The sequence below is a fragment of the Cupressus sempervirens genome, chromosome 4 (genome assembly GCF_028749045.1).
Source record: "Cupressus sempervirens isolate cs-2001-9-10 chromosome 4, ASM2874904v1, whole genome shotgun sequence".
In the NCBI taxonomy this organism is placed as follows: Eukaryota; Viridiplantae; Streptophyta; class Pinopsida; order Cupressales; family Cupressaceae; genus Cupressus; species Cupressus sempervirens.
The window spans coordinates 267,231,594-267,375,772 of record NC_143121.1 but is presented as its reverse complement, the minus strand read 5'-3'; the positions used below and the strand labels follow the sequence as shown (position 1 = coordinate 267,375,772).

Here is a 144,179-nt window from a genome sequence, read left to right as displayed (position 1 = left end):
AAATATTAATTTCTCGATTGAAGATATTTCTAAAACTCCTTTAATAAGCCTACAAATTGTCAATTTTGACAAAAACTCTTGCTATCCTTTTTTAAATAGTTCAGATTTAGAAGAAAAGACCTCTAGCCAGTATTCTCAAAATAGTTTTAGTTCAAACATAGATCTTATTCAAACTCAATCTTATCAAGATGATCTATTGTCCGAAATATCTTTGCGAATGAATCAATTTGCAGAAAAAGCAAAATATAGTTCAACAGAAAGAGATATAATAGAAGACAAAACTATACGTGACTTTATGGAAGACGAAGCCATAGGTGAGTTTATGGAATTCAAATCCATAGGTGACTTTTTTGACAAAGAAAAACTAAAGTTAGTATTTTCAAAACTAAAGTGTTTTGGAATAATTTCTTTTAATCAAAATCAAATAAATATTCTTTTTGATCAAATAAAAAGAAATATTCTTTTTGAGAAATGGGGTTTGTTTCAAACACATAAGTCATGGTTGTGGTTTTTTACTTCCACAGGGTGGAAATATACTAAAAATCTGTTTTTTACTCTTTTTTCGGAAATAGAAATACCAGAAATACCAATAAATAATATTAATCAGTTGGTATCAATCCCGGGCAATATTAGGCAAAATTGGAATCACAATTTGAATATTTTGTGGGCACTTTATCATAAATTTTGGAAAGTTCTAAAGTGGGAATTTAGAGATAAAATTGATCAAATTATCACAATATTGAATGATCAAATTCTCATAATATTAAATGATAAAATTCTCCCTATATTAAATAATCAAATTCTCCCGATATTGAATGATCAAATTCTCCCTATATTCAATCTTATGTTATCCCGCTGGAATATTGACAAAATATTGCAAGAAACAAATGACGAAGTATTTAGAGGAGTACTTAAGGGAAAGGATCTATCAATATCATTTGATGTATGGAAATATACACATAATGTTCGGGAATATGATATTTTTCTTTATATCTTAATTGGGTTTTTCTTTTATATTTCCTCCAGAATTCCTTTATTGTTGATTAAGTTTTATAGGAACTTCTATCTCATCAGAGTTTTGCAGTATAATTCCTACTGCTTTGAGAGAGTAGGAGAAATGATTAGATCTTATAAAAGGCTTAGAAATTTTTCTAATTTAAATTGGTATGGTTCTTGGCTTACATTTGTGGACTATATCGAGCTGGACTCGGATCCTGATGATATAGGATTATCGCTACTATTGAAAATTTGGTATGTCAAAAATATTAAATGGTTGCGGCGGCGTTTTCGAGAATGCCGGAAATATCACTCACTTATAAAAACAATTTTGTACGAATTTGAAGTGGATGACTTTCTTTTGAGAGAAAATCGATTGTTTTTACTACAAGAAAGAATCTCTCAATTTGAATCGAAATTAACCCCCCCTATTGGTTTATTTCATGAATTTGAAAAAAAAGAACAGCCAGGACTTCTTTACTTTCGATATTTAGCTGAATTTATTCAGAGAGGCCTAACTCATAGAATAGGCTTAATGAATTCCGAATTAAATTCATTGTTTTTAGCAGAAATACCGATCTTCGCTGCTTTTTATCAGAAGATGACTTCCATCCCAATTCGCTCATTCTTATATGACCACGTTAGATTTTACCCACTCTACCCAGTACCGTCCTTTTCGAATTGAATTTTATTGATAGGGCCTAAGGAAACTGGACGATCCTACTTGGCTAAAAATTTGGCAGCAGATTCTTATTTACCTTTAATAAGAATATCTCCTAAAAGTTTTTTGAGGCAGCAAAAACTTCTGTCTCGCTATGAACCTGAGTATACATCTTCAGCTAAACAATCATACCTTGAGCATGAAAATATCCTCAGGTCTCTCGGCTGGTCAGGCAGGCCAAAAGACGTAGCTGAGAAGGAAATAATTTCCTACAGTAGTTTGTAATGGTCCGGTTCTGGAAGTATCATCAATGGTCTGTGTAGCCATAAAAAAAGAGTATTGGTTGAGATTTAATTAACTTTGTATACTATTATGTACATATACATACATAGGATTACCTACCAATGGAAACTGCAACCTTAGTCGCTATCTCCATATCTTGTTTACTTGTTAGCTTTACCGGTTATGCCCTATACACCGCCTTTGGACAACCTTCTGAACAACTTCGAGATCCTTTTGAAGAGCACGAGGACTAGTTGAAAAAGAAAAAAAGACCTTCCCGATCGGGAAGATCTTTTTTTTTTCTTTAAGTAAGAAAATTTCTTTAAGTAAGAAAAAGGATTAGAAAAATAGTCAATTATTTTCCCCCTTTATCGGGAACTTTGGGGGGTTCCCAGAAGAAAATAGCGAAAAAAATGATTCCTAAGGTCGATACCAAAAGGAATGTATAAACCAATGCTTCCATAAATTCGATCGTAATTTATAATTAATAGAGATAGCTTTCGTACTAATTACAACATTTTGAAAAAGGTGAAATCAAAAGCAGAAGATTTTCCTGAGATGCAAATTCTCAATATTGCATTAACAAGCGGAGTAATACCATATTATACCACTTGTCTTTTAGTAGTTGGATCTCCCAATTTTTGGAATGCCCCAAATTCTACTTGAGCATCCAAATCCGGGTCAATACCGGCAAAAACATCTCTGAATAGAGTTCTAGCACCATGCCAAATATGCCCAAAAAAGAAAAGAAGGGCAAATGTAGCATGCCCAAAAGTAAACCAACCCCTTGGACTACTCCGAAAAACACCATCCGATTTCAAAGTAGCACGATCTAATTCAAAAATTTCACCTAATTGTGCACGTCTAGCATATTTTTTGACTATAGCAGGATCACCAAAACTAACTCCATCAAGTTCACCACCATAGAATTCAACAGTTACACCTACTTGTTCAACACTATATTTGGATTCTGCTCTCCTAAAAGGGACATCGGCTTTCACAATTCCTTAAAGTACTATATCTTGGTTTTAGACTAAAAAAAGTACTAAAAAAATATGTATGGGAAACAAAATATATCCACTTGGCCTCGTTATCGATTCGACGATCTTATTTGCATGAATAGATTTTGGTGGAATACCAATAATGGTAGTCGATCTGCTATGTTGAGGGTACGCATGTATCCTAAAATAGATCATTGGGAACATATTCAAAGTAATTTGTATTTTCTAAGGCTAAAGCACAGTTTTATTTCGATAAGAGAGATTGTTAAAAAATTTGGAAATCATGCCAAAAGTTTATTGGGTACGAAACAGTCGCCGGTTGCTGGACAAAACGAAGCTCTAAATGAAGTAAAGCATAAAAAAGAAGACTCTTTTTGCAGCATAAGTTCGTCCCTTCCTTCTGACCCCTCCCCGTACAATGAGCTTCTTACGATACTCAGAAAAATAATAAGTTCGCTTAGAGATTCTATTAGGGGATGGATAGGTTCACTTTTGTCTAAACTTAGAGCTTTTCTTATCAAACGGATAAGTTCGCTTAAAGATTTTATTATCAAATCAATGAGAGAACTCTTTTCTAAACTTAGAGCTTTTCTTATCAAGCGGATAAGTTCGCTTAAAGATTTTATTATCAAATCAATGAGAGAACTTTTTTCTAAACTTAAACTTAAATTGAAAAGATTTCTAAATACGCTTAAAAAGAAACTGAGAAAATTGATAGATCCGCTCATAAATAAGTTGGAAACTCAACGTATCAACTTTATGAGGTTTCTAACAAACCTTATAAATGAAATTAGAGTGAAACTCGTCAATTTTCTAAGTTTCCTAAGAGATATAATAGACGGGCTATTAGCTGTGATGAAACAAAATGAAATGATATTTCGAGATATCAATAAAAAATGAGCATGTTAATGTAAATAATAAAAATGGATAAAAAAAAAAAAAAGATTATCACTCTTATTGTTTTTAATAGAGAAAGAAAAATGAACCCCGAAGGATTCAAATAGTTTTTTTTTTTACATAGAATATAATCTATATAATATTCAAAATACTCGAAAAACAAAAATGTCTTAAAAAGAATTGAACGAGAAGCCGTATGAGGTGAAATTCTCATGTACGGTTTTATATAGTGGCAGTAAAGGTCACTTTTCTGCCAACTTTTCCACTATTACCCCTAAAAAACCAAACTCTGCCTTACGCAAAGTCGCCAGAGTACGATTAACTTCTAAATATGAAATCACTGCTTATATACCTGGTATTGACCATAATTTACAAGAACATTCTGTAGTATTAGTAAGAGGTGGAAGAGTCAAAGATTTGCCCGGTGTTAAATATCACATAATTCGAGGAATTTTAGATGCTGTCTCAGTCAAAAACCGGAAACAAGGGCGTTCTAGTGCGTTGTATATTCTTATCTAAGATTTGTATCATTTTATGATGATGCCATGTCAATTGCTAAAAACATGTAAAGTATATGGCTAACCCAATAACGAACGTTTTCTAAGGGGACTAGAGCAGGCTAAAACAATAAGGATAATATATGTCTAAGGTTTAATATTTAATTCATTTTATAAGTTTTCCCTTACTTAGTGTGTGTTAACATAAAATTGGAAATGTCTTGACTTTTTTGGAGCAGACTCAATTCAAATAGCATTGATTTAAAACACCTTTTCCTTTTTTATACTCTGTTTTAAACCTAAGGACCTAATCGTATAGATATAGAAATTACCGATCCACTTTCTCTTCCGCTATTGAACTCAACTCACTCTATTATATGACGAAACAATGAAATTGTCAAGTATTTTATGAAATAAAATCAAATATTCGATGAAATTATTATATGACTGAAATAAAATCAAATATTCGATGAAATTATTATATGACGAAACAATGAAATTGTCAAGTATTTTATGAAATAAAATCAAATATTCGATGAAATTATTATATGACTGAAATAAAATCAAATATTCGATGAAATTATTATATGACGAAACAATGAAATTGTCAAGTATTTTATGAAATAAAATCAAATATTCGATGAAATATTATCAGCTTCTTGAATGCCTTGATGGTGGAATGGTAGACACGCGACACTCAAAATGTCGTGCTAAACAGCGTGGAGGTTCGAGTCCTCTTCAAGGCATACATATTCAATATTTCATTTAATAGTTATATTAGACATTATAATTAATGGCAATTGAATGAGTAATTCAATTGCCATTGTTCAAAAAATCAAGTCGTATTAATCGAGAGTACTACTATTAAACTATATCAATTCGATTTTATTTTTTGGAAAAGTTTTAAAGACAAAATTCGGACCGATCAAATTTGAACAAAATGAATGAAAGATCTAGGCTTTTTTTTTGTTATTTAATCCTTCCGCCAATAAACAATCAATGGCATTCGTAGAAAGCCATTTTGTTTTTAATAATGTATCGATCATTTGTTTAAATAACATTGTATTAGAGAAGAATAAATTTGATAAATATTCATAACTTTCGGATAGAGTTTTATAAGTAAGAGATTCATTAGATAATAAATCTATATTTTCCCTTTCTCCCTTGAGCAAATGTTGTTTAAATTTATCATCCCGTGTTTTTTCACGGAACCAACGTTCACTTATCACCGATTGGGGATAAGGTAATACACGTTTCAATCGGGTACCAATTTCTTGAAAGCGTTTGAAATTTTCAAAATTTTCTTTTTCTTCCATTTTAATATTAAGAGGTAAATCGTCATCATTAGTCTGAATTTTGATTCCTAGGGCTATTTTTCTCACCTTTTTACGCTTTAGAATAGACTTTAACGTTTTTTTAATACTGATATTTAGCTCTCTTGTTGAAGAATAAGTAAGATAAATGCTCTTCACAAGTTCTTTAGAAGCAAAAAGTTCTCTTTGTTCAAAAGAAGAGTGCTTATTTAAAAAGCGAATACTCACGGGATCCCAAAGAAATCGACGAGCTAGACAGATTACTGGTGCATTTAAAGGTTTATACTCCATTGCATACTCTTCTGTGTCAAATTGATATATTCCCATCCTTTGAAACTTTTTGTATAGTAATTTTGCTTCCCAGAAAGCAGCTGTCTTTCTTTCTATAATATCGTCCTTCCCAGCATAAAGAGGCCGGAAGTCGGGGCCAGACATTAGAAATTTCTTCCAATATAAGCTAGAAAGACGGGTCGGTCTTTCTTGAAACCCTCCAAACAGGTGAAGATAATCCAATAATGGATTTTCTATTGTTATATCTTTTATATGCTCAAATCGATTGCTGCGAATAAAACTAAAACGCCAGGTCCTAGAATCACAAACTATAGGAGTTTCGTCCTCTTTTCCGTAGGAATTTCTTAATTCTTTAGATAAAACGATTTTATCTAGTATAGAAGATAATCCTTTTTGCATCATATCGTTTTTGAACTGAGGAGCAATTGTTATGTAATCAGAATTGCCCCGATATATTGCCAACGATGGAAATTCTTCCAGAAGACCCTGTAAGAGACTCGAAGCTAGAATGAAATCATTTTCAATGAAAGGATCAAAAGGATTATTCCAATTCTCTCTATTTGATTCCGATAAAAACCAACAATCTTGCGCTACTGATCCGGCCAAGCAACCCAAAATATGATAGAATACGGTGAACTCTTTCGCAACTGTTCCGACAATTGAAGGTTCTAAATACCATTGATGCAAATAGTTTGCCCTTCGACCCTCGAAATCTAGATTAAGCCTTAGAGAATTTTTTAAATACGTTAGTTTATTCTGTATAATGGCTTTTCCTATCTTATAAGGAAGTCCTTGAAAAAATTCACTGAACTTCAGATTATAATTACAAGGACCCCAATTTGATCTATACAAAGCTACTCCAATTATATCATTGTCTATAGCTGAAGTATTTTGGCTCATGCTAATTAGAAATATTTCATCAGCAAGTTTTGCTAGATCTTGCGTAGTAAAGCCTTTGGTAGTTAACCCAAATTCATCATAGCAGTTCCATTCTTTTTTCAAGTAGAGCCCTTTGTTACGTAAAAGCAAAGGAAATTCTTTTTCTCGATATGGGGCAGGCAACTTTTTAGTATTGATAAATGTATCGAATCTTCATTTACTACGAGGAGGACTTATTAGAACTGGATCAATTTTTTTTGGAATATCAGTTGAGGCAATAACAACAATATTTTGTTTGATGGTGGTTTCTTTTTCACCATCAATCGGATTATATGGATCCCCAAGGAGTTCTACCAATAATGCAATAAGATAAAAGTAATCATTCAGTTCATGAATGCTTGGAATCCATATGACGCAAGGAGACATCAATTTTGCCAATTTGAGTGCAAATACGAATTGGATTACTCTTCTCGCAAAATACTCTGGAGGGTTAGGATTCAAAAATCGATCATACAAAAACTTATGAGGTTTTTTATCATAGTACTCCTTCTCAGCTACGTCTTTTGGCCTGCCTGACCAGCCGAGAGACCTGAGGATATTTTCATGCTCAAGGTATGATTGTTTAGCTGAAGATGTATACTCGGGTTCATAGCGAGACAGAAGTTTTTGCTGCCTCAAAAAACTTTTAGGAGATATTCTTATTAAAGGTAAATAAGAATCTGCTAATTAGCACAGATAAGAAGTGATCTAAGATCTACCAGATAAGTTGTATGTTGTAGCTAATTAAATAGGATGATATGCTAAGATCTACCGCGGCTGCTGGCACAGAGTTAGCCGATGCTTATTCCTCAGATACCGTCATTTATTCTTCTCCGAGAAAAGAAGTTTACGACCCGTGAGCCTTCTTCCTTCACGCGGCATTGCTCCGTCAGGCTTTCGCCCATTGCGGAAAATTCCTCACTGCTGCCTCCCGTAGGAGTCTGGGCCGTGTCTCAGTCCCAGTGTGGCTGATCATCCTCTCAGACCAACTACTGATCGGAGCCTTGGTAAGCCATTGCCTCACCAACTAGCTAATCAGACGTGAGCCCCTCCTTAGGCGGATTCCTCCCTTTTGCTCCTCAGCCTACCTCGTAGAGGTACTCAATTCTATGGGGTATTAGCAACCGTTTCCAGCTGTTGTTCCCCTCCCAAGGGCAGGTTCTTACGCATTACTCACCCGTTCGCCACTGGAAACACCACTTCCCGTTTGACTTGCATGTGTTAAGCATGCCGCCAGCGTTCATCCTGAGCCAGGATCAAACTCTCAATGGAATTCAGAGTTTCATTATTTAATTACTTATAGCTCCTTTCTTCGTGGACGAAGTCGATTTACGAATTATCTATCATCTGTATGATATATGTATAATCATATATCTTAAACCTTCCTTAAATATTAAACTTTCTTAAATATTCAAAACCTAACCTAAACAATATATTGTTAAAATTGTTAAATTTGCCAGTTACAGTTAAGTTATATATTAACTTACTAATTATATACATATATATAGATATAATATACATATATATATGATATATTATTAGTAGTTATATGATTATTTGCTAGTTAAGAGGTTATATATATTCTAAATAGTCAGTATAATATGGAACTATAGATTCATTTTATATATATATATTAATAATATATTCTATTATTTGCTAGTTATATATTATATTATTAATTATTAGAATATGGAACTATAGATTAATTGTTTTTTTCTATATTTATTAACAATAATTTATTCTATTATTGAATTATGTGGATGTGTAATTATGAGTTTTTTTGCTCCATTACAGGACAGAATGCTCATTAAAACGTTGATACGTATCAATCTTCTATGATACGTTATACTTTATCTTCTTTTCTGGTGGATTATTGTTATTACATTAAATTACATTATCAATATATTATAAATGTAAACCCCCTAGCCTCTTTTTATTCACGATATAAATATAAAAAAAGAGCGAACAGAAATAACAAAGAGAACTAGGGATAATCAGTTTTGAACTGATGACTTTCACCACGTCAAGGTGACACTCTACCACTGAGTTATATCCCTTTCCTATCCTTATCCAGAAGGGAAATTGTAAGAACTTCCCATTCCAAAAGAATCGAGAAATTAAACGAAACTATATCATGATTCCTCGGAAGGAATCTGTAACAATTTCCAAATTGATATTTTCTACTTAAAAACAAAATTCGTAACTAAATAGGCTATTAATATTGCTGCATTTCAAAAAAAAAAACTTTTCCTATATTTTACTTACCTTATATTGCCGATTGGTGCACACAGCCGCTCGGAGCATATATTCTATTGATACCATTTTATCATAGGCCATCGAAATAATTCTCAGTATACAAACCATGCCACCCAAACCAAAGCACAAAAGTCAAAATTTTGAATCAAATTGATTCCCAGTTCAAATAATGCATAACTACATGGATAAGCTTACATTAACCCGTCAATTTTGAATTGAATTTGTGATGAAACAAAATGAAATGATATTTCGAGATATCAATAAAAAATGAGCATGTTAATGTAAATAATAAAAATGGATAAAAAAAAAAAAAAGATTATCACTCTTATTGTTTTTAATAGAGAAAGAAAAATGAAGATAAGACGTTTTCTTTGGCCTCGTTATCGATATTTGGTGTCGTTATTCAATGAATAAATTTGAAATCACCATCACCATAAGAAATAGTTGTTTTGGAAAGATCCCAATCTTACCGTCGATTCAGCTTTTTTTTTTGAGAAAATAAAAAAATATCTATATTTTATTCTTATATTTTGTTATATGTATGTAATAACAAAAATATCTATATTTTATTCTTATATTTTGTTATATGTATGTAATAACATATATACACAAATGGATCGTCAACCACTCATCATTTGATTCATTATAGAAAATCACAATGAATTGAATCCGGTCGACCTTTTTTTTTTACCGGGCGAATGACGGGGATCGAACCCGCGCGTGGTGGATTCACAATCCACTGCCTTGGAACCACTTGGCTACGTCCCCCTTGGAACCAAGTTGTCTTTTTCTGATCAAAAATGACATCGATTACTAGAAGAAGAAATAGGCCGAAAATCAGGATGCATTCTGGGAAAATGGAACTTCCATAGAAGAGAAGCAAATGAAATTCTTTCATAAAAATGATTTTAAGGTATAAAAAATGCATTTTTCATTTTGTCCGGATCATTAGTTACTAACTTCAATTAATATTCGAGCAACATTTTATTTAAAATCTCCTTATTATACATTATATCTATGATTTATTTTTCATTCTTCTTTTCCTTTCGTTTTCGTTCCAATAAAATTTGTATCAATTTTTTTGTATCAATTTTTAGAAAGTAAGTTTTCTTTTATTGATCAAAATGGGATATTTTATTGATCAAAATGGGATAGATCTGTGGATCTATTTATACTAATTAGTGGATTAACGGTAATGCGCAAAAGCTTTATTAGATTCTGCCATTTTATGAATCTCTTCCTTCTTGCGTATAGCATTGCCTTTCTCTCTGGCAGCATCCATTATTTCGTAACTTAATTTGAATTGCATATTTGGACCAGAACGTTTTCGGGATGACTCTAATAACCAACGAATCGCAAGTATTTTTCCTTCTTTCTCTTTTATTTCAATGGGAACTTGATAAGTGGATCCACTTACACGTTTTGATTTTACTATCAATTTGGGAGTTAATTTGTCTATTGCTTGACGTAGAACAATTAGTGGATTTTTCTCTGTTTTTTGTTGAATCTTTTCTAGAGATTGATAAAAAATTCGATAAGCTAATGATTTTTTTCCGTTCTTAAGAATACGGTTAACGACCATGTTAACTAATCGATTATGATAGATCGGATCAAATTTATCAATTTTATTTTCTACAGTACTTTGGCGTGACATGAGTGTGAAAAAGGTTCATAAATTTATTTCATAAAGACTAATCATTACTTATTTCGGCTTTTTAACTCCATATTGTAGGGTAGATCTCTAAAGGTATCAAAGATCTCCCTCCAAACCGTACATACGACTTTCGCCGGATACGGCTTTCCACATGATTCTATTTGCATATATAGAAGATATTCATTCTTATGCATAGAATTATGTTTACTCATTCTCAATTGAGTATCCGTTTCCTTTCTTTTGCTATGATTAGAAATCTTGTATTTTCTATATCTATACGATTAGGTCCTTAGGTTTAAAACAGAGTATAAAAAAGGAAAAGGTGTTTTAAATCAATGCTATTTGAATTGAGTCTGCTCCAAAAAAGTCAAGACATTTCCAATTTTATGTTAACACACACTAAGTAAGGGAAAACTTATAAAATGAATTAAATATTAAACCTTAGACATATATTATCCTTATTGTTTTAGCCTGCTCTAGTCCCCTTAGAAAACGTTCGTTATTGGGTTAGCCATATACTTTACATGTTTTTAGCAATTGACATGGCATCATCATAAAATGATACAAATCTTAGATAAGAATATACAACGCACTAGAACGCCCTTGTTTCCGGTTTTTGACTGAGACAGCATCTAAAATTCCTTGAATTATGTGATATTTAACACCGGGCAAATCTTTGACTCTTCCACCTCTTACTAATACTACAGAATGTTCTTGTAAATTATGGTCAATACCAGGTATATAAGCAGTGATTTCATATTTAGAAGTTAATCGTACTCTGGCGACTTTGCGTAAGGCAGAGTTTGGTTTTTTAGGGGTAATAGTGGAAAAGTTGGCAAAAAAGTGACCTTTACTGCCACTATATAAAACCGTACATGAGAATTTCACCTCATACGGCTTCTCGTTCAATTCTTTTTAAGACATTTTTGTTTTTCGAGTATTTTGAATATTATATAGATTATATTCTATGTAAAAAAAAAAACTATTTGAATCCTTCGGGGTTCATTTTTCTTTCTCTATTAAAAACAATAAGAGTGATAATCTTTTTTTTTTTTTTATCCATTTTTATTATTTACATTAACATGCTCATTTTTTATTGATATCTCGAAATATCATTTCATTTTGTTTCATCACAAATTCAATTCAAAATTGACGGGTTAATGTAAGCTTATCCATGTAGTTATGCATTATTTGAACTGGGAATCAATTTGATTCAAAATTTTGACTTTTGTGCTTTGGTTTGGGTGGCATGGTTTGTATACTGAGAATTATTTCGATGGCCTATGATAAAATGGTATCAATAGATCAGATTTATACCCTGGGTCAGGAAAGGAATTGTGCGCATTCTCGTAATTTGAATTTGGAATGAATGATAAAATGACGATATTTTCCATTCAAGATGGCGAAACAGAATGTAGAATTTTTGAAAAGATTAGACCGATCTATCTAATCGGATCAATCAAAGATCCATGGATATCAAAATATTATTTTTCATCGTAACTAAACTAAATGTTCAACTACTAGAATAAAAAAGTTGGAGTCAAATAGCTAGGTAACAGTGACTTTGGTTTACTTTAGTCACCGTGATTTTGTTTGAGCTCGGTGAAATTTGATTTCCTCTAGGATTGCAATCAGTAGAAATAGAAAACGAAGTAATTAGAAAGATTTTTGAGCCCAATATTAAGAATTTTTCAATCTTATCTTTCTATAGGGATCATCTATCAAGTGAATAGGTATTTTCTATTTAAGGTTCTTCACCTGAAGTTAAGAGGAAAGAACTACAAATACAACTAACATAGATGTTATGGAGCAGAGCATAAATAATTTATGTATTATGTGAAAAAGCGTTTTTTTTTTTTTTTTTTTTATCAGACCTCCCTTTCTATCTCTCTCTCATGGAGGAGCCGAATGAAATGAAATTTTCATGTTCGGTTCTGAATTAGAGGCGTTAATCAACAAAGATTAACACACAATTCCTTCTTTGATACAAAGATATAAAGAAAAATATCGTTATTCGGGGGGCATTCCAGGTTGCTATAGTTTTTTTCTTTTTTCTGCAAAAGATTTGCATTGGTCAATACTGATACTAATCAAATATTTGTAAGATGAGCAAGAAGGAACTCTTTTTCACTTTAGGTACTGAGCTATTAGTTATGTACACACACATTCTTATTTAGAATTCAATTTTTCATTGTAGATTAATAGTAGTATTAAGAATAGAATTGAATAGAAAATGAAACCAATTAGAATTATTAATATGAGAAATAATTGAATATCTTAAAATGATATAGTTTTCATTTACTCAAAATTTGATATATGTATGTAAGTGTATGTAAGAATTTATTAATTGTTATCAATTTGTATCGTGGATCTCTTGTTATTAGTAAATAGTATATAAATAAGGTTCCAAAATGCAATAAAAATATGATAGAATATTCTATCATATTTTTATCCATAAAATGGAACTAAACTATAAACAATGAATTGAATTTAAAGATATATAAGAAGTGTACAAAATAAAAACAAATATAGAGTATAATATATATAATATATTCAAAAATTTTCTATTTTTTATAAATAAAATCGAACTATAAAAATATTATGGCTGTACCAAAAAAACGCACTTCTAAATCCAAAAAACAGCATCGTAACAAGGTTTGGAGGAAAAAAGCAAATTCGGACGCAAGAAAAGCTCTTTCTTATGTTACGAGTTATTCTTCTTTAAGAGAGTTTTTCTTCGGTGAGAAGGATGGGATGATAATAACGGGACCAAGACCGAACATACCGAGAGAACTACTAATGGGAAAAAAGCCCAAGGGTTTTCTTCCTCCCTTAGTAGATGAAGAAGACTCCGAAAATAATGAATAAATTAGAGGAAGTGGTATAACTATAGTACACCCTCCAAGACCCTAGAGAGGAGCAATGGGAATCTCTAGGGTCTCTTGGAGGTACTTGGAAAAATGAAGGGACACGGTTCTATAATCTACTATAGCTCTTCCCTATGGAATCGTTTTTGCGATTGGATCACTAGCACTGAAAACCGTCTTTACATTGGATGGTTTGGTGTCTTGATGATTCCTACCCTATTGACTGCAACCTCTGTATTGGAAGTTAATAATGGTTTAGATATAGTCTAAACCAGTAACGCTAAATAGAATTAAAGTGCCGACTATTCAACAACTTATTAGAAATGCGAGACAGCCGATAAGAAAAAGAAAAAAATCTCTTGCTCTTCGAGGATGTCCTCAACGGAAGGGAGTATGCGCTAGGGTGTATGTGCGACTCGTTTGGATCAGAAGCTGAAACGGACCAGGAAATTGAACAATAGTTTTCTTCTGTGAAAAAGTACAGATCTATCAGTTTCCTTGTACCGGGGAAAATAAAATTTATGGTTTAAATTGATGCAAATCCAATCACCTTTACGTAGGATGAAAAGCACTTCCTCATTGGTAGCGAATGGTCATCAATCCATTGAGCGAGGAAAAAAAGTAATTTAAAAAAACATAAAGATTATGTTTATATTGCTGCGAGAACGGACAAAAGGTCAGCTATCTTGCGAACTCTCACAAACAGATGTCGTTACTGTATCTATAAATCTTTAGAGTCTTTGTAATTCGGGGGGGAAGAGTAGAGCTAGAGATGGTAAAATATACAAGTTACCAAATACTCATCTCATATCTTAGGGCTCCGGCGTATAGAGAGGACCTTACCGTTAGAGAAATAACCATAGAAACGAAGAAATCCATAAGAGAAAAAGAAAATAATAATATATATGTATATAGATTATTTTGATTACTTAAATGCAAGGTCCAATCCCCTGCCTACTTGGAAGGTGCCTAACTGAAAGGAATTATGGTTGGGAAGGTTAGAGTAGCAAAAGCCATTGGAGTCGTATATTTTATACATTAGAAAAATCAATTTTATATTACTTAAAAAATGATTGATCAAAAAAGAGATTAGTCTTCTATGAAGAATCAACTTCAATGACCAGAGTTAAACGTGGGCATATCGCAAAAAAACGTCGAAAAAAGATTCTTGCATTTGTATCAGGCTCTCGAGGAGCCCATTCAAAACTTTTTAGGACTGCTAACCAACAGAAAATGAGAGCTTTAGTTTCCGCTCACCGAGATAGAATTAAGCGGAAGAGAGATTTTCGTCGTTTGTGGATTACTCGGATTAATGCAGCATCCCGTGCTAATGGATTCTCCTATAATAAATTTATACAATTTTTATACAAAAGGCAGTTGCTTACAAATCGTAGAACACTTGCACAAATAGCTGTATTAAATAATAATTGCTTCTCTATGATGCTCGAAAATATTCCTGTATTATGAAATAGTAACACCCAATCTCCCGGGGAAATTTTCCGGGAAACTAAAGACAGTACGAAAATGAATTCGGAATGACTTGGATAATGAAATTCTTTTCATTTTATTTATAGAAAGAGAAAAAAATCTGCACTATCTTTGTTAGATATCCCAGCTCGAATTAAATGGAGGAGTCTTAAGCTCTAATTACTTTTGAATTGAAAGAAAGAAAGGGTATCAAAGATAGAATACGAGCTTGTTTAATAGCTCTAGCTATTAAGCGTTGTTTTTTCAACGTTAATCGATTCCTTCGACGAGATAGTATTTTTCCTTGCTCACTAATAAATCGACTAATTAAGCTAATATTTTTATAATCCATTTGCTCTCCAGGCTGAATTGGCGATAAACGTCTTCGAAAAGAATGCTGATTTGGAGAAAATCGCTTAGATGCATTTCGAATGGATTTTCAGCTATTGACATAAGGAATTATTATTCATGATCAATTTGATATTATAAATCATCTCGTTGATAATTTAATTTAACGATAGATAAATAATTAATGAATAGATAAATAATTAATGATAGTAATGATTTAATCATCGTAATAATCATTGTTTATTTGTTTTTAACAGAACGATTAAACACAGAAGGACTATTCAAATTCTATTAAATTCCACTTCTACCCCATACTACGAGTGAAAGAGAAAAAGTAAAAACTACCATTAGAGCAGCCCAAGCGATACCGACTATATCCATACGAATCCCTCTCTTTTTAAAAACTTAAAAAAAAGTAAAAAAAAAAAACAAATTAATAATATCATTATTGATTCTTGATGATAATGGAACTATTCAAAATAGTGCAAAGTGGGAATCTTCTACCTTCCTATTCTGAAAGGATGAGTCGATAGTAGAGGCTTCTCAAAATTTTTTATTGTAACTAATTACTATAAACTACCTATCAGATCAGACATTAACGATAAAATTCAATTTTATTTGCTATATTAGCAATAGCACCTGAAGCTACACAAGTTGTCTCCAAAAGACATGGATACAAATAGAGACTTTTGTATTTGTTTAGACTACCAAGGCGACACCCAGATTTGAACTGGGGATCGAGGATTTGCAGTCCCCTGCCTTACCACTTGGCTATGTCGCCATCCCCATATCTAGTTTATCCTAAGGTAAAACTCTATTTTGCTTTATTTATCGGAGATGATATGTAAGGTATTTCACGTATTCTTGTTTATCACTCGGATATGCCATATAACCAATTTATAGTCCCCAGGTCTAATAGGGGATTTAGACTTTTCCAATAGGAAAAAGAGGGATTGGTTTTCAATTATCTTATTAAAATGGAACCTATAACCTATTAATATCGGTTAGGAATTGAAGTTCCTGCCTTTAGTATAGAATAGGAATTTAGAGTACCCAATTAAGTATACTAAATCCACTTTTGTCTGTCAATAACTAGAGAATTTACAACTATAGAAATATTTACATCATATATCATTTGTTTAATAATAAAAGAAAATACTAGATAGATATGGTTAATAGTGATATATTTATTTTGAATATAGATATGAATTTAATAGGGTAGGAATCATCAAGACACCAAACCATCCAATGTAAAGACGGTTTTCAGTGCTAGTGATCCAATCGCAAAAACGATTCCATAGGCTTGCGCTTTCGCGTCTTTCTAGAATTGCGGTCATGGTTATAACTTGGTTTATTTAATCATTAGAAGCTCCCAAGCATACACATAAGGCTTGTTATTCAACAGTATAATATGAGTCATATCTGTATGTCAACCAACATTTTGACATGGTTATAAATATTCATAAAATTCATAGTATCCTCTTCCTTCCATAAACTATATGCACATATATTGAAATGGTTTTCAATAGTATCCGTAGATATTAATACCTACGGTATTAATGCGCTCTATTGGCATTCCTTCTTTCTTTATGATTCAAGGTAATAAATATTATTACCTTGGAGTTAAATGTGATTAGACAAAACTCTTTCGATGGGTAAGAAAGACCCTTTCATTTCTTAAGGATGATTCCCGAATAGTGGGATGCTACCTATCTTGCTTGTTAAGAGCAATGGATAACATTGAATTGCATTGGATCTGCAATAAGTAGACAAAATACTTTTAGGTGCTAGATTCTGGTACTCTGGGTTGCCCGGGACTTGAACCCGGAGCTCATCGGATGGAGCAATCAGTTGGATGGTTGATCTTTTGGATATTAATATATGTATCGTTATCTTTAACTATCAAAGAATTGTAAATTCTAGGCATATTACCTGGAGGGAAAGATACATCTAGTACTGGGCCGATGATCTGAGCAATACGTCCTGCCTTCTTTTCGACAAGTGCGGAAACTCCAAAAATAAAAGGATTCGGCTCCTCCATGAGAGAGAGATAGAAAGGGAGGTCTGATAAAAAAATTAAAAAAAAAAACGCTTTTTCACATAATACATAAATTATTTATGCTCTGCTCCATAACATCTATGTTAGTTGTATTTGTAGTTCTTTCCTCTTAACTTCAGGTGAAGAACCTTAAATAGAAAATACCTATTCACTTGATAGATGATCCCTATAGAAAGATAAGATTGAAAAATTCTTAATATTGGGCTCAAAAATCTTTCTAATTACTTCGTTTTCTATTTCTACTGATTGCAATCCTAGAGGAAATCAAATTTCACCGAGCTCAAACAAAATCACGGTGACTAAAGTAAACCAAAGTCACTGTTACCTAGCTATTTGACTCCAACTTTTTTATTCTAGTAGTTGAACATTTAGTTTAGTTACGATGAAAAATAATATTTTGATATCCATGGATCTTTGATTGATCCGATTAGATAGATCGGTCTAATCTTTTCAAAAATTCTACATTCTGTTTCGCCATCTTGAATGGAAAATATCGTCATTTTATCATTCATTCCAAATTCAAATTACGAGAATGCGCACAATTCCTTTCCTGACCCAGGGTATTCATAGGAGAGGTTTAGAACCTATATAGTAAATAGAGTTTTTTATATAAAAAAATATAAATGAGAGTTGAAAGATCCTTCAACTCTGTTGAATATAATGATAGAACGAATCACACTTTTACCACTAAACTATACCCGCCACAATTTCATTGTATCATACAGATCGATTTTTTGTCCAATAGGAAAAAGTAATTTTTAGATTCTAATAAGAATCTAATGCAAGTTCCGATCATTCTAATAAGAATCTAATGCAAGTTCCGATCATCATATTTTCCTATTCCTGAAAACTTAATAAGAGATAGTTTCTTTTCACTTCTTCCGTCCCTTACCTTATTGTTTTGTTTTTACTCTTACAAGAAAAAAGAAAAATCCTCAATCAATATTGTAGGGAATACTCCATGACTAATAGTATGATTTTCTTTAGTAACTAGTCTATTTATAGATAGTTGTTATGATTATTAACACATTCTTTAGAATAATTCAAGTAATTTGGAATTAGTTTTTCTTTATGACAGATATAGAAAATAAGAATGATCCACTCTTAGTCTTTGAAATCTCTTTTTTACCCTTCAATATGATCTATACATTTTCAATCCAATCTAGAACATCTCATCCAGATTATAATCTGAAATAGTTGGAATAAAAAAAATATATATATTATATAGCAAGTGCTTATCTATTAATCTTATAATAAGAGATAAAAATAGAATACATTATATATATATAGCAAGTGCTTATCTATTAATCTTATAATAAGAGATAAAAATATAATACATAAAAGGAAATATAAGAAATGATATCACAAGGTCAAATTTTGATAGCCCTTTTTATTGCTGTTACTTTTATAATAATGATTTTAGCTTTCAGATTAGGTAGAGCACTGTATTCTTCATAATTTAGTCAATTAATTCCTTATCTAGGAAAGACAATGGCCTGGCCAGATACTGGCCGGGCTAGAAAAAGCGAAAAATTGTTTGAAATGGAATAAAAAAATAAAATTGGATTCTCACAAATGTTGGTCTTTATTTAGTGAAATGCTATATTATCCATGTGACTGTATTAATATTACTTAAAGGTGTTTTATTTGCTCGTAGTTCTCGTTTAATACCCGATAAAGCGAATCTTGGTTTTCGTTTTCCTTGCGATGGGCCTGGTAGAGGAGGAACATGCCAAGTATCTGCCTGGGATCATGTCTTCTTAGGGTTATTCTGGATGTACAATGCAATTTCGGTAGTAATATTTCATTTTAGTTGGAAAATGCAGTCCGATGTTTGGGGTAGTATAAGTGATCAGGGAGTGGTAACTCATATTACAGGAGGAAACTTTGCGCAGAGTTTCGTTACAATTAACGGGTGGCTCCGTGACTTTCTATGGGCACAAGCTTCTCAAGTAATCCAATCTTACGGTTCTTCATTATCTGCATATGGTCTTTTATTCTTAGGTGCTCATTTCGTTTGGGCCTTTAGTTTAATGTTCCTATTTAGTGGCAATTAAGAACAAAATAAAGAACAATTAGCATTAAACGATGATTTCCAATTATCTAATATTGGCAACATATTACAGGACACATTTGTTTGCTAATTATATTTGTTTAGATTATCTATTGTTTGCAACATATTATCTAGGATTATAATCCAGTAGTTCTTGCAAGCAACATATTGGTTTGCTAATTCAAGTAATCCAATCTTACGGTTCTTCATTATCTGCATATGGTCTTTTATTCTTAGGTGCTCATTTCGTTTGGGCCTTTAGTTTAATGTTTCTATATATTGGAAAATAAGAATTAATGAAAATCCTTATGCAATAGAATTATGATGGATCAAATCACTACATGAAGATCTTAAAAGATTCCCAAAACCTTTCACTTAGAAATTATCGTAAATGGGTGTTTACTAACCAATTAGATCAATTAAGTTATCGTACTATTAGTCTAGGATTTTCTCTTTTAACTATAGGTATACTTTCCGGGGCAGTATGGGCCAACGAAGCATGGGGATCTTATTGGAGCTGGGATCCAAAAGAAACTTGGGCATTAATAACTTGGATTCTATTTGCAATATATTTACATACTAGAATAAACAGGGGTTGGAAAGGACAAAAACCGGCGATTGTTGCTTCTGTAGGATTTATTCTAGTTTGGACATGTTATTTAGGCGTTGATTTATTGGGAATAGGCTTACACAGCTATGGCTGGTTGCTTTAGTAACTTACTAAAGCAACCAGCCATATAACTGATTTTTACCTTCTTGAAGACTTCCAATATTCAACTATAGTCGCAAAAATTTGATATGCCTTTAAAACTTTTGTAATCAAAGAAAAAAACTTCATCCAACGACTGAAACGTCTAGGTTTTTCTAGCTTAGCTAATAGCCCGTCTATTATATCTCTTAGGAAACTTAGAAAATTGACGAGTTTCACTCTAATTTCATTTATAAGGTTTGTTAGAAACCTCATAAAGTTGATACGTTGAGTTTCCAACTTATTTATGAGCGGATCTATCAATTTTCTCAGTTTCTTTTTAAGCGTATTTAGAAATCTTTTCAATTTAAGTTTAAGTTTAGAAAAAAGTTCTCTCATTGATTTGATAATAAAATCTTTAAGCGAACTTATCCGCTTGATAAGAAAAGCTCTAAGTTTAGAAAAGAGTTCTCTCATTGATTTGATAATAAAATCTTCAGGCATTGGAACCTGTTTGGATCACATCTGGGCAGATAGAAGCAGGACGACGAGCAATTACTCGTTATGCCCGTCGCGGCGTTAAAATATGGATACGTATATTTCCTGACAAACCTATTAGAACGAGACCTGCAGAAATACGTATGGGTTCGGGGAAAGCTAAGGGATCTCCGGAATATTGGGTATCCGTCGTCAAACCAGGTCGAATACTTTATGAAATAAGTGGAGTATCAGAGACTATAGCGAGAGCAGCTTTTCAAATCGTTGCATATAAAATGCCTATACATACTAAATTTATTACTAGTTCGCGTAAATAATGCCGAACCAAAGAGATATTTCTGGCAGAAAAAGATCATTTATTTGATATGATAAGAAATACCTTTTTTTCTGCCGAGGTAACAATTGGAGGAAAAATGATTCAGTCCCAAACTTACTTGAATGTAGCAGACAACAGTGGAGCCCGAAAATTAATGTGCATTCGAGTGCTAGGAGCAGGTAATCGTAACACCGCTAATATTGGCGATATTATCATCGCTGTAATTAAAGAAGCAGCACCTAATATGCTTCTGCAAGAATCAGAAATAGTTAGAGCCGTAGTTATACGTACGTGTAAAGAACTTAAACGTAGCGATGGAATGATAATATGATCTGATGACAATGCAGCAGTTGTCATTGATCAGAAAGGAAATCCAAGAGGAACTCGAGTTTTTGGTTCAGTTACTGAAGAATTGAGAGAATTGAATTTCACCAAAATAATCTCATTGGCTCCTGAAGTACTATAAATACTGATAAATTATGTAAAAGTAATGTCAGGGATATTCCTAAAAAAAGATAAACATGCCTTTATATTTAGTAAATTATTAAGAATTAGTTCGTCATGGGTAACGACACTATTGCTAATCTAATGACTTATATTAGAAATGCTGACATGGTAAAAAAAAAAATAGTTCGAGTAGCGGCTACTATTATTACCGAGAACATCACAAGGATTCTTCTACGAGAAGGCTTTATAGAGGATGTTAGGAAACATAGAGAAGGTCAAAAATATTTTTTTATTTTAACTTCAAAATCTAGGGGAAGGACGCAAAAGAGATATATAACCGCTTCAAAGCGTATTAGCAAACCTGGTCTGAGAATCTATTCTAATTATCGAGAAATCCCTAAAGTTTTAGGTGGAATGGGGATTGCAATCCTCTCTACTTCGCAAGGAATAATGACTGATCGAGAAGCTCGACAAAAAAAAATAGGAGGAGAACTCTTATGTATTTTTTGGTAACTCCAAAACAAAAAGTAAATGCCTAAATTGCATTTTTGCCTACAATATTGCAATGCTATAAAAAAAGTAATTTACTATTATAAAAATTGAGTGTTCATTGTCAGAAATTTAGCTGACAAAAAAAAGAATTCAATTATATTCAATGAATATTATTAAGTTAGTAATAGCTGATAAAAAAAGATATTAACGAAAAAAAAAATGAAACGTCTTTTAATTTTATTTAATTAAATGATTCTTCTCTTTTAGAAATCTAATGTCATAGTTAGGTTAATAACAAAGTTTAATAATATTATAATTATAGCGAAAATCTAGAAATGAGTACCAAAAAGAATTTTGTCACTCTTGATGGCGTAGTTACCATAGCATATCCTAATGCTATGTTTTTAGTCCATCTAGATAATGATATGGATGTTTTAACAGTTATATCGGGTAAAATGAGATATCGAACAATACGAGTAATACCGGGGGATAGAGTAAGAGTTGAATTACCTGTTTATGATTTAAGCAAAGGACGTATAATATATAGATATCCCGTCAAACGAAACGATGATGCTACCGATGAGGCCGATTAACAAAAGATTTTAGTATTCAAAAAAGGACCACAAATATGAAAATACGTGCTTCTGTTCGCAAACTTTGCGAAAAGTGCCGCCTAATTCGTAGACGGAAACGCCTTGTTGTAATTTGTTACAATCCGAGGCATAAACAAAAACAGGGATAATTCCCATTATAAGGAATTATAGAATAAATAAATTTCGGCGTCATATTCATACTAGATTATAATCTTTATAAAATAGATTATAATCTATTTATAGAATAGATTTTTTTTTTTTACTTCAAAATATCAAAATTGAACAGAAAATATAACAAGAAAAGATTTGTGTCAAAAAATACGAAAAAATTTGTGTCAAAAAATACAAGAAAATATGTGCCACGTAGAGCTACAAGAAGATTTTTGCTACGTAAAACTAAACATCGAATACTGAAAGGAGTTATTTGTGTTCGAACAAGTTTTCGCAATACCATTGTTACTGTTACAGATACACAAGGGCAAGCGGTTTCTTGGTCTTCTGCCGGTTCTTGCGGATTCAAAGGTACAAAAAGACGTTCACCATTTGCTGCTCAGATTGCAACAGAAAATGTTGTTCATACCTTAGTAAATCAAGGTCTTCTGAAAGAAGCAGAAGTTATGCTACGTGGCAATGGTCCGGGGAAAGAACCAGCACTGCGAGCTATTTACCAAAGTGGTATAAAAATAAAGAATATTTATGAGATAACTTCTGTGCCACATAACGGGTGTAGACCTCCCAAAAGGAGACGTGTGTAAAAATTGAATATATTTCAAGAGAAAGAAATGATTCAATAATTTATTAAAGTAATTAGTGTAAAAATTAAAGTAATTAGTGTAAAAATTAAAGTAATTAGTGTAAAAATTGAATATATTTCAAGAGAAAGAAATGATTCAATAATTTATGTAAATTAGAATTTGTAAAATTGAATACATTTTAAGAGAAAGAAATGATTCAATTTTTACAAATTAGAATTTGTAAAAATTGAATACATTTCAAGAGAAAGAAATGATTCAATTAGTGTTTTTTTTTAAAATAATTTATTAATTTATTAAACAATAAGTTTTATGGATAACAATAAAAAATCAGTCTCAATCAAGATACCAGAATTGAAGTGCATCGAATTCAGAGTAGAGAGTGACCGTTTTCATTATGGTCGTTTCACTTTATCTCCGCTTCGCAAAGGTCAAGCTAATACGATAGGCATTGCAATAAGAAGAGTTTTACTCGGAGAAATAGAAGGAACATGTATCACACGTGCTAAATTTCACAATATATCAAACGAATATTCCACGATAACAGGTATTATGGAATCAATACATGAAATTTTGCTGAATCTAAAAGAAATTGTACTCCAAAGTGATGCGTACGGAATTCAAGAAGGATCTATCTATGTTGTCGGACCAAAAGAAGTAACCGCTGGAGATATCATACTACCACCTTCTGTGAGAATAATTGATACTACACAACATATAGCTAGCATAAACGAACCACTTATCTTAGATATATCATTACAAATTGAAAAAGACCGCGGATATACTATTAAAAATCCTTATGATTTAAAAATTAAGAATGAATTGGATGAATTTTTTGATATAGATGCTGCCTTTGCCCCTGTTCAAAATGTAAATTACAGTATTCACTCCTATTGGGACGAAAATGAGACACAAGAAATTCTATTTCTTGAAATATGGACGAATGGAGCATTAGATCCTAAAGAAGCACTTTATGAAGCTTCTCGTAATTTAATTGACTTTTTCCTTCCCTTTCTAAATGCAAAGGAAGAGAATGCAAAGGAAGAGAATGCAAAGGAAGAGAACAGGGATAAATTAGCTATTTCGCATACATCGACTGATACGAAGGGAATAGATTTCAATCAAATGTATATTGACCAATTAAACTTATCTACTAGGATATATAATTGTCTCAAAAAGGCAAATATAAATACAGTATCGAAAAAAAAAAAAAAGGTTATGAGCGCTCTATCGGCAGATTGCTTTTTTATATATCTTACGTATAAGATAAGATGACCAGAGCCTGCTTCTTTTTATTTCTTTTTGTATTTTTTTCTTTTTTTTTTTTTAATTGACTTGACAAAAGTAAATATAAAACAATTGCTTATTCTATTCCATTTTCTAATAATCTATTTATTAATAATTAGGCAGAAGGAGGTAATGAAAAATGGGTAGATTCATGGTTTTTATAATAGTTTACCTTGTCGTCAGAAAAATTTTCAAATGAGTAATGAATTGAATTTCAGGTTGCGATGAGTTGAATTAGAATATAACGAGATGAATTGAATATAAGGAAGGCTAATATTATTCTATTCCATTTTCTAATAATCTATTTATTAATAATTAGGGAGAAGGAGGTAATGAAAAATGGGTAGATTCATGGTTTTTATAATAGTTTACCTTGTCGTTAGAAAAATTTTCAAATGAGTAATGAATTGAATTTCAGGTTGCGATGAGTTGAATTAGAATATAACGAGATGAATTGAATATAAGGAAGGCTAATATTTGAGCCTTCCTTCCTTGAGGTCCAGATCAAGTATATTTCTAAAAAAAAAAACACAAACATGTAAATCGAACAATATTTATTTATATTAAAATATTTATTCATATTAATAATGACCTGGAGATCATTGAAATATCCTCTTTCCTCTCTGATAGAGGATATTAATGACTTAACTTAATAAGAATAGAGGTAGAATTCTACTATCTGCTTAAAGACTATAAACTGTCCCAGTTAAAGTTATATCAAGATGATATAAGGTACAGAAATAACTCATTTAAATTAAAACCACTAAGCCTTGTTATACAAAAGCTAATAACAAACATTCTTTACTTACAGCTAGTAAGGAATCAATTGGAGGAATTGGATTCTACAATGATGGATGATTTTATTTATAAGGAAGAAGACGAAGAATCATTTGAGAGAAAAAAAATATATATGTTACCATTTTGAATAATGTTTATCGATTTTGTTTTTTATTTCTTTTCAATAGAAGTCGGTTCGGTTACAATATCTTAAAAACATAATTTTCTATGCAACTAGAGTATCATATATAAGTATACTATATATATTCTAAAAAATCGAGTTCTATTTTCACTAAGTTTACCGCCGCTACTTTCAAGAACTTATCTTGTGATAGTAATTGTTCTTTTAAATTGGCTAATTGTTTAATTAATTTAATTAGGAAGGTCAAATTTATGAAAATTTTCAATTCAAGCAAATCCATTAAAGATTGTACAGGTTTACTAACCAATTATAACCATAATGAGCAATACGAATTTTCATGTTTTCCCATATATTATTTGTTTATTATTTTGTAAGATAATATAGTGTAATTATTACTTATTAAATTGAATTATAATAAGAAAGAGGTAGTCAGTGCAAGTTATTCAACTATTGTATTACTTATTAAATTGAATTATTTATAATAAGAAAGAGGTAGTCAGTGCAAGTTATTCAACTATTGTACAATTTGTCAAAAAAAAGTTTCTTGTTATTTCTATAAAAGAGAAATAGAATTGAATTGGTTACCATATTGATTATAATGAAATAACTTTACCATAGCATCCATGGCTGAATGGTAAAAGCACCCAACTCATAATTGGGAAGTCGCGGGTTCAATTCCTGCTGGATGCATAATAAACAGTTATTGCACTCTGTTTTTTAGATGAAAGAATCGCAGCAAGGTTATCTCGATTCAATTCAGTATGGAGATTAGATTATCTCCATCCCTGTTTTGTAATTCTTAACTTCTATTGAAAAGAGAAGTTAAGAATTACAAATATTTTATTTAACACATGTTTGAACGACTTTTTCTCAGATAGAAACATCTATATTTTGTTTTGGTACAAAATGAACAAATTCTATATTATAACCAGTATTATAACCAAAATGAACTTCTAATTGAATGATCAAGTTGATTTTGTAATTAGAAGTTCATCTGATAATTTAAGCCTAGCCTATTCCCTGTGATTTTAAGAATATGAATATAAGGGCAATTCTTCCTTTTTTTTTTACACCTAGTGAAAATTATATTACAAAAAATATCAATCTCTAAAATAATGTATCTTGGGCAATTGCAACAATTGGATTCATTATTATTCCCAATAAAGTAGATGCTATTACAGATATAATCATAGCGATTCATGGGCATTTTGGCTTTCAATACTTTTCAAAAATCCTATTAATGGGAAACCTGTTCAAAAAATGTTGAAATCTTTTTGGTTGAAGAATTACTTGAGTTTACCTATCTCAATAAAGTATACGATTGGTTCGAAGAGCGTCTTGAGATTCAGGCGATTGCAGATGATATCACTAGTAAATATGTTCCTCCTCATGTGAATATATTTTATTGTCTAGGGGGAATCACACTGACTTCTTTTTTGGTACAAGTAGCTACCGGTTTTGCTATGACTTTTTACTATCGCCCCACCGTTCTAGAAGCTTTTGCCTCTATTCAATACATAATGACTGAAGTGAACTTTGGCTGGCTAATTCGATCGGTCCATCGGTGGTCGGCAAGTATGATGGTTTTAATGATGATTTTACATGTATTTCGCGTTTATTTAACAGGTGGATTCAAAAAACCTCGCGAATTAACTTGGGTTACGGGTGTAATTCTAGCCGTATTAACCGTATCTTTCGGTGTAACCGGTTATTCTTTGCCATGGGATCAAATTGGTTATTGGGCAGTCAAAATTGTGACCGGTGTGCCTGAGGCCATTCCGTTAATAGGAACTCCTTTGGTAGAGTTATTACGCGGAAGTGCTAGTGTGGGCCAATCGACCTTAACTCATTTTTATAGTTTACACACTTTCATATTACCCCTTCTTACTGCTGTATTTATGTTAATGCATTTTCTAATGATCCGCAAACAAGGTATTTCAGGTCCTTTATAAAAAGGAAATCTACATTTTGAATCAGTATTGAAAACCTATTATTTTCTTTTTTTTCTAATAGATCATTGCCGCGAAAAACATGTTTCTCGGATTTCTCCTTTCAATTATTAAGTATTATTAAGTATTAAGTATATTTAATACAAAGAATTGAAGTAGATACTGATCTCAAATGGAGAAAATGGATTATGGGAGTGTGTGACTTGAACTATTAGTTAGGCCGTGCAGATCAATTTATAGGATCTGTCATATAAAGATTCAGATCGAAATGTGTCTCTATCCCAATTTTCTTTCCAAAAATAAGAGGTTTAGAACCTGGGCAAAAGGCAAACACTTTGTTGTGTTATAAGAGAATTATTTCTATGATCGAATCCGAATTAGGCTCCGTGAGATCCAGGTAATAGTAATAACATTTCAGAACTCAAATTTATTACTTAAATTTATCCTTTCCTTTTCATAGTATGAAAATGCATGCATTTCCCTTGCGTTTCAATACGGTAAATTATCGGAGTAAAGGAAGGGATCTAAAGAAGGAAAAAGGCCAGATCAGTAACAAGTCAATACCTTGTATGCAAGTATGCAAAATACATTGTGAGGGTCTAGATAAACACAGATTACAAGGAATAAGATGATCCAAAAGGCATATTGATCATGATCAAATTTGTGAGCTTACTTGGATACTGAGCATACGAAAAAATAAAATTATGAATTTTCCATAGATCTTCTTAGTTATACTGATTCTAACGATACGTCGTTCATCATTTTTATTTCAACTATTGCTCGAGCCGGATGATCAAAATTGGCATGTCCGGTTCTTTCGGGGGATAGATTCATATTCATTCATAAAAATCTACTTATCCCAATAACAAAGAAACCTGACTTGAATGATCCTGTATTAAGAGCTAAATTAGCTAAAGGCATGGGACATAATTATTATGGCGAGCCCGCTTGGCCCAATGATCTCTTATATATTTTTCCAGTAGTTATTTTTGGTACTATTGCATGTACCGTAGGTTTAGCAGTTCTAGAACCATCAATGATTGGTGAACCGGCAAATCCATTTGCAACTCCTTTGGAAATATTACCCGAATGGTATTTTTTCCCCGTATTTCAAATACTTCGTACAGTACCTAATAAATTATTAGGTGTCCTTTTAATGGCTTCAGTACCTGCAGGACTATTGACAATTCCTTTCTTGGAGAATGTGAATCAATTCCAAAATCCATTTCGTCGTCCAGTAGCTACAACAGTATTCTTAATCGGTACTGCAGTAGCTCTTTGGTTAGGTATTGGAGCAACGTTACCTATCGATGAATCTTTAACTCTAGGTCTTTTCCAATTTGATAGAAATTAGAATATCTTAATATAGGGGAGGAGGAAAATATTTTGTTTATATATCTAGGGAGTAGTTGCTTTAAGATAAATGGTCTCTCCCTAGATATATGTTTTTTAAAATGCTTTTATTTCTAATATTATTACTACTATTTTGAGAATTGCAACTATTTTGTTTTGAGAATTACTACTATTTTGAGAATTGCAACTATTTTGTTTTGAGAATTACAAAACGGTCAAAAATTCTTTTCATATTGACTTTCTAGAAGAACTTAGTAAAAAGGGGTCATGAATGGGGAGAAAAAATAGAACTATTATAAGTAAGTCTAAAATGTATTCCCCGGTGAATCAATTCCAATATTTCGTATCAATTCCAATATTTCTTTGACAGATTTTTTCCCAAGATGTTTTATTTTCATGAGATCTTCTTCACTGTAATTCAAAAGGTCTGATACTGTATTTATATTTGCCTTTTTGAGACAATTATATATCCTAGTAGATAAGTTTAATTGGTCAATATACATTTGATTGAAATCTATTCCCTTCGTATCAGTCGATGTATGCGAAATAGCTAATTTATCCCTGTTCTCTTCCTTTGCATTCTCTTCCTTTGCTTTTAGAAAGGGAAGGAAAAAGTCAATTAAATTACGAGAAGCTTCATAAAGTGCTTCTTTAGGATCTAATGCTCCATTCGTCCATATTTCAAGAAATAGAATTTCTTGTGTCTCATTTTCGTCCCAATAGGAGTGAATACTGTAATTTACATTTTGAACAGGGGCAAAGGCAGCATCTATATCAAAAAATTCATCCAATTCATTCTTAATTTTTAAATCATAAGGATTTTTAATAGTATATCCGCGGTCTTTTTCAATTTGTAATGATATATCTAAGATAAGTGGTTCGTTTATGCTAGCTATATGTTGTGTAGTATCAATTATTCTCACAGAAGGTGGTAGTATGATATCTCCAGCGGTTACTTCTTTTGGTCCGACAACATAGATAGATCCTTCTCGAATTCCGTACGCATCACTTTGGAGTACAATTTCTTTTAGATTCAGCAAAATTTCATGTATTGATTCCATAATACCTGTTATCGTGGAATATTCGTTTGATATATTGTGAAATTTAGCACGTGTGATACATGTTCCTTCTATTTCTCCGAGTAAAACTCTTCTTATTGCAATGCCTATCGTATTAGCTTGACCTTTGCGAAGCGGAGATAAAGTGAAACGACCATAATGAAAACGGTCACTCTCTACTCTGAATTCGATGCACTTCAATTCTGGTATCTTGATTGAGACTGATTTTTTATTGTTATCCATAAAACTTATTGTTTAATAAATTAATAAATTATTTAAAAAAAAAACACTAATTGAATCATTTCTTTCTCTTGAAATGTATTCAATTTTTACAAATTCTAATTTGTAAAAATTGAATCATTTCTTTCTCTTAAAATGTATTCAATTTTACAAATTCTAATTTACATAAATTATTGAATCATTTCTTTCTCTTGAAATATATTCAATTTTTACACTAATTACTTTAATTTTTACACTAATTACTTTAATAAATTATTGAATCACTTTAAATACCATTAATTCTCGCACTATTAAATTTTTTGAACATCTCCCATTATTATTAAACCTCGAAATGTTCCATAGATTTTCCTTATATGTGTCCAAAGAAATCTATATATACTCTTATAATATATACTCTTATATGGTACAATATGTTTTATATATGAACTTTTTCTTGTAATGGAGGTATAGATTTTCTATTTGTCGATATAGTGGATCATTATGTATGATATGATCAATGCTATTATCACACTCATAGCGATCTTGTTTTTTAACGTATTCTACTAGAATATCGGAACCGAACCGATAGAATTCTTCTCCTTTAAGTAAACCACAACAACGAAATTTAAACCAATATTTAAATTTTGTCAAAACCAGATATCTTTCCATCAAACATATCGCCGTATGTTTTCGCAGCCATAAAAAGTAATTTGTCTCTGGATTATTTCCTGGATAAAAAGGAAATAGTTTTTTTATTTTCCTTGCTTTTCTTTTTTCTTCCGGAAAATCGAGTTCTATTTTCACTAAGTTTACCGCCGCTACTTTCAAGAACTTATCTTGTGATAGTAATTGTTCTTTTAAATTGGCTAATTGTTTAATTAATTTAATTAGGAAGGTCAAATTTATGAAAATTTTCAATTCAAGCAAATCCATTAAAGATTGTACAGGTTGAATAGAATTTTTTAGTATAGCAAAAAAAGGATTTATATTTTGATCAGTTTGATCGAATGCTGCATCTATAAAATCGTGCACAACATCTATTGACAATAGAAATATAAGTTCATCATTTTCAAATGATGTATCTATATTTAAAATACGCATGAACCATATAAGTTGTTCATCATCTTTCAAATCTTTATCATCTAAAATAGATGAAAAAATAGATAAAAGCGCAAATCGCTGTAATTCATCTGTTATTTTTTTATGTATTTCAAAAAGAACAAATTGAACTGTTTTCAAACTTGCAGCTGGGAAATTAAAATTAGCGAACGTGGTTTTGCTAATATCTTCTTTTCGTCTTTCGGCAATTTTTTATAGCTAAAACTTAAAGTACTAAAAAAATATGTATGGGAAACAAAATAAATCCACTTGGTTTTAGACTTGGTTTTACTCAAAACCATTATTCCCTTTGGTTTGAAGAAAGGGATTATTCCGAAGATCTACGAGAAGATGAGAGAATATATAATTGCATTGAAAATTATGTAAAACATATCAAAAGTTCTATCAATTCTAGTTATGGAGGAATTACACGTATAGAAATTCTGAAACAGACCGAATTGATTTCGGTAAATATATATATTGCATTTGTCGATTTGTTTATTGAAAAAAAAGCGCCAAGAAAAAAAGAAAAAATGAAGGAATTAAGAAAGGAAGTACAAAAAATGCTTGTACAAAGTATGCTTAATTCTGTAAACAGAGAACTTGTAATTTCTATAGAAAAGGTGGATACACCTTATAGAGAACCCAAAATTCTTGCGGAATATATTGCTCTACAACTAAAGGAGAGAGTTGAAATAAGAAAAATAATGAAAAAAGCTATTCAACTAGCTGAAAAGGAAACTGTCGAAGGTGTTAAAATAAAAATTAAAGGGCGTCTTAACGGAATTGAGAGAGCCCGGAAAGAATCGGCTATGAAAGGTAGAGTGCCCCTACAGACCCTTCGAGCTAAAATTGATTATTGTTATTATGCGGTTCAAACCGTCTATGGAGTATTAGGGATAAAAATTTGGATCTTTGTTTAAGATGAGCAATATCTTTCTATAATCTAACCAATCAAAAATCTTAAATTCTATAAGATCAAATAAAATTTATTAAACATCTTGGAGCAGTGCTATGCTTAGTGTGCGACTCGTTGAGATCAAGCTTTTGCTTCTTTTCTAAAATGAATGATAGGGAACTCGAAATAAAAACAAATTGGTCTCTAGTATATTTTATTTGACTAAGATCCAATAAGCTAGTTATTGAAATATAGATAGTTCTATCAAATTGTTTCCTTATTAAATATGTTCTTATACCATGGTTGAATTGAACATCTATTTAATACAAATAGAATTTCAAAACAAATTTTGTTTAACCTGTAGGATTAATGGCCTTCCACTCCGCCATATCTACAGCTCAAAATATTAATCATTAGAAGCCTTTTGAAATTATTATGAAATTATCCTTATTTCTATGTAATTCATTTCTCGTTTCAAATATTCACTGGTAGCATGCCATATCTCAATCAATTGACGTAATTTTTCCACTGCATGTACATTTCCATAATCATGATGTCTTTCCGAAGCAAACCCTTGTTGCTGCACATCTTGGATAAGCCATAGTTTAGCTGGTGTTGTTAAAAGATCATCAATTCCTAATGAAATAGCTGCACCGGTAGCTTGCTGGAAACCTAAAATCTTCAGTTGATCTAATACATGTGATGTATATGTCATTCCAAATTGATTTACGAATCTTTTAATAAGGTGCTTCATAACAAATTTATCCATCCCTTTATTAAAAAAGGGCACTTCAAAAGGAAAGGGTACTTTTAATTTAGGTTGTATCATAAAAAGAAGGTATTTTCAATTTAGGTTGTATCAATAAAATATTTCCATTGGTTAATAGTTATATCAGGCCATTAATCCATTAATTCTTTTAAAGTTATGGTTTGGTGTCTTGATGATTCCTACCCTATTGCTGATCATTCTGAATGCTACATGAAAAAATAACATAAGCCAGATGATGGAATAAAGAAACCTAGGATGTACAGAATAAGGACATAAGGAATTGAAAGTATGCCCTTCATATTAAGCCTCTATATAAAATAGATTCATAATAATCATATTCTATTCACATCCAGAAAGCTGTATGCCCTGAGAGAGGCTTGTACAGTTTGGGAAGGGATTTTGACAAATTAAAGATCTACTTCAACCAATATACCTTTAGGCACGACTATACATAATGTCGAAGTACAAGTCGGAAAAGGCGGACAATTAGCTAGAGCAGCGGGTGCTGTGGCAGAATTGATCGCAAAAGAAGGCCGATTGACCACATTAAGATTACCATCTGGAGAGGTTCGTTTAATATCTGAGAACTGCTCAGCAACAATTGGACAAGTAGGCAACGTTAAATGGAAAAATCGAACTTTAAGTAAAGCTGGGTCAAAACGTTGGCTGGGTAAACGTCCTGAAGTAAGAGGAATAGGTAATAAGATCAACCGTTCAACTGATTCGTGTTTCACCTGATCCACTGAATAATACAAAGAATTTTTCTTTATACCTTCTTTTTATGATACAACCTAAATTAAAAGTACCCTTTCCTTTTGAAGTGCCCTTTTTTAATAAAGGGATGGATAAATTTGTTATGAAGCACCTTATTAAAAGATTCGTAAATCAATTTGGAATGACATATACATCACATGTATTAGATCAACTGAAGATTTTAGGTTTCCAGCAAGCTACCGATGCAGCTATTTCATTAGGAATTGATGATCTTTTAACAACACCAGCTAAACTATGGCTTATCCAAGATGTGCAGCAACAAGGGTTTGCTTCGGAAAGACATCATGATTATGGAAATGTACATGCAGTGGAAAAATTACGTCAATTGATTGAGATATGGCATGCTACCAGTGAATATTTGAAACGAGAAATGAATCCGAATTTTAAGATGACTGATCCTCTTAATCCAGTACATATGATGTCCTTTTCAGGAGCTAGAGGAAGTATATCTCAAGTTCACCAATTAGTAGGTATGAGAGGATTAATGTCAGATCCTCAAGGAAAAATTGTCGATCTACCCATTCAAGGAAATTTACGTGAAGGACTTTCCTTAACAGAATATATTATTTCCTGTTATGGTGCTCGTAAAGGAGTTGTAGATACTTCTATACGAACAGCAGATGCTGGATATCTCACACGTAGACTTGTTGAAGTAGTACAACACCTCGTTGTATGTAAAGTAGATTGCGGTACTATACAAGGTCTTTTTGTAAATCTTATTCAAGATCAAGAAACAATCAAAAATCAATTTGTTCTACAAACACTCATTGGGTGCGTATTAGCAGATGATGTATATATAAAGGGAAGATGTATTGCCACGCGCAATGAAGATATTGGAATTAAACTTGCCAATCAATTCTATTATTTCCAAATACAACCAATATATATACGAACCCCTTTTACTTGCAAAAGTATATCTTGGATTTGTCAATTATGTTATGGTCGGAATACTACTCATAGTAACTTAATCGAATTAGGAGAAGCAGTTGGCATTATTGCAGGCCAATCAATTGGAGAGCCGGGAACTCAACTAACATTAAGGACTTTTCATACTGGTGGGGTATTTACGGGTGATATTGCAGAACATATACGAGCCCCGTTCACCGGAAAAATGGAATTCAACGAAAATTTCGTTTTTCCTACCCGCACCCGTCATGGGCACCCTGCTTATATATGCCATAATAGTTTAGACGTGACTATCGATAATCAATATGAAGTACAAAACTTAACGATTCTGCCAGAAAGCTTGCTATTCATTCAGAATAATCAACTCGTGGAATCGGAACAAATAATTGCTGAGATTCGTGCAAAAAAACCCCCTTTTAAAGAGAAAGTAAAGAAATCTATATATTCTGGCCTGACAGGAGAAATGCACTGGAATATCCCTATGCTGTCTAATTTAATAGAAAAGACAACTCATTTATGGGTATTATCGGGAGGGATATATGAATCCGCTTTTCATAAAGATCAAGATCAAGTGGATATTACAGAGCTTCTCCTTTACAAACATAAATCACTTTCGAATTATTCAGTGGATCAGGTGAAACACGAATCAGTTGACTCAAACTGTTTTGAAAGAGGGAAAAAAATCTTCAATTATCTCGAAACTGATCGAACCATAGCTAACGAACATCAAGACTCTATCGATTGCACCATTCTTTTTGAAAATACCAACAATATGAGGGTAAAAAACGAACTCATCGTACCATTATGGTGTGATAAACAATCGGGGAAGCGAAGAATCCCTTGTCCTCATTTAATTCTTAGAATGCCTATAGAATCTATTTTCTATAAAAATGAAAATAACAATATTTTTGCTTTTTTGAATGACCCTCGTTCAAAAATGATAAAATATGGGAATATTCTCGGGGGTTATTCAATTGAAAAAGAAAGGAATTTTCTTGAAAATCAATTAGACGGAAGGCCCAGATTAAAAATAAAAAAGACTTATATTTCTCTCATTTCAGTAAGAACAAATAAGATCATTATCAATATGATTCAAATTAGCTTGCTGAAATACCCTTCTTTTAATATGGCAAGTTCTCCATTTTTGTTTCATAACAAATTAGGTCACACTAATTCTTTTTTTTCGAATGATCAAAGTAAATTACTTAGTAAGGGAACTATTCGTTCAGTACCTAATGAGAATAAAAAAGATCAATCTTTTATTATTCTGTCTACTTCTGATTTTTTTCAAATCGTTTTGTTTAATGATTCTTTAAAAAGCTTAAATATAGTAAAAAAGTCGGATGCAAATAAAAAAATGGCATTGTCAGGTTTCCTGGGTTATTTACATAGTATTTCTAATCGTTTTCCATACTGTCGTTTGATGACTTATAAAAAAGTATTACTAAATGAACGTTCAATTTCTAACAATGACTCGAATACTTTTCAAGTAGCTAAATGCTATTTTATGGACGAAAAGAGGGAAATTTATAAATTTGATTCATGCAGAAATATTCTTTTCAATTTTCATTTGTACTTTTCCCTATTCAATTTTTTTGAAAAAACATTTCCAGTAGTCAGCCTTGGACAATTTTTTTGCAAAAGTATATGGATATTCGAAGATAAACAACTCCAAGAATCTGGTCAAATTGTAGTTGTTCGTGAGGGATCTTTTATCATTAGATTAGCTAAACCCTATTTGGGTACTCGAAGAGCAACTCATAATAGTTATTATGGGAAAATTCTTTACGAAGGAGATACATTAATCACCATGTCATACGACAGATTAAAATCCGATGATATAATTCAAGGTCTTCCTAAAGTTGAACAATTATCAGAAGCCCGCTCGAATACTTTAATATCGAAAAATCGAAAAAAAAAATTTAAAGAATTGAACAGACACCTGGCAAGATTTTTTGGAAACTTTTGGGGGTCATTCACCAGTGTTAGAATAACTATGGAGGATAGTCAGAATCAGTTGGTCAATGAATTCAATTCTTATATCACTATACCATGGTATATATCCTAATTTTTTGAACAGGTTTCCCATTATTAATATTAATATTTCGGTCGGTAAGTCAAATTAATGGTACTCTTATAGTTATATATTGGTACAAATTATTCTATTATTTGAATATAGAGAAATAAGTCTTAATTAGCGGGGAGTTCCCGTTTCAAATTAATGAAAAAATTTGCATTTATTGTGGAAGTGGAAATGAAGGATTCTTTGCTTGGCTTCCTCCATTTACTCAGGATAAAATGAGGGTGAGGGAGCTAAAAAAAAAAACACACACAATGTTACAAAGAATGTAATGTAACATACTAGAATTTATTTACTGTTATCAAATAAGGCAAAGTTAAACTCAAAATTAGATCAAACGAATAATAAGTTCGGAAGATAAAAAATAAAGAAAAGGAGATCAAAAGATGAAAATAGCAGTTTATGGAAAAGGCGGAATCGGTAAATCAACCACTAGTTGTAATATTTCAATTGCCCTAGCTAGACGTGGGGAAAAAGTGTTACAGATTGGATGTGATCCCAAACATGATAGTACTTTTACTCTTACAGGATTTTTGATACCTACAATTATAGATACTTTGCAGTCCAAAGATTATCATTATGAGGATATTTGGTCCGAAGATGTCATTCATAAAGGTTATGGAGGGGTAGATTGTGTGGAAGCTGGGGGGCCGCCCGCAGGTGCTGGATGCGGGGGATATGTGGTAGGAGAGACTGTGAAATTGTTAAAAGAATTAAATGCATTTTACGAATATGATATAATATTATTTGATGTATTGGGTGACGTGGTTTGCGGAGGTTTTGCTGCTCCGTTGAACTATGCAGATTACTGTCTCATTATTACAGATAATGGATTTGATGCATTATTTGCAGCTAATCGTATTACTGCTTCTATAAGGGAAAAAGCTCGTACACATCCACTCCGATTAGCAGGTTTGGTTGGAAATCGCACATCTAAAAGAGATCTTATCAATAAATATGTAGAGGCCTGTCCAATGCCCGTAATAGAAGTGTTACCTCTTATTGAAGATATTCGAATTTCGAGGGTCAAGGGGAAAACTTTATTTGAAATGGTTGGATCCGAACCATCTCTTAACTATGTATGTGAATATTATTTAAACATAGCGGATCAAATATTGTCCCAACCAGAAGGTATTGTGCCAAAGGAGATTCCAGATCGGGAATTATTCAATCTACTCTCTGACCTTTATCTCAATCCTATTGATGAGGGGAAACATCAAAATAATAAGGAAAATTTACTTGGGTTTACGACGATTTAATCCACATAGTTATAATAATTTATGTCAGTGAAAATTGATGAAACTCTCATTGTCGAATGTGAGACAGGTAATTATCATACTTTTTGTCCAATTAGCTGTGTATCTTGGTTATATCAAAAAATTGAAGATAGTTTCTTTTTAGTTGTGGGTACAAAGACATGCGGTTATTTTCTGCAGAATGCACTTGGAGTAATGATTTTTGCAGAACCTCGCTATGCAATGGCAGAATTGGAAGAAGGAGATATCTCGGCTCAATTGAATGATTATGAAGGATTAAAAAAACTCTATATTCGAATAAGAAAAGATAGAGATCCTAGCGTGATTATATGGATAGGTACTTGTACTACAGAGATAATAAAAATGGATTTGGAAGGTATGGCACCCAAACTAGAATGGGAAATTGGAATCCCAATTCTAGTGGCAAGAGCGAATGGACTCGATTATGCCTTTACTCAAGGAGAAGATACTGTGTTAGCTGCCATGGCACATCGTTGTCCAGAACCGGAATTCTCCGTTCGTGAACGAAAAGAAACTATACAACATTTTTTGACTTTTCATTCTAGAAAAAAAGAAGAATTGGTTGAATATGCAAATCACCCTTCCTTAGTTCTTTTTGGATCTTTGCCGTCCAACGTCGCTTCTCAACTCAATTTAGAATTAAAACGTCAATCCATCAAGGTATCAGGTTGGTTACCTGCTCAAAAATATACCGATCTTCCATCATTGGGTGACGGAGTTTATGTTTGTGGTGTTCACCCATTTTTGAGTCGGACAGCAACAACTTTGATAAGACGCGAAAAATGTCAATTAATTGCAGCTCCTTTTCCTATTGGTCCAGACGGAACGCGTGCTTGGATTGAAAAGATTTGTCCTGTATTTGGTGTTGAACCCCAAGGTTTGGAGGAAAGGGAGGAACGAATATGGGAAAGTTTAAAAGATTATCTTGATTTGGTAGACGGTAAATCTGTCTTTTTCATGGGAGATAATCTGCTAGAAGTTTCTCTAGCAAGATTCTTAATTAGATGTGGAATGATTGTTCATGAAATTGGCATTCCATATATGGATAAACGATATCAAACTGCTGAATTATCACTTTTACAAGATACATGTATAAAGATGTGTGTACCAATACCACGAATTGTGGAGAAACCGGATAATTCGAATCAAATACGACGTATACGCGAATTACAACCCGATTTAGCTATCACGGGAATGGCTCATGCTAACCCGCTAGAAGCAAGAGGAATTAGTACTAAATGGTCAGTGGAATTTACTTTTGCCCAGATTCATGGGTTTGCCAATGCAAGAGATGTACTTGAATTGGTTACCCGACCTCTACGTCGTCAGAAAAATTTAGAAGACTTGGGTCGAACCACTTTGGTCAGAAAAGAAGAAGTTGAAATTTAAGATAATTTAATCCATCTAATTTGATTTTAATTCTTATTATTATAATAACGGGAGATTTGAAATGATTATAGAAATCATTTCAAATCTCCCGTTATTATATGACTTTTGTATTAAAGTCATTTCTATAACATTCTTTATTTTCTTTTTTGAGATAAACTTAGGCAAATGTAGTGTAGAGGTACGTATAAAGCACGAGATTAGAAAAATTGATATCAAAACTCTATTTTTCTATTATGTAATAGAATGGAATTGAAATTGATAAATTTTATTGTTTTAGAATCTATAATCTATATATAAATAGATTGTTTTAAAATATATATTCAATAGAATTCTATAGAATATTGCTATTTATTTTGAATGTTTAATAATAATGATCCAACTATAATGGGAGATGTTCAAAAAATTTCAACAAAAAAGATCTGTTTGTTGAAGGATTCTTTCATCCATTATGTGAGATATGGAGAAAGATCCCTTATAGCTCTAAAGGGTACGCATCTTCAAGTGAAAAAATGTAGATATCATCTGTTTCATTTTTGGCAATATTATTTTCATCTTTGGTTTCAACCGTATAGGATATGCAGTCTTGAATTATCCAAGATTTCTTTTTTTTTTTTAGGGTTTTTTATGCATGTTAAAATGAGACCTCTCGTGGTTAGAGCCAAAATGCTAGATGATTTATTCATTACCGATCTTATTACCAATGAATTAAACTCAACAGCTCCGATTAAATCAATTCTTTTTTCTTTAGCTAAAGAAAAGTTTTGTGACATCTCAGGGTGGCCAATTAGTAAATTGTCTTGGACCAGTCTATCAGATGATGATATTCTCGATCGATTCGATCAAATTTGGATAAATCTTTTTCATTACTACAGTGGATCCATCAATCAAGATGGTTTATATCATATAAAGTATATACTTTTAATTTCATGTGCTAAAACTTTGGCCTGTAAACATAAAAGTACTATACGTGTAGTTCGAGAACAATTAGGTTCGGAACTCTTTACAAAATCATTTTCAAAAGAAAGAGAATCCATTTCTTTGTCCCTTTCAAAAACTCGTTCACAGAACAATAGGAGAGTTTGTTCTGGATTATAATCTAACAAACAAATAATCCAAACAAATATGTTGCAAACAAATGTGTCCTGTAATATGTTGCCAATATTAGATAATTGGAAATCATCGTTTAATGCTAATTGTTCTTTATTTTGTTCTTAATTGCCACTAAATAGGAACATTAAACTAAAGCGTTCTTGGAGTTTGTTTGCTATGTTAGACATAAGTGGATATTGGCAAGAACTTATTGAATCTATTGTTTGGGCCCATAATAAATTAAAAGTTGCTCCTGCTATCCAGCCAAGAGCCTTGAGTATTGTTCAAGGACGCGCTGTAGGAGTAGCTCATTACCTTCTGGGTGGAATTGCCACAACATGGGCGTTCTTCCTAGCAAGAATTATTGCAGTAGGATAATGGCTAGGAGGATAAAGCATTATGGCATCAAGATTTCCAAAGTTCAGCCAAGGCTTGGCCCAGGACCCAACTACTCGTGTGAAGAAGACAAAGATTCTGAAAAAATGTGTGAAGAAGACAAAGATTCTGAACATATCGGCGAAACAAAACCTGTAGAAAACAGATTGAATTCGGAATGTTTTAAACATTTGTGGTTTTTGTTTGATAAGATAATAGTTTCTCTAGTTTATAATCCAAGATTATAATCTATTACAGCAAACAAATAAGGTGAACTTGGATTATTCTTAATTAAAGTAAAACATATATCTAGGGAGTTTAGATTAAATCATCGTTTAATGCTAATTGTTCGAATTAAAATTTCTAATACTTTTCTTTATATCTTAATTGGGTTTTTCTTTTATATTTCCTCCAGAATTCCTTTATTGTTGATTAAGTTCTATAGGAACTTCTATCTCATCAGAGTTTTGCAGTATAATTCCTACTGCTTTGAGAGAGTAGGAGAAATGATTAGATCTTATAAAAGGCTTAGAAATTTTTCTAATTTAAATTGGTATGGTTCTTGGCTTACATTTGTGGACTATATCGAGCTGGACTCGGATCCTGATGATATAGGATTATCGCTACTATTGAAAATTTGGTATGTCAAAAATATTAAATTAAGGAATTTCATAATGTAATCCATTAAATTATCGTAAACATTAAGGAATTAAGACGTTTATTACGAGATCTTGTGAAGGTCATATAATAATTTCATCGAATATTTGATTTTATTTCATAAAATACTTGACAATTTCATTGTTTCGTCATATAATAGAGTGAGTTGAGTTCAATAGCGGAAGAGAAAGTGGATCGGTTTGACAACAAAATATCATTGTTTTGTGATATAATAAAGTGAGTTTAGTTCAATAGTGGAAGAGAAAGTGGATCGGATAGAATATTATGTTTAGCTTATTAAATGAAATGGTTGAACGGCACCTTTAGAAATATGTTTTATTTTCTATTAATAAGTCAATAGTCAATTTTGGATATCTTGATTAACATAACATAAGATTGAGAATCACCGTGATTATATTTTAATAGCCCTTAATTAAGGAGATTCGGCAGGTAGGACACATATATAAGATAAGTAATGATATACTTATAATACTTAGTAAAGTAATGATATACTTATAATACTTAGTAAACTTATAATACTTAGTAAAGTAATGATATACTTATAATACTTAGTAAAGTAATGATATACTTATAGAAGAAGATTCGGCAGGTAGGACACATATATGAGATAAGTAACCATATACTTATAGTGCTATCATATACAAAAAATGATCTATGGTAATATATTGATCTATGTAATACAGTTACGGAGTAGATTCGATGTTGTCGTTAATCTCTGTATATAGATTTGGAGTGTTATCTAATGATCTATCTAAGACAGTTTCTAAATATTCCATGAAATAGAAATAGGTTAGTAATCTAATTCTATAGAAAAATTGTCATATTAAATAAAAAAATGATCCGAATGTTATGTTAATAACGTTAAAATCATAGTCTCATGAATGAATAAAAAAAAAGTTCTATTATAAATTTCTATTATAAATAACTAATATAGTCTAACGGCAGGAGGAAAAGAGACTATGCTTAATTACATCATACCGTGGGTTGAAAGATCCACTCCGGTTCTATTATTTGGAGTTTATTATGGTTTTTTAGCAACATTGCCAATTGGCCCGGCCCAGATGTATTTTATTCGATCTTTGTTAATTCAAAACAAAGTCATCGACAACAGAAAAATTGTTCCTGCAGGGAATTTGATTCTTAGTGGTTCTTTTGTGGCACAACTGGTGGTCTTCTCATCCATATACGTAGCGCCTATTTATGCGAGTATTTGGAAACCCCATTTGATGACAACCATGCTTTTTCCCGTTTTATTTTTTGTTATTTTTCAAAGAGCTTTTTTTCGGAAACACCCTTGGCTTCAAAATCCGGCAGTAGAATTCTTTATTGGAGTCGCTTTACAACTGCTAAACCCCGCCCTTTTCGGTAAATCTATCTATACCCGATTAATCAATCTGATGCTATTCAGATATAGCGGAAACTTTTTATTTCTGCTGAGTACCGCAGCCGGATGGTTGAGCGGACAAATTCTTTTTGTAAAAATGACGAAAATTTTTTGTTCACGGGTGGAAAATGATGTTCCCTTAAAAAGGGATAGAAGGGGAGAATTTTTCGCCTTCAGTTTTCAAATTATTTTCTTCGGCTATGCCATGGTGGCATGCTGCGGGAGGAATCCTTTTCTCGTTGCTACAAAATGGAACGATTCAAGGACGTTCATTCACGGTCCTCGAGAAGAACTTGAAGAACTATCATTAGACTTATCTGGTAAGAAAGGCTCTTTTAGCGGTAAATCTAACAAAAAAAAAAAACATAAGAAACACAAGCCTAAGACACCGCCTAAGACCCCTATTAATATTCAAAAAAATGAGGAGAATGTTAAGAAGCCGTCCATTCCTTTGCCTTCTTCTTTTAGACCGCTAGTGAATTTTTTATCTGATCAATTGAAATTGCATGCTGACAAAAAAAAAAATTACCTTTTATAATCAAAAGGTGGCCATTAATAGTGTTGGATTCTAATCGGTTTAACGACCCCCTTCGATACGTGAGTATAGGAGATTATATTCTGCGTGGCCCTGTGAGGAGCCAAGTTGCTGAATATTTCTTTGATGTTTGTCTCAGTGATGGCCATCAAAAAATTTCTTTTCTTCTATAATACTTTCAAGTATAGGATCAAATCACTACATGAAGATCAAATTTCTTCAGATCTTTTAATTCATTTCTTAAATTACAAAAATACTCTTTGGAATTACAGAAAGTATTGAATAAGAATAAATACTATTTGGAATTACAAAAATACTCTTTGGAATTACAGAAAGTATTGAATAAGAATAAATACTATTTGGAATTACAGAAAGTATTGAATAAATACTATTTAGAATTAGATAAGGCATTCCATAAATACTCTTTGGTATTTCATGAATACTATTTGGAATTACAGAAAGTATTGAATAAATACTATTTAGAATTAGATAAGGCATTCCATAAATACTCTTTGGTATTTCATGAATACTATTTGGAATTACAGAAAGTATTGAATAAATACTATTTAGAATTAGATAAGGCATTCCATAAATACTCTTTGGTATTTCATGAATACTATTTGGAATTATTGACTAAATACTCTTTGGTATTCCATAAATACTCTTTGGAGTTACAGAAAGTAGTGAATAAGAATAAATTGGAATCACAAAAAGTATTGGATGAATACTCTTTGGTATTCCATAAATACTCTTTGGAGTTACAAAAAGTAGTGAATAAGAATAAATTGGAATCACAAAAAGTATTGGATGAATACTATTTGGAATTACATAATTATTTTGGATATTTCTATGTGGAATTCCATAAATACTATATGGAATTACAAAGAGACTATTTAGAATTACAGAAAGTATTGCCAAGATATCAGTATCTTTGGTCTGATATTCCGGAGTATAATAAGTTAATCTGTAATCTTTAACACCCGCTTTGAATCCGACACTTGCTTTAGTCTCTGTTTTTGGTGACATAAATAAGTCCCTCCCTATGATTTATTGGTTAATAGCTCTTACAAGAACAAGGTCTACTCGACCTGGGTGTCGAACGTAAAGAATCCCTTTTGTATTGTATTACAAAAAAGTTTTGTGCAAAATACTCATTTTGTAGCCTCTATTGTCAAAAAGGTTTTTTTTTTTTCTTTCATTCAAGTTATATTGTATCATGTTTTGTATGTATGATGCAACCCAATTTCTTAGTTTGACCTGAGGACCTTTCGGCAATTCCAATTTATTCTATTATTAATTTCTATTATTAAATAGTGAAATGTGATAGTGAAATGTGATAGATTTCTTCACTTTAGGCGAAGAATAAAATAAAAAAATTGCAATAGCAGACGGCATGGGCATAGGTGGAAATGTGCCTAGTTATTGGCTAAGACAGTTAAAGACTTCCTTAGGATTGGAATCTCTTTACTTACAATTTCGTAGATTAATTCTTTATCTTAATAAAATTGCATCAGCAGCCTCTAGTCGTGTTCTAGCTCTTTTGAGAGCCACATCAGCCTCGATTGCTTGTCTCTTGCCTTCAGCTCGCGCACGATCAGCTTTCGCTAGTCTAAAACTTTCCTGAGCTTCTTGAAGATCTATATCAATACCTCTTTCTGCATTATTTACCAATAACGTGATTTCATCATTGTTTATTTTGGCAAAACCACCCATCAAAGCCATAGTGGACCACTGGGCATTGAGTCGTATTTTCATGACTCCTATATCCAAAGCTGTTACAATTGCAATATGATTGGGTAATACACCCATTTGACCACTATTGGTAGTAATTAGATCAAATGAGTAATAGAACCAGGATGCGTACAATAATAGAATTTAAATATATATAAGAAGTTGAAAAGAAGATATTAGCAAAAACAAGTAGCTGGGAAATTAAAATTAGAATTAGCTCAACTTGCAGAGTTAGAATCTTTTGCACAATTCGCTTCTGATCTTGATAAAGCTACGCAAGATCAATTGGCAAGAGGCCAACGATTACGCGAGTTGCTCAAGCAATCTCAATCAGATCCTTTGACAGTGGAAGAACAAATAGCTATGATTTATACTGGAACGAATGGATATCTAGATGTATTAGAGATCGTACAAGTTAAAAAATTTATTCTTAAGCTGCGCGAGTATTTAGTAAAAAAGAAACCCCAATTTGGAGAAATTATACGTTCTACTGGGACATTCACGCAACAAGCAGAAGATCTCTTAAAAGAAGCTATTCAAGAAAATCTCCAACTTTTTATTATGCTCGAAATAGTATAAAAGAGCTAAATAATCATTTTGCAACATTTAACAAAGCATAACGACGAATTATTACGTCCAATAGGATTTGAACCTATACCTAAGGTTTAGAAGACCTCTGTCCTATCCATTAGACGATGGACGCTTTATTTTCATTATTCCTTTACTTTATCGATTGGGAATAAAAAAGTATGATTTTTTCTCTATTCACAACGAGATTCGGGAACGAAAGAGAAAGAATAGGTAGGTAACATGGGCATGAAAAATGAAATAAGAATAAGAAATATGAATGAGCGGGTAGCGGGAATCGAACCCGCATCGTTAGCTTGGAAGGCTAGGGGTTATAGTCGACGTTGATTAACGCCTCTAATTCAGAACCGAACATGAAAATTTCATTTCATTCGGCTCCTCCATGAGAGAGAGATAGAAAGGGAGGTCTGATAAAAAAAAAAAAAAAAAAAACGCTTTTTCACATAATACATAAATTATTTATGCTCTGCTCCATAACATCTATGTTAGTTGTATTTGTAGTTCTTTCCTCTTAACTTCAGGTGAAGAACCTTAAATAGAAAATACCTATTCACTTGATAGATGATCCCTATAGAAAGATAAGATTGAAAAATTCTTAATATTGGGCTCAAAAATCTTTCTAATTACTTCGTTTTCTATTTCTACTGATTGCAATCCTAGAGGAAATCAAATTTCACCGAGCTCAAACAAAATCACGGTGACTAAAGTAAACCAAAGTCACTGTTACCTAGCTATTTGACTCCAACTTTTTTATTCTAGTAGTTGAACATTTAGTTTAGTTATGATGAAAAATAATATTTTGATATCCATGGATCTTTGATTGATCCGATTAGATAGATCGGTCTAATCTTTTCAAAAATTCTACATTCTGTTTCGCCATCTTGAATGGAAAATATCGTCATTTTATCATTCATTCCAAATTCAAATTACGAGAATGCGCACAATTCCTTTCCTGACCCAGGGTATTCATAGGAGAGGTTTAGAACCTATATAGTAAATAGAGTTTTTTATATAAAAAAATATAAATGAGAGTTGAAAGATCCTTCAACTCTGTTGAATATAATGATAGAACGAATCACACTTTTACCACTAAACTATACCCGCCACAATTTCATTGTATCATACAGATCGATTTTTTGTCCAATAGGAAAAAGTAATTTTTAGATTCTAATAAGAATCTAATGCAAGTTCCGATCATTCTAATAAGAATCTAATGCAAGTTCCGATCATCATATTTTCCTATTCCTGAAAACTTAATAAGAGATAGTTTCTTTTCACTTCTTCCGTCCCTTACCTTATTGTTTTGTTTTTACTCTTACAAGAAAAAAGAAAAATCCTCAATCAATATTGTAGGGAATACTCCATGACTAATAGTATGATTTTCTTTAGTAACTAGTCTATTTATAGATAGTTGTTATGATTATTAACACATTCTTTAGAATAATTCAAGTAATTTGGAATTAGTTTTTCTTTATGACAGATATAGAAAATAAGAATGATCCACTCTTAGTCTTTGAAATCTCTTTTTTACCCTTCAATATGATCTATACATTTTCAATCCAATCTAGAACATCTCATCCAGATTATAATCTGAAATAGTTGGAATAAAAAAAAAATATATATTATATAGCAAGTGCTTATCTATTAATCTTATAATAAGAGATAAAAATAGAATACATTATATATATATAGCAAGTGCTTATCTATTAATCTTATAATAAGAGATAAAAATATAATACATAAAAGGAAATATAAGAAATGATATCACAAGGTCAAATTTTGATAGCCCTTTTTATTGCTGTTACTTTTATAATAATGATTTTAGCTTTCAGATTAGGTAGAGCACTGTATTCTTCATAATTTAGTCAATTAATTCCTTATCTAGGAAAGACAATGGCCTGGCCAGATACTGGCCGGGCTAGAAAAAGCGAAAAATTGTTTGAAATGGAATAAAAAAATAAAATTGGATTCTCACAAATGTTGGTCTTTATTTAGTGAAATGCTATATTCATTTTAGATCTGCCATCTAGGAGAGATGGCTGAGCGGACTAAAGCGGTGGATTGCTAATCCGTTGTACAAACTATTTTGTACCGAGGGTTCGAATCCCTCTCTCTCCGTTCAGTCTGAGATTACTCTTCAAAACCTATTAAGGGATTTTGACAAAATCTACTTTCTAATCTTTTTTTCTATTCTTTACGCCCAGGATTTCGTCCTGGATCGTTTGATAGGAATCCAAAGATAAAGAGAGAAACAAAAAATATCACTACTGTGTAAACGAACAGCTTAAGAGTAAGCATTATGTAATCTCCGAAATTATTCTTATTAGAAAACGGAATAGATCATCAATTTTTGTATCATATATTGGCTATTGGCATTGGCTGAGCAAAGAAAAAAAGCAGATTCAAAATTGAATCTATTCTGTTTCTCTTTTCTTCTTTGCTCGGAATTGAACAGGATAAATAGGAATTTGAATACTAATTAAACTACCCTAAACTTGTTTAAGATTATCACAATCAACAAAACAATAGAAACAAGTACAGTCTATGTCTAAAATAGAAGAAAATTTGGAATAGATAAATTATCATCTTTACTCGTTTTTTAAATAGAATATTGAAAGATATGTTATCTTCTAATAACATATTCTAATCACTAGCTAATCACCCAAACTGCAACTGTGATGCCATTGATATTGACTCAAGTTATTTTGATCTGTCGAGAATAGATGTATCACAAAATAAACATCAGAACGAGGAAAAAGAGTGTTACGTCAATTTAGTTAATGAAAATGATCCAATTATAAATAGTTAAATTGTAACAACTAACTAATCATAAAATGATAGAAAAAAAAGATGTTTTTTCCATATCAAGTGATACAAACAAAAATGAATAAAAACTTAGATTATCGTTATCGAAAACTTACGGCAGCTTGCCAAGCAAAGGCTAATAAAAAAAAGAACAGAGGGATAATGGGCATTACATTAACAATTGGATCAAAAATTGCATAAGCTTCAGGCAATTTGGCAAAAAAGGGATTATTCAAATGAAAAGCGGCATCGTCTAGACAAATATGGAAGTTGAGGATAACTGACATTTTGATTCTCCGATGAATAATGTAAAGATCTAAAAGTATTTGGCCAATCAATCGAATTGTTCGACAAGATTAGACTTTTAGTTTTCGAGTTGGAAGGGATCATTTATTTATACAATATTTTACCTATTCTGATAGGGAATGACCAATGAATGTATATTCTTGTTTCTTTTTAGGTTCCCCTATAGTTAGATATCTGATTAACTCCAGAATCTATGCCCCTCCGGTTATGCATAATTGCATAACGAATCGAATTATAATAATGCAATTCAGATTCAAAACATTGTGTCAATTTATCTTAATGGATTATTATAAAACAATAATGGGGCGTGGCCAAGCGGTAAGGCAGCAGGTTTTGGTCCTGTTATTTCGAAGGTTCGAATCCTTCCGTCCCAGGTGGAACAGTATTATTGAATTGAAAAAAAAAAAAGACTTATAGAAGGAAAAGATGATTTCGATAAGATTCTAAATAGAGAAAGGGATATTTTTGCGGTGTAGAATTGGAATACAGATCAAATTGAGATAGAGATAAAGTGAAATTAGCCTATTGGATGTATGCTGGTCCTGCTCATATTGGAACCCTACGAGTAGCTAGTTCTTTCAAAAATGTGCATGCCATTATGCACGCTCCTCTAGGAGATGATTATTTCAATGTCATGCGTTCTATGTTAGAACGTGAAAGAGATTTTACTGCCGCAACTGCTAGCATAGTAGATCGTCACGTACTAGCACGTGGATCTCAAGAAAGAGTTGTGGATAATATTCTCCGGAAAGATAAAGAGGAACACCCTGATCTTATTATATTGACACCTACATGTACCTCTAGTATTTTGCAAGAAGATTTACAAAACTTTGTGAATAGAGCATCCATAATTTCTGATTCCGACGTCATTTTTGCAGATGTTGATCATTATCAAGTAAATGAAATTCAAGCAGCGGATAGAACTTTAGAACAGGTGGTTCGATATTATTTAGATAGATGTCATAGACAAGAAAAATGGGATCAATTTCTCACAAATGTGCCTTCTGTCAATATAATTGGAATTTTTACATTGGGTTTTCATAATCAACACGATTGTCGTGAATTAAGACGTTTATTACGAGATCTGGATATTGAAATTAATCAAATAATTCCTAAAGGAGGATCTGTAGAAGATCTTAAAAAATTACCAAAAGCTTGGTTCAATTTAATTCCTTATCGTGAAGTGGGATTAATGACAGCGGTATATTTAAATAAAGAATATGGGATGCCTTACATATCTATAGCTCCCATGGGAGCTGTAGATATGGCGGAGTGGAAGGCCATTAATCCTACAGGTTATGAGCGCTCTATCGGTTAAACCTATTAATGGGAAACCTGTTCAAAAAATGTTGAAATCTTTTTGGCAATAGTTAATAATGACATTATCGTTAAACACCCATTTACGATAATTTTTGGAAATAGTTTTCAGGAAACTGCTCGGGTCTTAGCGAAATCTGCTCTTCAAGGTCGCATTGATTGGTTGAAGGGCTTGAAGGAAAATGTTATTCTCGGGAGAATGATACCTGTTGGTACTGGATTCAACCATTTGAAAAAACGGAGTAAAATAGATCCGAGAATGAGTAAGAAAAATCTATTTCCAATAAAAGTGAAAGATTTTTTCTTTTTCTTTAAAGTTTTATTGCAAAAACAAAAAAAAAAAGTTCTAAAAAAATTAGTCAAAATAAAGAAAAAATCAAAACGAGTAGGAGTAGTAAAAAAGAAATTGATAAAGAAAGAAATCTAACAATTTGCTTTATTGTATAAAAATTAAAAAAAAAAATCAAATGAATATTTGTACCAAGTAGGCTACGGCAAGCAATTTAACCCATTCCATTGGAATGTAGGTATTCCAGTTCATATTAAAAAGCAAAAAAAGAAAATGATGAAAAAAAATTGGAACATCAATTTGAAAGAAATGGTAAGAGTAGGAGTTCATTTTGGTCATGAGAAAAAAAAATGGAATCCTAAGATGGCACCTTACATTTTTAAAGAACGTCAAAATAGTCATATTATAAATTTGACTTATACCGCTCGTTTTTTATCAGAAGCCTGTGATTTTGTGTTTGATGGAGCAAAAAGAGGAAAACAATTTATGATAGTTGGTACAAAACATCAAACAGCTGATGCAGCTAAATTAGCTGCTTTAGCAGCTCGATGTCATTATGTAAATAAAAAATGGCTCGCGGGTATGTTAACTAATTGGTTTACTACAGAAGCAAGACTTGAAAAATTCAAAAATTTAATGAAAAAAAAAAATACGGGAGGATTTGATCAATTTACGAAGAAAGAAGCAGCAATACTCAGGAGAGAATTGAACAAATTACAGGAAGATCTGGGAGGTATTAGATACATGAAAAAATTACCCGATATTGTAATAATTCTCGATCAAAAAGGAGAATATACTGCTATTCGGGAATGTAGAACTTTGGGTATTCCCACAATTTGCTTAGTTGATACAGATTGTGACCCGGATCTCGTGGATATCCCAATCCCAGCCAATGATGATGGTAGAGGACCAATCCGACTGATCCTAAATAAATTAATTTTAGCAATTCGCACGGGTAAAGCATTGTAATTCTATAAAAAGTGAATAAACAAAAAAAAGAGAAGCTAAAACTAAGTTGGCTACTATTCCCAAATCTTATAGAATAGATTAAGATATATTTAGTCTAGAAATACAGAAATCTTCTTAATCAATGAAATAATCATTTCATTATTTTATTTCGTAACCTAACTGATGATAGTGAAATAATTGAGGAATCGGTCATTGAACCAAAATCATTTTTTTTTTGAAATTCATCTTTAATATAGAAAGGGTAATATGAATATTGTACAATTTCCTATTAACACGCTGAATTTTTTCTATGAGATATCCGGTGTGGAAGTAGGTCAGCATTTTTATTGGCAAATAGGGGGGTTCCAAGTTCATGCACAGGTACTTATAACTTCCTGGATTGTAATTGCTGTATTATTAAGTTCAGCTACTCTAGCTGTTCAAGACCCACAAATTGTTCCAAACGGAGCTCAAAATTTTGTGGAATATGTTCTCGAATTTGTTCGGGACTTGGCTAGAACTCAGATTGGCGAAGAAGAATATGGTCCTTGGGTTTCTTTTATAGGAACCATGTTTTTATTTATCTTTGTTTCTAATTGGGCAGGTGCTCTTTTCCCCTGGGGAATTTTTAAATTACCTCATGGGGAATTAGCCGCGCCTACAAATGATATTAATACTACAGTAGCTCTAGCTTTGCTCACATCAGTAGCTTATTTTTATGCAGGTCTTACAAAGAGGGGTTTAGGCTATTTTGGTAAATATATTCAACCAACCCCAATACTTTTACCGATTAACATATTAGAAGATTTTACGAAACCTCTATCACTTAGTTTTTGGCTTTTTGGAAATATATTAGCTGACGAATTGGTAGTTGCCGTTCTTGTTTCCTTAGTACCTTTAGTGGTACCTATACCTGTAATGTTCCTAGGATTATTTACAAGTGGCATTCAAGCTCTAATCTTTGCAACTCTAGCCGCAGCTTATATAGGAGAATCCATGGAGGGTCATCATTAATTGAATTAATTGGACTTAGTCTTTTAATTCAGATTCATAATAATTTCAACAGGCTATTAATGATTAATATTTTGACATAAGGACATAAGGAATTGAAAGTATGCCCTTCATCTTAAGCCTCTATATAAAATAGATTCATAATAATCATATTCTATTCACATCCAGAAAGCTGTATGCCCTGAGAGAGGCTTGTACAGTTTGGGAAGGGATTTTGACAAATTAAAGATCTACTTCAACCAATATACCTTTAGGCACGACTATACATAATGTCGAAGTACAAGTCGGAAAAGGCGGACAATTAGCTAGAGCAGCGGGTGCTGTGGCAGAATTGATCGCAAAAGAAGGCCGATTGACCACATTAAGATTACCATCTGGAGAGGTTCGTTTAATATCTGAGAACTGCTCAGCAACAATTGGACAAGTAGGCAACGTTAAATGGAAAAATCGAACTTTAAGTAAAGCTGGGTCAAAACGTTGGCTGGGTAAACGTCCTGAAGTAAGAGGAATAGTTATGAATGCTGCAGATCATCCTCATGGGGGTGGTGAAGGAAGAGCTCCAATTGGCAGAAAAAAACCCTTGACCCCTTGGGGCTATAGCGCACTTGGAAGAAAAAGTCGGAAGAGAAATAAATATAGCGATGTTTCAATTCTTCGTCGACGTAAATAGGAATAGTTGTAAATCCATTTTTATTTTCTATCAATAAAAAGAAAGGTAATTAATTAACCATGGCACGTTCACTAATAAAAAATACTTTTGTATCTAATGATTTGTTAAGTAAACTCGATAATCTAAACATGATTAAAGAGAAGAAGATAATAGTAACCTGGTCCCGTAGATCTGCCATTGTACCCGCAATGATTGGTCATACCATTGCTGTTCATAATGGAAAGGTACATTTACCCATTTTTATAACAAATGGTATGATAAACCACAAATTAGGAGAATTTGCACCTACTTCCATTTTCCAGGGACATGCGAAAAAGGATAAAAAATCGAAAAACGAAAAAAAAAAAAAATAATAAAAAAGCAACAAAAAAAAAAAAAAAAAACACACACAAAAAGGAAAGAGAGAAACGATAAATAAAAAAGTCTTGTTGTAAATAGTATACATTAATTCATTATGGAGGATGAAGATGAAATTGATATTTCAAAATAGGGATTTAGATTTAAATTCAACTATAAGAATACGAGCTGTAGCTAAACATGTACGTATGTCTTCTAATAAAGCACGCAGAGTAGCTCATTTACTTCGTAATTCTACCTATATACAGGCACTTGCGATACTGACTTTCATGGATTATAGAGCATGTGAGCCTATATTCAAAGTACTTGTTTCTGCAGCCGAAAATGCGTGTTCATTTATGGGTATACATAAGCGCTATCTAGCTGTCCTTGCGGCTGAAGTGAATGAAGGTCCTACTTTGAAAAGATTTCGACCTAGAGCTCGGGGTCGTGGTTATCCAATACAGAAATCTACTTGTCATATAAGTATTACATTATTTTATGATTTGGATTTCTGTAATTCAGCTCACGATTAAATAACAGTACGATGAAACATTAAATAGAAACAAAATATCCAAATAGATGATCCATTTATGCCGCAAATATACTACTACTTAAAGTACTAAAAAAATATGTATGGGAAACAAAATAAATCCACTTGGTTTTAGACTTGGTTTTACTCAAAACCATTATTCCCTTTGGTTTGAAGAAAGGGATTATTCCGAAGATCTACGAGAAGATGAGAGAATATATAATTGCATTGAAAATTATGTAAAACATATCAAAAGTTCTATCAATTCTAGTTATGGAGGAATTACACGTATAGAAATTCTGAAACAGACCGAATTGATTTCGGTAAATATATATATTGCATTTGTCGATTTGTTTATTGAAAAAAAAGCGCCAAGAAAAAAAGAAAAAATGAAGGAATTAAGAAAGGAAGTACAAAAAATGCTTGTACAAAGTATGCTTAATTCTGTAAACAGAGAACTTGTAATTTCTATAGAAAAGGTGGATACACCTTATAGAGAACCCAAAATTCTTGCGGAATATATTGCTCTACAACTAAAGGAGAGAGTTGAAATAAGAAAAATAATGAAAAAAGCTATTCAACTAGCTGAAAAGGCAACTGTCGAAGGTGTTAAAATAAAAATTAAAGGGCGTCTTAACGGAATTGAGAGAGCCCGGAAAGAATTGGCTATGAAAGGTAGAGTGCCCCTACAGACCCTTCGAGCTAAAATTGATTATTGTTATTATGCGGTTCAAACCGTCTATGGAGTATTAGGGATAAAAATTTGGATCTTTGTTTAAGATGAGCAATATGGGATTAATGGATTTGCTTGAACAATCTTTAATGTTTACTAATTTAATATATTACCAGATTAATCCCAATCTAATCGTGAAGTGGGATTAATGACAGCCCCATAGATGTATTAAGTAGATCAATATATTACCATAGATCATTTTTTGTATATGATAGCACTATAAGTATATGGTTACTTATCTCATATATGTGTCCTACCTGCCGAATCTTCTTCTATAAGTATATCATTACTTTACTAAGTATTATAAGTATATCATTACTTTACTAAGTATTATAAGTTTACTAAGTATTATAAGTATATCATTACTTTACTAAGTATTATAAGTATATCATTACTTATCTTATATATGTGTCCTACCTGCCGAATCTCCTTAATTAAGGGCTATTAAAATATAATCACGGTGATTCTCAATCTTATGTTATGTTAATCAAGATATCCAAAATTGACTATTGACTTATTAATAGAAAATAAAACATATTTCTAAAGGTGCCGTTCAACCATTTCATTTAATAAGCTAAACATAATATTCTATCCGATCCACTTTCTCTTCCACTATTGAACTAAACTCACTTTATTATATCACAAAACAATGATATTGTGTTGTCAAACCGATCCACTTTCTCTTCCGCTATTGAACTCAACTCACTCTATTATATGCTTAGGTATACCCTCTGCAATGGAGTTCTTATTTATATTTATTATAAGAATCAATTTTCTTAGTTTCCATTGATCCGAAGCTCTTTTTAATAAACTGAATAGAAATAATCAGGATAATTCTTATGCTTTATCACACTGCTCTTTGAGGGTGATTTATGAACCATACAATACTGTAAGGAAGAAGATTTCATTTTCTCTTTTTCTCCTTCCCTTTTTCTTTTCTTGCATTACCAAAGACTCTTTTTCTCTTTACGAGAGATATAGGTTTGTCTCTTCGTGTCATGGAAAAAAAGGTCTCTCTTTCGTTTCTTTGATAGAACTATCTATATTTCAATAACTAGCTTATTGGATCTTAGTCAAATAAAATATACTAGAGACCAATTTGTTTTTATTTCGAGTTCCCTATCATTCATTTTAGAAAAGAAGCAACCTGGAGTGCCCCCCGAAGAAGCAATCATGTTTGTTGAAGGATTAAACCTCGCACTATTTGATTAAATACCAACAGGTTCAATTCGGTCGGTATTGAATAGTGCGAGAATTAATTGTATTAATGGATATTTATATCCCGTATTTCAATGAATAAATTTGAAATCACCATCACCATAAGAAATAGTTGTTTTGGAAAGATCCCAATCTTACCGTCGATTCAGCTTTTTTTTTTGAGAAAATAAAAAAATATCTATATTTTATTCTTATATTTTGTTATATGTATGTAATAACAAAAATATCTATATTTTATTCTTCTATTTTGTTATATGTATGTAATAACATATATACACAAATGGATCGTCAACCACTCATCATTTGATTCATTATAGAAAATCACAATGAATTGAATCCGGTCAACCTTTTTTTTTTACCGGGCGAACGACGGGGATCGAACCCGCGCGTGGTGGATTCACAATCCACTGCCTTGGAACCACTTGGCTACGTCCGCCCCAAACTAATTGGCAGTCTCTGTCTACGGTCATTCCATTTCAAAAATGGATGGTTCTAAGCCCCGAAAACCAACTAATAATGAAACTATTCTATTATTTAGAATAATTAATTTGTTGCACTTGCAATGCAACTCTCACACAAGTTAGTGACATTGACATTTTTTATTTTTTTTTAATAGTTTTGGGTATTAAAAAAACAAGATCTGAGCCAATACTCGCTACTTAATTAATAATTGGTATTATGTATCCATGGCTGAATGGTAAAAGCACCCAACTCATAATTGGGAAGTCGCGGGTTCAATTCCTGCTGGATGCACAGTAAATAGTTACTGTGCTCTGTTCGCTCGCAATAACTATAACTTTTAAGAAAAATTAGACGGAAAAAGCAGTACCAAATTGGTACTGCTTTCTTTTTAGGATTGAAATACACTAACAATCCATCTTGAATAATTAGCCGTTTATAGAATTAGCTTCAACAGCAGCTAGATCCAGAGGGAAGTTGTGAGCATTACGTTCGTGCATAACTTCCATACCAAGGTTAGCACGATTAATGATATCGGCCCAAGTGTTAATTACACGACCTTGACTGTCAACAACAGATTGGTTGAAATTGAATCCATTTAAGTTGAAAGCCATAGTGCTGATACCCAAAGCAGTAAACCAGATACCTACTACTGGCCAAGCAGCTAAAAAGAAATGTAGAGAACGGGAGTTGTTGAAACTAGCATATTGGAAGATCAATCGGCCGAAATAACCGTGAGCAGCTACAATATTGTAGGTTTCTTCTTCCTGACCAAATTTGTAACCTGCATTAGCAGACTCATTTTCGGTAGTTTCCCTGATCAAACTCGAGGTTACCAAGGAACCATGCATAGCACTAAATAGAGAGCCGCCGAACACACCAGCTACACCTAACATGTGAAATGGATGCATAAGAATATTGTGTTCAGCTTGGAATACAATCATGAAATTGAAAGTACCAGAGATTCCTAGAGGCATACCATCAGAGAAGCTTCCTTGACCAATAGGGTAAATCAAGAAAACAGCAGTAGCTGCTGCTACTGGAGCTGAATATGCAACAGCAATCCAAGGACGCATACCTAGACGGAAGCTAAGCTCCCACTCACGACCCATATAGCAAGCTACACCAAGTAGAAAGTGTAGAACGATTAGCTCATAAGGACCACCGTTGTATAGCCATTCATCAACAGAAGCTGCTTCCCAGATGGGATAGAAATGCAGACCGATGGCTGCAGAGGTAGGAATAATAGCACCGGAAATAATATTGTTTCCATAAAGAAGAGACTCGTTCACAGAGAGAACGAATTTGGAATTCAGAAATTAGCCAGATAAACCCCCTGGCTAATTTCTGGCAAAAGATGCGGAAAAAACAAATAGAAAACTGATTTTGACCAATGAAATGCTTATTGAGCAATTGCCAGGATCAATTTATGATGCTATAGATCTTTTCCAACCGGAAATCCAACCAAATGATGGATCAAATCACTACATGGAGAAAGCCGTGTGCAATGAAAATTGCAAGCACGGTTTGGGGAGAGATTTCTTGCTCCTATTAAAAAGAGCAGATAATCCACTCCATCCGATGAGCTCCGGGTTCAAGTCCCGGGCAACCCAGAGTACCAGAATCTAGCACCTAAAAGTATTTTGTCTACTTATTGCAGATCCAATGCAATTCAATGTTATCCATTGCTCTTAACAAGCAAGATAGGTAGCATCCCACTATTCGGGAATCATCCTTAAGAAATGAAAGGGTCTTTCTTACCCATCGAAAGAGTTTTGTCTAATCACATTTAACTCCAAGGTAATAATATTTATTACCTTGAATCATAAAGAAAGAAGGAATGCCAATAGAGCGCATTAATACCGTAGGTATTAATATCTACGGATACTATTGAAAACCATTTCAATATATGTGCATATAGTTTATGGAAGGAAGAGGATACTATGAATTTTATGAATATTTATAACCATGTCAAAATGTTGGTTGACATACAGATATGACTCATATTATACTGTTGAATAACAAGCCTTATGTGTATGCTTGGGAGCTTCTAATGATTAAATAAACCAAGTTATAACCATGACCGCAATTATAGAAAGACGCAAAAGCGCAAGCCTATGGAATCGTTTTTGCGATTGGATCACTAGCACTGAAAACCGTCTTTACATTGGATGGTTTGGTGTCTTGATGATTCCTACCCTATTGACTGCAACCTCTGTATTCATTATCGCTTTCATTGCCGCTCCTCCAGTAGATATTGATGGTATTCGTGAACCTGTTTCCGGTTCTCTTCTTTATGGAAACAATATTATTTCCGGTGCTATTATTCCTACCTCTGCAGCCATCGGTCTGCATTTCTATCCCATCTGGGAAGCAGCTTCTGTTGATGAATGGCTATACAACGGTGGTCCTTATGAGCTAATCGTTCTACACTTTCTACTTGGTGTAGCTTGCTATATGGGTCGTGAGTGGGAGCTTAGCTTCCGTCTAGGTATGCGTCCTTGGATTGTTGTTGCATATTCAGCTCCAGTAGCAGCAGCTACTGCTGTTTTCTTGATTTACCCTATTGGTCAAGGAAGCTTCTCTGATGGTATGCCTCTAGGAATCTCTGGTACTTTCAATTTCATGATTGTATTCCAAGCTGAACACAATATTCTTATGCATCCATTTCACATGTTAGGTGTAGCTGGCGTGTTCGGCGGCTCTCTATTTAGTGCTATGCATGGTTCCTTGGTAACCTCGAGTTTGATCAGGGAAACTACCGAAAATGAGTCTGCTAATGCAGGTTACAAATTTGGTCAGGAAGAAGAAACCTACAATATTGTAGCTGCTCACGGTTATTTCGGCCGATTGATCTTCCAATATGCTAGTTTCAACAACTCCCGTTCTCTACATTTCTTTTTAGCTGCTTGGCCAGTAGTAGGTATCTGGTTTACTGCTTTGGGTATCAGCACTATGGCTTTCAACTTAAATGGATTCAATTTCAACCAATCTGTTGTTGACAGTCAAGGTCGTGTAATTAACACTTGGGCCGATATCATTAATCGTGCTAACCTTGGTATGGAAGTTATGCACGAACGTAATGCTCACAACTTCCCTCTGGATCTAGCTGCTGTTGAAGCTAATTCTATAAACGGCTAATTATTCAAGATGGATTGTTAGTGTATTTCAATCCTAAAAAGAAAGCAGTACCAATTTGGTACTGCTTTTTCCGTCTAATTTTTCTTAAAAGTTATAGTTATTGCGAGCAAACAGAGCACAGTAACTATTTACTGTGCATCCAGCAGGAATTGAACCCGCGACTTCCCAATTATGAGTTGGGTGCTTTTACCATTCAGCCATGGATACATAATACCAATTATTAATTAAGTAGCGAGTATTGGCTCAGATCTTGTTTTTTTAATACCCAAAACTATTAAAAAAAAATTAAAAATGTCAATGTCACTAACTTGTGTGAGAGTTGCATTGCAAGTGCAACAAATTAATTATTCTAAATAATAGAATAGTTTCATTATTAGTTGGTTTTCGGGGCTTAGAACCATCCATTTTTGAAATGGAATGACCGTAGACAGAGACTGCCAATTAGTTTGGGGCGGACGTAGCCAAGTGGTTCCAAGGCAGTGGATTGTGAATCCACCACGCGCGGGTTCGATCCCCGTCGTTCGCCCGGTAAAAAAAAAAGGTCGACCGGATTCAATTCATTGTGATTTTCTATAATGAATCAAATGATGAGTGGTTGACGATCCATTTGTGTATATATGTTATTACATACATATAACAAAATATAAGAATAAAATATAGATATTTTTGTTATTACATACATATAACAAAATATAAGAATAAAATATAGATATTTTTTTATTTTCTCAAAAAAAAAAGCTGAATCGACGGTAAGATTGGGATCTTTCCAAAACAACTATTTCTTATGGTGATGGTGATTTCAAATTTATTCATTGAATAACGACACACGACACATTTAACATCATATATAAGATAACAAAAGCATTCATTTGCAGGCCCAAATCGAATCCCAAACCTATCTTATCCTCTTCTCATTTGTCATGCAGTAAATTATTCTATTATTTGAATATAGAGAAATAAGTCTTAATTAGCGGGGAGTTCCCGTTTCAAATTAATGAAAAAATTTGCATTTATTGTGGAAGTGGAAATGAAGGATTCTTTGCTTGGCTTCCTCCATTTACTCAGGATAAAATGAGGGTGAGGGAGCTAAAAAAAAAAACACACACAATGTTACAAAGAATGTAATGTAACATACTAGAATTTATTTACTGTTATCAAATAAGGCAAAGTTAAACTCAAAATTAGATCAAACGAATAATAAGTTCGGAAGATAAAAAATAAAGAAAAGGAGATCAAAAGATGAAAATAGCAGTTTATGGAAAAGGCGGAATCGGTAAATCAACCACTAGTTGTAATATTTCAATTGCCCTAGCTAGACGTGGGGAAAAAGTGTTACAGATTGGATGTGATCCCAAACATGATAGTACTTTTACTCTTACAGGATTTTTGATACCTACAATTATAGATACTTTGCAGTCCAAAGATTATCATTATGAGGATATTTGGTCCGAAGATGTCATTCATAAAGGTTATGGAGGGGTAGATTGTGTGGAAGCTGGGGGGCCGCCCGCAGGTGCTGGATGCGGGGGATATGTGGTAGGAGAGACTGTGAAATTGTTAAAAGAATTAAATGCATTTTACGAATATGATATAATATTATTTGATGTATTGGGTGACGTGGTTTGCGGAGGTTTTGCTGCTCCGTTGAACTATGCAAATTACTGTCTCATTATTACAGATAATGGATTTGATGCATTATTTGCAGCTAATCGTATTACTGCTTCTATAAGGGAAAAAGCTCGTACACATCCACTCCGATTAGCAGGTTTGGTTGGAAATCGCACATCTAAAAGAGATCTTATCAATAAATATGTAGAGGCCTGTCCAATGCCCGTAATAGAAGTGTTACCTCTTATTGAAGATATTCGAATTTCGAGGGTCAAGGGGAAAACTTTATTTGAAATGGTTGGATCCGAACCATCTCTTAACTATGTATGTGAATATTATTTAAACATAGCGGATCAAATATTGTCCCAACCAGAAGGTATTGTGCCAAAGGAGATTCCAGATCGGGAATTATTCAATCTACTCTCTGACCTTTATCTCAATCCTATTGATGAGGGGAAACATCAAAATAATAAGGAAAATTTACTTGGGTTTACGACGATTTAATCCACATAGTTATAATAATTTATGTCAGTGAAAATTGATGAAACTCTCATTGTCGAATGTGAGACAGGTAATTATCATACTTTTTGTCCAATTAGCTGTGTATCTTGGTTATATCAAAAAATTGAAGATAGTTTCTTTTTAGTTGTGACTTATTAAATTGAATTATTTATAATAAGAAAGAGGTAGTCAGTGCAAGTTATTCAACTATTGTACAATTTGTCAAAAAAAAGTTTCTTGTTATTTCTATAAAAGAGAAATAGAATTGAATTGGTTACCATATTGATTATAATGAAATAACTTTACCATAGCATCCATGGCTGAATGGTAAAAGCACCCAACTCATAATTGGGAAGTCGCGGGTTCAATTCCTGCTGGATGCATAATAAACAGTTATTGCACTCTGTTTTTTAGATGAAAGAATCGCAGCAAGGTTATCTCGATTCAATTCAGTATGGAGATTAGATTATCTCCATCCCTGTTTTGTAATTCTTAACTTCTATTGAAAAGAGAAGTTAAGAATTACAAATATTTTATTTAACACATGTTTGAACGACTTTTTCTCAGATAGAAACATCTATATTTTGTTTTGGTACAAAATGAACAAATTCTATATTATAACCAGTATTATAACCAAAATGAACTTCTAATTGAATGATCAAGTTGATTTTGTAATTAGAAGTTCATCTGATAATTTAAGCCTAGCCTATTCCCTGTGATTTTAAGAATATGAATATAAGGGCAATTCTTCCTTTTTTTTTTACACCTAGTGAAAATTATATTACAAAAAATATCAATCTCTAAAATAATGTATCCTGGGCAATTGCAACAATTGGATTCATTATTATTCCCAATAAAGTAGATGCTATTACAGATATAATCATACTAACTTCGATATAATTTTTTGAGATTGAAGAAGATAATCTATAATTTTGCTCCAGTCGTTCAACTGATTGCTTCTTTGAATTCATATAACTATAGATTTTATGTATAACGATAAAATAAATCCTTACAATTTGTACCATTAATTTGACTTACCGACCGAAGAATTATTAAGAATAATTATAGGAAATTATTCTATAATAATTATAGAATATAATAATTATAGAATCTATCAATAGATCTGGCTTAATTTCACAATTGGATCGGGCAATTAAAACTCTAATATTCTAAAAGAATAATATTAGATTGATGAAAGAAAATAATATCTTGAAATAAGAAGAAAAGCAACTTTGGTAAAATACTCTTTCTTCTGTCTGTCTTTATTCAAAAATACTTGACTTATGCAAAAGTCAGTTATCTCATTTTTGGGCATGAATTAGAAAAAAACTTGTTGTTTTCATTTTGTCAACAAATAAAGGTGTAGGAAAGATGGCTGAGCGGTTCAAGGCGTAGCATTGGAACTGCTATGTAGGCTTCTGTTTACCGGGGGTTCGAATCCCTCTCTTTCCGTATATTTGTATTCTTTTTTGCATCGTTTTATCATTAATCTAAACCCGATAGGATGGTTTCATTTTCCCACAATCTCCTTCCATTTCGGGGTAGAGAAAAAAATATTGAAAAAAAAAAAAAAAGAAATATTGAATTGAATAACAATGACATTGTTATGTAACATACAAAGGAACAGATGTGCAGAAATCCTTTCTTTTCATTCCCTTAAAACTGGGAATAATTTAAACTCGACGGGAATAGTATTCTATGACCAATAATTCATTAATCTTCAAACCGATACGCTTATTATCTATTATTTTTTTGACTAATCCACTATACTGTGACTTTTGTTTAATCCGATTTAAATGGGGGGGCACCCTCATTTTATCCTTTTGAAAAATCTCTATATTTTTCTTCACTATATTTCTCAATCCTTGTTTCTCTTTTATAGAAATTAAATCTTGGGGTTTGCAACGATAACTTGGTATATCTACTATACGACCATTGACCAGGATATGCCTATGGTTGACTAATTGTCTGGCTTCAGGAATAGTAAGCGCCATACCCAATCGAAAAAGGATATTATCCAAGCGCATTTCCAGTAATTGTAATAGAACCTGACCTGTTGATCCCTTGGCTCTTCTAGCAATACGAACATATTGAAGTAATTGGCGCTCTGGAAGTCCATAATGAAAACGTAATCTTTGTTTTTCTTTTAGACGGACAGGATATTGAGAAGATTTAAGAGGTTTAGAATGTTTTTTTTTAATAGGCTTTTGAATTCTGTTGGGTGTTTTCTTACTTAGTCCTGGTAAAGTTTTGAGACGACTTATTATTTTTAAACGAGGTCCGCGATAACGGGACATAAAAAACTCCTTATTTCAAGAAATGACATAGACATAAATTAATGTTGGAAAGAGGAATAATATAAACAGCACGAATATTGGAATGATTTTATATACAGAGAGAGAAACAAATTATCTTCAATTTGAAAATAAAAATATTGTAGAGAGAAAAAAAAGATATGTTTCAATCATTGATTTCGTTTCTAGTTGAAACGAATCATGCCACGACAGACCCGGCGGGCCGACGATACGAAAAGTAAGAGCCTTTTCCTTATTTCATAGATTTTAACGATCTATGGTTGATAATGGTAAGAAGTGGAAAGAATAAAAACGAGCCAGCTATCATGGAATCGGAACAAATAATTGCTGAGATTCGTGCAAAAAAACCCCCTTTTAAAGAGAAAGTAAAGAAATCTATATATTCTGGCCTGACAGGAGAAATGCACTGGAATATCCCTATGCTGTCTAATTTAATAGAAAAGACAACTCATTTATGGGTATTATCGGGAGGGATATATGAATCCGCTTTTCATAAAGATCAAGATCAAGTGGATATTACAGAGCTTCTCCTTTACAAACATAAATCACTTTCGAATTATTCAGTGGATCAGGTGAAACACGAATCAGTTGACTCAAACTGTTTTGAAAGAGGGAAAAAAATCTTCAATTATCTCAAAACTGATCGAACCATAGCTAACGAACATCAAGACTCTATCGATTGCACCATTCTTTTTGAAAATACCAACAATATGAGGGTAAAAAACGAACTCATCGTACCATTATGGTGTGATAAACAATCGGGGAAGCGAAGAATCCCTTGTCCTCATTTAATTCTTAGAATGCCTATAGAATCTATTTTCTATAAAAATGAAAATAACAATATTTTTGCTTTTTTGAATGACCCTCGTTCAAAAATGATAAAATATGGGAATATTCTCGGGGGTTATTCAATTGAAAAAGAAAGGAATTTTCTTGAAAATCAATTAGACGGAAGGCCCAGATTAAAAATAAAAAAGACTTATATTTCTCTCATTTCAGTAAGAACAAATAAGATCATTATCAATATGATTCAAATTAGCTTGCTGAAATACCCTTCTTTTAATATGGCAAGTTCTCCATTTTTGTTTCATAACAAATTAGGTCACACTAATTCTTTTTTTTCAAATGATCAAAGTAAATTACTTAGTAAGGGAACTATTCGTTCAGTACCTAATGAGAATAAAAAAGATCAATCTTTTATTATTCTGTCTACTTCTGATTTTTTTCAAATCGTTTTGTTTAATGATTCTTTAAAAAGCTTAAATATAGTAAAAAAGTCGGATGCAAATAAAAAAATGGCATTGTCAGGTTTCCTGGGTTATTTACATAGTATTTCTAATCGTTTTCCATACTGTCGTTTGATGACTTATAAAAAAGTATTACTAAATGAACGTTCAATTTCTAACAATGACTCGAATACTTTTCAAGTAGCTAAATGCTATTTTATGGACGAAAAGAGGGAAATTTATAAATTTGATTCATGCAGAAATATTCTTTTCAATTTTCATTTGTACTTTTCCCTATCCAATTTTTTTGAAATGATCTGGACCTCAAGGAAGGAAGGCTCAAATATTAGCCTTCCTTATATTCAATTCATCTCGTTATATTCTAATTCAACTCATCGCAACCTGAAATTCAATTCATTACTCATTTGAAAATTTTTCTAACGACAAGGTAAACTATTATAAAAACCATGAATCTACCCATTTTTCATTCCAATTTTTGGGGATATCTACATATTTCAACATTTTTTGAACAGGTTTCCCATTAATAGGTTTAACCGATAGAGCGCTCATAACCTGTAGGATTAATGGCCTTCCACTCCGCCATATCTACAGCTCCCATGGGAGCTATAGATATGTAAGGCATCCCATATTCTTTATTTAAATATGGGGCTGTCATTAATCCCACTTCACGATAAGGAATTAAATAATTTCATAATGTAATCCATTAAATTATCGTAAACATTAAAGATTCCACTTCATTAGTATTTTTGACAAGAATCATATATCCAGATCTCGTAATAAACGTCTTATCTCTTTAGGGTCCACTCCAGCATCTAAGAGTTGATTAATAGGTAAAGAAACGTGTATTTGGTGTCCTGCCCAAGATAGAGAGCCAAGTCCTAGTAACCCTGCTAAATGGTGGTTCAACATGGATTCTACATCTTGGAACCAAGCCAATTTTGGAGCAGCTTTGTGATAATGGAACCAACCAGCAAAAAGCATTAACGCTGCAAAGATCAATGCACCGATTGCGGTGCAGTAAAGTTGCAATTCACTAGTTATTCCGGATGCTCGCCAAATTTGGAAGAACCCAGAGGTGATTTGTATTCCTCGAAAACCTCCACCCACATCTCCATTCAAAATTTCTTGGCCTACTATCGGCCAAACTACCTGAGCACTGGGTTTAATGTGAGTAGGATCGCCTAACCATGCTTCATAATTGGAGAAACGAGCACCGTGAAAGTACATCCCACTTAGCCAAATAAATATGATGGCTAATTGACCAAAATGAGCACTAAATACTTTGCGAGAGATCTCTTCCAAATCATTGGTATGGCTATCAAAATCATGAGCATCAGCTATCGTTTTTGTATATTAATTCAATGTTTCGTCTGTGACTTAACACGGAAATGAATAAAAGAATATTTATTTAATACAAAACAAATTAGGAAATGGTTCAAACCCGTGCAATTCGGCAGACTTCACGTTGGTTCGTGTTGTAACGTGTTAATATGGTTTGATGTAACGGAATTTTATCTATTGAAATAAGGGAGCTTTCAGGGTCGTTGTTTCTAACGATGTGAGATGTGCTAACAAATTAAAAAGACAACCGAGTTCGATTAGAATATTGATTCTAATCGATAGGTACCGATCCACCCGTGGAATATATAAAATCTTTCATAAACAAAATAAAAGTGGATGTGCCCATATTTAGTTCGACACGATGTCTGATCTGTTCTTCTTTATAATAGAAATATTGAAGAATAAGAGTCTGCTCTGGATCGCAGTCGAAAGACTATTTATTCTATTATGAATAATTCCAAATTTTTTTATTTTCGTATTTCCTCTTTACTTTTTCTTTAATGATCTTCTGTATAAGTCGTCAGTTCCTTTAAATAGCAAATAAATTGGATGCTTTTTTTTTCTTTTCATTTCAAACTAGCATCGGATCGTAGGGACAATATGAGCGAGAAAACATAGAAGAGTTTTTTCATTGTATAGGGCTATACGGGCTCGAACCGTAGACCTTCTCGGTAGAACAGATCAAATTTCTTATTACCAAAATGATTTGAACTGTTCCAAGAACCCAACATGCATTTTTATTGCATTGGGCTCTTTCATTAACTGATGGAAAAATCAGTTAGTCTGCCATTCTTTTCCGGAACAGATAATAAGATGGCTCCGTTTGCTTGAAACGAATCATTTTTCGGAAGCAATCCCAAAGTGCTTCAAAAGATTCCCTTGACGTAGGTCTGTCATGCTTAGACATAGATTCTCCAAATGGAGTCTCTCTCACCCCAAAATAAGAATATGAGACTTCATACACCTCAAAGTTCATAGAGCGAAAAGAAATGTTTTTTGAGATCCTCGTACGTATTATACTCATTATGTCTGACATTGAATGCCCCCGAGATTGACCATATCAACTAGATCCATAGTTTGAATCATACAACGAACTTCATCTTTGTCATGCTATTGTTCTCCTAATTCATAGAGTAAGACTCAAATCTATTTTATGAACCGAATGAATCAATAAACTCTTCTGAAAACCATTGGCGCACGTGTAAATGAGGTGCTCTACCTAGCTGAGCTATAGCCCTTCACAGTTTAGTCCTAAAAATAGACTAATAAAATAGATCACTTTCTGTCAAGATGATATTTGATTTAATCATTCTTAAGGGCATATTGTTTATATGTCTAATTATGCCTAGAATTTAGGTATGACTCAATAAAGAACCTACTTAACTCAGTGGTTAGAGTATATTTAGATTGGGATCTTACCAGATAAGTCTAAGTGAAATGTTTTCATATTATGCTTGGGATCTTACCAGATAAGTCTAAGTGAAATGTTTTCTATGGTAATATATTGATCTTTGGTAATGGATATGGGATCTTTGTTTACGATAATAACTTATTATAACCACTACCCACATTGCATAAAATAGTGCACCACAAATAAGAGCTAATGAACAGACCTGCAATCCCATAAAAACACATCACAATTCCTTGTGGAACAAAAAGTATTTGCTGAGATGACAATAAGGGTATCAGGTTCCTACCAAGGTAACTTGAAATTCCGACCACAAAAAATCCTAGTGAACCCAAAAACAGGAGACAAGCAAAAAAAAAATTGCTTATTTTTCTAGACCCTTTTATGGGTTCTACCCAGAGCCATTTGGATCGACGATTCATAACAAATTACGTCCTATTTAATTTGAGGGATTGAACAAATTTTGACTCCCATCCAGAAGTCACTCTCATAAATTGGCTATATTCATAAACTAGCCATATACATATAAGCATTTCACAAAAATAAGAAATCTTTCTATTCAAATGTATTATATAAGCATATTTTGAAGTAGAAGTAAGAAATTCACACACGGGTCTAATATATCTCATACATATGATACCATATACATTATATATTTTTGTTATTTATCATATATGAATTATTGATCATATATGAATAGATCTATAATAATAATAAATCAAATATCACATACCTAGATTGATCATATTCATAAAATTTCGTCATTTTGAATATAAAAGTAAAGAAAAAGCATTGTAACTGCTGGAAGAAACAAGCCCACCAAAGGTACTAAGAGAGAGGGGAAGTTGTTGATTATCATATCAAAAGTATATTATTTTTTTTATCTATTACAAAAATAGATTATAAGATCAAATGAGTAATAGAACCAAATAAGCGGACGTGCCTTTCTTCGTAAAATACCTACTTTTGTAAAGTAATTTATTACTTATACTTTGTAAGATATAAAACAAATGGGACCAATTACCACATCGTATATTGGTAGCTATAAATGATCAAAATAGATCCGTTTCTCAATTCTATTTTTTAAAACTCTTTTTTTTATTAAATAGATAGATTTTTATTAAATAGATAGATTTTTATGAATCTACCCATTTTTCATATATAAGTATAGTTTAATTCTATTTATTGAACTATAATAAAGGTGGATATAGGCATTTGTATTTTTATTTGTAAATGATAGCAAAGGAGAAATATTTATGTATGAAGTTCAATGTCTAGATTTCGTACTTACAGAGAAAAGTGTTAATCTATTTGAGAAAAACCAATATATTTTAAATGTCGATTCGGGATCAAATAAAACAAAGATCAAAAATTGGATTGAACTTTTCTTCAATGTTAAAGTAATAGGAGTCAATAGTTATCGACCTCCGCAAAAGAAAGAAAAAAGAGGAAATAGAAAACAAATAATGAAACATAGAATGCATTATAAACGTATTATTATTACACTAAAACCAGGTGATTCTATTCCACTTTTTCCTTCAAAATGAAACTTATTGGAATTGTCAAACATGAACACCCGTTCGTACAGGACTTTGATTCCGGGCACACGTGATAAATCTCTATCAAATTTTGATGAAAAAGTCCAATCTCATCCACAAAAGAAATTGACTTCTGGCCGGCATCGTTGTGGGAAAGGTCGTAATAACAGTGGAATTATTACCATACGTCATAGAGGAGGAGGTCACAAGCGTCTGTATCGTCAAATTGATTTTCGACAGAATGAAAAAAACATACTGGGAAAAATTGTAACAATAGAGAGTGACCCTAATAGAAGTGCATATATCTGTCTTGTGCACTATAGAAATGGTAAAAAGACATATATTTTGCATCCGAGAGGGATTATGATTGGAGATACTATTATTTCCGGTGCAAGAGCCCCCATATCAATGGGAAATGCCCTACCTTTGAGTGCGGTTTGAATTATTAATTGTACGTAATCGGAAATAACCGATTGGGTTTACAGCAAAACCTTAAAATCTATCACTGATCCAACTAAAATACTTTGATGGGATCAATCCCAAAGGGAAACTGAGGATAAAGAACAGCGGGTGATTGAGTTCAATAGTTTCTGAATTAATTATTGACTCCAGAGATATGATAATATGGAGAAGACTTTATTGTCTGAAGCAGAAACAACTAAGGTAAAGGAACCCTTGTTCTGAAGAAAAAAAACAAGTAACTCACATTTGATTTGATGGTCAAAGGCAGATTCGAAGCTGAACAGTGACAAATAGTTTTTTTATCAAAAAAAATTGATATTTCAAATGCCTCCTACGTTATCCGGAAGATGCGAAAGCATTAACGTAATTTAATAAAGTCATTCATTCTGAATGCTACATGAAAAAATAACATAAGCCAGATGATGGAATAAAGAAACCTAGGATGTACAGAATAAGGACATAAGGAATTGAAAGTATGCCCTTCATCTTAAGCCTCTATATAAAATAGATTCATAATAATCATATTCTATTCACATCCAGATGTAAATAGTATACATTAATTCATTATGGAGGATGAAGATGAAATTGATATTTCAAAATAGGGATTTAGATTTAAATTCAACTATAAGAATACGAGCTGTAGCTAAACATGTACGTATGTCTTCTAATAAAGCACGCAGAGTAGCTCATTTACTTCGTAATTCTACCTATATACAGGCACTTGCGATACTGACTTTCATGGATTATAGAGCATGTGAGCCTATATTCAAAGTACTTGTTTCTGCAGCCGAAAATGCGTGTTCATTTATGGGTATACATAAGCGCTATTTAGCTGTCCTTGCGGCTGAAGTGAATGAAGGTCCTACTTTGAAAAGATTTCGACCTAGAGCTCGGGGTCGTGGTTATCCAATACAGAAATCTACTTGTCATATAAGTATTACATTATTTTATGATTTGGATTTCTGTAATTCAGCTCACGATTAAATAACAGTACGATGAAACATTAAATAGAAACAAAATATCCAAATAGATGATCCATTTATGCCGCAAATATACTACTACTTAAAGTACTAAAAAAATATGTATGGGAAACAAAATAAATCCACTTGGTTTTAGACTTGGTTTTACTCAAAACCATTATTCCCTTTGGTTTGAAGAAAGGGATTATTCCGAAGATCTACGAGAAGATGAGAGAATATATAATTGCATTGAAAATTATGTAAAACATATCAAAAGTTCTATCAATTCTAGTTATGGAGGAATTACACGTATAGAAATTCTGAAACAGACCGAATTGATTTCGGTAAATATATATATTGCATTTGTCGATTTGTTTATTGAAAAAAAAGCGCCAAGAAAAAAAGAAAAAATGAAGGAATTAAGAAAGGAAGTACAAAAAATGCTTGTACAAAGTATGCTTAATTCTGTAAACAGAGAACTTGTAATTTCTATAGAAAAGGTGGATACACCTTATAGAGAACCCAAAATTCTTGCGGAATATATTGCTCTACAACTAAAGGAGAGAGTTGAAATAAGAAAAATAATGAAAAAAGCTATTCAACTAGCTGAAAAGGCAACTGTCGAAGGTGTTAAAATAAAAATTTCTAAAAATCGAATACTTTCAACAAAGATTAGAATATCTCTTGTCCATTTCCAAACAAAACAATTTTAAAAAGAGAGTGTTAGATCCAATTGAATTATCGACTATTCAACATTGGGGTTGGTTTGGGGATCCCAATGAATTTCATTATACTGGAATTAATAAGTTTATCTCGGAGAATATGAATCCTTCGAAGATTCTCTGGGCCAAGATTAATGAAAATGTTTGGGACAAGCTTAATGAAAATGGCACAAAATCTAAATCAATTCCTAATCTTGAATCCAAACAAACATTAAATGAGAAAAAACCGATAATTGAATTTATTATTGACGTCTTTGATAATGGAAAAAATTACATGGAATTATTGGAACTATTTAATAATGCGGGTCTTTCGGAAATATTTGATAATCAAGACAATTGGTTGAATCCTTTAAAACTCTCTAATCAAAATTCATTGAGAGCTTCTTTTCACAAAGCAAATACCTTTGAATTTTTAGATTATTTACACCGTCCTCGTCTTTTTTATAAAAAAAGATTGGCTTCTTACATGGGAAGGATTCATATCAAAAATAAGAATGTAACATATGGACAATTATTAAATTTAGTTTTCATTCCTAACAATCTGGTTTCTTCGTCTATTAACGAAATGAGAGCTGTGTACTCAGAGAAAGAAACTATCTCACTCATAAAGTCACAAGTTAATATATTATTGGATAAATATTTATGTGACAAAGTGCTAATTCATGATTTGCATAAATCGTCTAATTTCTTTGATAAATTGAATTCTATTATTCGTAGAAATATTAATTTCTCGATTGAAGATATTTCTAAAACTCCTTTAATAAGCCTACAAATTGTCAATTTTGACAAAAACTCTTGCTATCCTTTTTTAAATAGTTCAGATTTAGAAGAAAAGACCTCTAGCCAGTATTCTCAAAATAGTTTTAGTTCAAACATAGATCTTATTCAAACTCAATCTTATCAAGATGATCTATTGTCCGAAATATCTTTGCGAATGAATCAATTTGCAGAAAAAGCAAAATATAGTTCAACAGAAAGAGATATAATAGAAGACAAAACTATAGGTGACTTTATGGAAGACGAAGCCATAGGTGAGTTTATGGAATTCAAATCCATAGGTGACTTTTTTGACAAAGAAAAACTAAAGTTAGTATTTTCAAAACTAAAGTGTTTTGGAATAATTTCTTTTAATCAAAATCAAATAAATATTCTTTTTGATCAAATAAAAAGAAATATTCTTTTTGAGAAATGGGGTTTGTTTCAAACACATAAGTCATGGTAAGCCGGTAGCTCTTTCCATTGTTCAAGCACGATTAGTTGGATTAGCTCACTTTTCTGTAGGCTATATATTCACCTATGCAGCTTTCTTAATCGCCTCTACATCAGGTAAATTCGGTTAATTCTTTTTATACACAGTTTTTAGATTTTTAAATCCAATCTCTGTGTATAATCATCTGTGTATAAAAAGAAGGAGTAATCCACGTAATACTTCTCCATCTCAAATTTGATCTATATTCTTTATATAAAGTAGCTGAATCATTATGGCAAGAAAAAGTCTCATTCAAAGAGAGAAAAAGAAACAAAGATTGGAAAGGAAATATAATTTGCTTCGCCAATCTTTGAAAAAAGAGATGAGCGAAGTCTCATCACTGGATGAAAAATTGGAAATTTATAGAAAATTACAATCTCTACCGCGTAATAGTGCACCTACACGTCTTCGCCGACGTTGTTTGAAGACTGGAAGACCGAGAGCCATTTATAGAGACTTTGAATTATCCGGATATATAATCCGTGAAATGGCTCACGCATGTTTGTTGGCTGGGGTAACAAAATCGAGTTGGTAGGGTAAAGAAAAGAATTATTTAAAGTTATTGTTATGATAGAAATAAAGTTATTGTTACGATAGAAAAGTCCCTCCCTATATAAGGGAGGGAGAATAGAATACCCAAGGGATTGCTCGATGTACCCATTATAATGGTATTATAAGAAAGGTTAATATGAAGGGATAACGCGGAGTAGAGCAGTTTGGTAGCTCGCAAGGCTCATAACCTTGAAGTCATGGGTTCAAATCCCGTCTCCGCAAAGACACAATAAATTTCATATATCTTGGCTATATGTTATAAATACGATACAAATACGACTAAACCAATACGATAACTTTCTATTCTACAGATAGGCGGGTAGCGGGAATCGAACCCGCATCTTCTCCTTGGCAAGGAGAAATTCTACCATTCAACCATACCCGCATTTGACTCGTTATATGGGTATATATTAATACCCATATATTACCATTCTATGGAGGTCAATTTTTCTATTTCAATAGATTTATTGATCAATTATAAATCATATTAATAAATAACCTCTCCCTTGAGCACTTTCATTACCTGGTTTTTTTATTTCTCATAAATTAAATTCCTTTGTGAATTAATTTAGGCCCAGGGGGAGGAAGGATAAAAAGATCAATATATCTTAAGATATGAAAGAATTTAGAATACCTACTAAAAAGACTAATCCAATCCATAATGATACACCTGAAAATAGTACATTTTTTTGACTTGACCAGCCATTAGGAGAGGAAAGTGCGACAGGTACACCAATTACTAGTAGAATTGAAATCGCAATTAATGCAAACACAGACGATTGGAACGCAATAGTCATGATTGTAATCTTAAAAGCTTCCAACAGATTCAAAAGGCTATACCATTCGATCCCTATCCGGTCTTTTTAATTAAAATGCACTACGGATTTTTATTTGATCATAAATTTTTATTTGATCATAAATGAATCGAAATTTTAGAATTTCGAGTATAAAGAAAGAATAATAAAATTTTATTTTTATCATCATAATAGTTATATATATATATAACTATTAGCCCTATAGACAGATATTATCTGTCGGGATAAAATGAGTTATGCTCATTGGGGAGAGATGGCCGAGTGGTTGATGGCTCTGGTCTTGAAAACCGGTATAGTTAAAAACTATCGAGGGTTCGAATCCCTCTCTCTCCTTTTGTTGATCAAACAATTTAACCTAGCTTATGAAAAAAAAAAAAATCCTAGATATAACTTAGTTCAGTACAAATAAAAATGCTCGGCTATATATAGTATAGCCGAGCAACAAGGATTCAGTTGGAAGAATAATGGCAAAGGATATAACTATCCTTCTAATATCTAAAAATAAATTAGATATTTATAGTTTTATCTCTGGTTTTTTATAGTTTTATCTCTGGTTTAATTAAGAGGGGTCATGGAAAGAACAGGTTCAAAATCACGATCAATTCCTTTCTCAAATCCTGCTGCAGCTGCACGAGCTCTTCCTGCATGCCACAAATGACCTACGAAAAAGAAAAATCCTAGAACAAAATGAGAAGTGGCTAACCAACTTCGAGGTGAGACATAATTGACCGCATTAATTTCGGTAGCTACACCACCCACAGAATTTAAAGAACCTAAAGGAGCATGAGTCATATATTCTGCTGAACGTCGTTCTTGCCAAGGTTGTATGTCTTTTTTCAGCTTACTCAGGTCCAAACCATTAGGACCTCTTAAAGGTTCCAACCAGGGAGCACGAAGATCCCAAAAACGCATCGTTTCCCCTCCAAAAATAATTTCTCCAGTAGGAGAACGCATAAGATATTTACCTAAACCAGTGGGCCCTTGGGCAGACCCCACACTAGCTCCAAGACGCTGGTCTCTAACTAGAAAAGTAAATGCTTGTGCTTGAGAGGCCTCTGGGCCGGTAGGTCCATAGAATTCACTGGGATAAGCTGTATTGTTAAACCAAACAAAACAACAAGCAATGAAACCAAAGGCAGAGAGAGCTGCCAAACTATAAGATAAGTAAGCTTCTCCGGACCATACAAACGCACGGCGAGCCCACGCAAAAGGTTTTGTTAAGATGTGCCAGATACCACCGAAGATACAAATGGAACCTAACCACACATGTCCTCCAATTAGATCTTCTAGATTGTCCACACTAACAATCCATCCCTCCCCTCCAAAAGGGGATTTTAGTAAATAACCAAATATAGTACTTGGATTAAGCGTAAGGTTCGTAATTTTTCTTATATCTCCACCGCCGGGAGCCCAGGTATCATATATGCCACCAAAATACAAAGCCTTAAACACTAGGAGAAAAGCACCAACACCTAGCAAGATTAGGTGAATACCTAAAATTGTGGTCATTTTGTTCCTATCTTTCCATACATAACCAAAAAATGGAAAAGATTCTTCTAAAGTTTCGGGTCCAATTAGCGCGTGATAAATACCACCGAAGCCTAAAACTGCAGAAGAAATTAAGTGAAGTACCCCGGATACAAAATAGGGAAAAGTGTCCACAATTTCCCCACCAGGACCGACTCCCCATCCTAGAGTAGCTAGATGGGGAAGTAAAATCAATCCTTGTTCATACATAGGTTTTTCTGGTACAAAATGAGCCACCTCAAATAAATTCATTGCCCCAGCCCAGAATACAATTAATCCGGCATGAGCCACATGAGCTCCAAGTAATTTGCCTGACAAATTAATAAGTCGAGCATTACCAGCCCACCAAGCGAAACCAGTGGTTTCTTGGTCACGACCAGCTAAAGTTAGAGTTCCATTAAAGAGCGTTTCCACGGGGTAGAACCTCCTCAGGGAATATAAGATTTTCATGAGGCTGATCCTGAGCCGCCATCCAAGCACGAATACCTTCGTTCAAAAGAATATTTTTTGTATAAAAAGTCTCAAATTCAGGATCTTCTGCTGCACGAATCTCCTGGGAAACAAAATCATAAGCACGTAAGTTTAGAGCTAGGCCAACTACTCCAATGGCACTCATCCATAAACCGGTCACCGGCACAAATAACATGAAGAAATGTAACCAACGTTTATTGGAAAAAGCAACCCCAAAAATTTGGGACCAGAAACGGTTCGCAGTGACCATAGAATAAGTCTCTTCGGCTTGAGTTGGGTTAAAAGCACGGAATGTATTTGCACCATCACCGTCTTCAAATAAAGTATTTTCTACGGTAGCACCGTGAATAGCACATAGAAGAGCAGCACCCAATACTCCGGCAACTCCCATCATATGAAATGGATTCAAGGTCCAATTATGAAAACCTTGAAAAAAGAGGATAAATCGGAAAATAGCTGCTACGCCAAAACTAGGTGCAAAAAACCAACCAGACTGACCTAATGGATAGATCAAGAATACGGAAACAAAAACAGCAATCGGAGCAGAGAACGCAATTGCATTATAAGGTCGTAATTGCACAGATCGAGCAAGTTCAAATTGGCGTAACATAAAGCCTATTAGACCAAAAGCACCATGAAGAGCAACGAAAGTCCATAGACCACCTAATCGACACCAACGAGTAAAATCTCCTTGTGCTTCAAGACCCCATAATAGTAGCAAAGAATGTGCCAAACTATTAGCAGGCGTAGAAACTGCAGCAGTTAAAAAATTACAACCTTCCAAATAGGAACTGGCCAACCCGTGAGTATACCACGAAGTCACAAAAGTTGTGCCCGTGAACCATCCACCTAGTGCAAAATAAGCACAAGGAAAAAGCAATAAACCGGACCAACCCACAAAAACAAAACGGTCTCTGCGTAGCCAGTCATCCATAATATCAAATAAAGTTTGTTCCTCTTTGGAAGACTTTCCAAGGGCTATAGTCATAGTAATCCTCCTATTTAACTATTTCAACCTTTTCCGAACACCCTATTCGATAGAATCAAAGGGTATACACTGTTTTATATTGAAATATTTATGGACAATTTTTCATCCATCATCCCTTTCAATAAATCGGGTTTCGAAGATTCCTTATTGGCACGGATTTTATATTGAAACCGAATTACTTATATATAGTAAATGCATGATAATTCGAAGTTGTTTCTATTTTCTTTTTTTCTTATCTTTTTTTTATCTCAATTCCAATCTATTTTCCACTGGTAGAATGACCAAAATAAAATGTCTTGTACAAACATAGTAAGAATGTTTGGTACATCATAATCGAATTATGCTTTTAAAGATAAAAGGAAAATACTTCCATCTAGAATTCAGACTTACATATCCATTTGTTTTTTTTTTTGAAAGAAAAAAATCATTCGACAGAATATCCAATTAACAACCAAATATGAGAGTATTTGAATAATTTCATGAAGGTTCACTTTCAAAATCTACCTCAATTTTCAATATAAGAATAACTTATATTATTAATCAGTCAATGGGTTAGGTTCACTTACTTCTCATTTTTATTTAGTTTTATAAGTAATACGTACTAATTGAAATTAGTCATTTTTCAATGAAAAATACGAAAGTGAAGTATATTATGCCTAATCTTATACTATTCCTCGTCTTATTAGTAGCGAGATATAAGAAAAAAAGTTCTATCTAAAAAAAAACAAAATTCTATATGTTAGTTATGCTATTATACCAAGTAGAAAGTGTAGAATGATTAGCTCATAAGGACCACCGTTGTATAGCCATTCATCAACAGAAGCTGCTTCCCAGATGGGATAGAAATGCAGACCGATGGCTGCAGAGGTAGGAATAATAGCACCGGAAATAATATTGTTTCCATAAAGAAGAGAACCGGAAACAGGTTCACGAATACCATCAATATCTACTGGAGGAGCGACAATGAAAGCGATAATGAATACAGAGGTTGCAGTCAATAGGGTAGGAATCATCAAGACACCAAACCATCCAATGTAAAGACGGTTTTCAGTGCTAGTGATCCAATCGCAAAAACGATTCCATAGGCTTGCACTTTCGCGTCTTTCTAGAATTGCGGTCATGGTTATAACTTGGTTTATTTAATCATTAGAAGCTCCCAAGCATACACATAAGGCTTGTTATTCAACAGTATAATATGAGTCATATCTGTATGTCAACCAACATTTTGACATGGTTATAAATATTCATAAAATTCATAGTATCCTCTTCCTTCCATAAACTATATGCACATATATTGAAATGGTTTTCAATAGTATCCGTAGATATTAATACCTACGGTATTAATGCGCTCTATTGGCATTCCTTCTTTCTTTATGATTCAAGGTAATAAATATTATTACCTTGGAGTTAAATGTGATTAGACAAAACTCTTTCGATGGGTAAGAAAGACCCTTTCATTTCTTAAGGATGATTCCCGAATAGTGGGATGCTACCTATCTTGCTTGTTAAGAGCAATGGATAACATTGAATTGCATTGGATCTGCAATAAGTAGACAAAATACTTTTAGGTGCTAGATTCTGGTACTCTGGGTTGCCCGGGACTTGAACCCGGAGCTCATCGGATGGAGTGGATTATCTGCTCTTTTTAATAGGAGCAAGAAATCTCTCCCCAAACCGTGCTTGCAATTTTCATTGCACACAGCTTTCTCCATGTAGTGATTTGATCCATCATTTGGTTGGATTTCCGGTTGGAAAAGATCTATAGCATCATAAATTGATCCTGGCAATTGCTCAATAAGCATTTCATTGGTCAAAATCAGTTTTCTATTTGTTTTTTCCGCATCTTTTGCCAGAAATTAGCCAGGGGGTTTATCTGGCTAATTTCTGAATTCCAAATTCGTTCTCTCTGTGAACGAGTTTTTGAAAGGGACGAAGAAATGGATTCTCTTTCTTTTGAAAATGATTTTGTAAAGAGTTCCGAACCTAATTGTTCTCGAACTACACGTATAGTACTTTTATGTTTACAGGCCAAAGTTTTAGCACATGAAATTAAAAGTATATACTTTATATGATATAAACCATCTTGATTGATGGATCCACTGTAGTAATGAAAAAGATTTATCCAAATTTGATCGAATCGATCGAGAATATCATCATCTGATAGACTGGTCCAAGACAATTTACTAATTGGCCACCCTGAGATGTCACAAAACTTTTCTTTAGCTAAAGAAAAAAGAATTGATTTAATCGGAGCTGTTGAGTTTAATTCATTGGTAATAAGATCGGTAATGAATAAATCATCTAGCATTTTGGCTCTAACCACGAGAGGTCTCATTTTAACATGCATAAAAAACCCTAAAAAAAAAAAAGAAATCTTGGATAATTCAAGACTGCATATCCTATACGGTTGAAACCAAAGATGAAAATAATATTGCCAAAAATGAAACAGATGATATCTACATATCCTCTCATACCTACTAATTGGTGAACTTGAGATATACTTCCTCTAGCTCCTGAAAAGGACATCATATGTACTGGATTAAGAGGATCAGTCATCTTAAAATTCGGATTCATTTCTCGTTTCAAATATTCACTGGTAGCATGCCATATCTCAATCAATTGACGTAATTTTTCCACTGCATGTACATTTCCATAATCATGATGTCTTTCCGAAGCAAACCCTTGTTGCTGCACATCTTGGATAAGCCATAGTTTAGCTGGTGTTGTTAAAAGATCATCAATTCCTAATGAAATAGCTGCATCGGTAGCTTGCTGGAAACCTAAAATCTTCAGTTGATCTAATACATGTGATGTATATGTCATTCCAAATTGATTTACGAATCTTTTAATAAGGTGCTTCATAACAAATTTATCCATCCCTTTATTAAAAAAGGGCACTTCAAAAGGAAAGGGTACTTTTAATTTAGGTTGTATCATAAAAAGAAGGTATTTTCAATTTAGGTTGTATCAATAAAATATTTCCATTTTGGATAAAATCTCCCCATTTTGGGTTGGGGAGTAGGAATCAGCAATGGGTTTAAGCTCCAAAGCTCCTTTAATCTTTATCTCTGCATCAATGAAAGGATCATAAGATTAATAACATTAAATTCTGAATAGTGACAGTTCTTGTCGGATATCATAAGTCCACAAGCCTTTTATAGCTTCTTCTATTTCTCGATTAAAACGAATACGACCAACGGTCGTTCGAATGTATTTATTAAGTATTTCCCCCACTCTACATTTTCTTATTCGAAAATGATCATAGATTTCGTAGAAGGTACCGAAAGATTCATATTGAACTTCGATAGGAAGTTCTCGATTTACTGAATTAATAATAGAGGTATCTATATCTCTCCTCCATCGGAGCCATAAAGGACTGTCTAAATCAATTTGTTTTTGTTCATAAGCTTTAAGCGCATCATCATAGCTATAAAACGAAGGTGAGACGATCTTCTTTTTTGAATTATTCGGGTGGTATCTATTTTCATAAATGCCCTGGTTTTTTTGAATAGTTGATCTATAAAGTCCTAGAAGCATATCTTGAGTCGGTACACAAATAGGGTCTCCTATAGTTGGAGAGATAAGATTGAGATGAGAAAACATAAGTAAACGAGCTTCTACTTGAGCTTCCATAGATAAAGGTACGTGAACAGCCATCTGATCTCCATCAAAGTCTGCATTAAACCCTGCGCAAACCAATGGGTGTAAACAAATGGCACGTTCTTTTATTAAAATGGGTAGAAATGCTTGTATTCCTAATCTGTGTAAGGTGGGTGCTCGATTTAACAATATGGGATGTCTTTGGATAGTCTGTTTAAGTACGTTCCATATAATAGGTTTCCTATCTCGAATTAAAAATTTAGCAGTTCTTAGATTGGGAGCAATCTGTAGTTCAACTAGATCACGAATTAAAAATGCTTGAAAAAGTTCTATTGCGATTTCTCGGGGTAATCCACATTGGTACAATGAGAGATGGGGACCTACCACAATAACAGAACGACCTGAATAATCGACCCGTTTTCCAAGTAAATTTTCACGAAATCTTCCTTCTTTCCCTTGGAGGAAATCTGAGAACGATTTATAAGGTCTATCCTTACTATCTTTCACCGGTTGCGCGCCTATACTGTTATCAAGAAGTGCATCTACAGCTTTTTGGACTAATTTCTTTTTATCAAACAATAAATTTGGTATTAGAAATGCACGAGTCCATTCTATGGATGCTAAAAGATTATTATTTCGACGGATAACTTTTAGATAAAGTTCATTGAGATCCGAAGTAATCACTCCACCTTCATTTAATTTATACATTGGCCTCAGGTCGGGAGGAAGAACTGGTAATAGGCATAAAACCATCCATTGTGGTTCTACATTTGTTTGAATAAAATATTGAGCAAATTTCATCCGTCGAACCAGGCGATCCTTTCTTCTTTGAAGTGAAATAAGTTTTTTCTTGATACTATAATATAGTTTTTTCAAAGGAGAGTCCAAAAATTGGGGTTGTATCCCCAACCCCAATAATATAGATATTTTCGTATCTATTTCCTTCCATTCTATATATGAATGATCTATAATCATTTGCAGATTTAGACCAGCTAATTGTTCTTTGATAGCTTTTCCTCCAGTGGCAATTTCTCGCTCTTGAAATAGCGCAAAATCCCAAGAGAGATAAGAAGCAATATCTTTTGCCCAAGATTTAGACTCATATTCACGAAGTTTTCCCTGAAATCGCAATAAAGTTGGCTTGTTAACTGTGGGCCTAGTAATAAAAACATTTGGATAGGTTTTACAATCTTTTTTCCCCCCCTCAGAATCGGACATGAAAGTTTCCTCTCATCCGGCTCAAGTAACTATACCCAAATGGAAAGTGATTATGTATCATTATGCAAAAAATGTTTTTTGCTCTCTGATACAGACAATGTTTCCCGACGGTTTTCGTCCCCAAGTCATAAAACTAAATAGTTACTCTTTGCTCAAGTGCCAAGTGAATTCGATTATTGGTTTACAATTCGTATTATGACATAAATACGTAATTAATGAGCAGTCTTCTCCCTTTTGAACGATACATTTCTTTGTGAAAGATCTTTAATTTATTGTGAAATTCATATGGGATTTACTTGTCTCTATCTCTTTATTAATTGATCCTGTAGGTTTCTGTTTTACTTCGATGGTTACAATACTATTTGAAGCATATGTGCGATGAATAGACTCCTATAACCATATTTTCTCTTTGGTCTAGAATAAAAAGAAAAATGAAACAGATTTTTGATTCCATTTTGTTTCTGTTTCTGATAAAAGAAGTATTTTTACGAAGTCCAATTAGTAATTTAAATTAATATATTACTCAAGATATTAACCCACCCTAGATTCATTCCTCTTTATCAACATGGTTCTAATTCTGAGCTTCATGTCCCTCTTGCCGAGGGACGTGTCAGAGCTAAGGGCATCCCAATTAGATTGAATAGGATGACAGTTCCTATGGATCTGTATAATCGGAGCTTGTGATCAAGTCACACATCGCAGTATACTAGGCCTTCTAATTCTTTACGAGTCTTATTTAATAGATTCGCGATATAACTGGGACGTCGTTTGAAATACCAAATATGAACAACTGGACATGCCAGTTTAATGTATCCCATTCGATATCTTCGAATTCGAGGATCAATAACAAGTTCAACTCCACATTGAGTACAAAAATTGGAGTCGTAGTTTTCCTTCTCATTTTCTATCATTGGAGGTTTTACACAAGCACAAACTCCCCTTTTCCTAGGTCCAAATATCCTTTCACAAAGTAATCCACCTCTTATTGGTTCATAAGTTCTATAATCTAAAATCTGTTCTGCAGTCACTTGTCCGACTCTTTCTCCATTAGGTAATATTCTTTCAGACCAAGCGAGAATCTGCTCGGGAGAAACTAATCCAATTTGGAGTTGTTCGTGTTTATTCTGGTCATTCATAATAAATAAATTTTGATTCATTTTGATCAAACTTCCTTCTTATCTATCTGAAAGTCTATCTCAGATAGAGTAGTATGATTCAATTCTAGAGCTAAAGATCGTAGTTCTCGACTGAGCAATCGGAAAGATTCTGTAAAAGTGGTAGGTTTAGGCATTGGTTCTCCGTTGAAAATGGCACCAAATATTTTTTCACGAGTGTCCATATGATCAGATTTTAAAGTAAGTATCTCGTGTAAAATATAAGCAACACCAAAACCTTCTAGAGCCCAAACTTCCATTTCTCCTACTCGTTGTCCTCCTCTGGAGGATTTTCCTTTTAGAGGTTGTTGTGTAACCAACGCATAAGGCCCACGGGAACGTGCATGAATTTTGTCGTCAACTTGATGGCACAATTTCGATATATAAGCTATTCCTATTGTAACAGGTTGTTCAAAAACCTTTCCTGTTCTTCCATCAATTAATCTATGTTTTCCAGGATTATCAGTTTCAAATACCCATGGATTAGCTGTTTGCTCGCTAGCTTTATAAAGCTCAGAAAACACTAGTTTTCTAGAAGCTTCTCGCTCGTACCTTTCGTCAAAAGGTGGAAGTCTATAATGTTTGTTCATTAGTTTTCCTGCTAAACCAAGTAAACATTCAAAGATCTGTCCTACATTCATTCGTGAAGGTACCCCTAATGGATTTAATACCATGTCCACTGGTGTTCCATTTTGTAAATAAGGCATATCTTGCCTGGGCAAAATTTTTGAAATAATACCTTTATTACCATGCCTTCCCGCTACTTTATCACCCACTTGTATTTTACGTTTTTGTAAAATATATACATGAACTTTTTCTATAATATCGCCGAGATAATCGTCTTCCTCCTCCTCGAACTCCTGAAAGCATCTCACATCGATAACTCGACCTTTTACACCTTTAGGGACTCTGAAACAATTTTCTTTTCCAGTAGGTGCCTTAATATCAAATAAAGCTTGTAATAATTTTCCTTCTGGAGTATTTATTAGTGAGTCTTCTTCTGCTTCCAGTATTAATTTACCTACTAATATATCACCTGTTTCTATCCAAGATCCTATCATTACAATGCCGTTTTCGTCCAGATGACGGAGTAAGTAAGCATTTAAATGAGGTATTTCTCTAGTTATTACTTCAGGGCCCTGGTCCGTAAAATAAACTCCAATTTTGTATCTTACGATCTGAAAAGAAGTAAAAATGTCTTCATATACCAGACGTTCACTAATAAGTATTGCATCTTCAAAATTGTATCCTTCCCATGGCATATAGGCCACTAAAATGTTTTTTCCCAAAGAAAGTTCTCCCCCTGCTGTAGCTGCACTGTCTGCTATAATTTGTCCCCTCTTTACATATTCCCCTTGGCGAACTCGGGGTTTTTGATGCATACAAGTATCACTATTAGAACGTTGATATAGAATCAATTCTGTTTCTATATTGTCTCGAGCAACAGATGAAGTTATGATTATATTTTCACCATCAATATACTTTATTTTTCCCCCTTGCTTGGCTATAGCTACACTTCCTGAATCTAGAGCTACTTGACCCTCCAATCCAGTTCCAACAATACACTTCTCAGGTTGAACAAGTGGAAGTGCTTGACGCTACATATTAGAACCCATTAAAGCACGATTCGCATCATTATGTTCGATAAAAGGAATAAGACAAACTCCAACGGAAAAATATTGGGAAGGGAAAATACTTCTCTGCGACTTCATGCCTATCCCTAGATATAAATGGTCTAATACAAAGTTGCTCCTGAGCTTTGTATTTTATGAATTTCCATTTATATCTAGTTTCCCTAGAATTTAAGAAATGAATCGTTAAGGTTGTATTAGAAAAGAAATTCGTACAAAATTGTACGAATTTGAAGTGGATGACTTTCTTTTGAGAGAAAATCGATTGTTTTTACTACAAGAAAGAATCTCTCAATTTGAATCGAAATTAACCCCCCCTATTGGTTTATTTCATGAATTTGAAAAAAAAGAACAGCCAGGACTTCTTTACTTTCGATATTTAGCTGAATTTATTCAGAGAGGCCTAACTCATAGAATAGGCTTAATGAATTCCGAATTAAATTCATTGTTTTTAGCAGAAATACCGATCTTCGCTGCTTTTTATCAGAAGATGACTTCCATCCCAATTCGCTCATTCTTATATGACCACGTTAGATTTTACCCACTCTACCCAGTACCGTCCTTTTCGAATCGAATTTTATTGATAGGGCCTAAGGAAACTGGACGATCCTACTTGGCTAAAAATTTGGCAGCAGATTCTTATTTACCTTTAATAAGAATATCTCCTAAAAGTTTTTTGAGGCAGCAAAAACTTCTGTCTCGCTATGAACCCGAGTATACATCTTCAGCTAAACAATCATACCTTGAGCATGAAAATATCCTCAGGTCTCTCGGCTGGTCAGGCAGGCCAAAAGACGTAGCTGAGAAGGAGTACTATGATAAAAAACCTCATAAGTTTTTGTATGATCGATTTTTGAATCCTAACCCTCCAGAGTATTTTGCGAGAAGAGTAATCCAATTCGTATTTGCACTCAAATTGGCAAAATTGATGTCTCCTTGCGTCATATGGATTCCAAGCATTCATGAACTGAATGATTACTTTTATCTTATTGCATTATTGGTAGAACTCCTTGGGGATCCATATAATCCGATTGATGGTGAAAAAGAAACCACCATCAAACAAAATATTGTTGTTATTGCCTCAACTGATATTCCAAAAAAAATTGATCCAGTTCTAATAAGTCCTCCTCGTAGTAAACGAAGATTCGATACATTTATCAATACTAAAAAGTTGCCTGCCCCATATCGAGAAAAAGAATTTCCTTTGCTTTTACGTAACAAAGGGCTCTACTTGAAAAAAGAATGGAACTGCTATGATGAATTTGGGTTAACTACCAAAGGCTTTACTACGCAAGATCTAGCAAAACTTGCTGATGAAATATTTCTAATTAGCATGAGCCAAAATACTTCAGCTATAGACAATGATATAATTGGAATGAGGAATTATTATGCTCGAACATGCGCTTCTTTTAGGTGCTTATTTATTCTCTATCGGTATTTATGGGCTAGTAACAAGTCGAAACATGGTTAAAGCACTTATGTGCCTTGAGCTAATACTCAATGCAGTTAATTTAAACCTAGTAACATTCTCATATTTTTTTGATAGTAGACAAGTAAAGGGGGATATCTTTTCAATCTTTGTTATAGCTATTGCTGCTGCTGAAGCAGCTATTGGATTAGCTATTGATTTTCGACGGAATGAAAAAAACATACTGGGAAAAATTGTAACAATAGAGAGTGACCCTAATAGAAGTGCATATATCTGTCTTGTGCACTATAGAAATGGTAAAAAGACATATATTTTGCATCCGAGAGGGATTATGATTGGAGATACTATTATTTCCGGTGCAAGAGCCCCCATATCAATGGGAAATGCCCTACCTTTGAGTGCGGTTTGAATTATTAATTGTACGTAATCGGAAATAACCGATTGGGTTTACAGCAAAACCTTAAAATCTATCACTGATCCAACTAAAATACTTTGATGGGATCAATCCCAAAGGGAAACTGAGGATAAAGAACAGCGGGTGATTGAGTTCAATAGTTTCTGAATTAATTATTGACTCCAGAGATATGATAATATGGAGAAGACTTTATTGTCTGAAGAAGAAACAACTAAGGTAAAGGAACCCTTGTTCTGAAGAAAAAAAACAAGTAACTCACATTTGATTTGATGGTCAAAGGCAGATTCGAAGCTGAACAGTGACAAATAGTTTTTTTATCAAAAAAAATTGATATTGGATCCCATACGGTCTAAATTTAATGGATCCTCAAATATTCGATGAAATTATTATATGACGAAACAATGAAATTGTCAAGTATTTTATGAAATAAAATCAAATATTCGATGAAATATTATCAGCTTCTTGAATGCCTTGATGGTGGAATGGTAGACACGCGACACTCAAAATGTCGTGCTAAACAGCGTGGAGGTTCGAGTCCTCTTCAAGGCATACATATTCAATATTTCATTTAATAGTTATATTAGACATTATAATTAATGGCAATTGAATGAGTAATTCAATTGCCATTGTTCAAAAAATCAAGTCGAATTAATCGAGAGTACTACTATTAAACTATATCAATTCGATTTTATTTTTTGGAAAAGTTTTAAAGACAAAATTCGGACCGATCAAATTTGAACAAAATGAATGAAAGATCTAGGCTTTTTTTTTGTTATTTAATCCTTATGCCCTTAAGAATAATCATTTGTTCTTATATAAATGAAAGTATTATAGAAGAAATTTGATCTTCATGTAGTGATTTTAATCAAATACTTTGCGGGTTCGATTCCCGCTACCCGCTCATTCATGGGAACTAGATATAATCTAATACAAAGTTCACTATGTCAGAGCTGCTCTCTTGTTTACTCATACGTATTTAAACTAGATATAAATGGAAATTCATAAAATATTACTTTTGATCAAATACTTTGCGGGTTCGATTCCCGCTACCCGCTCATTCATATTTCTTATTCTTATTTCATTTTTCATGCCCATGTTACCTACCTATTCTTTCTCTTTCGTTCCCGAATCTCGTTGTGAATAGAGAAAAAATCATACTTTTTTATTCCCAATCGATAAAGTAAAGGAATAATGAAAATAAAGCGTCCATCGTCTAATGGATAGGACAGAGGTCTTCTAAACCTTAGGTATAGGTTCAAATCCTATTGGACGTAATAATTCGTCGTTATGCTTTGTTAAATGTTGCAAAATGATTATTTAGCTCTTTTATACTATTTCGAGCATAATAAAAAGTTGGAGATTTTCTTGAATAGCTTCTTTTAAGAGATCTTCTGCTTGTTGCGTGAATGTCCCAGTAGAACGTATAATTTCTCCAAATTGGGGTTTCTTTTTTACTAAATATATAAAACCCCCTTTTAAAGAGAAAGTAAAGAAATCTATATATTCTGGCCTGACAGGAGAAATGCACTGGAATATCCCTATGCTGTCTAATTTAATAGAAAAGACAACTCATTTATGGGTATTATCGGGAGGGATATATGAATCCGCTTTTCATAAAGATCAAGATCAAGTGGATATTACAGAGCTTCTCCTTTACAAACATAAATCACTTTCGAATTATTCAGTGGATCAGGTGAAACACGAATATAGATATTAATATTCATATATGGTATATATTGCTTAAATTGTGTTTTAATGAATTAAAATCTATGGGATATCACTAAACTCTAATAGCATTGATCATATTAATATTCATATATGGTATATATTGCTTAAATTGTAACAAATTTTCATATCGAGTTGTTTGGGATTCAGAAGTTCAAGAAATAATAATTACTACCAATAGTGGTCAAATGGGTGTATTACCCAATCATATTGCATTTGTAACAGCTTTGGATATAGGAGTCATGAAAATACGACTCAATGCCCAGTGGTCCACTATGGCTTTGATGGGTGGTTTTGCCAAAATAAACAATGATGAAATCACGTTATTGGTAAATAATGCAGAAAGAGGTATTGATATAGATCTTCAAGAAGCTCAGGAAAGTTTTAGACTGGCGAAAGCTGATCGTGCGCGAGCTGAAGGCAAGAGACAAGCAATCGAGGCTGATGTGGCTCTCAAAAGAGCTAGAACACGACTAGAGGCTGCTGATGCAATTTTATTAAGATAAAGAATTAATCTACGAAATTGTAAGTAAATAGATTCCAATCCTAAGGAAGTCTTTAACTGTCTTAGCCAATAACTAGGCACATTTCCACCTATGCCCATGCCGTCTGCTATTGCAATTTTTTTATTTTATTCTTCGCCTAAAGTGAAGAAATCTATCACATTTCACTATCACATTTCACTATTTAATAATAGAAATTAATAATAGAATAAATTGGAATTGCCGAAAGGTCCTCAGGTCAAACTAAGAAATTGGGTTGCATCATACATACAAAACATGATACAATATAACTTGAATGAAAGAAAAAAAAAAAACCTTTTTGACAATAGAGGCTACAAAATGAGTATTTTGCACAAAACTTTTTTGTAATACAATACAAAAGGGATTCTTTACGTTCGACACCCAGGTCGAGTAGACCTTGTTCTTGTAAGAGCTATTAACCAATAAATCATAGGGAGGGACTTATTTATGTCACCAAAAACAGAGACTAAAGCAAGTGTCGGATTCAAAGCGGGTGTTAAAGATTACAGATTAACTTATTATACTCCGGAATATCAGACCAAAGATACTGATATCTTGGCAATACTTTCTGTAATTCTAAATAGTCTCTTTGTAATTCCATATAGTATTTATGGAATTCCACATAGAAATATCCAAAATAATTATGTAATTCCAAATAGTATTCATCCAATACTTTTTGTGATTCCAATTTATTCTTATTCACTACTTTCTGTAACTCCAAAGAGTATTTATGGAATACCAAAGAGTATTCATCCAATACTTTTTGTGATTCCAATTTATTCTTATTCACTACTTTCTGTAACTCCAAAGAGTATTTATGGAATACCAAAGAGTATTTAGTCAATAATTCCAAATAGTATTCATGAAATACCAAAGAGTATTTATGGAATGCCTTATCTAATTCTAAATAGTATTTATTCAATACTTTCTGTAATTCCAAATAGTATTCATGAAATACCAAAGAGTATTTATGGAATGCCTTATCTAATTCTAAATAGTATTTATTCAATACTTTCTGTAATTCCAAATAGTATTCATGAAATACCAAAGAGTATTTATGGAATGCCTTATCTAATTCTAAATAGTATTTATTCAATACTTTCTGTAATTCCAAATAGTATTTATTCTTATTCAATACTTTCTGTAATTCCAAAGAGTATTTTTGTAATTCCAAATAGTATTTATTCTTATTCAATACTTTCTGTAATTCCAAAGAGTATTTTTGTAATTTAAGAAATGAATTAAAAGATCTGAAGAAATTTGATCTTCATGTAGTGATTTGATCCTATACTTGAAAGTATTATAGAAGAAAAGAAATTTTTTGATGGCCATCACTGAGACAAACATCAAAGAAATATTCAGCAACTTGGCTCCTCACAGGGCCACGCAGAATATAATCTCCTATACTCACGTATCGAAGGGGGTCGTTAAACCGATTAGAATCCAACACTATTAATGGCCACCTTTTGATTATAAAAGGTAATATTTTTTTTTTGTCAGCATGCAATTTCAATTGATCAGATAAAAAATTCACTAGCGGTCTAAAAGAAGAAGGCAAAGGAATGGACGGCTTCTTAACATTCTCCTCATTTTTTTGAATATTAATAGGGGTCTTAGGCGGTGTCTTAGGCTTGTGTTTCTTATGTTTTTTTTTTTTGTTAGATTTACCGCTAAAAGAGCCTTTCTTACCAGATAAGTCTAATGATAGTTCTTCAAGTTCTTCTCGAGGACCGTGAATGAACGTCCTTGAATCGTTCCATTTTGTAGCAACGAGAAAAGGATTCCTCCCGCAGCATGCCACCATGGCATAGCCGAAGAAAATAATTTGAAAACTGAAGGCGAAAAATTCTCCCCTTCTATCCCTTTTTAAGGGAACATCATTTTCCACCCGTGAACAAAAAATTTTCGTCATTTTTACAAAAAGAATTTGTCCGCTCAACCATCCGGCTGCGGTACTCAGCAGAAATAAAAAGTTTCCGCTATATCTGAATAGCATCAGATTGATTAATCGGGTATAGATAGATTTACCGAAAAGGGCGGGGTTTAGCAGTTGTAAAGCGACTCCAATAAAGAATTCTACTGCCGGATTTTGAAGCCAAGGGTGTTTCCGAAAAAAAGCTCTTTGAAAAATAACAAAAAATAAAACGGGAAAAAGCATGGTTGTCATCAAATGGGGTTTCCAAATACTCGCATAAATAGGCGCTACGTATATGGATGAGAAGACCACCAGTTGTGCCACAAAAGAACCACTAAGAATCAAATTCCCTGCAGGAACAATTTTTCTGTTGTCGATGACTTTGTTTTGAATTAACAAAGATCGAATAAAATACATCTGGGCCGGGCCAATTGGCAATGTTGCTAAAAAACCATAATAAACTCCAAATAATAGAACCGGAGTGGATCTTTCAACCCACGGTATGATGTAATTAAGCATAGTCTCTTTTCCTCCTGCCGTTAGACTATATTAGTTATTTATAATAGAAATTTATAATAGAACTTTTTTTTTATTCATTCATGAGACTATGATTTTAACGTTATTAACATAACATTCGGATCATTTTTTTATTTAATATGACAATTTTTCTATAGAATTAGATTACTAACCTATTTCTATTTCATGGAATATTTAGAAACTGTCTTAGATAGATCATTAGATAACACTCCAAATCTATATACAGAGATTAACGACAACATCGAATCTACTCCGTAACTGTATTACATAGATCAATATATTACCATAGATCATTTTTTGTATATGATAGCACTATAAGTATATGGTTACTTATCTCATATATGTGTCCTACCTGCCGAATCTTCTTCTATAAGTATATCATTACTTTACTAAGTATTATAAGTATATCATTACTTTACTAAGTATTATAAGTATATCATTACTTTACTAAGTATTATAAGTTTACTAAGTATTATAAGTATATCATTACTTTACTAAGTATTATAAGTATATCATTACTTATCTTATATATCTGTCCTACCTGCCGAATCTCCTTAATTAAGGGCTATTAAAATATAATCACGGTGATTCTCAATCTTATGTTATGTTAATCAAGATATCCAAAATTGACTATTGACTTATTAATAGAAAATAAAACATATTTCTAAAGGTGCCGTTCAACCATTTCATTTAATAAGCTAAACATAATATTCTATCCGATCCACTTTCTCTTCCACTATTGAACTAAACTCACTTTATTATATCACAAAACAATGATATTTTGTTGTCAAACCGATCCACTTTCTCTTCCGCTATTGAACTCAACTCACTCTATTATATGACGAAACAATGAAATTGTCAAGTATTTTATGAAATAAAATCAAATATTCGATGAAATTATTATATGACCTTCACAAGATCTCGTAATAAACGTCTTAATTCCTTAATGTTTACGATAATTTAATGGATTACATTATGAAATTCCTTAATTTAATATTTTTGACATACCAAATTTTCAATAGTAGCGATAATCCTATATCATCAGGATCCGAGTCCAGCTCGATATAGTCCACAAATGTAAGCCAAGAACCATACCAATTTAAATTAGAAAAATTTCTAAGCCTTTTATAAGATCTAATCATTTCTCCTACTCTCTCAAAGCAGTAGGAATTATACTGCAAAACTCTGATGAGATAGAAGTTCCTATAGAACTTAATCAACAATAAAGGAATTCTGGAGGAAATATAAAAGAAAAACCCAATTAAGATATAAAGAAAAGTATTAGAAATTTTAATTCGAACAATTAGCATTAAACGATGATTTAATCTAAACTCCCTAGATATATGTTTTACTTTAATTAAGAATAATCCAAGTTCACCTTATTTGTTTGCTGTAATAGATTATAATCTTGGATTATAAACTAGAGAAACTATTATCTTATCAAACAAAAACCACAAATGTTTAAAACGTTCCGAATTCAATCTGTTTTCTACAGGTTTTGTTTCGCCGATATGTTCAGAATCTTTGTCTTCTTCACACATTTTTTCAGAATCTTTGTCTTCTTCACACGAGTAGTTGGGTCCTGGGCCAAGCCTTGGCTGAACTTTGGAAATCTTGATGCCATAATGCTTTATCCTCCTAGCCATTATCCTACTGCAATAATTCTTGCTAGGAAGAACGCCCATGTTGTGGCAATTCCACCCAGAAGGTAATGAGCTACTCCTACAGCGCGTCCTTGAACAATACTCAAGGCTCTTGGCTGGATAGCAGGAGCAACTTTTAATTTATTATGGGCCCAAACAATAGATTCAATAAGTTCTTGCCAATATCCACTTATGTCTAACACAGCAAACAAACTCCAAGAACGCTTTAGTTTAATGTTCCTATTTAGTGGCAATTAAGAACAAAATAAAGAACAATTAGCATTAAACGATGATTTCCAATTATCTAATATTGGCAACATATTACAGGACACATTTGTTTGCAACATATTTGTTTGGATTATTTGTTTGTTAGATTATAATCCAGAACAAACTCTCCTATTGTTCTGTGAACGAGTTTTTGAAAGGGACGAAGAAATGGATTCTCTTTCTTTTGAAAATGATTTTGTAAAGAGTTCCGAACCTAATTGTTCTCGAACTACACGTATAGTACTTTTATGTTTACAGGCCAAAGTTTTAGCACATGAAATTAAAAGTATATACTTTATATGATATAAACCATCTTGATTGATGGATCCACTGTAGTAATGAAAAAGATTTATCCAAATTTGATCGAATCGATCGAGAATATCATCATCTGATAGACTGGTCCAAGACAATTTACTAATTGGCCACCCTGAGATGTCACAAAACTTTTCTTTAGCTAAAGAAAAAAGAATTGATTTAATCGGAGCTGTTGAGTTTAATTCATTGGTAATAAGATCGGTAATGAATAAATCATCTAGCATTTTGGCTCTAACCACGAGAGGTCTCATTTTAACATGCATAAAAAACCCTAAAAAAAAAAAAGAAATCTTGGATAATTCAAGACTGCATATCCTATACAGTTGAAACCAAAGATGAAAATAATATTGCCAAAAATGAAACAGATGATATCTACATTTTTTCACTTGAAGATGCGTACCCTTTAGAGCTATAAGGGATCTTTCTCCATATCTCACATAATGGATGAAAGAATCCTTCAACAAACAGATCTTTTTTGTTGAAATTTTTTGAACATCTCCCATTATAGTTGGATCATTATTATTAAACATTCAAAATAAATAGCAATATTCTATAGAATTCTATTGAATATATATTTTAAAACAATCTATTTATATATAGATTATAGATTCTAAAACAATAAAATTTATCAATTTCAATTCCATTCTATTACATAATAGAAAAATAGAGTTTTGATATCAATTTTTCTAATCTCGTGCTTTATACGTACCTCTACACTACATTTGCCTAAGTTTATCTCAAAAAAGAAAATAAAGAATGTTATAGAAATGACTTTAATACAAAAGTCATATAATAACGGGAGATTTGAAATGATTTCTATAATCATTTCAAATCTCCCGTTATTATAATAATAAGAATTAAAATCAAATTAGATGGATTAAATTATCTTAAATTTCAACTTCTTCTTTTCTGACCAAAGTGGTTCGACCCAAGTCTTCTAAATTTTTCTGACGACGTAGAGGTCGGGTAACCAATTCAAGTACATCTCTTGCATTGGCAAACCCATGAATCTGGGCAAAAGTAAATTCCACTGACCATTTAGTACTAATTCCTCTTGCTTCTAGCGGGTTAGCATGAGCCATTCCCGTGATAGCTAAATCGGGTTGTAATTCGCGTATACGTCGTATTTGATTCGAATTATCCGGTTTCTCCACAATTCGTGGTATTGGTACACACATCTTTATACATGTATCTTGTAAAAGTGATAATTCAGCAGTTTGATATCGTTTATCCATATATGGAATGCCAATTTCATGAACAATCATTCCACATCTAATTAAGAATCTTGCTAGAGAAACTTCTAGCAGATTATCTCCCATGAAAAAGATAGATTTACCGTCTACCAAATCAAGATAATCTTTTAAACTTTCCCATATTCGTTCCTCCCTTTCCTCCAAACCTTGGGGTTCAACACCAAATACAGGACAAATCTTTTCAATCCAAGCACGCGTTCCGTCTGGACCAATAGGAAAAGGAGCTGCAATTAATTGACATTTTTCGCGTCTTATCAAAGTTGTTGCTGTCCGACTCAAAAATGGGTGAACACCACAAACATAAACTCCGTCACCCAATGATGGAAGATCGGTATATTTTTGAGCAGGTAACCAACCTGATACCTTGATGGATTGATGTTTTAATTCTAAATTGAGTTGAGAAGCGACGTTGGACGGCAAAGATCCAAAAAGAACTAAGGAAGGGTGATTTGCATATTCAACCAATTCTTCTTTTTTTCTAGAATGAAAAGTCAAAAAATGTTGTATAGTTTCTTTTCGTTCACGAACGGAGAATCCCGGTTCTGGACAACGATGTGCCATGGCAGCTAACACAGTATCTTCTCCTTGAGTAAAGGCATAATCGAGTCCATTCGCTCTTGCCACTAGAATTGGGATTCCAATTTCCCATTCTAGTTTGGGTGCCATACCTTCCAAATCCATTTTTATTATCTCTGTAGTACAAGTACCTATCCATATAATCACGCTAGGATCTCTATCTTTTCTTATTCGAATACAGAGTTTTTTTAATCCTTCATAATCATTCAATTGAGCCGAGATATCTCCTTCTTCCAATTCTGCCATTGCATAGCGAGGTTCTGCAAAAATCATTACTCCAAGTGCATTCTGCAGAAAATAACCGCATGTCTTTGTACCCACAACTAAAAAGAAACTATCTTCAATTTTTTGATATAACCAAGATACACAGCTAATTGGACAAAAAGTATGATAATTACCTGTCTCACATTCGACAATGAGAGTTTCATCAATTTTCACTGACATAAATTATTATAACTATGTGGATTAAATCGTCGTAAACCCAAGTAAATTTTCCTTATTATTTTGATGTTTCCCCTCATCAATAGGATTGAGATAAAGGTCAGAGAGTAGATTGAATAATTCCCGATCTGGAATCTCCTTTGGCACAATACCTTCTGGTTGGGACAATATTTGATCCGCTATGTTTAAATAATATTCACATACATAGTTAAGAGATGGTTCGGATCCAACCATTTCAAATAAAGTTTTCCCCTTGACCCTCGAAATTCGAATATCTTCAATAAGAGGTAACACTTCTATTACGGGCATTGGACAGGCCTCTACATATTTATTGATAAGATCTCTTTTAGATGTGCGATTTCCAACCAAACCTGCTAATCGGAGTGGATGTGTACGAGCTTTTTCCCTTATAGAAGCAGTAATACGATTAGCTGCAAATAATGCATCAAATCCATTATCTGTAATAATGAGACAGTAATCTGCATAGTTCAACGGAGCAGCAAAACCTCCGCAAACCACGTCACCCAATACATCAAATAATATTATATCATATTCGTAAAATGCATTTAATTCTTTTAACAATTTCACAGTCTCTCCTACCACATATCCCCCGCATCCAGCACCTGCGGGCGGCCCCCCAGCTTCCACACAATCTACCCCTCCATAACCTTTATGAATGACATCTTCGGACCAAATATCCTCATAATGATAATCTTTGGACTGCAAAGTATCTATAATTGTAGGTATCAAAAATCCTGTAAGAGTAAAAGTACTATCATGTTTGGGATCACATCCAATCTGTAACACTTTTTCCCCACGTCTAGCTAGGGCAATTGAAATATTACAACTAGTGGTTGATTTACCGATTCCGCCTTTTCCATAAACTGCTATTTTCATCTTTTGATCTCCTTTTCTTTATTTTTTATCTTCCAAACTTATTATTCGTTTGATCTAATTTTGAGTTTAACTTTGCCTTATTTGATAACAGTAAATAAATTCTAGTATGTTACATTACATTCTTTGTAACATTGTGTGTGTTTTTTTTTTAGCTCCCTCACCCTCATTTTATCCTGAGTAAATGGAGGAAGCCAAGCAAAGAATCCTTCATTTCCACTTCCACAATAAATGCAAATTTTTTCATTAATTTGAAACGGGAACTCCCCGCTAATTAAGACTTATTTCTCTATATTCAAATAATAGAATAATTTGTACCAATATATAACTATAAGAGTACCATTAATTTGACTTACCGACCGAAATATTAATATTAATAATGGGAAACCTGTTCAAAAAATTAGGATATATACCATGGTATAGTGATATAAGAATTGAATTCATTGACCAACTGATTCTGACTATCCTCCATAGTTATTCTAACACTGGTGAATGACCCCCAAAAGTTTCCAAAAAATCTTGCCAGGTGTCTGTTCAATTCTTTAAATTTTTTTTTTCGATTTTTCGATATTAAAGTATTCGAGCGGGCTTCTGATAATTGTTCAACTTTAGGAAGACCTTGAATTATATCATCGGATTTTAATCTGTCGTATGACATGGTGATTAATGTATCTCCTTCGTAAAGAATTTTCCCATAATAACTATTATGAGTTGCTCTTCGAGTACCCAAATAGGGTTTAGCTAATCTAATGATAAAAGATCCCTCACGAACAACTACAATTTGACCAGATTCTTGGAGTTGTTTATCTTCGAATATCAATATACTTTTGCAAAAAAATTGTCCAAGGCTGACTACTGGAAATGTTTTTTCAAAAAAATTGGATAGGGAAAAGTACAAATGAAAATTGAAAAGAATATTTCTGCATGAATCAAATTTATAAATTTCCCTCTTTTCGTCCATAAAATAGCATTTAGCTACTTGAAAAGTATTCGAGTCATTGTTAGAAATTGAACGTTCATTTAGTAATACTTTTTTATAAGTCATCAAACGACAGTATGGAAAACGATTAGAAATACTATGTAAATAACCCAGGAAACCTGACAATGCCATTTTTTTATTTGCATCCGACTTTTTTACTATATTTAAGCTTTTTAAAGAATCATTAAACAAAACGATTTGAAAAAAATCAGAAGTAGACAGAATAATAAAAGATTGATCTTTTTTATTCTCATTAGGTACTGAACGAATAGTTCCCTTACTAAGTAATTTACTTTGATCATTCGAAAAAAAAGAATTAGTGTGACCTAATTTGTTATGAAACAAAAATGGAGAACTTGCCATATTAAAAGAAGGGTATTTCAGCAAGCTAATTTGAATCATATTGATAATGATCTTATTTGTTCTTACTGAAATGAGAGAAATATAAGTCTTTTTTATTTTTAATCTGGGCCTTCCGTCTAATTGATTTTCAAGAAAATTCCTTTCTTTTTCAATTGAATAACCCCCGAGAATATTCCCATATTTTATCATTTTTGAACGAGGGTCATTCAAAAAAGCAAAAATATTGTTATTTTCATTTTTATAGAAAATAGATTCTATAGGCATTCTAAGAATTAAATGAGGACAAGGGATTCTTCGCTTCCCCGATTGTTTATCACACCATAATGGTACGATGAGTTCGTTTTTTACCCTCATATTGTTGGTATTTTCAAAAAGAATGGTGCAATCGATAGAGTCTTGATGTTCGTTAGCTATGGTTCGATCAGTTTCGAGATAATTGAAGATTTTTTTCCCTCTTTCAAAACAGTTTGAGTCAACTGATTCGTGTTTCACCTAATCCACTGAATAATTCGAAAGTGATTTATGTTTGTAAAGGAGAAGCTCTGTAATATCCACTTGATCTTGATCTTTATGAAAAGCGGATTCATATATCCCTCCCGATAATACCCATAAATGAGTTGTCTTTTCTATTAAATTAGACAGCATAGGGATATTCCAGTGCATTTCTCCTGTCAGGCCAGAATATATAGATTTCTTTACTTTCTCTTTAAAAGGGGGTTTTTTTGCACGAATCTCAGCAATTATTTGTTCCGATTCCACGAGTTGATTATTCTGAATGAATAGCAAGCTTTCTGGCGGAATCGTTAAGTTTTGTACTTCATATTGATTATCGATAGTCACGTCTAAACTATTATGGCATATATAAGCAGGGTGCCCATGACGGGTGCGGGTAGGAAAAACGAAATTTTCGTTGAATTCCATTTTTCCGGTGAACGGGGCTCGTATATGTTCTGCAATATCACCCGTAAATACCCCACCAGTATGAAAAGTCCTTAATGTTAGTTGAGTTCCCGGCTCTCCAATTGATTGGCCTGCAATAATGCCAACTGCTTCTCCTAATTCGATTAAGTTACTATGAGTAGTATTCCGACCATAACATAATTGACAAATCCAAGATATACTTTTGCAAGTAAAAGGGGTTCGTATATATATTGGTTGTATTTGGAAATAATAGAATTGATTGGCAAGTTTAATTCCAATATCTTCATTGCGCGTGGCAATACATCTTCCCTTTATATATACATCATCTGCTAATACGCGCCCAATGAGTGTTTGTAGAACAAATTGATTTTTGATTGTTTCTTGATCTTGAATAAGATTTACAAAAAGACCTTGTATAGTACCGCAATCTACTTTACGTACAACGAGGTGTTGTACTACTTCAACAAGTCTACGTGTGAGATATCCAGCATCTGCTGTTCGTATAGAAGTATCTACAACTCCTTTACGAGCACCGTAACAGGAAATAATATATTCTGTTAAGGAAAGTCCTTCACGTAAATTTCCTTGAATGGGTAGATCGACAATTTTTCCTTGAGGATCTGACATTAATCCTCTCATACCTACTAATTGGTGAACTTGAGATATACTTCCTCTAGCTCCTGAAAAGGACATCATATGTACTGGATTAAGAGGATCAGTCATCTTAAAATTCGGATTCATTTCTCGTTTCAAATATTCACTGGTAGCATGCCATATCTCAATCAATTGACGTAATTTTTCCACTGCATGTACATTTCCATAATCATGATGTCTTTCCGAAGCAAACCCTTGTTGTTGCACATCTTGGATAAGCCATAGTTTAGCTGGTGTTGTTAAAAGATCATCAATTCCTAATGAAATAGCTGCATCGGTAGCTTGCTGGAAACCTAAAATCTTCAGTTGATCTAATACATGTGATGTATATGTCATTCCAAATTGATTTACGAATCTTTTAATAAGGTGCTTCATAACAAATTTATCCATCCCTTTATTAAAAAAGGGCACTTCAAAAGGAAAGGGTACTTTTAATTTAGGTTGTATCATAAAAAGAAGGTATAAAGAAAAATTCTTTGTATTATTCAGTGGATCAGGTGAAACACGAATCAGTTGAACGGTTGATCTTATTACCTATTCCTCTTACTTCAGGACGTTTACCCAGCCAACGTTTTGACCCAGCTTTACTTAAAGTTCGATTTTTCCATTTAACGTTGCCTACTTGTCCAATTGTTGCTGAGTAGTTCTCAGATATTAAACGAACCTCTCCAGATGGTAATCTTAATGTGGTCAATCGGCCTTCTTTTGCGATCAATTCTGCCACAGCACCCGCTGCTCTAGCTAATTGTCCGCCTTTTCCGACTTGTACTTCGACATTATGTATAGTCGTGCCTAAAGGTATATTGGTTGAAGTAGATCTTTAATTTGTCAAAATCCCTTCCCAAACTGTACAAGCCTCTCTCAGGGCATACAGCTTTCTGGATGTGAATAGAATATGATTATTATGAATCTATTTTATATAGAGGCTTAAGATGAAGGGCATACTTTCAATTCCTTATGTCCTTATTCTGTACATCCTAGGTTTCTTTATTCCATCATCTGGCTTATGTTATTTTTTCATGTAGCATTCAGAATGATCAGCAATAGGGTAGGAATCATCAAGACACCAAACCATAACTTTAAAAGAATTAATGGATTAATGGCCTGATATAACTATTAACCAATGGAAATATTTTATTGATACAACCTAAATTGAAAATACCTTCTTTTTATGATACAACCTAAATTAAAAGTACCCTTTCCTTTTGAAGTGCCCTTTTTTAATAAAGGGATGGATAAATTTGTTATGAAGCACCTTATTAAAAGATTCGTAAATCAATTTGGAATGACATATACATCACATGTATTAGATCAACTGAAGATTTTAGGTTTCCAGCAAGCTACCGATGCAGCTATTTCATTAGGAATTGATGATCTTTTAACAACACCAGCTAAACTATGGCTTATCCAAGATGTGCAGCAACAAGGGTTTGCTTCGGAAAGACATCATGATTATGGAAATGTACATGCAGTGGAAAAATTACGTCAATTGATTGAGATATGGCATGCTACCAGTGAATATTTGAAACGAGAAATGAATTACATAGAAATAAGGATAATTTCATAATAATTTCAAAAGGCTTCTAATGATTAATATTTTGAGCTGTAGATATGGCGGAGTGGAAGGCCATTAATCCTACAGGTTAAACAAAATTTGTTTTGAAATTCTATTTGTATTAAATAGATGTTCAATTCAACCATGGTATAAGAACATATTTAATAAGGAAACAATTTGATAGAACTATCTATATTTCAATAACTAGCTTATTGGATCTTAGTCAAATAAAATATACTAGAGACCAATTTGTTTTTATTTCGAGTTCCCTATCATTCATTTTAGAAAAGAAGCAAAAGCTTGATCTCAACGAGTCGCACACTAAGCATAGCACTGCTCCAAGATGTTTAATAAATTTTATTTGATCTTATAGAATTTAAGATTTTTGATTGGTTAGATTATAGAAAGATATTGCTCATCTTAAACAAAGATCCAAATTTTTATCCCTAATACTCCATAGACGGTTTGAACCGCATAATAACAATAATCAATTTTAGCTCGAAGGGTCTGTAGGGGCACTCTACCTTTCATAGCCGATTCTTTCCGGGCTCTCTCAATTCCGTTAAGACGCCCTTTAATTTTTATTTTAACACCTTCGACAGTTGCCTTTTCAGCTAGTTGAATAGCTTTTTTCATTATTTTTCTTATTTCAACTCTCTCCTTTAGTTGTAGAGCAATATATTCCGCAAGAATTTTGGGTTCTCTATAAGGTGTATCCACCTTTTCTATAGAAATTACAAGTTCTCTGTTTACAGAATTAAGCATACTTTGTACAAGCATTTTTTGTACTTCCTTTCTTAATTCCTTCATTTTTTCTTTTTTTCTTGGCGCTTTTTTTTCAATAAACAAATCGACAAATGCAATATATATATTTACCGAAATCAATTCGGTCTGTTTCAGAATTTCTATACGTGTAATTCCTCCATAACTAGAATTGATAGAACTTTTGATATGTTTTACATAATTTTCAATGCAATTATATATTCTCTCATCTTCTCGTAGATCTTCGGAATAATCCCTTTCTTCAAACCAAAGGGAATAATGGTTTTGAGTAAAACCAAGTCTAAAACCAAGTGGATTTATTTTGTTTCCCATACATATTTTTTTAGTACTTTAAGTTTTAGCTATAAAAAATTGCCGAAAGACGAAAAGAAGATATTAGCAAAACCACGTTCGCTAATTTTAATTTCCCAGCTGCAAGTTTGAAAACAGTTCAATTTGTTCTTTTTGAAATACATAAAAAAATAACAGATGAATTACAGCGATTTGCGCTTTTATCTATTTTTTCATCTATTTTAGATGATAAAGATTTGAAAGATGATGAACAACTTATATGGTTCATGCATATTTTAAATATAGATACATCATTTGAAAATGATGAACTTATATTTCTATTGTCAATAGATGTTGTGCACGATTTTATAGATGCAGCATTCGATCAAACTGATCAAAATATAAATCCTTTTTTTGCTATACTAAAAAATTCTATTCAACCTGTACAATCTTTAATGGATTTGCTTGAATTGAAAATTTTCATAAATTTGACCTTCCTAATTAAATTAATTAAACAATTAGCCAATTTAAAAGAACAATTACTATCACAAGATAAGTTCTTGAAAGTAGCGGCGGTAAACTTAGTGAAAATAGAACTCGATTTTCCGGAAGAAAAAAGAAAAGCAAGGAAAATAAAAAAACTATTTCCTTTTTATCCAGGAAATAATCCAGAGACAAATTACTTTTTATGGCTGCGAAAACATACGGCGATATGTTTGATGGAAAGATATCTGGTTTTGACAAAATTTAAATATTGGTTTAAATTTCGTTGTTGTGGTTTACTTAAAGGAGAAGAATTCTATCGGTTCGGTTCCGATATTCTAGTAGAATACGTTAAAAAACAAGATCGCTATGAGTGTGATAATAGCATTGATCATATCATACATAATGATCCACTATATCGACAAATAGAAAATCTATACCTCCATTACAAGAAAAAGTTCATATATAAAACATATTGTACCATATAAGAGTATATATTATAAGAGTATATATAGATTTCTTTGGACACATATAAGGAAAATCTATGGAACATTTCGAGGTTTAATAATAATGGGAGATGTTCAAAAAATTTAATAGTGCGAGAATTAATGGTATTTAAAGTGATTCAATAATTTATTAAAGTAATTAGTGTAAAAATTAAAGTAATTAGTGTAAAAATTAAAGTAATTAGTGTAAAAATTGAATATATTTCAAGAGAAAGAAATGATTCAATAATTTATGTAAATTAGAATTTGTAAAATTGAATACATTTTAAGAGAAAGAAATGATTCAATTTTTACAAATTAGAATTTGTAAAAATTGAATACATTTCAAGAGAAAGAAATGATTCAATTAGTGTTTTTTTTTAAAATAATTTATTAATTTATTAAACAATAATTTTTATGGATAACAATAAAAAATCAGTCTCAATCAAGATACCAGAATTGAAGTGCATCGAATTCAGAGTAGAGAGTGACCGTTTTCATTATGGTCGTTTCACTTTATCTCCGCTTCGCAAAGGTCAAGCTAATACGATAGGCATTGCAATAAGAAGAGTTTTACTCGGAGAAATAGAAGGAACATGTATCACACGTGCTAAATTTCACAATATATCAAACGAATATTCCACGATAACAGGTATTATGGAATCAATACATGAAATTTTGCTGAATCTAAAAGAAATTGTACTCCAAAGTGATGCGTACGGAATTCGAGAAGGATCTATCTATGTTGTCGGACCAAAAGAAGTAACCGCTGGAGATATCATACTACCACCTTCTGTGAGAATAATTGATACTACACAACATATAGCTAGCATAAACGAACCACTTATCTTAGATATATCATTACAAATTGAAAAAGACCGCGGATATACTATTAAAAATCCTTATGATTTAAAAATTAAGAATGAATTGGATGAATTTTTTGATATAGATGCTGCCTTTGCCCCTGTTCAAAATGTAAATTACAGTATTCACTCCTATTGGGACGAAAATGAGACACAAGAAATTCTATTTCTTGAAATATGGACGAATGGAGCATTAGATCCTAAAGAAGCACTTTATGAAGCTTCTCGTAATTTAATTGACTTTTTCCTTCCCTTTCTAAATGCAAAGGAAGAGAATGCAAAGGAAGAGAATGCAAAGGAAGAGAACAGGGATAAATTAGCTATTTCGCATACATCGACTGATACGAAGGGAATAGATTTCAATCAAATGTATATTGACCAATTAAACTTATCTACTAGGATATATAATTGTCTCAAAAAGGCAAATATAAATACAGTATCAGACCTTTTGAATTACAGTGAAGAAGATCTCATGAAAATAAAACATCTTGGGAAAAAATCTGTCAAAGAAATATTGGAATTGATACGAAATATTGGAATTGATTCACCGGGGAATACATTTTAGACTTACTTATAATAGTTCTATTTTTTCTCCCCATTCATGACCCCTTTTTACTAAGTTCTTCTAGAAAGTCAATATGAAAAGAATTTTTGACCGTTTTGTAATTCTCAAAACAAAATAGTTGCAATTCTCAAAACAAAATAGTTGCAATTCTCAAAATAGTAGTAATTCTCAAAACAAAATAGTTGCAATTCTCAAAATAGTAGTAATAATATTAGAAATAAAAGCATTTTAAAAAACATATATCTAGGGAGAGACCATTTATCTTAAAGCAACTACTCCCTAGATATATAAACAAAATATTTTCCTCCTCCCCTATATTAAGATATTCTAATTTCTATCAAATTGGAAAAGACCTAGAGTTAAAGATTCATCGATAGGTAACGTTGCTCCAAAACCTAACCAAAGAGCTACTGCAGTACCGATTAAGAATACTGTTGTAGCTACTGGACGACGAAATGGATTTTGGAATTGATTCACATTCTCCAAGAAAGGAATTGTCAATAGTCCTGCAGGTACTGAAGCCATTAAAAGGACACCTAATAATTTATTAGGTACTGTACGAAGTATTTGAAATACGGGGAAAAAATACCATTCGGGTAATATTTCCAAAGGAGTTGCAAATGGATTTGCCGGTTCACCAATCATTGATGGTTCTAGAACTGCTAAACCTACGGTACATGCAATAGTACCAAAAATAACTACTGGAAAAATATATAAGAGATCATTGGGCCAAGCGGGCTCGCCATAATAATTATGTCCCATGCCTTTAGCTAATTTAGCTCTTAATACAGGATCATTCAAGTCAGGTTTCTTTGTTATTGGGATAAGTAGATTTTTATGAATGAATATGAATCTATCCCCCGAAAGAACCGGACATGCCAATTTTGATCATCCGGCTCGAGCAATAGTTGAAATAAAAATGATGAACGACGTATCGTTAGAATCAGTATAACTAAGAAGATCTATGGAAAATTCATAATTTTATTTTTTCGTATGCTCAGTATCCAAGTAAGCTCACAAATTTGATCATGATCAATATGCCTTTTGGATCATCTTATTCCTTGTAATCTGTGTTTATCTAGACCCTCACAATGTATTTTGCATACTTGCATACAAGGTATTGACTTGTTACTGATCTGGCCTTTTTCCTTCTTTAGATCCCTTCCTTTACTCCGATAATTTACCGTATTGAAACGCAAGGGAAATGCATGCATTTTCATACTATGAAAAGGAAAGGATAAATTTAAGTAATAAATTTGAGTTCTGAAATGTTATTACTATTACCTGGATCTCACGGAGCCTAATTCGGATTCGATCATAGAAATAATTCTCTTATAACACAACAAAGTGTTTGCCTTTTGCCCAGGTTCTAAACCTCTTATTTTTGGAAAGAAAATTGGGATAGAGACACATTTCGATCTGAATCTTTATATGACAGATCCTATAAATTGATCTGCACGGCCTAACTAATAGTTCAAGTCACACACTCCCATAATCCATTTTCTCCATTTGAGATCAGTATCTACTTCAATTCTTTGTATTAAATATACTTAATACTTAATAATACTTAATAATTGAAAGGAGAAATCCGAGAAACATGTTTTTCGCGGCAATGATCTATTAGAAAAAAAAGAAAATAATAGGTTTTCAATACTGATTCAAAATGTAGATTTCCTTTTTATAAAGGACCTGAAATACCTTGTTTGCGGATCATTAGAAAATGCATTAACATAAATACAGCAGTAAGAAGGGGTAATATGAAAGTGTGTAAACTATAAAAACGAGTTAAGGTCGATTGGCCCACACTAGCACTTCCGCGTAATAACTCTACCAAAGGAGTTCCTATTAACGGAATGGCCTCAGGCACACCGGTCACAATTTTGACTGCCCAATAACCAATTTGATCCCATGGCAAAGAATAACCGGTTACACCGAAAGATACGGTTAATACGGCTAGAATTACACCCGCAACCCAAGTTAATTCGCGAGGTTTTTTGAATCCACCTGTTAAATAAACGCGAAATACATGTAAAATCATCATTAAAACCATCATACTTGCCGACCACCGATGGACCGATCGAATTAGCCAGCCAAAGTTCACTTCAGTCATTATGTATTGAATAGAGGCAAAAGCTTCTAGAACGGTGGGGCGATAGTAAAAAGTCATAGCAAAACCGGTAGCTACTTGTACCAAAAAAGAAGTCAGTGTGATTCCCCCTAGACAATAAAATATATTCACATGAGGAGGAACATATTTACTAGTGATATCATCTGCAATCGCCTGAATCTCAAGACGCTCTTCGAACCAATCGTATACTTTATTGAGATAGGTAAACTCAAGTAATTCTTCAACCAAAAAGATTTCAACATTTTTTGAACAGGTTTCCCATTAATAGGATTTTTGAAAAGTATTGAAAGCCAAAATGCCCATGAATCGCTATGATTATATCTGTAATAGCATCTACTTTATTGGGAATAATAATGAATCCAATTGTTGCAATTGCCTAGGATACATTATTTTAGAGATTGATATTTTTTGTAATATAATTTTCACTAGGTGTAAAAAAAAAAGGAAGAATTGCCCTTATATTCATATTCTTAAAATCACAGGGAATAGGCTAGGCTTAAATTATCAGATGAACTTCTAATTACAAAATCAACTTGATCATTCAATTAGAAGTTCATTTTGGTTATAATACTGGTTATAATATAGAATTTGTTCATTTTGTACCAAAACAAAATATAGATGTTTCTATCTGAGAAAAAGTCGTTCAAACATGTGTTAAATAAAATATTTGTAATTCTTAACTTCTCTTTTCAATAGAAGTTAAGAATTACAAAACAGGGATGGAGATAATCTAATCTCCATACTGAATTGAATCGAGATAACCTTGCTGCGATTCTTTCATCTAAAAAACAGAGTGCAATAACTGTTTATTATGCATCTAGCAGGAATTGAACCCGCGACTTCCCAATTATGAGTTGGGTGCTTTTACCATTCAGCCATGGATGCTATGGTAAAGTTATTTCATTATAATCAATATGGTAACCAATTCAATTCTATTTCTCTTTTATAGAAATAACAAGAAACTTTTTTTTGACAAATTGTACAATAGTTGAATAACTTGCACTGACTACCTCTTTCTTATTATAAATAATTCAATTTAATAAGTAATACAATAGTTGAATAACTTGCACTGACTACCTCTTTCTTATTATAATTCAATTTAATAAGTAATAATTACACTATATTATCTTACAAAATAATAAACAAATAATATATGGGAAAACATGAAAATTCGTATTGCTCATTATGGTTATAATTGGTTAGTAAACCTGTACAATCTTTAATGGATTTGCTTGAATTGAAAATTTTCATAAATTTGACCTTCCTAATTAAATTAATTAAACAATTAGCCAATTTAAAAGAACAATTACTATCACAAGATAAGTTCTTGAAAGTAGCGGCGGTAAACTTAGTGAAAATAGAACTCGATTTTTTAGAATATATATAGTATACTTATATATGATACTCTAGTTGCATAGAAAATTATGTTTTTAAGATATTGTAACCGAACCGACTTCTATTGAAAAGAAATAAAAAACAAAATCGATAAACATTATTCAAAATGGTAACATATATATTTTTTTTCTCTCAAATGATTCTTCGTCTTCTTCCTTATAAATAAAATCATCCATCATTGTAGAATCCAATTCCTCTAATTGATTCCTTACTAGCTGTAAGTAAAGAATGTTTGTTATTAGCTTTTGTATAACAAGGCTTAGTGGTTTTAATTTAAATGAGTTATTTCTGTACCTTATATCATCTTGATATAACTTTAACTGGGACAGTTTATAGTCTTTAAGCAGATAGTAGAATTCTACCTCTATTCTTATTAAGTTAAGTCATTAATATCCTCTATCAGAGAGGAAAGAGGATATTTCAATGATCTCCAGGTCATTATTAATATGAATAAATATTTTAATATAAATAAATATTGTTCGATTTACATGTTTGTGTTTTTTTTTTTAGAAATATACTTGATCTGGACCTCAAGGAAGGAAGGCTCAAATATTAGCCTTCCTTATATTCAATTCATCTCGTTATATTCTAATTCAACTCATCGCAACCTGAAATTCAATTCATTACTCATTTGAAAATTTTTCTAACGACAAGGTAAACTATTATAAAAACCATGAATCTACCCATTTTTCATTACCTCCTTCTCCCTAATTATTAATAAATAGATTATTAGAAAATGGAATAGAATAATATTAGCCTTCCTTATATTCAATTCATCTCGTTATATTCTAATTCAACTCATCGCAACCTGAAATTCAATTCATTACTCATTTGAAAATTTTTCTGACGACAAGGTAAACTATTATAAAAACCATGAATCTACCCATTTTTCATTACCTCCTTCTGCATAATTATTAATAAATAGATTATTAGAAAATGGAATAGAATAAGCAATTGTTTTATATTTACTTTTGTCAAGTCAATTAAAAAAAAAAAAAGAAAAAAATACAAAAAGAAATAAAAAGAAGCAGGCTCTGGTCATCTTATCTTATACGTAAGATATATAAAAAAGCAATCTGCCGATAGAGCGCTCATAACCTTTTTTTTTTTTCGATACTGTATTTATATTTGCCTTTTTGAGACAATTATATATCCTAGTAGATAAGTTTAATTGGTCAATATACATTTGATTGAAATCTATTCCCTTCGTATCAGTCGATGTATGCGAAATAGCTAATTTATCCCTGTTCTCTTCCTTTGCATTCTCTTCCTTTGCATTCTCTTCCTTTGCATTTAGAAAGGGAAGGAAAAAGTCAATTAAATTACGAGAAGCTTCATAAAGTGCTTCTTTAGGATCTAATGCTCCATTCGTCCATATTTCAAGAAATAGAATTTCTTGTGTCTCATTTTCGTCCCAATAGGAGTGAATACTGTAATTTACATTTTGAACAGGGGCAAAGGCAGCATCTATATCAAAAAATTCATCCAATTCATTCTTAATTTTTAAATCATAAGGATTTTTAATAGTATATCCGCGGTCTTTTTCAATTTGTAATGATATATCTAAGATAAGTGGTTCGTTTATGCTAGCTATATGTTGTGTAGTATCAATTATTCTCACAGAAGGTGGTAGTATGATATCTCCAGCGGTTACTTCTTTTGGTCCGACAACATAGATAGATCCTTCTCGAATTCCGTACGCATCACTTTGGAGTACAATTTCTTTTAGATTCAGCAAAATTTCATGTATTGATTCCATAATACCTGTTATCGTGGAATATTCGTTTGATATATTGTGAAATTTAGCACGTGTGATACATGTTCCTTCTATTTCTCCGAGTAAAACTCTTCTTATTGCAATGCCTATCGTATTAGCTTGACCTTTGCGAAGCGGAGATAAAGTGAAACGACCATAATGAAAACGGTCACTCTCTACTCTGAATTCGATGCACTTCAATTCTGGTATCTTGATTGAGACTGATTTTTTATTGTTATCCATAAAACTTATTGTTTAATAAATTAATAAATTATTTAAAAAAAAAACACTAATTGAATCATTTCTTTCTCTTGAAATGTATTCAATTTTTACAAATTCTAATTTGTAAAAATTGAATCATTTCTTTCTCTTAAAATGTATTCAATTTTACAAATTCTAATTTACATAAATTATTGAATCATTTCTTTCTCTTGAAATATATTCAATTTTTACACTAATTACTTTAATTTTTACACTAATTACTTTAATTTTTACACTAATTACTTTAATAAATTATTGAATCATTTCTTTCTCTTGAAATATATTCAATTTTTACACACGTCTCCTTTTGGGAGGTCTACACCCGTTATGTGGCACAGAAGTTATCTCATAAATATTCTTTATTTTTATACCACTTTGGTAAATAGCTCGCAGTGCTGGTTCTTTCCCCGGATCATTGCCACGTAGCATAACTTCTGCTTCTTTCAGAAGACCTTGATTTACTAAGGTATGAACAACATTTTCTGTTGCAATCTGAGCAGCAAATGGTGAACGTCTTTTTGTACCTTTGAATCCGCAAGAACCGGCATAAGACCAAGAAACCGCTTGCCCTTGTGTATCTGTAACAGTAACAATGGTATTGCGAAAACTTGTTCGAACACAAATAACTCCTTTCAGTATTCGATGTTTAGTTTTACGTAGCAAAAATCTTCTTGTAGCTCTACGTGGCACATATTTTCTTGTATTTTTTGACACAAATTTTTTCGTATTTTTTGACACAAATCTTTTCTTGTTATAATTTCTGATCAATTTTGATATTTTGAAGTAAAAAAAAAAAATCTATTCTATAAATAGATTATAATCTATTTTATAAAGATTATAATCTAGTATGAATATGACGCCGAAATTTATTTATTCTATAATTCCTTATAATGGGAATTATCCCTGTTTTTGTTTATGCCTCGGATTGTAACAAATTACAACAAGGCGTTTCCGTCTACGAATTAGGCGGCACTTTTCGCAAAGTTTGCGAACAGAAGCACGTATTTTCATATTTGTGGTCCTTTTTTGAATACTAAAATCTTTTGTTAATCGGCCTCATCGGTAGCATCATCGTTTCGTTTGACGGGATATCTATATATTATACGTCCTTTGCTTAAATCATAAACAGGTAATTCAACTCTTACTCTATCCCCCGGTATTACTCGTATTGTTCGATATCTCATTTTACCCGATATAACTGTTAAAACATCCATATCATTATCTAGATGGACTAAAAACATAGCATTAGGATATGCTATGGTAACTACGCCATCAAGAGTGACAAAATTCTTTTTGGTACTCATTTCTAGATTTTCGCTATAATTATAATATTATTAAACTTTGTTATTAACCTAACTATGACATTAGATTTCTAAAAGAGAAGAATCATTTAATTAAATAAAATTAAAAGACGTTTCATTTTTTTTTTCGTTAATATCTTTTTTTATCAGCTATTACTAACTTAATAATATTCATTGAATATAATTGAATTCTTTTTTTTGTCAGCTAAATTTCTGACAATGAACACTCAATTTTTATAATAGTAAATTACTTTTTTTATAGCATTGCAATATTGTAGGCAAAAATGCAATTTAGGCATTTACTTTTTGTTTTGGAGTTACCAAAAAATACATAAGAGTTCTCCTCCTATTTTTTTTTGTCGAGCTTCTCGATCAGTCATTATTCCTTGCGAAGTAGAGAGGATTGCAATCCCCATTCCACCTAAAACTTTAGGGATTTCTCGATAATTAGAATAGATTCTCAGACCAGGTTTGCTAATACGCTTTGAAGCGGTTATATATCTCTTTTGCGTCCTTCCCCTAGATTTTGAAGTTAAAATAAAAAAATATTTTTGACCTTCTCTATGTTTCCTAACATCCTCTATAAAGCCTTCTCGTAGAAGAATCCTTGTGATGTTCTCGGTAATAATAGTAGCCGCTACTCGAACTGTTTTTTTTTTTACCATGTCAGCATTTCTAATATAAGTCATTAGATTAGCAATAGTGTCGTTACCCATGACGAACTAATTCTTAATAATTTACTAAATATAAAGGCATGTTTATCTTTTTTTAGGAATATCCCTGACATTACTTTTACATAATTTATCAGTATTTATAGTACTTCAGGAGCCAATGAGATTATTTTGGTGAAATTCAATTCTCTCAATTCTTCAGTAACTGAACCAAAAACTCGAGTTCCTCTTGGATTTCCTTTCTGATCAATGACAACTGCTGCATTGTCATCAGATCGTATTATCATTCCATCGCTACGTTTAAGTTCTTTACACGTACGTATAACTACGGCTCTAACTATTTCTGATTCTTGCAGAAGCATATTAGGTGCTGCTTCTTTAATTACAGCGATGATAATATCGCCAATATTAGCGGTGTTACGATTACCTGCTCCTAGCACTCGAATGCACATTAATTTTCGGGCTCCACTGTTGTCTGCTACATTCAAGTAAGTTTGGGACTGAATCATTTTTCCTCCAATTGTTACCTCGGCAGAAAAAAAGGTATTTCTTATCATATCAAATAAATGATCTTTTTCTGCCAGAAATATCTCTTTGGTTCGGCATTATTTACGCGAACTAGTAATAAATTTAGTATGTATAGGCATTTTATATGCAACGATTTGAAAAGCTGCTCTCGCTATAGTCTCTGATACTCCACTTATTTCATAAAGTATTCGACCTGGTTTGACGACGGATACCCAATATTCCGGAGATCCCTTAGCTTTCCCCGAACCCATACGTATTTCTGCAGGTCTCGTTCTAATAGGTTTGTCAGGAAATATACGTATCCATATTTTAACGCCGCGACGGGCATAACGAGTAATTGCTCGTCGTCCTGCTTCTATCTGCCCAGATGTGATCCAAACAGGTTCCAATGCCTGAAGATTTTATTATCAAATCAATGAGAGAACTCTTTTCTAAACTTAGAGCTTTTCTTATCAAGCGGATAAGTTCGCTTAAAGATTTTATTATCAAATCAATGAGAGAACTTTTTTCTAAACTTAAACTTAAATTGAAAAGATTTCTAAATACGCTTAAAAAGAAACTGAGAAAATTGATAGATCCGCTCATAAATAAGTTGGAAACTCAACGTATCAACTTTATGAGGTTTCTAACAAACCTTATAAATGAAATTAGAGTGAAACTCGTCAATTTTCTAAGTTTCCTAAGAGATATAATAGACGGGCTATTAGCTAAGCTAGAAAAACCTAGACGTTTCAGTCGTTGGATGAAGTTTTTTTCTTTGATTACAAAAGTTTTAAAGGCATATCAAATTTTTGCGACTATAGTTGAATATTGGAAGTCTTCAAGAAGGTAAAAATCAGTTATATGGCTGGTTGCTTTAGTAAGTTACTAAAGCAACCAGCCATAGCTGTGTAAGCCTATTCCCAATAAATCAACGCCTAAATAACATGTCCAAACTAGAATAAATCCTACAGAAGCAACAATCGCCGGTTTTTGTCCTTTCCAACCCCTGTTTATTCTAGTATGTAAATATATTGCAAATAGAATCCAAGTTATTAATGCCCAAGTTTCTTTTGGATCCCAGCTCCAATAAGATCCCCATGCTTCGTTGGCCCATACTGCCCCGGAAAGTATACCTATAGTTAAAAGAGAAAATCCTAGACTAATAGTACGATAACTTAATTGATCTAATTGGTTAGTAAACACCCATTTACGATAATTTCTAAGTGAAAGGTTTTGGGAATCTTTTAAGATCTTCATGTAGTGATTTGATCCATCATAATTCTATTGCATAAGGATTTTCATTAATTCTTATTTTCCAATATATAGAAACATTAAACTAAAGGCCCAAACGAAATGAGCACCTAAGAATAAAAGACCATATGCAGATAATGAAGAACCGTAAGATTGGATTACTTGAATTAGCAAACCAATATGTTGCTTGCAAGAACTACTGGATTATAATCCTAGATAATATGTTGCAAACAATAGATAATCTAAACAAATATAATTAGCAAACAAATGTGTCCTGTAATATGTTGCCAATATTAGATAATTGGAAATCATCGTTTAATGCTAATTGTTCTTTATTTTGTTCTTAATTGCCACTAAATAGGAACATTAAACTAAAGGCCCAAACGAAATGAGCACCTAAGAATAAAAGACCATATGCAGATAATGAAGAACCGTAAGATTGGATTACTTGAGAAGCTTGTGCCCATAGAAAGTCACGGAGCCACCCGTTAATTGTAACGAAACTCTGCGCAAAGTTTCCTCCTGTAATATGAGTTACCACTCCCTGATCACTTATACTACCCCAAACATCGGACTGCATTTTCCAACTAAAATGAAATATTACTACCGAAATTGCATTGTACATCCAGAATAACCCTAAGAAGACATGATCCCAGGCAGATACTTGGCATGTTCCTCCTCTACCAGGCCCATCGCAAGGAAAACGAAAACCAAGATTCGCTTTATCGGGTATTAAACGAGAACTACGAGCAAATAAAACACCTTTAAGTAATATTAATACAGTCACATGGATAATATAGCATTTCACTAAATAAAGACCAACATTTGTGAGAATCCAATTTTATTTTTTTATTCCATTTCAAACAATTTTTCGCTTTTTCTAGCCCGGCCAGTATCTGGCCAGGCCATTGTCTTTCCTAGATAAGGAATTAATTGACTAAATTATGAAGAATACAGTGCTCTACCTAATCTGAAAGCTAAAATCATTATTATAAAAGTAACAGCAATAAAAAGGGCTATCAAAATTTGACCTTGTGATATCATTTCTTATATTTCCTTTTATGTATTATATTTTTATCTCTTATTATAAGATTAATAGATAAGCACTTGCTATATATATATAATGTATTCTATTTTTATCTCTTATTATAAGATTAATAGATAAGCACTTGCTATATAATATATATATTTTTTTTATTCCAACTATTTCAGATTATAATCTGGATGAGATGTTCTAGATTGGATTGAAAATGTATAGATCATATTGAAGGGTAAAAAAGAGATTTCAAAGACTAAGAGTGGATCATTCTTATTTTCTATATCTGTCATAAAGAAAAACTAATTCCAAATTACTTGAATTATTCTAAAGAATGTGTTAATAATCATAACAACTATCTATAAATAGACTAGTTACTAAAGAAAATCATACTATTAGTCATGGAGTATTCCCTACAATATTGATTGAGGATTTTTCTTTTTTCTTGTAAGAGTAAAAACAAAACAATAAGGTAAGGGACGGAAGAAGTGAAAAGAAACTATCTCTTATTAAGTTTTCAGGAATAGGAAAATATGATGATCGGAACTTGCATTAGATTCTTATTAGAATGATCGGAACTTGCATTAGATTCTTATTAGAATCTAAAAATTACTTTTTCCTATTGGACAAAAAATCGATCTGTATGATACAATGAAATTGTGGCGGGTATAGTTTAGTGGTAAAAGTGTGATTCGTTCTATCATTATATTCAACAGAGTTGAAGGATCTTTCAACTCTCATTTATATTTTTTTATATAAAAAACTCTATTTACTATATAGGTTCTAAACCTCTCCTATGAATACCCTGGGTCAGGAAAGGAATTGTGCGCATTCTCGTAATTTGAATTTGGAATGAATGATAAAATGACGATATTTTCCATTCAAGATGGCGAAACAGAATGTAGAATTTTTGAAAAGATTAGACCGATCTATCTAATCGGATCAATCAAAGATCCATGGATATCAAAATATTATTTTTCATCGTAACTAAACTAAATGTTCAACTACTAGAATAAAAAAGTTGGAGTCAAATAGCTAGGTAACAGTGACTTTGGTTTACTTTAGTCACCGTGATTTTGTTTGAGCTCGGTGAAATTTGATTTCCTCTAGGATTGCAATCAGTAGAAATAGAAAACGAAGTAATTAGAAAGATTTTTGAGCCCAATATTAAGAATTTTTCAATCTTATCTTTCTATAGGGATCATCTATCAAGTGAATAGGTATTTTCTATTTAAGGTTCTTCACCTGAAGTTAAGAGGAAAGAACTACAAATACAACTAACATAGATGTTATGGAGCAGAGCATAAATAATTTATGTATTATGTGAAAAAGCATTTTTTTTTTTTATTTTTTTATCAGACCTCCCTTTCTATCTCTCTCTCATGGAGGAGCCGAATCCTTTTATTTTTGGAGTTTCCGCACTTGTCGAAAAGAAGGCAGGACGTATTGCTCAGATCATCGGCCCAGTACTAGATGTATCTTTCCCTCCAGGTAATATGCCTAGAATTTACAATTCTTTGATAGTTAAAGATAACGATACATATATTAATATCCAAAAGATCAACCATCCAACTGATTGCTCCATCCGATGAGCTCCGGGTTCAAGTCCCGGGCAACCCAGAGTACCAGAATCTAGCACCTAAAAGTATTTTGTCTACTTATTGCAGATCCAATGCAATTCAATGTTATCCATTGCTCTTAACAAGCAAGATAGGTAGCATCCCACTATTCGGGAATCATCCTTAAGAAATGAAAGGGTCTTTCTTACCCATCGAAAGAGTTTTGTCTAATCACATTTAACTCCAAGGTAATAATATTTATTACCTTGAATCATAAAGAAAGAAGGAATGCCAATAGAGCGCATTAATACCGTAGGTATTAATATCTACGGATACTATTGAAAACCATTTCAATATATGTGCATATAGTTTATGGAAGGAAGAGGATACTATGAATTTTATGAATATTTATAACCATGTCAAAATGTTGGTTGACATACAGATATGACTCATATTATACTGTTGAATAACAAGCCTTATGTGTATGCTTGGGAGCTTCTAATGATTAAATAAACCAAGTTATAACCATGACCGCAATTCTAGAAAGACGCGAAAGCGCAAGCCTATGGAATCGTTTTTGCGATTGGATCACTAGCACTGAAAACCGTCTTTACATTGGATGGTTTGGTGTCTTGATGATTCCTACCCTATTAAATTCATATCTATATTCAAAATAAATATATCACTATTAACCATATCTATCTAGTATTTTCTTTTATTATTAAACAAATGATATATGATGTAAATATTTCTATAGTTGTAAATTCTCTAGTTATTGACAGACAAAAGTGGATTTAGTATACTTAATTGGGTACTCTAAATTCCTATTCTATACTAAAGGCAGGAACTTCAATTCCTAACCGATATTAATAGGTTATAGGTTCCATTTTAATAAGATAATTGAAAACCAATCCCTCTTTTTCCTATTGGAAAAGTCTAAATCCCCTATTAGACCTGGGGACTATAAATTGGTTATATGGCATATCCGAGTGATAAACAAGAATACGTGAAATACCTTACATATCATCTCCGATAAATAAAGCAAAATAGAGTTTTACCTTAGGATAAACTAGATATGGGGATGGCGACATAGCCAAGTGGTAAGGCAGGGGACTGCAAATCCTCGATCCCCAGTTCAAATCTGGGTGTCGCCTTGGTAGTCTAAACAAATACAAAAGTCTCTATTTGTATCCATGTCTTTTGGAGACAACTTGTGTAGCTTCAGGTGCTATTGCTAATATAGCAAATAAAATTGAATTTTATCGTTAATGTCTGATCTGATAGGTAGTTTATAGTAATTAGTTACAATAAAAAATTTTGAGAAGCCTCTACTATCGACTCATCCTTTCAGAATAGGAAGGTAGAAGATTCCCACTTTGCACTATTTTGAATAGTTCCATTATCATCAAGAATCAATAATGATATTATTAATTTGTTTTTTTTTTTAACTTTTTTTTAAGTTTTTAAAAAGAGAGGGATTCGTATGGATATAGTCGGTATCGCTTGGGCTGCTCTAATGGTAGTTTTTACTTTTTCTCTTTCACTCGTAGTATGGGGTAGAAGTGGAATTTAATAGAATTTGAATAGTCCTTCTGTGTTTAATCGTTCTGTTAAAAACAAATAAACAATGATTATTACGATGATTAAATCATTACTATCATTAATTATTTATCTATCGTTAAATTAAATTATCAACGAGATGATTTATAATATCAAATTGATCATGAATAATAATTCCTTATGTCAATAGCTGAAAATCCATTCGAAATGCATCTAAGCGATTTTCTCCAAATCAGCATTCTTTTCGAAGACGTTTATCGCCAATTCAGCCTGGAGAGCAAATGGATTATAAAAATATTAGCTTAATTAGTCGATTTATTAGTGAGCAAGGAAAAATACTATCTCGTCGAAGGAATCGATTAACGTTGAAAAAACAACGCTTAATAGCTAGAGCTATTAAACAAGCTCGTATTCTATCTTTGATACCCTTTCTTTCTTTCAATTCAAAAGTAATTAGAGCTTAAGACTCCTCCATTTAATTCGAGCTGGGATATCTAACAAAGATAGTGCAGATTTTTTTCTCTTTCTATAAATAAAATGAAAAGAATTTCATTATCCAAGTCATTCCGAATTCATTTTCGTACTGTCTTTAGTTTCCCGGAAAATTTCCCCGGGAGATTGGGTGTTACTATTTCATAATACAGGAATATTTTCGAGCATCATAGAGAAGCAATTATTATTTAATACAGCTATTTGTGCAAGTGTTCTACGATTTGTAAGCAACTGCCTTTTGTATAAAAATTGTATAAATTTATTATAGGAGAATCCATTAGCACGGGATGCTGCATTAATCCGAGTAATCCACAAACGACGAAAATCTCTCTTCTGCTTAATTCTATCTCGGTGAGCGGAAACTAAAGCTCTCATTTTCTGTTGGTTAGCAGTCCTAAAAAGTTTTGAATGGGCTCCTCGAGAGCCTGATACAAATGCAAGAATCTTTTTTCGACGTTTTTTTGCGATATGCCCACGTTTAACTCTGGTCATTGAAGTTGATTCTTCATAGAAGACTAATCTCTTTTTTGATCAATCATTTTTTAAGTAATATAAAACTGATTTTTCTAATGTATAAAATATACGACTCCAATGGCTTTTGCTACTCTAACCTTCCCAACCATAATTCCTTTCAGTTAGGCACCTTCCAAGTAGGCAGGGGATTGGACCTTGCATTTAAGTAATCAAAATAATCTATATACATATATATTATTATTTTCTTTTTCTCTTATGGATTTCTTCGTTTCTATGGTTATTTCTCTAACGGTAAGGTCCTCTCTATACGCCGGAGCCCTAAGATATGAGATGAGTATTTGGTAACTTGTATATTTTACCATCTCTAGCTCTACTCTTCCCCCCCGAATTACAAAGACTCTAAAGATTTATAGATACAGTAACGACATCTGTTTGTGAGAGTTCGCAAGATAGCTGACCTTTTGTCCGTTCTCGCAGCAATATAAACATAATCTTTATGTTTTTTTAAATTACTTTTTTTCCTCGCTCAATGGATTGATGACCATTCGCTACCAATGAGGAAGTGCTTTTCATCCTACGTAAAGGTGATTGGATTTGCATCAATTTAAACCATAAATTTCATTTTCCCCGGTACAAGGAAACTGATAGATCTGTACTTTTTCACAGAAGAAAACTATTGTTCAATTTCCTGGTCCGTTTCAGCTTCTGATCCAAACGAGTCGCACATACACCCTAGCGCATACTCCCTTCCGTTGAGGACATCCTCGAAGAGCAGGAGATTTTTTTCTTTTTCTTATCGGCTGTCTCGCATTTCTAATAAGTTGTTGAATAGTCGGCACTTTAATTCTATTTAGCGTTACTGGTTTAGACTATATCTAAACCATTATTAACTTCCAATACAGAGGTTGCAGTCAATAGGGTAGGAATCATCAAGACACCAAACCATCCAATGTAAAGACGGTTTTCAGTGCTAGTGATCCAATCGCAAAAACGATTCCATAGGGAAGAGCTATAGTAGATTATAGAACCGTGTCCCTTCATTTTTCCAAGTACCTCCAAGAGACCCTAGAGATTCCCATTGCTCCTCTCTAGGGTCTTGGAGGGTGTACTATAGTTATACCACTTCCTCTAATTTATTCATTATTTTCGGAGTCTTCTTCATCTACTAAGGGAGGAAGAAAACCCTTGGGCTTTTTTCCCATTAGTAGTTCTCTCGGTATGTTCGGTCTTGGTCCCGTTATTATCATCCCATCCTTCTCACCGAAGAAAAACTCTCTTAAAGAAGAATAACTCGTAACATAAGAAAGAGCTTTTCTTGCGTCCGAATTTGCTTTTTTCCTCCAAACCTTGTTACGATGCTGTTTTTTGGATTTAGAAGTGCGTTTTTTTGGTACAGCCATAATATTTTTATAGTTCGATTTTATTTATAAAAAATAGAAAATTTTTGAATATATTATATATATTATACTCTATATTTGTTTTTATTTTGTACACTTCTTATATATCTTTAAATTCAATTCATTGTTTATAGTTTAGTTCCATTTTATGGATAAAAATATGATAGAATATTCTATCATATTTTTATTGCATTTTGGAACCTTATTTATATACTATTTACTAATAACAAGAGATCCACGATACAAATTGATAACAATTAATAAATTCTTACATACACTTACATACATATATCGAATTTTGAGTAAATGAAAACTATATCATTTTAAGATATTCAATTATTTCTCATATTAATAATTCTAATTGGTTTCATTTTCTATTCAATTCTATTCTTAATACTACTATTAATCTACAATGAAAAATTGAATTCTAAATAAGAATGTGTGTGTACATAACTAATAGCTCAGTACCTAAAGTGAAAAAGAGTTCCTTCTTGCTCATCTTACAAATATTTGATTAGTATCAGTATTGACCAATGCAAATCTTTTGCAGAAAAAAGAAAAAAACTATAGCAACCTGGAATGCCCCCCGAATAACGATATTTTTCTTTATATCTTTGTATCAAAGAAGGAATTGTGTGTTAATCTTTGTTGATTAACGCCTCTAATTCAGAACCGAACATGAAAATTTCATTTCATTCGGCTCCTCCATGAGAGAGAGATAGAAAGGGAGGTCTGATAAAAAAAAAAAAAAAAAAAAAACGCTTTTTCACATAATACATAAATTATTTATGCTCTGCTCCATAACATCTATGTTAGTTGTATTTGTAGTTCTTTCCTCTTAACTTCAGGTGAAGAACCTTAAATAGAAAATACCTATTCACTTGATAGATGATCCCTATAGAAAGATAAGATTGAAAAATTCTTAATATTGGGCTCAAAAATCTTTCTAATTACTTCGTTTTCTATTTCTACTGATTGCAATCCTAGAGGAAATCAAATTTCACCGAGCTCAAACAAAATCACGGTGACTAAAGTAAACCAAAGTCACTGTTACCTAGCTATTTGACTCCAACTTTTTTATTCTAGTAGTTGAACATTTAGTTTAGTTACGATGAAAAATAATATTTTGATATCCATGGATCTTTGATTGATCCGATTAGATAGATCGGTCTAATCTTTTCAAAAATTCTACATTCTGTTTCGCCATCTTGAATGGAAAATATCGTCATTTTATCATTCATTCCAAATTCAAATTACGAGAATGCGCACAATTCCTTTCCTGACCCAAGGTATAAATCTGATCTATTGATACCATTTTATCATAGGCCATCAAAATAATTCTCAGTATACAAACCATGCCACCCAAACCAAAGCACAAAAGTCAAAATTTTGAATCAAATTGATTCCCAGTTCAAATAATGCATAACTACATGGATAAGCTTACATTAACCCGTCAATTTTGAATTGAATTTGTGATGAAACAAAATGAAATGATATTTCGAGATATCAATAAAAAATGAGCATGTTAATGTAAATAATAAAAATGGATTAAAAAAAAAAAAAGATTATCACTCTTATTGTTTTTAATAGAGAAAGAAAAATGAACCCCGAAGGATTCAAATAGTTTTTTTTTTTACATAGAATATAATCTATATAATATTCAAAATACTCGAAAAACAAAAATGTCTTAAAAAGAATTGAACGAGAAGCCGTATGAGGTGAAATTCTCATGTACGGTTTTATATAGTGGCAGTAAAGGTCACTTTTCTGCCAACTTTTCCACTATTACCCCTAAAAAACCAAACTCTGCCTTACGCAAAGTCGCCAGAGTACGATTAACTTCTAAATATGAAATCACTGCTTATATACCTGGTATTGACCATAATTTACAAGAACATTCTGTAGTATTAGTAAGAGGTGGAAGAGTCAAAGATTTGCCCGGTGTTAAATATCACATAATTCGAGGAATTTTAGATGCTGTCTCAGTCAAAAACCGGAAACAAGGGCGTTCTAGTGCGTTGTATATTCTTATCTAAGATTTGTATCATTTTATGATGATGCCATGTCAATTGCTAAAAACATGTAAAGTATATGGCTAACCCAATAACGAACGTTTTCTAAGGGGACTAGAGCAGGCTAAAACAATAAGGATAATATATGTCTAAGGTTTAATATTTAATTCATTTTATAAGTTTTCCCTTACTTAGTGTGTGTTAACATAAAATTGGAAATGTCTTGACTTTTTTGGAGCAGACTCAATTCAAATAGCATTGATTTAAAACACCTTTTCCTTTTTTATACTCTGTTTTAAACCTAAGGACCTAATCGTATAGATATAGAAAATACAAGATTTCTAATCATAGAAAAAGAAAGGAAACGGATACTCAATTGAGAATGAGTAAACATAATTCTATGCATAAGAATGAATATCTTCTATATATGCAAATAGAATCATGTGGAAAGCCGTATCCGGCGAAAGTCGTATGTACGGTTTGGAGGGAGATCTTTGATACCTTTAGAGATCTACCCTACAATATGGAGTTAAAAAGCCGAAATAAGTAATGATTAGTCTTTATGAAATAAATTTATGAACCTTTTTCACACTCATGTCACGCCAAAGTACTGTAGAAAATAAAATTGATAAATTTGATCCGATCTATCATAATCGATTAGTTAACATGGTCGTTAACCGTATTCTTAAGAACGGAAAAAAATCATTAGCTTATCGAATTTTTTATCAATCTCTAGAAAAGATTCAACAAAAAACAGAGAAAAATCCACTAATTGTTCTACGTCAAGCAATAGACAAATTAACTCCCAAATTGATAGTAAAATCAAAACGTGTAAGTGGATCCACTTATCAAGTTCCCATTGAAATAAAAGAGAAAGAAGGAAAAATACTTGCGATTCGTTGGTTATTAGAGTCATCCCGAAAACGTTCTGGTCCAAATATGCAATTCAAATTAAGTTACGAAATAATGGATATTTTATAATACTCTCTAGCAATTGTATTAGATCTGAAAATCCTATGGACTTAGGTTGGCCTAACAGCCATTTGTAAATCCTTTAACGTGGTGACATTCCAAGTGAATGTTCTAAAGTCCTTTAACTAGGCCCACTTCTAATTGGGTGGTTAAATCCTCTAACAAGGTCACATTTAACAATGTGTTGTAAGCCTTTAATAGGGCAAGCCTTTCACAGGGCATCAGTTTAGAAGAGTGATAAAGCATGTTACTAGTGGTTTTTGCCAAATTGAGTTCGCACATAAATCACTGTGTCATGTGTTGTTTTCTTATGTGTTATACTTGCATGTTGATTTATAGTAACTTGTTGATTAGATAAGTTAAAGCTTGGATGAATGAATGGTTGAATGGGTTCACTATATTTAGTTAAAAGTTTGAATAGGACATTTGGACCTTGAATAACTGATTCACTCACCCTCTTAGTTATTCTAAAGTAATTCTAACAATTTCTTGATATAGCTAAGTATAGAATAATAAATAAAACCATTAGAAAATAAAATGTACTATGTTAGCTATTTTTTCAAAAAAAAAATGGAAAGAAAGATGTAACTAAATAATCTATTTTATCAAAGAGTTGCACCAATTTAAGTGATCCTTTCTTGAAGGATATTTCCCTAGGATTGAATCAATTCTTTACTAGAATCTTAGTAACCAACTAATAATATTTAATATCATTAAAATTATAGTATAATAGTTGATTATAATATTGTGGTAGGAAACAAAACTACAAAAATATTGCAACTACCATTCATTAGACCATCTTAGCTTTATAGGAAATTGTAATAGTAGTAAAAACATGTATTATTCTAACCTTATTGATAGATGCCATTTTCTAAGAACAATTGACTTATTCCTTTAAAAAGAAACAAAAAATATTTTTATTAAAAAAAGTAAGGAGATATCAATGAAATTGAGTGCCCTATCATAAATCCTAATGTTTTAAATATGTTACTTTCACAAACACTACATGTACAAAAACTGCATGACAAATAACAAGAGTCCCTCACAAATAATGAGAAGAGATATAAATGTGAGCCAATGAACAAATAAATTCCTAGTACCACAAATAATTTGAATACCATAATACAGATATAAATATGAGCCAATGAACAAAAAATTCCTAGAATGCATGTCTATTTTATCATACAATAGAAGTGATCTATAGGATATGTGTGCTAACTAAAGAACTTTTTAAAAAATATTGGTATAGATAGACCTATGTGAAAATGAAATGGCATTAATTAATATAAAATGTATATATGTTAAATTATAATGCTTTTAATGGTGAATATTTTCCAACTAACTAAGAGTATATGAAAAATATATTTTTAAAATAGATAGTATATAGTTCCTATTCATGTATTTTATAAGGTAACATTTAAATAACATTTTTAATTCTATTGACAATTTCTTACTTTGGTTTGAATGCTACCATTTGTTTTACTGATGAAGAAGATTTGAAAGCAAAGGATAACAAGAGAACCTAGAGAAAAGTTGAGTTTATTTGGTGTATAAAAGGAGCACTAAGACCAAGAAAGACATTGATGATATAATATATTATTTATCTACTTAAGAATATAATGAAAGGATATTTGAGCAAAGACTTGAAGAAAGCTAAGTAAATAAATGTGTTTGCTAAGCTTGACCAATAAAACAATTCAAGCCAAGAAAAGTTAGTGTAGGCCGAGTAGAAAATTAGTTGAAGCCAAGTAGTAAGTTTAGTATGTACTGAGCAAGAGAAATCTTGTTGGTGTCAAGTGAAGCAAGTTAGTATGTGCCAAGAACTAGTAAGGAGTTAGTGGATGTCGAGCAAGCCAATGTTGGTTGAGCATCAAAAGACAATTTTTGTTGAGAAAATAGAGTGTTATTTCTAAGAGTCATTAAAATGTGTTGCATTAAAGATTTAATGAATTTGAGCACACAAAGTTGATTTCATGAATTGTGTAAAGCATGTGGAAGATAATGAAAAATAACATGAGTGCCTCACACATAATGAGAAGAGATGTAAATGTGAGCCAATGAAAAAATAAATTCCTAGTACCACAAATAATGTGAATACCATAATAGAGATATAAATGTGAGCCAATGAATAAATAAATTCCTAGTGCCTCACAAATAATGTAAATACCATAATAGAGATGTAAATTTGAGCCAATGAACAAAAAAATCCTAGAATGCATGTATCATTTATAATACATTAGAAGTGATCTATAGGACATGTGCACTAACTAAAGAATTTTTTGAAAGACGTTGGTACAGACAGACCCATGTGAAAATGAAATGGAATTAATTAATATGAAATGTATATATGTTAAATTATAATGGTTTTAATGGTAAATATTTCCCAACTAAGAGTATATGAAAATTATATTTTAAAAATATATAGTATATAGTTCCTATTCATGTAATTTACAATGTAACATTTACATAACATTTGTAATTCTATTGAGACATATATTTTTAGATTGTTTATATCAATAGAAATAAAAGTATGTAGTTATGGTGGTGGTTGATCGTAGTGAGGTGGTTCTTGATGTAGGGCTTTTGAGGATATTTTATGTAAGCCAAAAGGATGCGGTTCAAATTCTTGGAGTTATGTGAGCTTATTAATTAGCTTATACATTTTTTAATATCCCTCCTCTTACATCTTAGTTCTTGTATTTCTAGTTTGATCTCCTTCTTAATAAGGCTTGTTTATGTCCCTCTTTTTGAGAGACTTGGTTTTTGGTTTGTCAGTCAGTTCTTATATTTACAATTTTTTAATATCTATAAAAATTTATTAAAAAACATACTAAATATTGTTTAACAACAACCATGTTGGGAACCTCACCTATCTCTTTTTTCATATTACAATACTCTATTTTCTTTTTCATTGACTTTTAATGTTATTGTTCCAAATCATTAATTAATGCTTTAGTGTGCTTCTTAAAAGATAAATGTTATGAGAATGTAGATCTCATTCAAGGTAATGGTTTTTATTTCTTACTTGTTAGATGATACTATTTTAGATAGTTTGACTTCTACAAGACTTATTGTTTTTTCCATTTTATATTTTTCCTCTTTCCACATCATTAGCCTTGTTTTCAAAAGGCTATCAAAAACTTTGAGGTATTAGAAAAAATTCTCCATATCTGGTCAGAGTAAAGATTTTTTCTATTGTTACCTATTGAGACATTACTCTAAAAGTGAAAAACAGGCTAGGAAAATGTGAAATTTTAATAAGAAGTTATATTTCCATTTGTCTTTAAAGTTAACTTAAATACAAGTCCTTACGTCATGGACAAAAACTCCCCTTTTAGCCTAATATTTTAAACTTATGTTTTGACCCCACAAAGTTTTTCTTTAGGATACATCTTAACATGATTTAAGTAGGGTAGGCATGTCATGTGTTGGGCCGCACATCTTTTCCTAGACGATCACTTACATTATTTAAAATTTCATCTTCTAGTCCTAATTTTATCCAAAATTATAACCATGGTCGATAATCTCTTTTTAATTTTTGGATATGTGAGAAAGGTGGGGTCCAAGATCGATGACTAGCATATTTTTGTATGACTAATATCTCCAAACACAATAATACGATATGTGTACACGTGACACATGGAGAACCCAATGTTTCACAATGCTTCATAACTAAAAAAGGATTTGATGTTGATTGTATCTCTATGAGACCTTATAAGTTTTACCAAAAAAAGTGTGATAGGACCATGTGTCCTTGCTAGGCTTGCACAACTCAAGAGTAGTCAAATATTTCAATGCAAGATCTATAAATTTGCATATATTTGTAATCTTCATGAGTAATAGAAATATGAGATCACTCCATGTGGATATGGGACCTACATTCAAAGAACTATGGCGAGACCTAGTCAGTTAGCAATTTACTCCTTTCCTCATTGGCACATATAGCTCCAACATGCATATGCTTAGTAGGTCCTTCTGTTTTCATGAGATTTGATAATTTTATCATGACAATATTGTTGAAAGGAGATTGGTGAAATGAAGAAGATTGATGAACCTATCAAATAAATAATCATTATTTTGTCACTAATGTCAAACTTGATACGTGTTGGTTAGATAATTGATTACTTTGGTTTGAATGCTATCATTTGTTTGATTGATGAAGGGGATTTAAAAATAAAGGATAACATGAGTACCTAGGGAAAGCTTGAGTTATTGGTGTATAAAGGAGCACTAGGACCAAGAAAAACATTAATGATATAGTGATACTCGTGAAAGGACTTCAAGAATTCTAAGCAAATAAAAGTGTCTTCCATGCCTAATCGAGCAAACATTGCAAGCGAAGAAAAGTTGGTGCAAGCTAAGTAGAAAAATAGTTGAAGCCAAGTAGTAAGTTTAGTATGTGCTGAGAAAGAGAAATCTAGTTCATGCCAACTAAAACAAGTTAGTATGTGTCAAGTACTAGTAAAGACTTAGTGGATGTTGAGTCACCCAGTGTTGGTCGAGCATCAAAAGATAGTGTTTTTCAGGCAAATAAAGTGTTACTGCCGAGTGACAGTAAAATCTATTAGATAAAATATTTAAACAAAATTATGGCAAAAAAATTTATTTCTTGAATTATGTAAAGCATGTGGAAGATAACTATAATGAGATGGTGCAACAAAATTCAAGATAAACCATTTTGAGACGAATTCAAAAAGAATTATAGAGAAAGTTTCTAGAAGGGAATAAAATGGAAAGATGGATAGATTCAATGAATCTGACCTAACCCTAGAATGGATGATTGTGTTTAAGTAGAAAAAGACTTAAATTATCTATAGAAGGAGATAGTAGGCTAGAAGAAACTAGTGTCATATGCAAGAACATAAAAAGGAATAGAAGTCTAGGGTGTTGCTTCATATGGTGGTTGAATAGAAGAGTCTATAGTTGGCATACAATGAAAGAAGGCTTAAAGTAATGAATACTTGTAGGGACACATTTTTTTCATAGATAAAGAGGATGGATTACAAGTAGAATCGAGTAGTGAAAGTGAAATCTATAATCTACAAGTGATTTGTTATTATTATCAGATCAAGTCTTGTTCTTACTCTCTTTAAACAATTATACTAGTTTGGATAAATCCATTGGACTAAGGTTGACCTAACAGTCATTACTAAATCATTTAATAGGGTGACAATCTAATGGAATGTTTTAATTACTCTAATAAGGCTCACTACTAATAGGGTGATTTAAATCCTTTAACTAGGTCACATGTAACATTATGCATTATAAGCTTTAATAGGGTTGGCTCCTCATAGGGTTCACTTTAGAAGACTAAAAATTGGTAGCATGTTATTGGTGGTTATTCTCAAATCCATTTACCACATAAAATCCTTGTGTCAAAATATGTGATTGACTATGTGGTATTGCATGTTTACATTCATGCAAAGTTATTTTGAACTAAAACAACAATATGCATATATTTAATATATTGAATGAAAAATGCATGCATAAGAATAAGTTGCAATACTAGAAAAAATTATTTTTACATTTGGACCTTATATAACTAATTCACCCCCCATACTAGTTATTCTAAAGAATTCCATCAATTCGTATCAAAACACCAAGTGCTTGAGAATTTTTTTTTGAAGGTAGTTAAAGCTAAAGCTCAAGATGTATAGGAAGGAGGTGCCCAAGTTAAACAAGGAAAAATTTCTTGCATTGAAATTTTTGATGAAGCTAGATCTAGGATCACCACTAAGCATGTTGATCCTATTGGAGCCCCAACTACTGAACAAATGAAGTAGAAGAAGGAACACAATTAGGCAATGTTGGAGATTGCACCTACCTGAAGTTACTCAAAGTTTTATGACATTAAAGGATATGATTCTACTAAGAAAAATTTAGATGTCCTATAGAAGATCTATGGAGGAAACAAGAATATGGTGAGAGACAAAGCTAAAAGTCTTATAGGAAAATTTGGTGAAATGAGAATGCAAGAAGGTGAGACTATAGTCCATTATTGTACAAGGATCAACGATATTGTTAATCTAATAAGAGGATCTGATGAACATATTAAAGATGAGACTATAATAAAAAAAGTATGGAGAACCCTACTACCATTCTATGTTATTAGAGTCTCTTTTGTACAAGAATTAAGGTGTACTATTGGTAGTAATCTAGCCCTTAAAGGACATGTTCGTAGACTCATTGCTTTTGAACTTTCAAATTTTGATACTTTGAAATATGAGAATGTTGAATATTCTTTCAAAGCTAAACTGACACTGTAGGAACCTAGAGATAAGAAAAAGAAAAAGGTCAAACCTCCTACTAGTGATAGTGATATAGATGACGAAGATTTAGAAGAATTGGAAGCATTATTGGCTAGGAAATTTCATAAAAGAAAAGAAAAATAATCGACATAAGTTAGCCATCACATGAGTCAATTGTAATGAGTTTGGTCATATTGAAGCAAAATGCCCTAATAAGTGAAACAATGCAAATGAAAACAATTTCATAGGTAGAAAAGATGAGAGTAACAAAGGCTACAAGTACAAGGGAAAGAAGACTCCAATGAGGAATCTATGGACATCATGATGATGTAGTTATCTATGTTGTAATGAAGGATGATTCTAATGAATATTAAAAACTACATTGGTAATAGTTTTGTGAACAAAACTGGCAAATGGATCATTGATAGTAGTTTCTCGTACCACATGACTAGAGACAAAAGTAATTTCATTACCCTTAAGTATTACAAGGGAAATAGTGTTAAAATTGGTAATGATGCACACAACCTAATAAAAGGAAAATGGATCAATAGAATTGATAGAAAATATCATGTGTGAAAATGCTTACTATATAGAAGGAGTTAACTATAATCTATTGAGTGTGTCACAATTGAATAGTTTAGGATGCAAAGTAGAATTTGAGAACAGAAAGACTAAGATCTATGACACTAATGGAAAACTAACTAGAAGTGGAGATCAGACTAGTGGTAATCTATTTTATCTTGATATGAATGATGATGCATGTATTTTTGTACAATTTGATGACATGTGGCTATAGCAAAAAAGGTTGTGTCATGTAAATTTTGACAATTTGATTAATATCAGTAAGATGAAAAGAGTCAGAATTTTGCCAAAACTGAAGAAACCTAATAATATCATTTACAAATAATGTTAGTTAGGCAAGATGACAAAGTCTAGTTTTAAAAGTAAGACTCATACCTCAAACTAAATTATGGAATTAGTTCATACTAATTTATGTGGACCAATTAATGTGCAAAGCTACAAAGATGACAAGTACATTATCCTATTTTCTGATAATTACTCAAGAATGATGATAGTAATGATTTTAGAAGAAAATTTTGATACTTTTCAAATATTTAAATGGTATTTTCCAATAGTTGAAAAGGAAACTAGTAAAATCTTGTAATGTTTGAGATCTCACAGAGGTGGAGAGTTTACATCAAACAAATTTGAAAACTTTTGCAATGTGAGAGGAATTAAGAGAAAAACTTCTACACCTAGGACCCTTCATAAAAATGGGATTTCTAAAAGGAGGAACAAATTGGTAATGGATTATGTTAGAACTATGATGATGGAGAAGAATGTTACTTTAAAATACTAGAGAGAATCTACTAGTGTAGTTGTATATACCTTGAATCGAGTACAAGTCACTAAAGTTATGAATTCCACACCTTTTGAATTATGGTATGAATACTTGCCCAATATGAAATATTTTAAGGTATTCAGAAGAAAGTGTTAATTTTCAAATGTTTAAATGGTATTTTGAAATAGTTGAAAAGGAATTTGGTAAAATATTATAATGTTTAAGATCTAATAGAGGTGAAGAATTTACATCAAACAAATTTAAAAACATTTGCAATGCTAGAGGAATCGAGAGACAAACTTCTACACCTAGGACCCCTCCATAAAAATGGGATTTTTGAAAGGAGGAACAAATTAGTAATGGATTATGTTCTGTAATAATTTGGCTTAGGCCAAAATTCACCCAAGAACTAAAGAACTCAACACAAGCACATGGTAGGCCAAAATAGGCAGAGTATGATCAGAATGAGGATATTCATTCAATAATTGGATACAAGAGTACACTAGGAGTGCCTGATTATAAAGGCCTCAAGAGAGCTTCTAGAATGCATAGAAGTCAGCACCAGGACATGTCATACAACCAGGCACATGTCCACAAGATATGGATTACCCTCCATTAAGCATGGGATTAAGTGCGATGATGTGAGGATAAGACTACAATGGCGTAGCACACAAATCAATGGAGTAGACAACAATCGCTAAATGAGGAGTGCGGAAAACTATGCTGTCATCATAACAATTCAGTGAATGATGCATACTCCTATGTTGTAGACACCATGTGCCTAATTAGAGTTGCATAACTCAATGAGATTTCACAAACTCCTAAGTGTCTCACCTAAAATAATAATAAAATAATGCAAAAGAATTTAAATAATGCATTAACCTAAGTAAAACTTAAGTAAGTGTAATAAGTAAAAACTTATTTACACCAACACCCCCCCTTAATTGCAAGTTAGGGGAATGTCCTTAAGCTTACGCAATCTAGGATGAAATGCAAGATGGGTCCCGGCTATAAGGCCATGTTAGGTACCCATGTACATAATGATATGCAATCTCCCATAAAGCAGGTAAAGAGGGAAAACCTCATGGGAAAAGCCCTCCCCCAAAAAGAGAGATAAAGAAGAATGCATGGATGGATGGAGTAATCAAGACCCCCCCATTATGACATACATCCAATATATATATAATAGAATGATGAGAAGAGGTAGAGAGATAGGATGGCCTCCCCCCCCCCCCCCCCAAATAAGAATGTTGAACAATGAATGCTCCAATGAAGAAGCTAATCCAAGACTGCAGAATGGTGTTCCTCCCCTTAGGAAGAAACAATGCCAAGGGTACCAAGAAGATGCTTTCGCTGTGTGTGGAAAGAATCCCATAGATAACTGATGTCTCTGAAACCTACTCAACTTGCTGAAGAACCTATCCCAAAGAACTGTCTAACTCTGCAATTGATGAAGAATCCTACTGCAACTGCTGATCATGAGTATCTACAATCACTTCAACCTATGATGATTGATCTTGTAGAGAATAAACAAGAGAGTTTGGAACCCTCGTGACAACTAAAGAAGGTAATTCTGCATCAAGAAGAAGAGGCAGATCATCAATGTTGTCCCCCAAATCTGTCACTGAACCTGTATCTAGAAGACTGGATGTACCCTACTGTTCTGGACCTATCACTGTGGCAATGTATGGATGTGGACTGAATTGAAGAAGTGACCTCTCACTATATCTGTCGATAGAACTCCACATATCCGAATTTGTTGAAGCACTATCGCTAGTCTCACTATCAGTATCCACACTGTATGGTCTGCAAAGAGGAGTAGAGGACAAACTTGGAGAACTTTCCTCAAAATGTACATCCTTCTCCACAAATATTTGATGTGTCTCAGGATCTAGAAGTCTATATGCCTTCACACTGTCTTCATAACCAATGAAGGTTCAAGGCCAAGATGTTTGTGCCTGGCGACCCCTGGAAGGTCTATTTGCCCATGTATGACAACCAAAGACTCTGAAGTGTGTCACAATAGGTTTTCTACTGTACCATGCCTCAAAAGGAGTTTTTCCATCTAAGGCAAGAGGACGAGAAAGATTAATAATGTGAGTGGCAATAGAGATTTCTATGACTTCTAATGATGGATCTAGAGACTTGGCATGAATCATGCAACTTTCCATAGACTTAAGAGTTCAGATCCTCATTGCTGCATAATCTCTCTTATGTGGACTAAATGCTGAAGGAGTCTAAAGATCAATTCCCTCATGTCTACAAAAATCCTTAAGTCTTCTATTCACATCCATGCTACCATTGTCCATTCAGAGTATTTTGATGGCCTTTCTGGATTTCTATTCTACATGAGCCTTGAAGTCTAGAAATGCATCCAACACTTCATCCTTACTATGCAGAAAGTGGACCCAAGTGAACCTTAAAAATTCATCAACTAAGGTAAGTATGTAGCGACCCTGGCTAAATGCAAAAGGACTTGCTAATACCATATGAACCATCTAAAGAACACTTGTTGCTCTAGAAGACTACCCTCTTTGTAACTTCCTCTTTGGATGCATATCCACTAAATCTAATGAAAATTTACCCTTAGAAGAGTTGATTTGAGGTAGACCTTTGACCATTTGGTATGTGCAAAGTTGCTAAAGATAGCGATAGTCAAGATGACCATACCGCTCATGCCATAATTGCATGTTTGAATGTGATTGAGATAACAAAGCCTTTGAAGGAGACTTGGGTACAAAATGTGAAAAAGAGTACAACCTCTTGTGATCATTCACTTTCCCCACTACAACCAAGGAATTATCTTTAAGACTGTGCACTTTTAATGAGTCGGGAAGGAAATCAACTCTATGTCTATCTCTAAGGTGAGTGACTTGTTCGATTGAGAGGAGATTTGAACTTAGGTTTGGAACATAGAGAACCTCTTGAAACTCTCCATTTTCCATTTCCACATTGCCTTTTCCTTCAACTTCCATTTTACTATCATTCCCCATAAAGATGTGCGGTACCCTTGAGCGATTCATTGAAGAAAAATCCTTCTTTGAAGAACCCATGTGATAGGAGGCACTAGAGTCAAATATCCATTCCTTCGAAGAGTTTGCATTTGCCATGAATGCTTTTCCTTTGCCCTTTGAATCTGAAGAAGATCCCTTCTCCTTGTAAGCATTAGGCAATGGAACATTATGTATTCTCATGATGTTGGTTAATTCATCAATTTGTTTATGATAACACTCATGCTCTTCATGATCCGATTTCTTGCAATAAGCACACTTCTTCTTCTCCTTATTATTGTGCCCTTTCTTGTTGGAATTCAGGGACTTGCCTTGTTGATTGGATTGAAGTGTTGTCTTTTCTGCATCCTCATATTTACTCTTCCATTTCTTTTTACCCTTTCCTTTATTTGAAGACTATCGAGCTGAATGTTGAGAACCCTTATTGGCCACCAATGCTTTGGACTGAGGTGATTTGAGAATCCCCATTATTTTCAACTTCTTTTATTCATCATCCAACAATTTAGCATATTCATCAAAAGTGACTTTCTTGTAGGCAAACCCTAAGGTAGTCTTTGAGGTGTTAAGAGAAGATACAAAAGTGGAATATTTAGATGGCAGCTTGTTGTGAATGAGATAGAGCAGTTTGTCATTTTTGATAGAATTCCCACAATCAGTAAGCTTTTTCCTTAATTCATTCACCTTAATGATGAAGTCCTATATTGAGTCATATGACTTAGGATCTAAGGGAACTAGCTCATCTTCTATTTTGAACACATCTTCTTCATACACTTTACCACAAAGGATTTTGAGGGTATCCCAAGCTTCCTTGGATGTAGTACATTTCTTGATTTGATACATGATTTTATCATATACCCCCAAACATATATCACATAGGGCTTTCCTATCCATGGCTACCCATTTTAAAATTTCACTTGCTGATACATTACTACCTGCTGGTTTAGGAAGAGTACCATCTACATATTCTGAAACTCCATTATGCATTAAGTGATACAACATTTTGATTGACCACAAAGCATTGTTATGAGGAGTTAATTTAGCAAACTTAAAGTTGCCCATAATGCAGAAAATGAAAGAAAATTACAGAAAAGAGAGAACAGAACACCAAGAATACCCCCCCCCCCCCCCCTTTTAACTAAATCAAGAAACCCCCCCAAAATAGATGCTTTGGGCACTTTATCAGTAGTGCGATTACAATGGGCCACTTGCAAATCTTGACCTTTATGGACTTCTAATTTTTCTTGTTACAACCTCTTGATTGAGTACAAATCTGGAACTTTACAATGTGCTACAAGACTGAAGCATTACAAAGCAAAGTAAGGCCCTATTGCTGAAAGTGACAATTTTTTCCATACAACACTATAATTTGATGCCAGATCTGGAAAGTGGATGAAAAAATATGCACTTTCAAAAAAAATAAAACCTGTTTTTGACTCCAAATGTGGCCAAATGAAGCATTTGAAATCGCAAAATGCAGGATTATCCAGGTACAGTCACCAAAAAATGCAATTTTTGAACAATATATACACCAAAACCAAAAAATAGCTACACCACTAAAAAATTTAGAAAATTTTATCCAATTTCAAAAAAATTGCACCTAATTTGGAGTTCGGATGTGTTATGGCCTCTTGAAGTCGGACTACCAAAACCAAAATCAATTTGGTGAGGGGTTGCAAAAGTAAAAGACAGGGTTAAATTTAACAGTCATATGGTCATCACAATAGTTATAAAATGGCCTGGGATGATGTCCAGACAGGCGTCAATTTTAGGCTCGTGAAATTGATGACATCAGCAAAAATTTTGACCACCTAGATGACGTGGTACTGACTGGATATTCGTACTGTATGGATCATACAGAAAATATATGAAATGTACAAAATAATGACAACGTGTCAGCTAACTGGACTACGTATGTGGCACTAACTGTGTGGGTGACATCTAGTCAAATGACACTGCATGGGTAATGAAGATTTCACCATGTGGTTGCTCTGCTGATTGGGCGGGCGAATAGATTTTTGCGACGTGGCAGGATAATTGATGTCACTTATGGGCGATCTACGACCTCTGCGTAGGCTATTTGAAACTTTTCATGTGGCACACTAGGGTTGGGCAGCTTCTGACACTAGAGATTACTATGCATAGCCAGGACTACTGTCGAATCTCCAAACTGCGACCGTCAGACTTGAACACTGGGTGCTAGAGTTGTGATTTTCGATGTAAAGGATGTGGGTATTAATCTCAAATTGAGTGGGAAAACACAATGAGAACTGTTTATATGCAGACTACCACGCGGTGCTAAACAAAGGTGAGGCTGACTATGTATTGGGCTACCGGCACTTGGAAGTCGATTGGAATTCGCTAGTCGGTGGAAATATCTAATGCATTAGGTTTTGAGCCAAAATTTGGTTGAGATGTTACTGCTGATGGAAGTGCCACTATGGTGGATGGTTGCGGGTATAGTATAAAGCTCACAGATTTAATACAAAACCCTGTACTAAATAAATATATCCGCCCAAATAATAGAGCCGAGTCACAGTGTGATGGCCCAATTCGGCCAAAAATTTTCTGTGCTAATTTTGAAATTTTAAAAAATTGAAAAAGAGCCAGTATGGATAAATAAATTGCAGAGAGTAAATTCAGATCAAATGAACGATCATACCCAATTTGCAAATTAGTACTTTCGGGTGCCAGTTTGCAAAAAAAATTTACCTCTCAATCAACTTTCACCCAATATAGGCAAATTTATAGTCAATCTTCATTGATTTAGCACTCCAAACACAACAAAGAGGTCAGATCTGGATGTAGATGCTCCCAATTTCTGTAGATACTATGGAATCAAGGTGCTAAACCATGAACGGTCTCGAATGGCTATGTGATGAGAATCCTCCTCAGCTCTGATACCATGTAAGAATTTGGCTTAGGCTAGAATTCAACCAAGAACTAGAGAACTCAACAAAAGTACACAATAGACCAAAATAGGCAGAGTATGATCAGAATGACGATATTCATTCAATAATTAGATACAAGAGTACACTAGGAGTGCCTGATTATAAAGGCCTCAAGAGAGCTTCTAGAATGTATAGAAGTCAGCACCATGACATGTCATACAACTAGGCACATGTCCACCAGATATGGATTATCCTCCATTAAGCACAAGATTAAGTGCAATGATGTGAGGATAAGACTACAATGGTGTAGCACGCAAATCAGTGGAGTAGACAACATGTGTTGAATGAGGAGTGCAGAAAATTGTGTTGTCATCATAAAAACTTAGTGAATGATGCATACTCCTATTTTGTAGACACCATGTGCCTAATTAGAGTTGTGTAACTCACTGAGAGTTCACAAACTCCTAAGTGTCTCACCTAAAATAATAATAAAATAATGCAAAATAATTTAAATGATGCATTAACCTAAGTAAAACTTAAGTAAGTGTAACAAGTAAATACTTATTTACACCAACATGTTCGAACTATGATGATGGATAAAAATGTTATTTTAAAATACTAGAGAGAATCTATGAGTATAACTTTCTATACCTTGAATTGAGTAAAAGTTAAGAAAGGTACAAATTCAATACCTTTTGAATTATGGTATGAATACTTACCCAATGTGAAATATTTTAAGGTATTTGGAAGAAAGTGTTACATTCTTAAGGGCAATAGAAATGGTAAACTTGATGCTAAAAGTGAAGAAGATCTATTCCTAGGTTATTCCACAAGAAGTAAAGTTTATAATTATTTAAGTACTAACATTAACAAAGTTGTGGAAAGTGCAAATTTAAAGCTTGATGAATATGTATAGAAGTGCATGAAGATGAATCAAAGAAGGAACTTCAAAATTATAGAACCTTTATGTACTACTATGAAGACATATGCCCATTGATGTTGATAATTTTTCAAACCAAGTTGTTAGTCAACAAGAATCAATGATTGTTGAGTCACATACACTGGATGTCGATTGCACTTAGGAGCCAAGTTGTAGTCAAAAGCCAAGTTATATTTTGATAGTGAGATCAAGTCACATGAATGGAACACCAAGTTACATGATAGAAAAGTGCACAGTGAACCTAAAATTGAATTTCAAGAAAAAACCCATTGCAGAATGAAGAACAAAACCAAGGTTTTCAAGGTATGTAAGAAGACATCACCCTACTAGACAAATTATTAGAGATAAATAAGATAGACCAATGAAAAAGAATAGGTTGATAATTGACACATGTTTGTTAAGCATACATGAACCTAATTCAATGAAGGATGCATTATAAAATGAAAACTTGAATCAAGCCATGAAAGAAGAAATTGATGAGATTATGAAGAAAAGAACATGGACACTTGTACCTAGACTAGAGAAAAAGAATGTGATTGGAACCAAGTGGGTGTATAGAAACAAACTAGATGAGAATGATCTAGTTTTAAGGAATAAGGAAAGATTACTTTGCAAGGGGTATGCAAGTGGAAGCACAAACCTATGCCACCCTTTGTGATATCTGTTGGGGTTCTGGGTTGTAATAGTTTCAGCCGAACAAACATGGTGCTTTCCTGCATCAACATGGTAGGCAACCTTCCAGCCAAAACACTTCTAGCCAAAAAGGTTTCAGTTGAAACTACTGTGATTTAATAAATATCCAAAAAAATCTCCCGGGAAGTCATTTTCATTGTTGATTTCACTATAGCAGTCACCAGAGCAGTCAAAGTGTTTCAGCCATAATAGGTAGGTGAATTTTTTTTTTTTTGTTTTTTTGTTTTTTAAAAATGTTTTTAATTTATTAGATGATAATATTAATTAAATGGATTGTTTTAAAAAAATTTATTAATTAAATTAATTCTATTTTAAATTTTTTTTTAGTAGTTGATAATAAAGCATTAGTTACGTTTTACAAAACATTAACATAGTAAACATTTTACAAAACATTAGCATAGAGTTTCATAGTTGATAATTAAACATTAGTTACATTTTACAAAATATTAACACAGTACACTTTAACAACAAACCTATTAGTTACATTTTACAAAACATTAACTTAGTAAACATTAATGTTCAACAAACCTATTAGTTCCATTTTAGAAAACATTAACATGGTAAACATTAATGTTCAAAAAACCTATTAGTTACATTTTAGAAAAAATTAACATAGTACATAACAGCAAACCTATTGGTTACATTTTACAAAATATTAACATATTAAACATTAGTTCAACAAATCTATTAGTTACATTTTACAAAATATTAACACAGTAAACCAATATGTCCTTTAAATAACATTACATTTTACAAACCTATTAGTTACATTTCAGAAAATATTAACATAGTAAACCTAGATGTACTAAATAACATACATGCATATTTTTTATTCACATACATGAGCTACATGTGCATATTTGAGCTAGATGTTCACATACATGAACTAGATGTACTAAATAACATGTGCATATTTTTTGTTACATTCAACTTTGTACATATTTATATACATACATGTTTTAAATTAAATTTAACTTTTAGTTTTATATTTACTTAGTATGTATATCTTAACTCTGCATTTATAGATATCTAGAGCTTTGCATATATATCATTATGGCATCTGGTACTGGTGGAGCACCTACATCCTCAGGGGAGGCTAGTGTTCATGGAGGGGGTCCTAGTGCTGAGTCGGGCACAACATGTAGACATACATCATCTACTGAGGAGAGACAACATTTATTTATAGATACTATTGCTAGATTATCTCATGCTCTCAAGTATCTTGATTCTACATTTTTAGCTTCTACCACTCTCCCTAATAGGGAGAATGTTGTTTCTATTAGAGATGAGTTGTGCTAGATGATCGACATGATCTCTAGGTATAACCCATTTGATGATATTAGTATTGAGACATTTTACTCTTCCCTTTCTCACAATGTCACTGGCATTGTGAAGTATTCACAAATTGATCTTTGGGTCTCCATTGCTATGGTGAAGACCATGTTTCCCTTTTATACAGATAGGCCTAGGGTTAGAGGTTATTTATCGATGAAGTGTATAGATCCGCTCATCGCTCCATTTATGTATCCTTGGTGGTTAGCTATGCATCAAAGGTGGGAACAAAAGGATGAGTTTCCCCTTTATTTTTGCAAACAATTTTTTGAAAAATTTTGTTTACATTAGGATGTCAACTATACAAATTTTCCAGGTGATGTTGCATTGGGCCAAGGCCAACTATCAGAGAGATTTAGACCCGCGGACACCCCTGCACCCATTAATAAATGAGAAATGGTGGGTTCAAACCTTTTGGTCATGTCGAGAGGTCCATAGATGACTACTGGAGGTTTGAGTGTTCCTGATGATATAGTTAGGACTCAGATATATTCTAGCATTGTCATAGTTATCACATAGTTATAGGAGATATCTTTAGATAGATGTGGTAGATACATGTTATGATCTCATGGTCCTGTTTCGACAGGTGCATCCTCTAGCATAGGAGCTAATGATCTATATGAGATGGAAGAACTACCATCGCCACTAGAAGTTTCAGCCATATCAGATATGGATGCATTGTGCCATATGACATCTTATTTAGTATCTAATCTTCTTGGAGCATATCAAGCATTTTTGATGGTCACAAGGATTCCTATTTGTGACATTAGTGGATACACAGACATATTTTGTCATGCACAATAGGACCACAACCCTCACAGGGACAAGAGAATGTCCCTACACATTCTATAGAACCTGCTCCTATAGAGGGCCATACAACTTCTATCCCCACAGCTCTTGTTCCCACAGTAGTCCCCACACCTACTTGGGATCCTGTAGCACCTACTCCTACTCCTTCTTCTACTCCTACTCCTGCATAGCCTGGCCTTAGAGTTCCTAGATTCTATGATTTAGAGATCACTCTATCACTACATGACTTAGATATCAATCAGTTTGGCAGAGCATTACATGATGCTACGATAAATATTGTAAATTTTTATATATTTATATTTATTTTTTACTTTAAAATTTACACATACATATTCTTGTGTGATTCAATTTAACTTGTGTACATGTACATGTGTGTTCTATAGGGTCTTAGTGATAGTCTATTACATTTTGGAGATCTTCTAACCCTAACAGATCCTCCACGACAGGAGTCAGAGGTATGTTATGTATATTTTATTATATATTTGATAGATATATATATTATACAAATATGATATTTAATACATGCACATATACACATGAATATGTATAATTTTATAATTTTACAAATTTCTTTCATTTGACATGCAGGGTGCAAATCTAGATCATAGAGCCTTTTGGGTTCAAGGATCAAGAGGGAGATGTGATTGATGTTAGTTTACACACACATGTCTATTTCATTGATGTTGCTAAGATATTATATATATACATGTACATGTCATTTCAGATACTTTTATATCCAGAGATGTATGTTATCTTAGATACACATGTTATTTTATAGATACTTTTATATGGATATATGTATGTTATTTTAGATACATGTCTTATTTTAGATACTTTTATATTGATGTACATGTTATTTCAAATACATTTGATGAATGCATGTGCTATTTTAGAGATATTTGATGTCATATTTTGGAGACATTTTATATGGCATTTTGGATACTTTACCAATGTATATATACATTATTTCATAAATGTGTTATTTTACATAGATGTACATATTATGTTCATGTTGAATGTATACATATGTTTTCAATATTTAATCAATAAATTTAATGCATGTATTTAAGAATATAACTCAAGAGTATTAGAAATGTATATTTTATTCCATTGATGTATGTAACTATGTTCATGTGTTAAATGTAGACATATATGTTTTCAATACTTATATAAATATGTCTATGTTATTGTTTTTAATGCCTTAATCTAACGATAATTAACTATATTTAATGACAAGTCTTAAGGGCAACTTATACATGTACATGTGTAACATATAAAGAGTATAACATAGAATATAACATAGATACATAACAACATTAACAATCATGTGTAAGAAAATATAAACAATGTATATAAATACATACAAACACTAAAGTGGTTGTCTTAAGGATAGGTCCTAAAAGGTGGTACTAAAGGGATGTCCTAATAGGTGGTCTTAAGGGGAGGTCCTAATAGGTTATCTTAAGGGGAGGTCCTAATCTAGGTTGTCTTAAAATGAGATATCCATGTCTAATTTAAATAAAAATAAAAAAACATTTCTAATTTCACATATCCAAGATAAATGATCCAATATGTAAAAATTTATAAAATGAATATTCTGTCAATATTAAATGTGAAAGTATAATCTAGCTATATAGACATAGCTGAACTAAAGCTCCACAATAAGTACATAGGTAAACTAGAACTCCACAAAAAATGTATTGCTATGATTGTCTCTATTTTTTATCATCTCTAGAAGTTTTTCATGTTCTTCAATAGACAGTTTCCACTTTTGATTTATACTACATCCTCTTCTTTGTATTGCTTCAAATTGTAACTTTGTTGCTATAACATGGTTATTGTAATGTAAAACCTTTTCTCTAGGCTTGTATTCAATACATTCAATGCCACTATCAATTACCCTTTTTTGTTGATAATATGTTCCTGCAATAACAACTGATCCAATTGGATATGATTGTCCATCAGCATTTATAGTTCCTTCTACCAACTTGTGTTTTTCTTTTGTGCATCTTAAAAGATAATAGTCCACATTTTCCACATTATCTAGTAAGGCCTAAACTACAAAAATATCTCCTGCATGTATATAAAAATATGGATAAATATAAATTAATTTTAAAATGAATTTGCATGTATATTAATTTATATATATGTACTATAATATATGCACAAAAAATTGCCATAATTAAATCAGAAATGCACTCATAATCAGCTAAATATACAGGATCATGAATGTCAATGTCAATGTCAATGTCAGCATCTTCAAAAGGAGGCTTTCTAACCATCTCCTTCAAATCCCAATATGAAACATATCCATTCACAATATTTTCACATGCACTCATTCAATTGTCCTTAATGTAGTCATCACGAAAGCATGTTTTCTCTCTTACTTTAATTACTACAAGTTTATAGTTTCCTATAGTCATCACTTGATGCAAACTTCTAATACCAAGCATCATTTGACAATTGTAAGGATTAGATCGATCTATATCTATTAAAAATAATTGTCATATTTCAAAATATTAATATCTAATAAAAAATTGAACAATTTGAAAATAACATTTAAAAATAAATATAACTTAGAACTCACCTTTCACTTCTCAAAAGTGACAGTTATTGTTTTTAGTATCTCGAGTAGCAAAATGAACTTTGCACCATTCAACAATTTGATTTGCACTCTCTATCCTATTCCCTATATGTACTTACAATATGCATATATATAAAATTTAAAAGTATATATGCTACTAGTATTAAACATGCACATTAAATGCGTATATTTACCTGCAAGTTCATGTTGTCAAAGTGCATGCTTTATACATGCTCCTGCTCCATCATGCTCCCATTTTTCATGTCCACTTTCAAAGAAATTCCATAAAAACCTAACATTGGTTCTAGCATGTTGCATTGCTAACCAATTAAATGCTTTTGCATATTTGAATTGTCCTATGAAGATGAAACATGATAAATATCTACAATTATCTATGTACATGTATCAAATCAAAATGGGCACATGTGTACAAATAAATATAAGTTAAAATAAAGTTAAATAAATGTGTAAGTTCATGTATACTAACCTGCACATCCATGAGACTAAATCTAGTGCTCTGAGACATTTATTCCATGATTTCTAAGATCTTTAGAGAACATTGCAAAAAAATGAGCCACATAACTCCTATCATGAACTCTATCATCAGTAATATAGAAATGATCATTTTCATCCAACCTTTCTATCTGATCCACCTCAAATTGTGCATGTTTATAGGTCACTTGCACAAATATTGCAACTTGTTCGGAATGATAATATTTCCCTTGAAGCTCTATTTGAGGTGCAAATGTATAATTCTCAGAAAAATCTACAACTGAAAGTATACAACCAGGTGGAAAACAATTTTTGGAATCAAAAAACTATTTAGCTTACCATCATGCAACATGACAATGTTGGATATGTGGATATATCAATGGATAAAACTTGGTCATAAACTCATCATAATGCAATTCACTCTTATTCAATAAAA

The 144,179-nt window shown here is 32.6% G+C and overlaps 1 protein-coding gene, 17 non-coding genes and 1 pseudogene across 19 annotated transcripts; 12 read left to right on the top strand and 7 right to left on the bottom strand.

The window, feature by feature from the left end:
• The first annotated feature begins 4,999 nt into the window (after positions 1-4,999).
• On the top strand, positions 5,000-5,080 carry TRNAL-CAA (transfer RNA leucine (anticodon CAA)). The gene has a single exon. It is a non-coding gene; the product is annotated as a tRNA-Leu (tRNA).
• An 11,078-nt stretch (positions 5,081-16,158) lies between these two features.
• Positions 16,159-16,229, bottom strand: TRNAC-GCA (transfer RNA cysteine (anticodon GCA)). Its single transcript has one exon. It is a non-coding gene; the product is annotated as a tRNA-Cys (tRNA).
• Positions 16,230-26,169: 9,940 nt separating this feature from the next.
• On the top strand, positions 26,170-26,242 carry TRNAM-CAU (transfer RNA methionine (anticodon CAU)). Its single transcript has one exon. It is a non-coding gene; the product is annotated as a tRNA-Met (tRNA).
• Positions 26,243-33,708: 7,466 nt separating this feature from the next.
• Positions 33,709-50,706, top strand: LOC149561044 (uncharacterized). The gene is made up of 8 exons (XM_089827736.1): positions 33,709-36,631; positions 40,659-40,982; positions 42,399-43,189; positions 45,344-45,687; positions 47,733-47,824; positions 49,065-49,187; positions 49,318-50,126; positions 50,184-50,706. The coding sequence occupies exons 1-8, from the start codon at positions 33,738-33,740 to the stop codon at positions 50,555-50,557; spliced, it is 5,751 nt and encodes a 1,916-aa protein (XP_089683862.1). The 5' UTR covers positions 33,709-33,737; the 3' UTR covers positions 50,558-50,706.
• TRNAR-UCU (transfer RNA arginine (anticodon UCU)) lies at positions 45,746-45,817 on the bottom strand. The gene has a single exon. It is a non-coding gene; the product is annotated as a tRNA-Arg (tRNA).
• Positions 47,732-47,820, top strand: TRNAS-GCU (transfer RNA serine (anticodon GCU)). Its single transcript has one exon. It is a non-coding gene; the product is annotated as a tRNA-Ser (tRNA).
• A 5,522-nt stretch (positions 50,707-56,228) lies between the features above and the next one.
• On the bottom strand, positions 56,229-56,303 carry TRNAH-GUG (transfer RNA histidin (anticodon GUG)). Its single transcript has one exon. It is a non-coding gene; the product is annotated as a tRNA-His (tRNA).
• A 1-nt stretch (position 56,304) lies between these two features.
• Positions 56,305-58,183, bottom strand: LOC149561041 (photosystem II protein D1 pseudogene; annotated as a pseudogene). The gene is made up of 3 exons (XR_016364232.1): positions 58,144-58,183; positions 57,780-57,874; positions 56,305-57,609 (listed from the first exon to the last, which is right to left on the bottom strand). The product of XR_016364232.1 is annotated as a photosystem II protein D1 pseudogene (transcript).
• TRNAM-CAU (transfer RNA methionine (anticodon CAU)) lies at positions 56,548-56,620 on the top strand. Its single transcript has one exon. It is a non-coding gene; the product is annotated as a tRNA-Met (tRNA).
• Positions 58,184-59,601: 1,418 nt separating the features above from the next.
• TRNAM-CAU (transfer RNA methionine (anticodon CAU)) lies at positions 59,602-59,674 on the bottom strand. Its single transcript has one exon. It is a non-coding gene; the product is annotated as a tRNA-Met (tRNA).
• Positions 59,675-59,918: 244 nt separating this feature from the next.
• On the top strand, positions 59,919-59,993 carry TRNAH-GUG (transfer RNA histidin (anticodon GUG)). The gene has a single exon. It is a non-coding gene; the product is annotated as a tRNA-His (tRNA).
• A 1,893-nt stretch (positions 59,994-61,886) lies between these two features.
• Positions 61,887-61,959, top strand: TRNAM-CAU (transfer RNA methionine (anticodon CAU)). Its single transcript has one exon. It is a non-coding gene; the product is annotated as a tRNA-Met (tRNA).
• A 982-nt stretch (positions 61,960-62,941) lies between these two features.
• Positions 62,942-63,028, top strand: TRNAS-GGA (transfer RNA serine (anticodon GGA)). Its single transcript has one exon. It is a non-coding gene; the product is annotated as a tRNA-Ser (tRNA).
• Positions 63,029-73,683: 10,655 nt separating this feature from the next.
• On the bottom strand, positions 73,684-73,754 carry TRNAG-GCC (transfer RNA glycine (anticodon GCC)). The gene has a single exon. It is a non-coding gene; the product is annotated as a tRNA-Gly (tRNA).
• A 677-nt stretch (positions 73,755-74,431) lies between these two features.
• TRNAS-UGA (transfer RNA serine (anticodon UGA)) lies at positions 74,432-74,517 on the top strand. Its single transcript has one exon. It is a non-coding gene; the product is annotated as a tRNA-Ser (tRNA).
• A 12,568-nt stretch (positions 74,518-87,085) lies between these two features.
• On the top strand, positions 87,086-87,166 carry TRNAL-CAA (transfer RNA leucine (anticodon CAA)). Its single transcript has one exon. It is a non-coding gene; the product is annotated as a tRNA-Leu (tRNA).
• A 653-nt stretch (positions 87,167-87,819) lies between these two features.
• On the top strand, positions 87,820-87,891 carry TRNAR-UCU (transfer RNA arginine (anticodon UCU)). Its single transcript has one exon. It is a non-coding gene; the product is annotated as a tRNA-Arg (tRNA).
• Positions 87,892-107,568: 19,677 nt separating this feature from the next.
• TRNAM-CAU (transfer RNA methionine (anticodon CAU)) lies at positions 107,569-107,641 on the bottom strand. The gene has a single exon. It is a non-coding gene; the product is annotated as a tRNA-Met (tRNA).
• A 9,938-nt stretch (positions 107,642-117,579) lies between these two features.
• TRNAC-GCA (transfer RNA cysteine (anticodon GCA)) lies at positions 117,580-117,650 on the top strand. The gene has a single exon. It is a non-coding gene; the product is annotated as a tRNA-Cys (tRNA).
• Positions 117,651-144,179: the final 26,529 nt, after the last annotated feature.

Bases quoted from the DNA above. Each gene is read 5' to 3' on its own strand.
- LOC149561044 (XM_089827736.1), top strand. From the start codon at position 33,738: ATGGATAAATTTGTTATGAAGCACCTTATTAAAAGATTCGTAAATCAA. The intron at 47,825-49,064 runs GTCTGAGATTAC...AATGCAATTCAG, and splicing joins AATCCCTCTCTCTCCGTTCA to ATTCAAAACATTGTGTCAAT. The intron at 49,188-49,317 runs GTGGAACAGTAT...AAATTGAGATAG, and splicing joins TTCGAATCCTTCCGTCCCAG to AGATAAAGTGAAATTAGCCT.